At 36.1% G+C, this 144,179-nt stretch overlaps 1 protein-coding gene, 1 long non-coding RNA gene and 1 pseudogene across 6 annotated transcripts; 2 read left to right on the plus strand and 1 right to left on the minus strand.

Annotated features, from left to right (window-relative positions):
• Positions 1-7,032: 7,032 nt before the first annotated feature.
• Positions 7,033-38,471, plus strand: LOC135680447 (uncharacterized). 5 transcript variants are annotated; one of them, XM_065194328.1, is made up of 18 exons: positions 7,033-7,271; positions 7,431-7,629; positions 8,116-8,406; positions 8,567-8,656; positions 10,668-11,132; positions 11,257-11,364; positions 11,900-12,030; positions 12,114-12,243; positions 18,654-19,017; positions 19,139-19,641; positions 19,735-19,917; positions 19,995-20,153; positions 22,950-23,024; positions 25,998-26,066; positions 31,831-32,002; positions 32,730-32,923; positions 35,216-35,431; positions 37,561-38,471. In XM_065194328.1, the coding sequence occupies exons 1-18, from the start codon at positions 7,087-7,089 to the stop codon at positions 38,194-38,196; spliced, it is 4,170 nt and encodes a 1,389-aa protein (XP_065050400.1). In that variant the 5' UTR covers positions 7,033-7,086; the 3' UTR covers positions 38,197-38,471. The 5 variants fall into 5 exon arrangements, with proteins under 5 accessions (XP_065050400.1, XP_065050403.1, XP_065050399.1 ...); XM_065194331.1 differs by lacking the exon at positions 37,561-38,471 and adding an exon at positions 37,417-37,554 and having other exon boundaries at positions 8,098-8,406; XM_065194327.1 differs by having other exon boundaries at positions 7,034-7,271; positions 8,098-8,406.
• Positions 38,472-39,347: 876 nt separating this feature from the next.
• LOC135588851 (DEAD-box ATP-dependent RNA helicase 57-like) lies at positions 39,348-95,116 on the plus strand (annotated as a pseudogene).
• A 2,100-nt stretch (positions 95,117-97,216) lies between these two features.
• LOC135680449 (uncharacterized) lies at positions 97,217-103,259 on the minus strand. Its single transcript, XR_010515436.1, has 4 exons — positions 102,799-103,259; positions 101,657-102,096; positions 97,750-98,042; positions 97,217-97,670 (listed from the first exon to the last, which is right to left on the minus strand). It is a non-coding gene; the product is annotated as an uncharacterized LOC135680449 (long non-coding RNA).
• Between the last annotated feature and the right edge of the window lie 40,920 nt (positions 103,260-144,179).

Below are 144,179 nucleotides of genomic sequence, written 5' to 3' on the forward strand. Positions count from 1 at the left end.
ACCCTAAACCCTAAACCCTAAACCCTAAACCCTAAACCCTAAACCCTAAACCCTAAACCCTAAACCCTAAACCCTAAACCCTAAACCCTAAACCCTAAACCCTAAACCCTAAACCCTAAACCCTAAACCCTAAACCCTAAACCCTAAACCCTAAACCCTAAACCCTAAACCCTAAACCCTAAACCCTAAACCCTAAACCCTAAACCCTAAACCCTAAACCCTAAACCCTAAACCCTAAACCCTAAACCCTAAACCCTAAACCCTAAACCCTAAACCCTAAACCCTAAACCCTAAACCCTAAACCCTAAACCCTAAACCCTAAACCCTAAACCCTAAACCCTAAACCCTAAACCCTAAACCCTAAACCCTAAACCCTAAACCCTAAACCCTAAACCCTAAACCCTAAACCCTAAACCCTAAACCCTAAACCCTAAACCCTAAACCCTAAACCCTAAACCCTAAACCCTAAACCCTAAACCCTAAACCCTAAACCCTAAACCCTAAACCCTAAACCCTAAACCCTAAACCCTAAACCCTAAACCCTAAACCCTAAACCCTAAACCCTAAACCCTAAACCCTAAACCCTAAACCCTAAACCCTAAACCCTAAACCCTAAACCCTAAACCCTAAACCCTAAACCCTAAACCCTAAACCCTAAACCCTAAACCCTAAACCCTAAACCCTAAACCCTAAACCCTAAACCCTAAACCCTAAACCCTAAACCCTAAACCCTAAACCCTAAACCCTAAACCCTAAACCCTAAACCCTAAACCCTAAACCCTAAACCCTAAACCCTAAACCCTAAACCCTAAACCCTAAACCCTAAACCCTAAACCCTAAACCCTAAACCCTAAACCCTAAACCCTAAACCCTAAACCCTAAACCCTAAACCCTAAACCCTAAACCCTAAACCCTAAACCCTAAACCCTAAACCCTAAACCCTAAACCCTAAACCCTAAACCCTAAACCCTAAACCCTAAACCCTAAACCCTAAACCCTAAACCCTAAACCCTAAACCCTAAACCCTAAACCCTAAACCCTAAACCCTAAACCCTAAACCCTAAACCCTAAACCCTAAACCCTAAACCCTAAACCCTAAACCCTAAACCCTAAACCCTAAACCCTAAACCCTAAACCCTAAACCCTAAACCCTAAACCCTAAACCCTAAACCCTAAACCCTAAACCCTAAACCCTAAACCCTAAACCCTAAACCCTAAACCCTAAACCCTAAACCCTAAACCCTAAACCCTAAACCCTAAACCCTAAACCCTAAACCCTAAACCCTAAACCCTAAACCCTAAACCCTAAACCCTAAACCCTAAACCCTAAACCCTAAACCCTAAACCCTAAACCCTAAACCCTAAACCCTAAACCCTAAACCCTAAACCCTAAACCCTAAACCCTAAACCCTAAACCCTAAACCCTAAACCCTAAACCCTAAACCCTAAACCCTAAACCCTAAACCCTAAACCCTAAACCCTAAACCCTAAACCCTAAACCCTAAACCCTAAACCCTAAACCCTAAACCCTAAACCCTAAACCCTAAACCCTAAACCCTAAACCCTAAACCCTAAACCCTAAACCCTAAACCCTAAACCCTAAACCCTAAACCCTAAACCCTAAACCCTAAACCCTAAACCCTAAACCCTAAACCCTAAACCCTAAACCCTAAACCCTAAACCCTAAACCCTAAACCCTAAACCCTAAACCCTAAACCCTAAACCCTAAACCCTAAACCCTAAACCCTAAACCCTAAACCCTAAACCCTAAACCCTAAACCCTAAACCCTAAACCCTAAACCCTAAACCCTAAACCCTAAACCCTAAACCCTAAACCCTAAACCCTAAACCCTAAACCCTAAACCCTAAACCCTAAACCCTAAACCCTAAACCCTAAACCCTAAACCCTAAACCCTAAACCCTAAACCCTAAACCCTAAACCCTAAACCCTAAACCCTAAACCCTAAACCCTAAACCCTAAACCCTAAACCCTAAACCCTAAACCCTAAACCCTAAACCCTAAACCCTAAACCCTAAACCCTAAACCCTAAACCCTAAACCCTAAACCCTAAACCCTAAACCCTAAACCCTAAACCCTAAACCCTAAACCCTAAACCCTAAACCCTAAACCCTAAACCCTAAACCCTAAACCCTAAACCCTAAACCCTAAACCCTAAACCCTAAACCCTAAACCCTAAACCCTAAACCCTAAACCCTAAACCCTAAACCCTAAACCCTAAACCCTAAACCCTAAACCCTAAACCCTAAACCCTAAACCCTAAACCCTAAACCCTAAACCCTAAACCCTAAACCCTAAACCCTAAACCCTAAACCCTAAACCCTAAACCCTAAACCCTAAACCCTAAACCCTAAACCCTAAACCCTAAACCCTAAACCCTAAACCCTAAACCCTAAACCCTAAACCCTAAACCCTAAACCCTAAACCCTAAACCCTAAACCCTAAACCCTAAACCCTAAACCCTAAACCCTAAACCCTAAACCCTAAACCCTAAACCCTAAACCCTAAACCCTAAACCCTAAACCCTAAACCCTAAACCCTAAACCCTAAACCCTAAACCCTAAACCCTAAACCCTAAACCCTAAACCCTAAACCCTAAACCCTAAACCCTAAACCCTAAACCCTAAACCCTAAACCCTAAACCCTAAACCCTAAACCCTAAACCCTAAACCCTAAACCCTAAACCCTAAACCCTAAACCCTAAACCCTAAACCCTAAACCCTAAACCCTAAACCCTAAACCCTAAACCCTAAACCCTAAACCCTAAACCCTAAACCCTAAACCCTAAACCCTAAACCCTAAACCCTAAACCCTAAACCCTAAACCCTAAACCCTAAACCCTAAACCCTAAACCCTAAACCCTAAACCCTAAACCCTAAACCCTAAACCCTAAACCCTAAACCCTAAACCCTAAACCCTAAACCCTAAACCCTAAACCCTAAACCCTAAACCCTAAACCCTAAACCCTAAACCCTAAACCCTAAACCCTAAACCCTAAACCCTAAACCCTAAACCCTAAACCCTAAACCCTAAACCCTAAACCCTAAACCCTAAACCCTAAACCCTAAACCCTAAACCCTAAACCCTAAACCCTAAACCCTAAACCCTAAACCCTAAACCCTAAACCCTAAACCCTAAACCCTAAACCCTAAACCCTAAACCCTAAACCCTAAACCCTAAACCCTAAACCCTAAACCCTAAACCCTAAACCCTAAACCCTAAACCCTAAACCCTAAACCCTAAACCCTAAACCCTAAACCCTAAACCCTAAACCCTAAACCCTAAACCCTAAACCCTAAACCCTAAACCCTAAACCCTAAACCCTAAACCCTAAACCCTAAACCCTAAACCCTAAACCCTAAACCCTAAACCCTAAACCCTAAACCCTAAACCCTAAACCCTAAACCCTAAACCCTAAACCCTAAACCCTAAACCCTAAACCCTAAACCCTAAACCCTAAACCCTAAACCCTAAACCCTAAACCCTAAACCCTAAACCCTAAACCCTAAACCCTAAACCCTAAACCCTAAACCCTAAACCCTAAACCCTAAACCCTAAACCCTAAACCCTAAACCCTAAACCCTAAACCCTAAACCCTAAACCCTAAACCCTAAACCCTAAACCCTAAACCCTAAACCCTAAACCCTAAACCCTAAACCCTAAACCCTAAACCCTAAACCCTAAACCCTAAACCCTAAACCCTAAACCCTAAACCCTAAACCCTAAACCCTAAACCCTAAACCCTAAACCCTAAACCCTAAACCCTAAACCCTAAACCCTAAACCCTAAACCCTAAACCCTAAACCCTAAACCCTAAACCCTAAACCCTAAACCCTAAACCCTAAACCCTAAACCCTAAACCCTAAACCCTAAACCCTAAACCCTAAACCCTAAACCCTAAACCCTAAACCCTAAACCCTAAACCCTAAACCCTAAACCCTAAACCCTAAACCCTAAACCCTAAACCCTAAACCCTAAACCCTAAACCCTAAACCCTAAACCCTAAACCCTAAACCCTAAACCCTAAACCCTAAACCCTAAACCCTAAACCCTAAACCCTAAACCCTAAACCCTAAACCCTAAACCCTAAACCCTAAACCCTAAACCCTAAACCCTAAACCCTAAACCCTAAACCCTAAACCCTAAACCCTAAACCCTAAACCCTAAACCCTAAACCCTAAACCCTAAACCCTAAACCCTAAACCCTAAACCCTAAACCCTAAACCCTAAACCCTAAACCCTAAACCCTAAACCCTAAACCCTAAACCCTAAACCCTAAACCCTAAACCCTAAACCCTAAACCCTAAACCCTAAACCCTAAACCCTAAACCCTAAACCCTAAACCCTAAACCCTAAACCCTAAACCCTAAACCCTAAACCCTAAACCCTAAACCCTAAACCCTAAACCCTAAACCCTAAACCCTAAACCCTAAACCCTAAACCCTAAACCCTAAACCCTAAACCCTAAACCCTAAACCCTAAACCCTAAACCCTAAACCCTAAACCCTAAACCCTAAACCCTAAACCCTAAACCCTAAACCCTAAACCCTAAACCCTAAACCCTAAACCCTAAACCCTAAACCCTAAACCCTAAACCCTAAACCCTAAACCCTAAACCCTAAACCCTAAACCCTAAACCCTAAACCCTAAACCCTAAACCCTAAACCCTAAACCCTAAACCCTAAACCCTAAACCCTAAACCCTAAACCCTAAACCCTAAACCCTAAACCCTAAACCCTAAACCCTAAACCCTAAACCCTAAACCCTAAACCCTAAACCCTAAACCCTAAACCCTAAACCCTAAACCCTAAACCCTAAACCCTAAACCCTAAACCCTAAACCCTAAACCCTAAACCCTAAACCCTAAACCCTAAACCCTAAACCCTAAACCCTAAACCCTAAACCCTAAACCCTAAACCCTAAACCCTAAACCCTAAACCCTAAACCCTAAACCCTAAACCCTAAACCCTAAACCCTAAACCCTAAACCCTAAACCCTAAACCCTAAACCCTAAACCCTAAACCCTAAACCCTAAACCCTAAACCCTAAACCCTAAACCCTAAACCCTAAACCCTAAACCCTAAACCCTAAACCCTAAACCCTAAACCCTAAACCCTAAACCCTAAACCCTAAACCCTAAACCCTAAACCCTAAACCCTAAACCCTAAACCCTAAACCCTAAACCCTAAACCCTAAACCCTAAACCCTAAACCCTAAACCCTAAACCCTAAACCCTAAACCCTAAACCCTAAACCCTAAACCCTAAACCCTAAACCCTAAACCCTAAACCCTAAACCCTAAACCCTAAACCCTAAACCCTAAACCCTAAACCCTAAACCCTAAACCCTAAACCCTAAACCCTAAACCCTAAACCCTAAACCCTAAACCCTAAACCCTAAACCCTAAACCCTAAACCCTAAACCCTAAACCCTAAACCCTAAACCCTAAACCCTAAACCCTAAACCCTAAACCCTAAACCCTAAACCCTAAACCCTAAACCCTAAACCCTAAACCCTAAACCCTAAACCCTAAACCCTAAACCCTAAACCCTAAACCCTAAACCCTAAACCCTAAACCCTAAACCCTAAACCCTAAACCCTAAACCCTAAACCCTAAACCCTAAACCCTAAACCCTAAACCCTAAACCCTAAACCCTAAACCCTAAACCCTAAACCCTAAACCCTAAACCCTAAACCCTAAACCCTAAACCCTAAACCCTAAACCCTAAACCCTAAACCCTAAACCCTAAACCCTAAACCCTAAACCCTAAACCCTAAACCCTAAACCCTAAACCCTAAACCCTAAACCCTAAACCCTAAACCCTAAACCCTAAACCCTAAACCCTAAACCCTAAACCCTAAACCCTAAACCCTAAACCCTAAACCCTAAACCCTAAACCCTAAACCCTAAACCCTAAACCCTAAACCCTAAACCCTAAACCCTAAACCCTAAACCCTAAACCCTAAACCCTAAACCCTAAACCCTAAACCCTAAACCCTAAACCCTAAACCCTAAACCCTAAACCCTAAACCCTAAACCCTAAACCCTAAACCCTAAACCCTAAACCCTAAACCCTAAACCCTAAACCCTAAACCCTAAACCCTAAACCCTAAACCCTAAACCCTAAACCCTAAACCCTAAACCCTAAACCCTAAACCCTAAACCCTAAACCCTAAACCCTAAACCCTAAACCCTAAACCCTAAACCCTAAACCCTAAACCCTAAACCCTAAACCCTAAACCCTAAACCCTAAACCCTAAACCCTAAACCCTAAACCCTAAACCCTAAACCCTAAACCCTAAACCCTAAACCCTAAACCCTAAACCCTAAACCCTAAACCCTAAACCCTAAACCCTAAACCCTAAACCCTAAACCCTAAACCCTAAACCCTAAACCCTAAACCCTAAACCCTAAACCCTAAACCCTAAACCCTAAACCCTAAACCCTAAACCCTAAACCCTAAACCCTAAACCCTAAACCCTAAACCCTAAACCCTAAACCCTAAACCCTAAACCCTAAACCCTAAACCCTAAACCCTAAACCCTAAACCCTAAACCCTAAACCCTAAACCCTAAACCCTAAAACCCTAAACCCTAAACCCTAAACCCTAACCCTAAACCCTAAACCCTAAACCCTAAACCCTAAACCCTAAACCCTAAACCCTAAACCCTAAACCCTAAACCCTAAACCCTAAACCCTAAACCCTAAACCCTAAACCCTAAAACCCTAAACCCTAAACCCTAAACCCTAAACCCTAAACCCTAAACCCTAAGCCCTAAACCCTAAACCCTAAACCCTAAACCCTAAACCCTAAACCCTAAAAACCCTAAACCCTAAACCCTAAACCCTAAACCCTAAACCCTAACTCTAAACCCTAAACCATAAACCCTAAACCATAAACCCTAAACCATTTTTACTGGGCCTTTGTTTGGTCCATTCAATCGTTATCTGAAGCCCAATAACTGGGTGAGAGCCCATCTACAGAATACTTTCTCTTCAATTAGAATTCTCTGAACGCTTGCGAGCCCATCTACAGAAAACCCCCCTTGCGCAAGAAGGCGACCGCCATGGAGTGTTGGGGCGAAGAAACCCCCTCCGAGGAAAGCCTATTGCTCGTCTTCTCTCGCCTGAAGCCCTACTGCCTCGGCCTCCTCGACCTCGTTCGCAACCCTAAGAACGATGCCTCCTTCCTTGCCGAGATGGCCGACTTCATCCGAAGCGTTCCCGCCGCCGCCTTGCAGCCCTCTCTCGAGTACGCTCTCTCCTCACATCCCCGACAGCTTGTCACCCATTTGACTCAGAGAGACCTTGTCTCCAGTGTTTTGACTTTTGCGTCCAAGAACTTGGGTCGGAGTTATGATGTTCATCATGATGGCTTATTTGATCGGGTTGTTTTCTATTGTTTGCCCAGTTATACCTTGTTCCCTTTTCTCCTTTTGCTGGATGCGGCGGTGCAGTGTAGAGAAGAGAAGAAGGCTGACTCGGATGGGGGTTTTGGGAATGCCGGTTCCCCATTAGGTGGGCATGCGATCAGTGATTCTGTGGCAGAAGGGATGCTAATGTGCCTTGAAGAACTTTTAATGAAATGCCATCTGGGGTCTGTGAATCAGGTCTGTGCTTCTTGATGATTGTTGGTTTTTTACCTTTTAGTTTATCTTGATGATAGGACCGGCCACAATCTGTAAATTGATTGGAAATATCACGAGGTTAAATATGACGCGTAGACATAACGGGGGATTGCTGTTTAGACCATGAAACAATCTTTCTATATTTTCATCTTTTGTTCTTAGTTGCATGCATAGAGTCCTTTTGTTTTATTTTTTTGTTTTCCTGCAATTTATGCCCCTATAAATTTGTAATCTAGCAATTAGGCATGCATTTCTTTTGAAAATTCTTTTCTTATACTTAATTTGCATTGAACCATTATGTAGCTTTCATCTTTTTTAATTGGAATGAACCAAATGGTTGTGACCACCAAAACTATACACACTAATCTTTTTCAGCTTTGCAACTTGATGTTAGTGTTGTTAGTTCCATTAAAATTTGAATTGAAACAACATAAAAATGTAATGTTTCAGATGGTTGTGGTGCTAAAGAAAATTACCACTGGAGCTATGCTTTCACATTCTGAGGCATCAGAAGAATTTCGTGAAGGAATAATAAGATGCTTTAGGGCGATGCTTCTCAATTTACAACCTTGCTCTGCTAGTTCCTGTTCATGCAAGCAAAGGGTTATCATGCCTACATCCAAATCTATTGATGGTGCTTTTGTGCATCATAATACTCTCTCGAGAAATTGTGTAGAATCACTAGAATGTTTGCTAGCATTTCTCCAATCTCAAAATGCTTCAGCTGCAGTAGGGCATTGGCTATCACTTCTTCTCCAAGTAAGTCATTCATGCTTTGTTTTTATTCATTTTATTTTATTGTTGCATTGTTTTGGTAATCTAATTTCAGTTACTTATCTGTGTCACTCTCCGGAGCTGTTTGTTTTAGTTATTTTGATGTAAATAAATGTCCAAAATAATTTCTCTTGTTCTCTTAAAGGCTGCTGAACTTGAGGCACTGAGAGGACACCGTGGAAGTGCAAATCTCCGGAAAGAGGCATTTCTTACCCTTCGAGTCCTTGTTGCCAAGGTATCATGAATATTGATCTCCTATAATATCCTACAAGTGATATTCAAGTGATATATGTTCACGTATATAAATTCTTTGTCACATGTTGTATACTTAATTATGAAGTTTTCACAAGCTCTCAATGCTCAGGTTTGAGAAGACCTAGGTGTTGCTGTAGAGTGTAGACTTTGTGGAATATGAAACATAAGTTACAATGGTTTTGTTTGACATATGAACTGTTTTATATTTGACACTTTTGAGTTGGATACATGTAGAGGCATGTATTGCATTGTTAAAGCTATACAAAGTTTGTCAGACATTGCTTCAAAAGATATCTTTGGCACCCATGTGGGCACTTGCCCAGGTACTCACCTCGACTGGGTTTGGCTATAAGCTCTTCAATTTACCTCGTATGTGTTACTTTTGGAGGACAGATGCTTGTTCTGTTGCCTAGGAGGTAGCTTATCAGCCTGCTTAAACAGGAGTCTTGATGTAAATGGATAGAACTATGATGATATGTTTAGTGGAGTCATTGACTATTTACCATATAACTAGAAGATATCTCAACTTCTCTTACACCTTCCGTCAATGCCATGATTAGCTAAAATTAGGTGGTCTTGTGCTCCCCTCCCTCCCTCAAATTTTATTAAGAGCTTCTTTGGATTATTTTTTATTTTATGTTTCTTCCATAGCAAGTTGTTGTAACCTACTTAGATGAGATTGCAACAAGAAGCAAGCCCTTGAAGAGCATGTTAGCAAAACAGAGGAACATGTTAATAAAAGAAAAAAAAAGGAATGTGTTAGTCATTGAATGATTAATCATTTATTAGGCATAAGAGGGCAGGTCTGGTCAATTTGGGCCTTCTTAGCATGTGAGACCTACTCTTATTGGAGGACAGCTCTTGTTTGACAACGTTGGTAGGAATAAAGCGGAAAGAGCCAACATGAGTCTAAATCGCTTGAAGTAAGGTCTGACTTTCAGTTATTTGAGTTTTGAAGAGTATATATTTCTATATTTGAAGCAACTGAAAAGAGCCAACATGAGTCTATCTTTTTTTACAAAATTTATCTGAATTACCCTGATTTTAGTGGACATTCAATGAGTTCTAAGAGGCTGTAATGCAGTAGCTTAATTGATCATACACATCTCTTCAATATCTGTACTTATTCCGTTGGTTAGTGTTGTTGGAATCATGTCATAGTTCCTCATTAGGGGGGATTTTTGAGTCTTGACCACTTTATGTCAGGAATTTGGAAGATTTTACTTGAGAGGTGCTGTCAAGTAGTTTATTTTTTCATCTACACCTTTTTTTAATTCGTAGTAATAATTGTACTAGTTGAATTTATGTGTTACTGAGTGGAATACCATTTTTTTTCTTGCGTATGATGTATCTTTTTAATCATATTTTGTGCAATAGTAATCGTTTTGGAACCAATTACCTAATTCATGAGACTCTTATTTATTGCATATCGGGGTTTACCCATCTATGCATGCTGTAGCCACTGCACAAAAGTAGCTAGTTCTTTTCATTGGGGCAAAATGTCAAAAAGCTATTTGGTGATTATTTTTTCAGTTACAAGAACTTGAAATTGATATGTGATTTCATGCTGGTGTTTGAATTGACTCGTTTCTAGATATTTTCGAATAATCTGTTGGTATTAGTTAAATATATAAAATATATTGTATGCAATCATATTTTTGCTCTCTGTGGTCATTCTTTAAATTTTTAAGCATGATATTTCTTATTGTTATGTTGAATTTTTTAGTCATACATTGGTACTCTCTAGACCTAACACTAGCGTGAGCTGTGTGCACTGGTTCACTTTTCTTTATTTCATATGTTTATGTTTCTCGTCTATGAGGTTATTTTAATATGGTGAAAGCAAGTTAGGTTCATGATTGATCTGGCCTTGCTCTTTTTGGCAAACCTGTACTTAATTGTCTCCAACATCATAACTGTTCTACATATTCTCGCTGTGGACCTGTAATCCTTGATGTTGTTTGTGTTGTTTATGTTGATTGATATCTTAGGTTGGTACTGCTGATGCACTTGCCTTCTTTCTACCGGGCGTTGTAAGCCGTTTTGCAAAGGCCTTATATGTATCAAAAAATATGATTAGTGGTGCTGCTGGAAGCTCTGTGGCCATCGAGCAGGCTATTTGTGGTTTGACTGAGTTCTTGATTATTGTTTTAGACGATAAGGCAAATCTGCACTCCCTTGACATGCCTGTAAATGATATTGGATCACTTGCACCCATGGAAAATAACTCTACCCAATCTGTTCTAGAGGCTCTTCGTAGTTTACCTTTAAATGGTCATGTTCAGTCAGCAAATATGATTGGAGATTCGTTTAATCAAGCTATCAACGATGATCATAAACGAAAGATAGTTGATCATAGCAATGGCGAAAGAACTTTATTCGTACATCGTTCCAAGGAGTGGATTGATGAAACTTCTTCTAATGTTGATAAATTAATGTCTGCTGCATTTCCACATGTATGTATTATCATCCTCCCTATTATTTGTTTATTTTGTTGTTTTCTTCGAGGTTTCGTGGGTAATGGGATCCATTATTAATCCTCTCATCTGTGACAATAAAGTGGTTCATTGTCATTTTCAGCTTTGTATTCATCCTGCAGAAAAGGTCAGAAAAGCACTTGTAGATGGCATACAGGGGCTTCTGTTGAATTGCAGATGCACCTTGAAAAGAAGCAAATTAATGCTTTTGGTGAGTATACTGTCTTAGGTTCAGTTGTTGTGTGTGATCTATCATTATGGAGCAGAGGCATAATGGTTTCTCTTAACTAAAACTTTTCTTATTATGACTTGGTTCAGTATTGACTTTTAATTCTTATATATATATTATTAATTGCTTAGTTTGATTATTTTGAAAATCTAACTGCTGTCCTTTCTTTTGTGGCTATTTTATGAATGCTTAAACTGTACAATGTCATGAATTATATTGTTGTTAATAGTGATAATGAGTAAAATTCGGTGGTTCAATTTTAACAATTTTTTTTATGATCTTGTTCTATACTTCTCTTAGATCTTTGTCTTTGTTATGCTACTCCTGCATTATATTAGCACTGCCATTAAACCTATGTGCAATCATGTTAACTTTTATGGTTCATAATTTCATTTAAGTGATAGTTTAGTTGACAGGAGCATTAGAATAATAGTATGTGCAGGTTTGTCTCCTGTTGACATGGTAGTTTGGGTTGAATTTTATTGCTAATTCCTTTTCTTGTATATAATAATTGCAGGAGTGTTTGTGCGTGCTGGTTTGTGACGATGCAGATGTTGTGTCCATGGTAGCACAGGAATCCCTTGAATCTTTATTTGTTTTGGGTGAGAAATTTATAACCAAAAATGAAATTGCTGATATATTTACCAGGTTTGTTCTCTTATTAGTTAGTTAAGAAAATAGATAATTTTTGTGCTGCTGCAGTGAATGTTACTTTTTCAACTTGTTGGCAGCCTCATCAAAGCGCTTCCACGTGTGGTTCTTGGAAGTGATAAGACAATTGCTTTGTCACATGCTCAGAAACTACTTTCTCTAGTCTATTATGCAGGTCCAGACCTTTTAGTAAATTACCTTCAGTCTCCTGTAAGTACAGATGTTCACAATTTTTTGTTTCCAGAGAATGTATTATTTATTTTCTGTAGTGTATTGGGACCTTCTTATTTGTGTTTTTGACTTCAAAATCCTTTGCATGTATTTATTCTTGTGATAAAATTTTCTTTTATTTACATGACATACAGTGCTATTTAACTACTAAACAGTGTGTTATTTGTATCTATTCCCTTTTTTTTATGTTTTTATTTCCTTTTCATGGTTAATAATGAACTTTAAAGAGAGGGCAAATATACTTGTTTCAGCCTTACGAAGGTAATTCAACCCATTTCTACAAATGGTTTGGAGCTTATATTTTAATATAGTTTTTGGCTAGAACAAGGTTTACAATTTCAGTCCGTACTAGTGTCCCGACCATACGTTGGTACGGTACGTACCGAGACATACCGACGATATGCCCAAAATAATCGAAAATAGTTCTAAAAATACCTGAAAAATAGAAAAAAAGTTAGATTAGTGTTTTTAAGTTGGAAATAAATATAAATTTAGTATAATTTTAGCAAAAATAATGTAAATTAGAAAAGAATTGCAAAAATATTCTTTTTCGAGCTTTGAGGAGTAGTTTTGTGATACGCTACGGATCATCCTTCCATTAATATTGAACTATCTATAAAGAAATGATTTGAATTTTTAAATTATTTTTTAAATAAATCAAACTTTAAGATTCACATCAATTAAGTAATTAATCGATGGATATATCTAGTTCTACCACCAAAAAGAACGACGAGAGTTCACGGGCAATGGATTGGGGTTCTAGATCCTATGTTTCTGGATATCATTATGATATGTTTGCAGGATCCAATCCTGAAATTGATCCCACGACAGTGTATTGATACATTGGATGCCATTGGTGCATCAATGTGGTGATGGTCGTAATTTGATTGTCGTGAACCACATGTCCGAGGCGGCTCCTGTGGCAAGGACGAATGTGGCATGTATTGGTTTGGAGCATACAGAATGTCATAACTTCTACTTTCGCTATTGATCTACTGCTTCATATCGTAAGGTCAATCTACGCACTGTTGCTTGGAGAAATATGACCAACTATCATCATACTATTGTTGGACGTAAGATTTTCCATAGTACGACGGTTGTGAATACGATGAGCTTCACTTCGTGTTAAATCCTGTAGGCTTTATTGCATATGTTCAAAATTATCCATTGTCGTACCATTTTCTTTCCGTGCATAAACTTAACCAATACCTTGTCGAGCTCCATAATCTCAATCTTGGGTGGTATGTGTAAAATACTGCTCCTCGATCTATGCACCACCATCAAATTGTATAGACGGGACCATCGACTCCTCGGTGTCGCCACCATCATCGGTCGAGGCACTACTGTCCATGTCTCTACTATGTCTCTAGACCAAGCAGGTTTGTTAAATACGATTGCAAAGGTGTCTTGTCGCCCGACTCGATTCTTTCCAACGGTGCAACTGATGCTACTGCCTTACCCTTTGCCTTTGCCTTTGTACGTTAGGCAGACAACTACGACGATTGGGTGTTTTTAGTTCCTAGAGTAGTCTGACTCAATGTTGTCCGACTCCTTCTGCCACGTTCTGACTGAGGGGGATCTTTCTTTGGGTTGGATGTGCTTCCTCTTTTCCTATTGCCTCGATAATAAAATACGAAGGACGTTGAGGATCTCCCATCTTATCAAGTAGAAGATCCTCTTGGTTCTTCGTCGCTTCGACCCACTCTAGCATCGACTCTTAATCTTTGTTGTAGAATTGGAGGTTGATGGGATTAATCTTTGTTTCCTTTGGCTCCTTGTCCAGCTCGGCACATCGCAACCTTAGTTGTATGTTATAGTAGACATATACTAGTTTCTCTAACCGCCTATACGATAGTTTGTTGCGATCCTTCGTGTGAATCAATACGAACGTTGACCAATTACGTTCGTAACCATTAGATGTTGTCGTCTACGAAAAGGCACGGATGACAATCTTCCTTAAATTTGATACATCCCCTCTAAAATGTAGCGACCATTTGATTGCAAAAAGATGCAAATAAGACTTTATTAACATAATAAATAATTAATATCAAATATAATTTATAATCAATATGTGTGTAACTTTTCCTCACCAGGATCTATATTATAACGACATGATATAGCTACATCGTTGAAGAATGAGCCAATTGTTTCTTGGAATAATTGGCCCTCTATCATAGCATCGATAGTGTTTGATAAGAGTCAATATATAATATTTTTTAGTATCGATAATAAATCTGATCGTGTTTTAAGACTATATCGAAATTGAATGGTTGGATTTAGATTATATGATGCAAGACATAATTTTGTTAGTAAAAATTTTTTAAATATTAAAAATAATGAATTAAATTACATTGAATATGAATTTAACTGCATTATGGATATATCTTGGTCCATATGAACTTCAGTTCTGTGAACAATGATCTGTAAGTATTGGTTGGCCTTAAAATCATCTTCGAATGCTTTCTTGACCTCTCTTGCTGTAATCAAAATATGTCTAAGATAAAACATTTGTAGATGCGTGTCCATATCTATCTTACAAAGAACAACGTAAAGTGGTTTCACACCTTTTATGATTTCATTCACGATATCCCAAAATCTGAAACAAAGAATTAGTCTTTTCTATCTTTTTTCCATAGCCCGATCTCGAATACCTGGAATCGGACCATTTATGTTAGGTGACCAATGCCTTGAGGCCCTGTCTCTTTGGTTGTATTGACTTTAAAGCAATGAAATTTATAGTAAACCGAGTGACTACAGGTCTGAGTATCTCACTATTTATATACTTTTGCATTAAAGAGTGGACCCAATGATGATATATATATATACTTTGTGATCGACTGTGCTCGAGCTACACTTGTTGACTAATGGTAGCTCACCAATATCCTTCAACATTAAATCCATACAATGAGCTGCATATGAAGTCCAAAACAATGTTTTTCTTTTTTCCATCAATTATAAATCGATCTTCTTGAAATTGGCTCCATTACGGTGATTATCTAGACAATGTACTATGGTCCGATCTCCTCTACTAGGATGATACTTGTCGAAAGTATTAATTGACTTATGAAAAACCACTCGTCTATTGCAATAAACAAGAAAATTAATGATACTTATTCTTGTTGGCCTTGTCCAACTGTCGTACATCAATGTTACCCCATATTCGTCCCACTGCCTCTTGAAGGATTTGATCTAATCATTAAGTTCTGCCACCTCCTTATCTAAATACACACTGTGGATCTCTTTTGGTGTTGGATGCTAGATTCCCGTGCCAGATTTTTTAGTAGAAGAGACTATGCTCTGATAATATAGACCTTAGGTTGTGCTTGTTAGAATCCTGTAGAAATTGAACCACTTTGCAATTGCCTTCCCTATATTTTGCCTCTTTTCAAACGGTCAATTTGACCGTTCGAAATAGGGCAATCTCAGCCCTTGATCGATAACGGTTGAAATCCGACTGTTATCGACTTGTACAGGTTGGTAATGGTCCGATTTTGATCGTTATCGCCCGGTACAAATCCCATATCGTCATATACGAGGTCATGTGATGGTATCGCTCGACAAAGGGCGGTCCACGTATCGGCATCCTATCAGACTGGTACATACCACTTATACTGGACAGTATAGGTTGACATGACAAACCCTGAGCTAGAACATGAATAAGATGATTAAAGAAAATAGATCTAAATAACAAAAAATGGTCAAAAGAAAATTAAAACGGGACTGCAGCCAAGAGTATAGTTTATTGGCAAAAGGGAAGCAACAGCAACAGCCCTCCTTATTAGTATACTCAAACAAGTACACTATCTATGAAGCTAACTTAGTGGAACAAGAAAAGTAAAATGCAATTTAGTTTGTGCTAAGGTAACAACTATAAATGATAATTTCTCTGTAGAGGAAAGAAATAAAATTCAAGGGTTATGGTTTTGCTTGACATATCCTGTTCAAAATCTTTTGCAACCAATTGGCAACATCAAGGATGCTGGCTGACATAGTTTGTGACTCATTCTGTCTTATGGTTACCATGCTCATTTAGTGCGTGGTTATTAATAATGATCATATTCTGTATCCTCTATGGTAAGGAACGCTAGTCTTGTGGTGTACTGATGAATCTCATGATTTTGTTAAGAGAGTGAATATGAATCTAAATTTTCCACACTTGAACCTTGAAGTACAGATTTTGCAGTCGCATTAGGAAACCTGAAATTTGAGTTGATGCTTATGACCATGATCTACAGAAAGAAGCTTAAATGATTATGGTTTAAAAGAAAAAATGGAATATGCTAATATCTATTTTGTAGTTTCTGGTTGCACGATAGGGTTTATTGTCATGCACTTACATCAGGCCTATCAGATGTAGACACAATTATGTACCACATTGCGAATTGTCATAGCTCCTGCTGTCATGTGAAACTAACCAATCCAAAAAGCGTCTCATACACACTTGCAAGGAACTGATCCACTGATCTACTGTCTAATATAACTGTGCACACATTGTTAAGATAGAACATCCATTGATGCAATTCCAATTCAACAATCCTGCCACCCTCTGCTGATGGTTTGGTGCTAGGTGACTGAGCTCTTCAGCCCTTTGCAGTTAGACAAATGTCATGTCACAATAGCAGGAGCATGAAGTCTGTGAAGTGACATTTGGTTGGTTGCGATAGAGAGAGCATAAAGAACATAGTACTCACCAAGGTTCCCAATATCGTACCGTACCGGCGTTTCAACGTTCGCTCGGTACGGTACGGAACGGTATATCGAGCGGTATACCGCTCGATATATATATATATATATATATATATATATATATATATATATATATATATATATATATATATATATATATATATATATATATATATATATATAACTCGACAACGTCGCTGAAGCGACGTCGCCTTTCTCTTCTCGCAGGCGGTATATATATATATATATATATATATATATATATATATATATATATATATATATATATATATATATATATAAGATTATATATATACGTCGCATCGCCTCGGCGACGTCGCCTCTCTCTTCTCGCAGGCGGTATATATATAAAAATTAATATATATAAATATATAAGATTATATATATATTTTTTATTTAAAAGGCGACGTAGCATCGCCTCGGCGACGTCGCCTCGTTTATTTAAATATATATATATATATGTGTATATATATATATATATATATATATATATATATATATATATATATATAAAATCCAAAATAGGCACCAAAGGCAACATCGTGTCGCCTTTTTCTAAAATATTTATATATAAATAAATATATATATATATATAATTTTATTATTATTATTTGTTCCACCCGGTAGCGGGCGATCCGCGTACCGGTATGCCGTCGGACCGGTATGTACCACCCTTACCAGGCGGTATCATTCGGTATTGCGTACCTTGGTACTCACTATCCAGACTTTAAGCTCTGTTAAGAGCCATTTGGTTATTTGCTATAAGGGGTTAAAACAGCATGTTAAATGATGGTTTACTATGGTGGTGGTACACTATTAGATTGTAGCAGTGCATATTTGTTAAATTGGTATGATCCATCATGAATGGTGCATGATTGCATGTATCTAAACCTTTCAGTATGATGGTGCATGAAGCTTAAAATTGGTATTATACTTTTCAATAAAGTGGTGACACGGTACTAGATTGCATGCATATATACTTTTCAGCACGATGGTGCATGAAGCATTGAGTGCAATTTTATGATGTTCCGTGTCAAAGTTTCCATGGGCAGTACTAATGTTCAGAATGTAAACTTGTTGGTGTATTACTTTTTTGTCAGTTGATACAGGCTACGAGTAGAAGTGATAGTATGTTGTTTCTGCTTGAGTTTTCAGTTTATTAGAAGTAACCATGGCAATTTTGTGATGCATATTCATTTCACTAATATATTTTGATCCCAACACTACTAATTCTTGCTAATCACATATCAACAAAAACTTTGACCCTGATAAGTTTCAAGCGTTATAGTTATAATTAGTTATTTATATCAACCATAAATTGATGATATTTTACATTTCCAAATTGGATTTATCCAATTTATGTATTTTTTTAAAGCCTTAATTTTGTGATTTACTAGCTTTTGTCATTTAGTGAACATGTTTTTAGTTAATTTTTTATTTCTTCCAAATGATTTAATCTGATTTGACTCACTTTTCAAAGCCTTATTTTCTGTGATTTATGGGTTTCTGTCATATAATGAACTTATTTTAGCTACTTGTTGGTTTCTTTTCTTATCTTACAGAGAGTAGCTGATTTCTACTTTATTCTTCCCTGATCATATATGTTACTTTATTTGCCACATTTATACTTTTTATAGGATTGCAAATTGGTTTCTGGGATTTGAACTTATTGGTATTGGCAGGTCAATGCATCATGTTTTTTGGAGTGTTTTGGATTATGCTTCAGTCATAATTCACGGTTTGCTGGTTCCATGAATAACCTAATTTTGTCAAAACCGCTTTCAACTGGATACTTGCTTTCCATTGCTGAGCTGAAAACTGGCAATATCTTGAGTTCTCCAAGAAATCTTACCATGGATGCCACTTTTCCTGTTGTTTCCAAAATTTCTATTTTGCAAGATGAGGATTTGCAAAGTCCTTCAGAATATGTAAGTAGTGTTTTGGAGTTTCCTCACATGCCTCCTTGGTTTGGTATTGCTGGCAGTCAGAAACTATACCTAACTCTTGCTGGAGTACTTAGACTTGTCGGGCTGTCCATAATATCAGGTAATAGTTTGGTTTTCAGTCTTTGTTCATTAGTTTTATGATGATTTGTTGTATTAAGTTAAGAACTTTTTCTTCCTGATAGAAGTTTTGTTTTTAATTATTATTTTTGTCTTATCCTTAGGACAAAAGAGCAATATGTTTTTATCAGTTCTTGTTGATAATTTGCTAGATCAGTTTCGCCAGTTGATATCAGAGCTTCGTATGAAAGAATATGGCAAAGAACAGTGGAAAACTTGGTATTTTCATCATGGTTCTGGCCAGTTATTGCGCAAGACAAGTTCTGCAGTTTGCGTGTTAAATGAGATAATATACGGATTATCAGAACAGTCAGTTAATACATATTCAACATTCTTTAAAAAGTCTAGGGAAGAAACCTTGCAAGAAAAGAAACTTGCATATGATGATGACAAGTCTACAACTTTCAAATGCCAAGGATCAGCTTGGAATACGAGAGAGGGAAAGGATAATAGGGATGCTACAATTCTTTCCATTGGCAGCATTTTGCATGAATATTTGTCACCTGAAGTGTGGGACATTCCATTGGATCAGAATGCACCTCTGCTGGAACATGAAATAGAATTAGATCTTCCATTACATTTCTTCCTAGACACCATAATGCTGCAACAGGAAATGTATTTTCACCAATTAAGTTCTTGACTCAGTTTCTTGAATGTTCTCCTAACCTTGATATTGATTATTTTTTATGGTTCATTGGTTCAGGTGATCTTAGATGGAATAGGCATTTTCAGCATAGTTCTTGGAAAAGATTTTATAAGCAGTGGATTTTTGCACTCTTCTCTTTATTTATTACTAAGGAACTTGATTTGCTCTAACAGTGAGATAAGAATCGCATCAGATGCTGTCCTACGTGTTCTTTCTGTTTTGTCCGGCCATGCCACCGTGAGTGCAAAAAAAAGAGAAACTGTAAAAGCACCAGCTCTTTGTTTTTTGTACTGATGCTACATTATTTGGAACAGGTAGGGCACTTGGTTGTGGCAAATGCAGACTATATTATTGACACTTTATGTTACCTGTTGCGGCATTTGGATATCAATCCCCATGTTCCTGATGTACTTGCTGCTATACTGTCCTATGTCGGTACTGCTCGAGATATTCTGCCATTGTTGGAGGAGCCGGTATGCATGTTAAATAGACTATTAGTATTTTTTGCTACTGTTTCTTTTTTTTTTGGAGATATCATGTTGCTCTTTGGCACCTGAAGCAAAGATCATGCACCGGGGTCCAGTTTGTGAGGTTGCTGCCAGTGGAAAAGTTAAATCAATCTTCTGGCCTATTTGTATTTTGGAGCTGACTTAGGATTATTACAGTAGAAAAAAAAGTTAAAACATTTTTTTTTTCATTTTGTTCCTGTCTCTCACAAAATGAGATGGCATGACCTTTTGCATTGCTGAAGGTAGATGGCATGGCTCATTATTCCATGGCTCAAGCTTGAACCATTTAAGGTTGTTAATGTTTTTGTGATTCAAACCACTTCAACAATATATTTGAAGCATTAATAGACTTCTAATTTTTTTATAAATATTTCCTTATTGGTTTGTGTGTATCACATAATTACCTTTTCTTGTACTAAAACTCAGGACATTGCCCTCAGATCCATTGCATCCCTCAGGTTTCAAATGTTTCCTGTTGTTTATCGATTTGTTTCTACTGTGTAATCAATTTCTCCTTGTACTAAAACTTGTCATTTGCCACCTTAGCTCTGATTCTTCCTTCCTGAGAGGAATTGCCAGAAAATTTTTTGGTTCATAAGAGCATAGCTGCAACCATTATGATAGATGTTTTACATAAATTTTAGGTGCCTTGCTTTTTAATATTAGGTCAGTGGCTTTTACAGAGGTGGACTTCTTGAGTTTGAGTTGGGTTTTGTTGCTGATTCCAGTTTGGTAGGAAATAGTCTTGGTAGTTCATATATTATGGTCTTCAAAAGGTTATATTATTACCCTTGGTGTGGCAAATGTGTATGTGCATGATTTAGGCTGAGATCCTTCCATTAGTAATAGAGCACTCAATTTAAGCAATGGGTAAGGTGGATGATGCAGGATGAGTTCATATTAGTCTTATTTTGACAATCTTAAATCTGAATCTGAAATCCTCTCATGTCTAGGTTTAAGGTTTTCTATATAATAATATTTGTATTTTTGAATTATTTATGTTATTTATTGGAGTGTTATTAGAATGCAATTTGAGTTAATTAATGATAAGAATACCTTCATTAGATGTCCTTTTTTTTGGAAAATTATAAAACCATCAGAATTTAAGTTTGTAGGGTTCTAGCAGAAGTTTTCATCTCTTAATATTTATTAGTACACTATTTTCCTTATCTTCTTCTCTTACCCATTAGTTATGATATTAGGAGCATTATGATGACGAATGGACAATTCTATTTTAGCTCCTTTCCTGTCATGAAATTTACTACTGTAGTATCAGCTAGACTTCATGCTCTATCCCTTTTAGCTTTGCAAAAAATAATGATATTCCTTCAAAGTTGATGTCGTCCAAGCTGGGGAAGTTTTGTGGTTATCCTTTCAATTAACTCTATTAGTGGAATGAACAATCTTATTAGAGTTTGGTGCTAGCTCTTTTGATCAATTAATCCATGAACTATATGCCATTAATTTATTTGTTTCTATGAAGTTTATGATTCCGCTGTGAGAAACTTCTTCTCGAAGAAGTTGGTATCACACCATCACCTTTTTTGTTTTAATTTCATCAAAGTCGTGATGGAATTCTGTTTAGTATGGGATTTGAAAACATTATGTATTGTGGACTTTCTCAATTCTTCCCCAAACTCTTGTTTTGAAGTATATTTGTTTGTTAAATCTATTTATTCATTATAGAGAATTTTTAAAGACATCCGTTGGTTTCTAAAGGAAATTCTTTATGTTTGACAAAGTGATCTAAGACAATACCATAAATTGTTATATTATAGCTCATTCTATTAAACATTGTTCTATCATCTTTATACTTTTACATCTCATCTTATATATATTTTTATCAACTATATGGAAGACATGATCCTCTGTTCCCAAGATGTGATTCTTCTTTAACTTTCTTGTCACTTCTCCAACTCCTTGTATTATGACATCTGTATACCATGCTGTCATCTTATTTTACAAAGAAGCCATAAGGACAAAAAAGACACATCGATAAGTAGCATATTTATTTTCTCCCACATCCTAACATAAGCATTAGGGTTATTTTTCCAAACATAATTGTGGTTAATTCTAAAATGTTTTTAGCCGTAAGGATAATATATATCATATACTTTACACTGGTGTATACTTGGAACTTTGGGAATCTCAAGTATTTGTTGTTGATTCCTTGATGTTACAAACTTCAAGTGTAAATACAGCAGCATTACTGTATTCTCAGATGTGGTTGACCATGTGGTGAACTTATTGATTAAGACAATACCATTGATACAATACCTTAAATCAGCATGGTTAGACTACAATTGCTTCGGAAAATATCAAGCCAACCCCAAATAGTTGGAATATTATGGCTTGTTTTTGTACTTGTGGATTGTTGTACTTGTGTGGTAATCAAGGATTTTACAGCAAAATGTGGATACAAGAATCTTGGTTTAAAGAGATTAATAGTGCAGTAACTTTCTATCAGATGCAATCTGGAGATTGCACATTCTAAAATTTGGTGTATATGTTTGAACTTTTCTCATGCGTGTTTAGCAATTTGTTCTCATCTGTTTTCTACTGAATGGATGGATTTATTTGCTTGATATCTGCTGATTTATTTTGTTTCATTCTTTCCTTTGATTTACTGCTGGGGTTTTATAATGGTGTCTCTACTTCTTAAAATTATATATAAGATGAGTAATTTGAAAAATCAATTTATTTATCATTTACTGCCAATACTCTTTTTTTCCTCTAAATTGGTTTGGTCAATTGCCACAGATGCGAGCTGTATCCTCAGAGTTAGAGGTCCTTGGTAGGCATCAACACCCAAATTTAACTATTCCTTTTCTAAAGGTAAAAACATTTCTTTTCCAGTCTTCATTTTTTTATCTTTTTAAATTTCAGCTCTTCTACACATGGACATTGAATTAAGTTCTAGGTTTCACTAATGAGTGACCATGTTACATGAATTGTGCCCTGATTTATTTTAGACTAGTTTCTACAGCATCTTGCTGTCACATATCCTTGTTCTTATCTGATGATGGAATTCATTTGATATGTATATGTATCTTTGACATAAACATATATGATTATATCCTGCTTGACAAAAAAATTTCAATCTGCATAAAGCTGATGTCAACATTTTGGGAGGTGTAAAGATTTTAGGTGTATATAGGTACAAATAAAGATTTTAATTTCAAATAATATCGCCCGTACCGGGCGGTACTATCGGTCCAACAGCAGGCCGATACACGGACCGTCCGTTATCGGGCAGTAGCATCGATCGGTGACAGAGAAGAAAGAAAGGGAGAAAAAGAGGTCGGTGATGGAGAAGAAAGAAGAGGGAGAAGAAAGAAGAAAACTTGGAGATCCAACATGGTGACAGAGCCTCTGCGACGTCGCAGGGAGAAGCGATTTCTTCTCCCCAACAAAAGAAACCGAGCGACATCGCCTTGCCTTTTTCGTTTTTATTTGCGCGGGGAAATCGAGTGACCCTTTTTTTTTCATGCGGCTCCTCACGCGGGTAGAGCTATCGTTTTTTTTTTAATATATACCAAGCGGTATACCGAAATGTATCGCTCGGTATACTTATACCGTACCGTACCAAACTGAGCGTGAGATAGGCTAAGACTGAGGGGAGACTAGCGTGAAAGAGAAGGGGGATGGTTATTGAGATTGGGGAAGATTATAAGGAAAGGAGGAGATCACCGACATAAAGGAGGCATTTGGTGAGGGAGGTTGCACTACTGGGAGAGTAAAGAATCTAGTAACAATGATAAAGAGGAGGCAAGATAGAAGAAAGGGGAGGGGGACGTATTGTTTACTAGAAGGGGGTTGCTGTGGGGAAGCATGAAAAGGGGAGATATTGTACAACAGCCCCCATCAGCATGGGGGTTGCTGTGCTATCATGAACAGTCATCGCGGTCCCGTAACATCTTCGCTCAACGAACCATTCATCGCTTTTGTGTGCTATCATGAACAGTCATCGCGGTTCCGTAACATCTTCGCTCAACGAACCTTTCATCGTAACATGTCCCGTAACATCTTCGCAGTGCTGTAGTGCAACCGCTCACCACGTCGGGCAAAACTGCCCCAAAATGGCTTCGTTTTCGCGTGTCACGACCTATTTTCTGCAGAACGTAGTGCGACGTGAAACGTCATCCAGCTCAAACCCCTGGAACCCCCCGGGTGGTACAAGGGTGGATGGGGCTTCGAGGTAGTGTTGGGTGTTGATCAGTTTATACAAGTTCACACGTTAACTTGACAGGAACTTGCCATTACGCCCGACACCTGGTAAGCAGTCGTTTGTGGACTTGCGATTGTTTGTTTTGTCTTCTAAAGTCCTTGTTTTCTCCTTCCTCTCTTTTCTCTCTTGTATACTAAGTGTTTGATGAATTGCTTGTAAAGCTGACCTCTTCGTGAGACATCGGGACTTGTCCGTCACTCACTTTTTAACTAATTAACTTGCTCTTTTTACAGGTCCTATGGGACCTGAGCGAGGTTGCAAATAGGTTGATCCTTTGCGGATGCATAACACAAGGGTGTTTCATAACTTAGATAGGATCGCCTAAGGGTGCTTTACATCTTAAGCAACTCCAGCTAAGTCCGTGACTTTGCCATAACGGTGCGGCACGACTTAAATAATTTCAGCTAAGTTCGCGACATTGTGGTATCAGAGCGGGTTAGTAATTCGAGCAAACAGCGAAGTTTCATAATCTCACCATGGCGAAGCATCATGGTGAATCGAGCAAAATAGGGCTAGTCAGACCATTGCCATAAGCATCCGTAGGTGGGTTGCAAATGCAAACTCGCTCTCATGCTGTTGGAGCCGCTCAGGAGGAGCGCGACAACGAACAAGACGAATGAGAAGTTGGCTATACTCCACGAGCGGAGGAGGCACAATATGGAGTTCCAACCTATCACGAACGGTCGTCGCGCACCCACAACATCTTCGCTCAACGAATCGTTTGTCGCTTTTACATGCTTGTATAAATGCTTAGCAGTATGTTTTGCCTTGGTTTTATGTGTTTTTGCTAGAAAAATATAAGCAAGAATAGTTCGCAGCGCTGCAGTGTAATCGCTCACCACGCCAACATTACTGCCTACCACTCAAATTAGAGACATAAAATAATTAAAAGATTAAAAAAATAAAAAGATAAATCGTATCAACTAACACATAATTGCTTCCATTGTCGATTATAACTTAAATAATATTTTGTTCACTAATTTCTTTCATAAACTTGTTAAGTAACTCATATCATTTTTTCAGATTTCATAAAAGATGATGCATCTATTGACTTCACAAATATGGTTCCTAAAGAACAATTGATAATAAAATTAATTATACTCGTATGTGCTCTGTCGGTCCGAGGATCTGGCATAATAGAGCTTTACCCATAATAAGTCATTTGTATAATCCAACTATTTTTTTAGTAATGGAACTCGTAATTCATAATAACTTGTAGGTTTTAATCCCCCATTATATCTTTCAAGAACTTCAATCATCTCTTTAAAATAGTCCAAACGATAAGCACCAAGGGGAAGGCCAGCTTGATAGAAGAAGCGAGCAATGTGTTGAGTCATTCTTCCCTTTATTTTCTTATCACAGGCATTACTTATATTTGTTTGTCTTAATTTTGCTCTTTGTTGACCTTATTTCTGTTGTGATCCTTGATACATATACAAGTCCGTTGGTCCCTTTTTACCCTTATTAATAATCATGACTTCTTTTCCTTTTTTTGTCTTATACTCTTTTCCCACTAGAATTAACACTTTCTAAATAATCTTCTTCATCATCATCTCTAATATGTTGAATATTATCCTCAGGTAAAATCCTATGAGACTCAAGCGAGCTCCCAAGCGGCACTTCACTTAAGTGCGTCGCCTGATCATAGTGTAACGGACAAACTTCTAAACAAGATGTTGGATGTAATGCTTATGTCTGTCCGTTGTCTTTTGGCATGTTCATGCCTTGTACAGAATGTAAAGGGGCGGCCGAAGGCTTAATAGTCCCATTTTAGTGGGGTTGGTGGCCTCTTTAGGCTTGTAAATAAAGGTTGTGTCATGTGGACACGTTCGAGAGCTTTTCGGTCTGTAATGGACCATTTTACCCTTTGTTGTGCCACTATTCAGAGCTTGTAAAGTCTGTTTGTAATTTGCATTGTCTATGAAGTGTTTTTCGGACATGTTTGCTTGTGGATCCCGATTGAGGCGTTCTCTTTAACCCGTTCTCTCTTTTGTTGGTCCTAAGGGACAATGGGAGGCTTCGGGGAGGCTGACCTTTGCGGACGGACGCGCGAGGGTGCCGCACGCCTTAGGCAAAACCAGCTAAGGTCGTGACAGTGTGGTATCAGAGCGGGACAAGCACTCATAGAAACACTTGACATGCAAACGTGGGGGACCTAGCGGGGCTGCGTTGAGGGCAGTCAGCACACGCGCGACCGTTTGAGGGAAAACGGGCATGGAGATGTAGGGAAAAGAGTCGCTCAGAGGAGCGGGCATCTGAGATTGGCATTCAGAGGAATGGCCAACCCTTCGCGCAAGAGGCACCACGAGAACAGGCAAGCTTGGAAGAATTTGGAGCGCACAAAGGTTGGGATGGCTGAGTTTGAGCTACGGCTCAACGTTGACAACTTTACTTGATGGTGCTCAAGGCAAGCGAGGCGCTTGGCAAAGGACGAGACCATGCAAAGTGGAATGAGTTGCTCAGCGACCGAAAGAGTTGTGCAAAGCTCACAGAGGTGAGGGGAATTGCTAACTCGAAGAATTCGGTACTCATGCATGGGCTTGTATGCGGACGATGGATTGTTCGTGGCCATCCCAAGGCGGTCGAGACTCGGCGCCATGGAGCATTGAAACTTTCTCTTCGACATGCGAAGGATACGTCCGGAGGAGGCTGAAGTGTGCAACGAGTTCAGCATGTTGCTAGGCCTTGAGGGGTGCAGCGGTGGCTGTATTGACGTGGAGGCGCAATCTAGTAAGTGCGTTTGCAAGAGGCAGAACAATGCACAGTTTGTTCAGCAGATCGGAGTAGTCCAAGGGGATGGTGGTCTCCGAAACGAAGAGAGATGTTGCTCCAACGGGACAGTTATCCAGGAGGGATAAGTCTCAGCTCTCCAGAGGGAGAATCATGTGAGACGGACTTCACATGTTGAGGAGGAGTACCTCACAAACAACAACTCCACGAAGCTCGATGGACTGAGCAAGCGGCGAGGAGTCGTCGCATGATCTCGCTTGAGAGAATGCATTGGTGGATGCATTGCGAGATCAAGTGGGGGAGCGACCCAAAGCAACTCAAATGGAGGCACACTTGGAGTCGATATGGAGATCGGACTCAAGGGAGGGCTGACCCGTGGAATGGTGGGCGCGAGGGCCACCATCGACTCAATGCAAAAACGAGGAGCGGAGCAACTTGGGTGTAACTTGGCGAAGTACCCAAGCCGCATGAAGGGAGCCAGCATAGAAGTTGGAACATGGAGCAGAGGCACAGCGCTTTCCCTAGACAGAGGTCAAGGACATGAACTCTTGTAGAGGCAGGAGTAGAATCATGTTGTTCCTTGGGTCCTTCATTCTGACAGAGCGGACTCATCTTGCATGGTGCCAAAGACGAAGGGAGCTTCGGGGCACATGCACCTTATCTCGGAGGAGCATTCGATGGAGGAACTAAGGCGACTCAATTTGCGGAGGCGAAGTTGGGTACAGAAGGCCTTAGCACGGGGCAAGAGGACGCAGAGGCGAGTACTCTTGAAGAATATGCCACAGTGTTGCCATTCAAGTTGCTATGAAGGAAGCAGTGCGCAGCGGAGATTGTGCTGGTAGGGGCAGAGGCCCAGGATCCAGGCAATGGTGCACAAATTACAGCGAAGTCGGTGGACTTCGGGAGCTACTAGGCGACGGATTGTCCTAGAGCGGTGCTTCATCTAGGTGTGACCCAAGAGTGGGTGGATGAAGGTCGATTGCCAAAGGAGCGAACAAAATCGAAGGTGGAGGAGACCCTGCGATGTATTGGCGGAGGCCACACATGGAGGGTTCACAATTCGAGTTTATTCCACAAGGATCAGAATGCAATGGAGATGTCACCAGGAGGCGACATGGTGCAGCGGATCGTGGTGGAACAGTTCGTGGCAATGCGACACACACGACAAGTCCCGTGAGGGATGAGATCATATGGAGGTATGATCGGGAGCTACTGGGAGCTCCGCTTTGGTGAACAACACGACGGCAAGAAGGGCTATGGATTCAAGGAGTGAAGGCCATGGTACCGCAGAGGCGGGTCTTCCGGGCGTGCATCGAATTTTGCATCGGATGAAAACCTTGGTCATCAGCATATGGGGGCTGGGTTCCACCAAGGGAAAAGTTCGAATGCAAGTACCAGTGAGTCCCATGAGAGGGACTTGATCATGCAGAGGTATGATCGAAGCAGCTGGAGAGTTGGACTGCTCCAGAGCTCATATTCGCTTAAGGGAGCCCGACAAGTCAGAGGACAAGGTCGAGTAAGCGAACGTTGCTACCAAGGAAGCTAAGGAGAACAGAATCGGTGCAAACCCTACAATGTGATGGCAGAGGCCATGCATGGGAGTTGCAGTCTGTCTTTCCATCGACCAAACAGACTGCTTGGAGAACACAGAGGTGTTGAAGCAGGAGGTCGAAAGGGGCGAGGAAGCGACGATGAGTCCAGAGGGACTTAGCTACCCAAAATCAAGCATCAGTTAGAATGGAGGTGGACTCAGAGGAGTGCCACGGAGACATCTCTACTGATTGTGAAGGAAAGGGATACAGAGGCGAAGCGACGGATAGTAGGGCCATGGGCATGGCAGCGCCATGGTACCGTAGAGGCGGGACTTCCGTGCAAGTCATTGATCCCTTGCTCTCACGGAGGGAGAGCGCTTGGTCGTGAAAGGGGCCGAGGAGGTGGAGCATGCAGAGGCAATCTCCAAGTACCGAGACAAGGCTGAAGGGCAGAGGCCAAGAAACTTCGTAAGACCGGTGTCAACAAGTTTCTCATCAAGATAGCCGTAAGTGAAGGACTTCGGGTCATGCAAGAGTGCACGACCAAGGAACGAAGCAGGCAGTACGTGGTGCTGTACCTTTGCTACTCAGTGGAGTAGGCGGCAGGGTTGATGGAGAAGACGGTACAATCCCAGAGGCGACCTCATCTATCAGAGAATTACTCCAAGTTGGGGTGAAAACTTCCTGCATTCCAGAAGTTCAATGGCATTGAGAAGGTGAATCACAGTAGCTAACTCAACGCAAGGAGTGCAAACACTTCAAGTGCTTCAGAAGTGTGAGCAAAGAGCAGGCGAAGGCCAGTAACCAGCTCGATGCATGAAGTACAACCTCGAGGAGGCGGGCGAAGTCAAGTAACCTTTGCCTTCTCAACTCTTAAGAGAATGGGCGAAACCGAGTACCCCAGTTCTCTTATCTATCCAGCAGAGGAGCTCTGCACAAGTTCAAAGACCCTTCGAAGATAATGGAAGACAATAGTTGTCAAAATCCTCACCAACGGTGATCAGTGCTACTGAGAGTAGATTGTCCGCTTCATTTCCCAACGAAATGCCAATCGAAAGCGGAAGTGATGCGAACCTACTTGGATGTGACAACTAACTGAAAGAAGAGTCAATGAGCAGATTTTGTGGAGGAAGGACCCAAAACTTCAGAAGTTTGCGAGGCGATGCTCGTTAAAGCTCCAACAAGCATCCACCCAGTTCAAGCAGCATGTGGAAATTTTGAGAAACTGGCGCAGTAAGAATGGTCTTTTCCTTCATTTGGTGGATCCGCAGGAATCAACGAGGATCAATACAACTCAGCCAACCCCACACCAGAGTCAGAGTCATTGGCGAGTTGAAGCAGCATGGCGGATCAAAGGTTCGACTACTCAGAAACAGCAGCGGAGAGCAGCTGGGAGCCAGGAGGCGCATTGCAGCTGGAGCGGAAGATTGAAGACTCAGCAAAGGCGAAGAGTTGCAGTGTTCACAAAGGCTTCGACGAGGACGTCGAAGGGATAAGTGGGGGAGAATGTAACGGACAAACTTCTAAACAAGATGTTGGATGTAATGCTTATGTCTGTCCGTTGTCTTTTGGCATGTTCATGCCTTGTACAGAATGTAAAGGGGCGGCCGAAGGCTTAATAGTCCCATTTTAGTTGGGTTGGTGGCCTCTTTAGGCTTGTAAATAAAGGTTGTGTCATGTGGACACGTTCGAGAGCTTTTCGGTCTGTAATGGACCATTTTACCCTTTGTTGTGCCACTATTCAGAGCTTGTAAAGTCTGTTTGTAATTTGCATTGTCTATGAAGTGTTTTTCGGACATGTTTGCTTGTGAATCCCGATTGAGGCGTTCTCTTTAACCCGTTCTCTCTTTTGTTGGTCCTAAGGGACAATGGGAGGCTTCGGGGAGGCTGACCTTTGCGGACGGACGCGCGAGGGTGCCGCACGCCTTAGGCAAAACCAGCTAAGGTCGTGACAAAGCGGCACTTCACTTAAGTGCGTCGCCTGATCATAGTGTAAGGTGCTCAAGCCTCACCTCGCCTCGCCTCGCCTCGCCCGAGTGCCTAGGCGAGTGCCCGGGCACCTAGTTAAACCCCTGCTTTGGATTAAATTAACATATCATGTGTGCTAACAATCATTGCCTGGCCATGTCATGCCATTGTGTTTGCATGTCCTTATGCCTTGTGATGGCAACCATTACTCAAAGGATGTTACTATGTTGCTTTAATGTCTAAGCAATTCTTTGTTGGTCTTTCCCTATGCCTCAATATTGTCCTATGTGCTGACTAATATCCTGACTCAGCTGACCTTATGCAATTTCTAGGTCTTTTTTATATATGTCCATATCAAGGTTAAAAATTTTGTGGCATGCTACTCAATATGGACAATATATGCCGGTTGAGCAAGGACTGATTTTGGATTTTCCCCTACTGATCCAGTACAAAACAAACCTTCCAGGTTGTTGCTAATTTAGTCTAAATTAGGATCTACATTACTACACTAGGCTGCTTTGGTCCTAGACTGACCACAGGCTGGACTGTTTAATTGTCTGAACTGGCTTCAGCCAGAAAATAGCCCAAGACTTCCATGAGTTTTTGCTCCCTGCGACTGACCTCCTCTAAGGTGGTGAAAAAAAGAAGAAAAAGATAAAGGACAAAGGAAGACCTTGAGTCATCCTTTTCCCATTGTGGCAATGAGAATTGGAAAAAAGGAGCTGGCAGAGGTACCTCCTTTTTTTCCTCTTCCCCCTTTTTGTTTTTGTCCAATTTTTTCATTTGATCAGCTTTGACAAGTACAAAAAAAAAGATTTTTCTTTTATTATTTGACCAGTATGGCACTAAAATTTATTGGACCTGTATAATGTATATCATTCTATCCCTTGTTATATCAAGAAGAATTATGGTTGGCATTCCAAAGTATTTAGAATTGTGGTTAACTCTTCTTGTATCAGAGTTATGTTTCCTTTTTGTTTTATGTTTAATATAATGAATATAAATCTCTTTTGCTTGGAGAAAAAAAAATCTTTTTTGTTTTATCTTGTTCTATTATTATATTCTTCTTTCTTGTTTTATCTTGTTCTATTATTTCATCTTAATCCTAAAGTTTGAAGATGTTACAATCAGATTTTCTTATTTGTATTTTGAGCTTGCTGCTTGTTAATATTCTTGTGTCTAGGCTGTGGGTGAAATTGCAAAGGCATCACAAACTGAAGCATCTTCTTTGCCAGATCAGGCAGAAATATTTAGTGCACACATCAGCTCCAAGATTCTTATGATGCAAAAATGGATTAATGAGAATCATGTGGCTAGAAGCTCCTTCTCCATGTGTACCGAATCCCAGGCTTTAGGTAATTCTGATTTGTACTATAAGGATTCTGGTCTTCTGTTTCGGCTTTCATTAGTACTGTTGAATGATTGGCACATGACCATGAAATCTGCCAAATTATGTTTCATTGAATTTTGTGAGTATTAATTTAAGAAATTCATAAAATAAAGAATTGAAAGAGTTGTTTTTTGCATTTAGTTACTCCTAAGTTGTATCTAACAGAACAAAGTTCAATATTTCTTTGAGTTTCGGCAATGATTGTACTGTATATTGCTTTTATTTGTAAAATTGTACTAAAAATTCCTACATTACTGTGATCTTCGCTTAGACCGATATCTCATATATCAAATTGCACTATTTGGTATATCGGATATCATGATGAAATATGACTAAGAGTGTAGAAGTTTAGTTGCTTTCACATGTGATTGCCATATTTAACTAACAAACTAAGCACTTTGATCATAAAATTTTATACACTCTCCCAGTGAGAGAACACATTTCTAAAAACAAAGAATTAGTTCTCTTTGAAGATGTGAAAGTGGAGACAGATTAAATAGTTATCTTCTGTGGTTTAGCAAGCTTCCGGTGCTATTTTTTTCTCATTTCTTTGTTTCAATTGGTATTGTTATTATGATTTTTTTAATCTAGTGTTTGAATATTTTATGTAGTCTTTCAAGGTTCTCTTTGTTCAATGCAAGTGCTATTTGGAATAATTTCCCATTGCCTTTTTGTTCTAATTTGACAACCAGAAATTGGATCTGTCAATTTTGATGATGTTAGTCTTCACTTGGAATATTGGGAGGGATTATTGTTTAAGTTTAATGAGATGAAAAGATACAGAAGAATTGTTGGATCTCTTGTTGGATCATGCTTAAAAGCTGCATCACCACTTGTTTCTTCACAGAAAGAATCAGCTTGTCTGGTGTCTCTGGACATTATTGAGGTACTTGCTTGATATGTTTCTTGATAAAACAGTTTTGGCCAAATGAATCTCTTTCAAATTCTCATTCTGCTGTTGCGAATACTGTTTGGTGTTTAATTGTCAGAAGGCAGCTCAATGCACAGGCACCCATTAATGCAGGTCTGGGAAGGGTCAATTTTGCAGTTCTTTCTTTCAGTCAGAGAGAATTAAATTTAGTCTTTCTCAATTTAAGTTTCTACTATATAAAGGGAAAACACAAGTTAAGCTCAGCCATTTCAGTATTTATTGTGATGTGAGGAAACCTCTTAGTTACCTGTGTTTAAAGTGAAAGCTTACAAGTGACTTAAAAGAAAAAAAAATCTGGATTGAAAATAAGTAAAGAACAAAGGACAGCACATGTTGCTTCACAAGTAGGATACCTTTTCATGTTGATGACCCTTTTCGTTTGTTTAGCATTTCTTTGTTTGATAGCAGTATTTTCATACTAATGGGGCTATGTAATTTTAGTGGAAAATTAATTGATTACTTATTCATATACCGCAACTTGGATTTCTGAAATTTTTTGACGTAAGGATACTTGGGTAGATGGCTTACCTTTATGTACCTATCAGATACCTTATTCATTAGATAATTTTTTGGTACAAGTGCCTTGTGCTTAGTCTGTGAATTCAAAATTTTTTACTAACATTCATACGCTTGTTGCTTTTCATGGAGTGTATTTCGCAAATGGATCTTCTTACAAATGACAAGCTATTAATGATGGATAGAATGATTACTGGCTACATAATGTAGTTTGCTTGTCATTTGCAAGGTTATAAAGTTGGACAAATTTTGAAGTCTATGTTTCCGTAAAATCCAATGATTACAAACTAGAAATTATTTAAGCAATAGGAACAGGTACATTGCCATGCAGATTTTTGATTATGTAGGTCCAAATGAAGGTTTTTTAAAGCTTTATTTTCATTTGGATCTGTTATTTTAGATGTTTATTTTTGAAGAAAGTTCATTTGGCTCTGCTATGATAGTTGTTTATTCTGTGACTTGTTCTGGATTATTGTAACAGGGACGCCATTGTTTTGCTAAGTGAAAGGCTTGCATTTACCGTCTCTTTGTTCTTTATATAACTATATGCTTGTCAAGGGTTTTAAGATGTTGACCATTTGGAGGTGTTAATGTATTATTTCCCTAAATCATGTGTTTCGTTGTGGCTTTCAGTTTCTAGAAGTGCCACTTTTATTGGGGTAGCAACAATGAAAAGTCAGAACATGTTCTGAATGTTGTTATATGGTTTAATTGGGAAAATGAACTGTTCTGAGTATGATTTCAGTTTGTCATAATTTCCTTGGTGTAGGATAATTTGGATCATGGGTACAATCCAAGCATGGGCCATGCTGCTTGGTTTTTGGGATGTGGGGGTAGGGATAATGTTGACTTTTTTGGATTAGTTCCTGGTAGTTCTGTTGCTTTTCGGTCGTGTTCACTTAGTAAGTTGGGGTAAGATGTCTTGATCTTTTCACATCATTTAACTAAATGCTTTTTTTCCCAAAAAAGGTAAGAGACATGAAAACTTGGTTCTTAATTTTTGTTGATTTAAGCCTTTTTTGAATGGATTTGAAGTGTCATATATCATATGAATTCTATTTTTGCTTAGGTGTTCTCTATTTATAAAGCCGAATAAAACTTTGGGATTCGATTTTTAACTTGTTTATCTCGTCATGTATGATGGCAATCTGGAAAATACAGTGTTGCAAAACAGATCAACAACCTGCATCATAATTTTAAGTAGTATGATCAAAGTAAATAGACTGCAACTTCTTGTTGGTTTGTCTTTTTCTCAACACTCCTTTTCTCTTTCTGGAATAATGTTGTATTTTGCAGAGAACAAAATTTCACATTTATTCCCAAGGTCTCAGTCCGTTGTCTCATTACTTTTAAGCAAGTCATTTAGGACTATCAGTTTAGCAGATTCTTCCTGTAAATTGCTGCCCTAAAAAGGTGTTACTGGTTAGACTGTTGCAACAAAGCAAATGTTATTGGAAGTCTTGGTTTCTGTGCCAAAATCAGTTGGTATGGTAGGAAACATGAACCCTCTTCTCCATATTATTATTGGTTATGTTTGACAATTGTGTGTTGGTTTTGAACCATTGCATAATATGTTTTCTTTGTTCAACTAAATAAAATAATTAGATGTATACTTTTGTTAGGGGCTTGAGTGGTAAATATCTTATTGGAAAATAGTAAAACAAAATCTTTCTTGTTATTCTCCTTAGATTTCAGTTGTTTGTACTTCAGAGTAAGGTATTTTTTTTGTAGGATGTTTCTGTATCTCTTGCAAAAGTGGAGGAAGCTTATAAGCACGAGAAACAAACCAAAGCAGCAATCTGGGAAGCAGTTCAGTTGCTATCACTAAATGATCTGAAAGATGGGATGGAGGCTGCAGATGACGAAGCTGACGAGAACAGAGTGCTTCCAGCAATGAACATAATCTGGCCTTATTTGATTCTTTGCCTTAAAAATAAGGTTTCAGTGGTATGATAGATTTTTTTTTGCTAATTTAGTAAATCTCTTTGGTCTTTTTTCTGTTAACATTTAGTCTATTCTGCTACATTGTACTTTGCTTGATTGTCTGATTTATGCTGAAGCTTCATATATATTTCACATGTCTTATCAATCTTTTGTTGACCGACTTAGCTGAAAAATGGACTTTTGGATGACTGGACGCATAGGAATCTTCTAGATCTTATTATTTTGACTATATTTGGCATCTTGGAATATGTAACCTATATTGCACAGTTGACTTGCCATTTTAAAACTTGTGACACGAATACTAACCAACTGGTATCACATTCGAAATCCTGTTATTTTAGATGTAGTTAGTTTATGTACCATATGTTGTAACCATTTTCTGGCTGGAGGAGAGGCCTGATGATTGGTTAATGTTGGTCCACAACATCATTCCTAGATCAAGACAAGAAGAGAATGTCATCACAAGCATCGTGTAACGAACCTATATGTTGCAGTTTGCTAAACTTTTCTTGGTGCCTGTTGCTTTCATTTGAAACTTTCAAAGTACCATCTAAATGTAGGACAACCTACAAAGGGCTAAAGGGGATTGGGAATGGAGTGGTTGATAAGAAATTAAAAAAGAAAAGACATAGAGGAGAATGATGATAATATTTAACAATGAGCTCAAGTACCATAGGATCAAAGACATACTAGTCTTGAGTGTAGAGATACACATTTTATGTAATCCTTCTTGCTTTATTTGATAATGAAGTTATAACACTTGTTAATGCTTGACAGCTCCGATAACACCATATTTTGTTTGATGTTTTAGTGGATTATGTATGGTTATGCATATAGGACAATAGGGGGGTTTGGAGCTTTAGGGCTTATGTAATGAGAGAGTTAAATGGTTAAGAAATTAAATGATTGTTCTGAAAGTTTGGTGTCAGAAGGTGTTGATTTGGTTTTGAAACTTTGCCCAATTGCAAAAAAATAAAAAATAAAAATATTTGGGCTACTAAGAGGCCATGCCAATGTGTATTGTGTATGTGTCTTATGCAATGGTGTTGGAGCATTTGATACAGAAATGAATATGGAGCGTTGGTACTTCTAAGTTGAAAAGCCTTGACATGTTGTCACGGCCTTAGCTGGAATTGCCTAAGGCGTGAGGCACCCTTGCGGCCAAGCCGTGAACTTAGCTTGCGTTGCCTAAGTCGCGCTTTGCCCTTGCGATATTGCTCTGCAAAGATCAGCCCACTTGCAACCTCTCGCAGGTCCCGAAGGACCTGTAAAAGAGAAAGATGATTAGTTCGAAAGAACGAGCAACGGACAAGTCCTGACGTCTCGCGAAAAGAGGGGAAGTTTTACAAGCAATTCAGCGAGCACCTTGCGTGCACAAGAGAAAAGAGGGAGAGGAGGAAAACTAGGGCTTTAGAAGGTTGAACGAACAGCTGCAAGCCCACAAACAGCTGCTCATCGAGTCCCGGGCGCGACAACAAGTTCCCGTCAAGGCAACGTGCGAACTTGCGAATGAGTGTTCAACGCCTGGTACTATATTGAAGCCCCATCCAGCCCTGTGCCACTCGGGGGGTTCCAAGGGGCTGAGATGGCTAACGTTTTGGTGAGCGGAGGCAGATTCCATAAATCAGCCCACGGCACACGAAAACGGAGCTGTTTTGGGCTGTTTTGCTCGGTTTGGTGAGCAGTCGCTTTGTAACGCTACAGCTTGTTCGAACTTATATTTTTACAAGTAAAATGACCCAAAATCAAGAGAAAACATGCTGGCAAGCAGCTGTACATGTAGGTGTGAGCGACGAACGGTTCGTTGAACAGAGTTGTTGCGAATGTGCGACGACCGTTCGTGACAATGTGGCTCCATGTTATTTTCGACTTTTAGTAACCATTAAATGATTTATGCTATTAGGGTTCAAATATTGTCTTCTGATGCTTCTAACTTGCTGTATTTAGCCATTAAAGGACTTTTAATATTTTGTCTTCTGATTATGCAGTGATGTTTCTACCTTGCTGTATTCCCAGTTAAAGGATTTATGCTGTATTCCCAGTTGAAGGAGTTATGCTGTATTCCCAGTTGAAAAGCCTTGGCATGTGGCTGCATTAGATACAGCTTTGATTTTTCTTTTATTCTTTTTCAGGTTGTGATCAGAAAATGCTTGAATATGCTGCATAAAGCAGTTCAAATTGGTGGCGGGGACTTTTTTGTTCGCCGGTTTCAGAATGATGGGCATACTATATGGAAGTTGCTTACGTCATCCACATTTCGAAGGAAACCAATGCTATCAAATGAGGAAAGAATTCTTCTCCCTTACCGAAGTAATTCTATAACTTCAGAAGAACCTATGGCTGAAGTCTCCAGCCAAAAAATCCAGGCAGCAGTATTGGACATGATTACCTTGATATGTTCAGACAAGAGGACTAGTTCAGCATTGCAGACAGTCCTGAAGAAAGTTAGTGGCATTGTCGTAGGTATTGCTTGCAGTAGCATGGCAGGTCTCAAAGATGCATCTCTAAGGGCATTATCAGGACTTGCTTGCATTGATTCAGACCTTACCTGGCTTCTGCTTGCCGACGTCTACTATTCCCTGAATAGAAGGGATGTTATCCTTCCACCATGCCGAGATCTGGCTGGGATTTCTGAGCTGCTTCCTGCCGCATCATCCAAAAAGGAATATTTGTTTGTGAATTATGCAGGAGAAGATTTAGGCCTTGATATAGATCCTTCATCCGTGGAGGTAGTATTTAGAAAGATGGAATCAGAAGTTCTTTTATGATAACATTTGTACAGTCGGATCTGTATCATGTTGAATGTACTCTGTAAATTTGTGGGAGATGTTAAGAATCATTGAGAATGTAAAAGGGCATTAGATGTCACTTTGCACATGGTAGTTATCCTTTTCTAGCAAGGCAAGTTTGGGTAACTTTCCTTCAGTGAGATAATTTCTTGTATATTCTGTCTCATGGAGTTAAATGATTTCATTTGTATGATGTTCATGAAACTCTGAAATCTACTCAAATGTTTGGTTATCATACCATTAATATTGTGTGATTCCTCTTGTTATCCTTGGTTGTTTTTTAGGTTTACATATATGTATTTTCAACTGGGGTACGCCGTAGTTGCGAAGCACAGTATCGGTTTGCCAGTTTGCAAGCGGAAATGACATCGTGTGTGGGATTGCCGAAACAGTAGGTGTACACCTGGAGCACAGGGTAGCAAGCCGGGGCGGTTGTACCTAAAAGCCGAAGGAATGTAGATTGCATGTCTTCACCATCAAATCAAAGAGGCAATAGTATCATACGAAGAACAGACGAGCAATCGCTAACCGGTAGCGGAACACCGTGCCAATGAGAACACACGGGATGGATTGGTTTACACCGAGCAATCGCTACAGGCTCATCAAGGGTGACGTGGGAGACTTGATGAGGTGAGACCACACAGGTTGTTCGGTTGGAAATCATTTTGTTAGTGACTCGATTCGAGATGACCAGATAGACAGACTAGGATCTTCCTGGTTACAAGATTCCTCCTTAGGGCTAGGTCATTCAGGTGTCTTCGGGCAACCGACGATCTTGCTTGACAAGGCGACACTAGAAGTTGTCTTACGCGATCCCTTCAATACTTAAATTAGCAAAAAGAAGAAAACAGCAATGTAAACTGTATGACTGAGTTAATGTATAGAGACATCTCTTTTGGCATCTATTTAAGGGTAGTTTTTATACTACTTTGGGGATTGACCGCTTCCTACGATTTCAAACGTCATGCATTCTTGAATTTTTTTTAAAAATATATTTTTATTAATTTAAATAATATATATTTAAAGATAAATGATGCCCTGAATTATCGATATAAATATCCGTACAATTGGAATGTGACGATTGTTATTATTTTTTTTTGTAGCGGTAGCACGTGCCCATACTGGCGCGAATGGTACTGAAGGCATCTCGTATATTAAATGTCACTGTAGAGGGTAATGCGGTCAATTCATGGCGATGTCGTTACGCCAAGTTGCCTGATGGTGATTCCGTGTTCATTATGTCGTTAGGGAGACGGCGGAGATCGTATCTGTTAACGGATCGTTTCTAGCAACCCGGGCGTCCCTCTCACCGACCTATGATACTAGACACTCCACCCCTATATATTCTCCTCTGTCCTCCCCATCATATTTCTTGAAACGCCTCGTTTGTTCTCTGTCTTCGTTCTCTTCGGTGCCATTTAATACGCGAGAGGACCACTCTCAGCCACTCCTCGTCGCCTCTCTGCTTTGTCTCCGAGAAAAGAGGGAGCCGCTTCGGAAGGGTAAAACCTTAATATCATGTGAATTCTTCCTTGATTTCTGGAGATCTTTGTCTATTTTCATGTTTTCTTCGTTTATCTGGTTGCTGATCGTGTATCTGACCGGATTGATCGGGTCCTGTGTCTTCCATTTCGCTATTTTCGAGTCGCTTTAAAGATATTTTCAAGTGTGTTCTCTACTAAATTATGGATCGGTATGATCTTTGATTAAGCAATCCGTTAGACAGATATCTGTTCTTGTTTCCAGATCGGTATCATTCTCGTCTTTTTCGTGTTCATTTTTTGATCGATCTAGCGCTGGGAATATTGTTTTAGAGACGGATATGGTGGGTATAAGGGTTGGTTGTTTGTCATGAAAACTGTTAGATCAGGTAGATCTGCAATGGTTTTAGGGGTGGCCTTGTTCTATATGCTTGATTTTCTTTACGGACCTTTGTCTGCACCCTAAGAAAAAAGATGAATCACTCATTTAATACGCGAGAGGACCTCTCTGTCATCCCGTTCTTGCGTTTCTGTCGCCTCTCTCCTTTGTCTCCGAGAAAAGAGGGTGCCGCTTCGGAAGGGTAAAACCTTAATCTCATATGAATTCTTCCTTGATTTCTGGAGATCTTTGTCTATTTTTCATGTTTTCTTCGTTTATCTGGTTGCTGATCGTGTACCTGAGCGTATCGATCGAGTCCTGTGTCTATTATTTCGCTATTTTCGAGTCGATTTGAAGACATTTACAAGTGTGTTCTCTACTAAATTATGGATCGGTGTGTCTTTGATCAAGCAATCCGTTAGACAGATATCTGTTCTTGTTTTCAGATCGGTATCATTCTCTTCTTTTTCGTGTTTATTTTTTGATCGATCTAGCACTGGGAATCTTGTTTTAGAGACGGATATGGTGGGTATAAGCATTGGTTGTTTGTAGTGGAAACCATTAGATCAGGTAGATCTGCAATGGTTTTAGGGGCGGCCTTGTTCTTGATGCTTGATTTAGTATATTAATTTTATCTGATTTCCTGTTTTATAAGGATTGTAGGCTGTTTCATGGTTCTTGTTTGCGAATTTGGTCCCTGATAGCTTTGAGGTGGTAGACATCCAGATTAGCTTGGGGATTTTAGACTTTGGAGCTTGTAGCTTCTCTAATCATGATACGTTTATTGATCTATTGCTTGCAGTTTTTTATGTGTCTAAATTTATAGTACATAGACTTGGCACCAATAACACTGTAGTTATTTACTTCTAAAATAAAGTATTGGTTTTGATGTGGAGTAGCATGGTTTATAAATTTGTTTGCTCTCTTTTATGGAGTTATTTAAACTATTCCATTGGAGATCATCCATTTTATTTATAGAAACCCATGGTGGTAAGGTTTATGATATATTAAGCTCTGTATTTTGTGTGATGAAGCTTTAAGGTTATTTTGACCATTGAAATTGTTAACTGTTGTATTTTATATTCTTGGTCATATGCAGTTCTTCATGATGAGGTATTTAATTTGGTAAATGTTTCATTTGTTTGTGGTTGTTTTCTTTCATCTTTTTTTGTATTGATTATTTACTGTATTTTATGTGATTCTTTATAGCACAAATGTCTGCACATTTTCTTTATATAAAAGTACCAGCCTTGTAGGTTGTTCATAAAAATTGTTCAGTTTTACAATTCTCATGACAATATCCCAATTATCATATTTTTTAATTCTCATAATCTTCAACATTAATGCCTCTTTTTTAGTCTAATTTTAGTTAATTATGGTTTGGTCAGACAAGACTACTTGTATACAGTTAACCTATTTTTTAGTCTATTTTTCATTGACGAGGTGGAGGTGGGTTTTCTCTCGTTGCATCGGTCTTCGATTACAATGGCATGCTTTTGCTTGCTTCCATCCTTATTGTCATCGTTCCATCATAAGTTCTTGATCCTTGGTCCAAAGATAGTTCGGTACAGGGATTCTTTGCTAAAGATTCTTATGGTCTATTTCATGACCACCGCTTCCTCGATGGTGGTGAAAACCTAGCCGTAGACACCATCATTAGCTTAGCTTCCTTGGTAGAGGCTAAAAACGAATGTGGCGATCAACAAGGAGGGTTTTCTATAGTTGCATCGATGGTGATCTCTTGCATTCGCTTGTTTCCTGTCCTATAGTGGCCATTCTATCGCAAATTCTTGATCCTTGGTGCAGAGAAGTGTTGGTACAAGGATTCTTTTGAATAGATTCTTTTGGTCACAGATTTTCATTGCAAGCTCTGCTGCTGCACCAAGGAACATGATTAGAGACGGATATGGTGGGTATAAGCATTGGTTGTTTGTAGTGGAAACCATTAGATCAGGTAGATCCGCAATGGTTTTAGGGGCGGCCTTGTTCTTGACGCTTGATTTAGTATATTAATTGCATATGATTTCCTGTTTTATAAGGATTGTAGGTTGTTTCATGGTTCTTGTTTGCGAATTTGGTCCCTGATAGCTTTGAGGTGGTAGACATCCAGATTAGCTTGGGGATTTTAGACATTGGAGCTTGTAGCTTCTCTAATCATGATACGTTTATTGATCTATTGCTTGCAGTTTTTTATGTGTCTAAATTTATAGTACATAGACTTGGCACCAATAACACTGTAGTTATTTACTTCTAAAATAAAGTATTGGTTTTGATGTGGAGTAGCATGGTTTATATATATATTTGCTCTCTTTTATGGAGTTATTTAAACTATTCCATTGGAGATCATCTATTTTATTTATAGAAACCCATGGTGGTAAGGTTTATGATATATTAAGCTCTGTATTTTGTGTGATGAAGCTTTAAGGTTATTTTGACCATTGAAATTGTTAACTGTTGTATTTTATATTCTTGGTCATCTGCAGTTCTTCATGATGAGGTATTTAATTTGGTAAATGTTTCATTTGTTTGTGGTTGTTTTCTTTCATCTTTTTTTGTATTGATTATTTACTGTATTTTATGTGATTCTTTATAGCACAAATGTCTGCACATTTTCTTTATATAAAAGTACCAGCCTTGTAGGTTGTTCATAAAAATTATTCATTTTTGCAATTCTCATGACAATATCCCAATTATCATATTTTTTAATTCTCATAATCTTCAACATTAATGCCTCTTTTTTAGTCTAATTTTAGTTAATTATGGTTTGGTCAGACAAGACTACTTGTATACAGTTAACCTATTTTTTAGTCTATTTTTAGTCTATTTTTTAGTCTATTTTTTGTCTATTGGTCAGACAAAACTTTAATGCCTCTTTTTTAGTCTATTTTTAGTCTATTTTTCATTGACGAAGGCGGAGGTGGGTTTTCTCTCGTTGCATCGGTCTTCGATGACGATGGCATGCTTTTGCTTGCTTCCATCCTTATTGTCATCGTTCCATCATAAGTTCTTGATCCTTGGTCCAAAGATAGTTCGGTATAGGGATTCTTTGGTAAAGATTCTTATGGTCTATTTCATGACCACCGCTTCCTCGATGGTGGTGAAAACCTAGCCGTAGACACCATTATTTGCTTAGCTTCCTTGGTTGAGGCTAAAAACGAATGTGGCGATCAACAAGGAGGGTTTTCTATAGTTGCATCGATGGTGATCTCTTGCATTCGATTGTTTTCTGTCCTATAGTGGCCATTCTATCGCAAATTCTTGATCCTTGGTGCAGAGAAGTGTTGGTACAAGGATTCTTTTGATTAGAGTCTTTTGGTCACAGATTTTCATAGCAAGCTCTGCTAGTGCCTAGCTTGCAATGAAGATGGCAATTGATGAGTAGGTTCTTTTCTCTCATTAGGCCGGTGATGCTTTGTCTTTCTTCAGCCCTATCATTGTTGTTTGATCATAGATTCTTGATCTCTTGGTCCAGAGGAGAAGAGTCGGTAGGTTGGTTCTTTGGGACATGGAGTGTTCCTTTGTCACATGATGGATTTCTGCCCATTGGCAAGGAAACCTTCTGTCAATGACATAATTGCATTGATAAAGGAACCTGAAATGGAGTAGATTATTTGGTCATAGTGTGTTGCTATGATCGTGTTGTTTGTGCTTCTTATGGATGAAGAAGAGATAATTGGATTGGTTGCCGATAAGTGGCTGAGAAAGTTTATTCATTAGTGTTTGATAAATCCAGCTAATCTGTTTGTAATATTATGATCAGCTTAGTGAGTGTGGGAAGTTCTTTATGGCAAGCCAAGGAGAGCACCGACCACAGCCGGTAAATGAATGTGATATTCATTCAGGTAAGCATTATTTTGATTGAAGCTTATTGGACTTTCGTAGTTCTAATGCTTGAGTGAATATTCTTGTGCAATTTAGTTTAGTCTCCTTTCATTTTTTTTTATGGAATGTTATACGTAGGTTTTTATCACATGATATTATTTTAGTAATCTCTTTTTAAGCAATAGAAGCTATATAATTGATTTACATTTTCTTTCCATAATGCATTTTCATTACTAATTCTGTTATATTTGTCATTTGATATGTTATACATGCCAATACGTCATCTTATATAAGACTTTTGGTTGGCTTGACGAATATGCATTCATGAATCTAACATCTATATTTTCCCTTAAACCCTTTAATCTTTCTTGAACTCTTTGTTATTCCCCTTTTTATTGTAATTTTAATAATTAAGCTAGTATTTTTTTGTTGAAATTTTATTTTTGTGCCAAAAAGTGAGAATCCAGCTTGTAATGTTGAAATTTTTTATTTTTTTGAATTAATATATTATATTATTAATATTTAAATAATTTTGTATATAATTTTAATAATACTTAATAAATTTCTTCTGCATTACTATACTTATTATGATTATTTTTTTTAATTTTTTAATTAGTATTACTTTTTTCCCTTTAATGAATAATAATGGGCCTATTGTGAGTAGTAATGGCCTACCTCTACGCAGTAATAGGCTAGTCATTTACTATCGCCAGCGTGGCCTAGTTATTATTCATATATTTTAATAATATTTATATTTTGTATCAAATCTTGATGTTAATACGATAAACTCTTCATGTTAATGTGATAAATCTTTTCGTCTCCATTGCTCTCCGTAGCTCCCTCCTCTTGCTTCCTAACTCCCCATAACTACCTTCTTGAGACTCCTCTACTTAATTCGTAGACATTCTCATGATCGCCTCATTTGTCCCTTTTCTGTCCTTCCTCGAAATAAAGGATGTCTGTCATCACCTTTGTATCTTGGGAAATCTATGGAAGAGCAGTTGTCGGATAAACCAACAAGGCCTAATTTCTCTTAAACAAGGAAGGAGATGGTATTTTTCCATCTTTAAGGATTTTCTTTCTTTCTATGTAATCGTTGTTGACATTATCGATATGTGGAATTATTTAATTCTTTATTTAATACAAAATCTGAAGTTCACATTTGTTGAGCCCTATGAGAGTTTCTTAGAACCTTGTCTCTAGCTCTTAGAACTTGATATGGTCAATACGAATTCTTAATAATGTCTTTTGGTTTAACTAATACAAATTCATTGATGATATGTTAGTGTAAGCGAGTAGTAACCCAGTGCATAAAGAACACTTGAGAAATATATTTTCAATACTAAGAAAAAAGTTGAATACAAAGTTCTGCAAATGTGAAATTTGGTTGAATGAAGTTGCCTTCTTAGGTGATTTGAAGGAAAGGCATCTCTATTGATCTAAAGAAAGTTGAAGCGATAGTTAAATAGGAAATATCAATAGCTATAATAGAAGTTAGAAGTTTATTGGGCATCGCAAGTTGCTACAGAAGATTTGTGGAGGGATTCTCTCAAATTGCTAGTTCTCTCACTAAACTAACCCAAAGGAATGTGACATTTGAATTGGGTGAAGATTGTGAGTGAACTTTTCAAGAGTTAAAATGAAGATTAACTAGTGCCCTTATTCTCACTAGTTCAAATGGTAATGAGTGATTAGTTTAGTTGATACACTTAGTAGATGATCTACAAGTTACTAATCTGGTGGTGAAGCAACGGAAGTCATCGGAAAAAAATTATGACCTGAATGTTATGAGAAAAGTGAGACTCAGTGATATTGATAGCCTCTATCTAGGTTTAATTTTATCTAATTCGATAAATTAAAGAAGAACAACTGCAAGATCCACGTTTAGTCTACTCGAGAAATGAAGTAGAAAAGGGATTGAAGTTAGATTTTTGAGTTTCCGAACATGGCCTATTGAGATTTCGAGATAGATTATTCATCCTTAATAATCTAGATATTAGGAAACAAATATTCGAGGAAGGTCATAATTCCATGTACACCATGCATCCTGATAGCTCATACTTAATAATATGAGAGAGATCCGATATATACTTTGAAAGCATTAACCATCGGTTTAAGGGTGATAAGCAGTGCTAAACTTGATTTTAGTATCCACATATTCTTATACTCTTCTCTATAATCTTGAAAGGCAAATAGATTTGAAAGGGTACTAAAGCCAATAATAAAAAATCGGATATCAGATTTAAAGCTACTAGCATATGCTGATGTGGTAGACAAAGCTATGATAATGGAAAAAGATATTGCAGATATTCAGGAGATCAGGGCAAGAATGATAAAGATAAATTTCACAACAAAAATACTAAAGGAAATAAATGAGAAAGTGGTAACATGATGGTTAAGACATGTAGATTTGGTAAAGAGTAACCATCATAGAGGACTAAATCATGTGTAAAATATAAATTAAATAATAAAAAAGTCAGTGTTTAAGTTGTCTTCTTAGGCTATGTGATTTAAAGGAAAGACATCTCTATTGATCCAATGAGAGTGGAAACAATTGTTAAATGAGAAATTTCAATTGCTATGACCGAAGTTTGAAGTTTCTTGGGCATGATAAGTTACTATAGTAGATTTATTGAGGGATTCTCTCAAATTTCTAATCCTCTCACTAAACTAACCCAAAATAATGTAACATTTGAATGGGGTGAAGATTATGAGTGAAATTTTCAAGAGTTAAAAGGAAGATTGACTAGTGCCCCTATTCTCACTATGCCAAATGGTAATGTGTGATTTGTAGTTTATACAAGGTCTTCATGAAAGGACCTTGACTGTATTTTGATGCAAGATGGGAAAGTTACTGTTTTTGTTTCTAGACAATTGAAAAAATATGAACAAAATTATACAACTCATGATTTAAAATTAGTAGCAAATACTTTTACTCTAAAAATTTGGAGAAATTATTTATATGGACAAACTTTTGAAATCTTTAGTGATCACAAGAGTTTAAAGTTTATTTTTACCCAAAATGCTAATGTTGTAGAAATTCTGAGACAATAGAGATAGATAGAAATTATGAAGGATTATGATTGCACCATCCGGTATCACTAAGGTAAAGCTAATATTGTACCTGATACACTTAGTAGATAATTTATAAGCTTGTTTACTAATCTGGTGGTGAAGCAACGAAAGTCATTAGAAAAAATTATGACTTGAATGGCATGAGGAAAGTGCGAGATTCAGTGATATTGATAGCCACTATCCAAGTTGAATCTGATAATTATAAAAGGACAACTACAAGATCCACGTTTAATCTACTTGAGGAATGAAGTAGAAAAGCGATTGAAGTCAAATTTTTAAGTTTCCGAAGATGGCCTATCGAGATTTCAGTATTAAGTATTCATCCCTTGTAATCGAGATATCAGGAAACAAATCATGGAGATAGTTAGAAATTCTAAAGGATTATGATTGCACCAACCGTTATCACTTTATACAAAATCTACATGTTTTATGGCTAATTTGGTGATGAAGCAACGGAAGTCATCGGAAAAAAAATTATGACCTGAATGTTATGAGAAAAGTGTGAGGCTCAGTGATATTAATAGCTTCTATCCAGGTTTAATTTGATCTTATTCAACAAATTAAAGAAGAACAACTGCAGATCCATATTTAGTCTACTCGAGGAATGAAGTAGTAAAGGGATTGAAGTTAGATTTTTGAGTTTCCGAAGATGGCATATTGAGATTTTGGGAAAGAATATTCATCATTAGTAATCCAGATATCAGGAAATAAATATTGGAGGAAGGTCATAATTTCATATACACCATGCAACCTGATAGCTCATACTTAATGATATGAGAGAGATCCGGTATATACTTTCAAAGCATTAACCATCGGTTTGAGGATGATAAGGAGTGCTAAACTTGATTTTAGTGTCCATATATTCTTATACACATTTCTATAATCTTGAAAGGCAAATAGATTTGAAAGGGTACTAAAGCCAACAATCAAAAATCGGATATCAGATTTAAAACTCCGAGCATATACCGATGTGGTAGACAAAGTTATGATAATCGAAAAAGAGGATTGCCTATTGAGATTTCGGAATTAAATATTCATCCCTTGTAATCGAGATATCAGGAAACAAATCTTGGAGGTAGTGAGAAATTCTGAAGGATAATGATTGCACAAACCATTGTCACTTTGTACAAAATCTACAAGTTTTATGTTTAATCTGGTGATGAAGCAACGAAAGTCATCGGAAAAAAATTATAACCTGAATGTTATGAGAAAAGTGTGAGACTCAGTGATATTGATAGCCTCTATCCAGGTTCAATTTGATCTCATTCGACAAATTAAATAAGAACAATTGCAAGATCCTTATTTAGTTTACTTGAGGAATGAAGTAGAAAAGGGATTGAAGTTAATTTTTGAGTTTCCAAAGATAGCATATTAAGATTTCGGGATAGAATATTCGTCCTTAGTAATCCAAATATCAAAAAATAAATATTCGAGGAAGGTCATAATTCCATGTACACCATGCATCCTGATAGCTCATACTTAGTGATATGAGAGGGATCCGATATATACTTTCAAATCATTAACCATTGGTTTGAGGGTGATAAGCAGTGCTAAACTTGATTGTTGCCACTTTGTACAAAATCTACAAGTTTTATGTTTAATCTGGTGATGAAGCAACGAAAGTCATCGGAAAAAAATTATAACCTGAATGTTATGAGAAAAGTGTGAGACTCAGTGATATTGATAGCCTCTATCCAGGTTCAATTTGATCTCATTCGACAAATTAAATAAGAACAATTGCAAGATCCTTATTTAGTTTACTTGAGGAATGAAGTAGAAAAGGGATTGAAGTTAATTTTTGAGTTTCCAAAGATAGCATATTAAGATTTCGGGATAGAATATTCGTCCTTAGTAATCCAAATATCAAAAAATAAATATTCGAGGAAGGTCATAATTCCATGTACACCATGCATCCTGATAGCTCATACTTAGTGATATGAGAGGGATCCGGTATATACTTTCAAATCATTAACCATTGGTTTGAGGGTGATAAGCAGTGCTAAACTTGATTTTAGTGTCTATATATTCTTATACTCTTCTCTATAATCTTGAAAGACAAATAGATTTGAACGGGTACTAAAGCCAATAATCAAAAATCAGATATCCAATTTAAAGCTCCAAGCATATGTTGATATGGTAGACAAAGCTATGATAATCGAAAAAGATATTACGGATATTCAAGAGATCAAGACAAGAATGGCAAAGATAAGCTTCACAACAAAAATATTACAGGAAATAAATGAGAAAGTGGTAACATGATGGTTAAGACATGTAGATTTGGTAAAGAGAAGTCATCATAAAGGGCTAAATCATGTGCAAAATGTAAATTAAATCATGAAGAAGTCAGTGTTTACGGGTGATTGGACCCTGTTTTGCCTGTGCAAAAGTTGGATCGTAAAGTAAAAGATTGCACTCTAAATAAGAAGAAAGAGTTATTGCCTCCTAATCATCAACCTATGCAATAGTATGTACTACCTTTGTACAGGATTTCTGAACTTCTAAATCAATGGTCGAAGGTATTATTTAAGTTTCTAATAGAAATACAAAGGTTTTGTTTGACCCTGGTTCTAATATATCTTTTGTTTCATAATATTTTGTTTATAACATTGATATTCAACCTAGACCATTGAATTATATGTTATATATAACGACGGTTGTTGGGGATTCTTTGACAACAAACTTGAACTATCCATCTTATTTGATTTCTATTGGAAAACACAAACTTCTTGCTGAATCGATTCTTCTTGACATTAAGGGTTCTGATATTATACTTGATTGACTATATATTATTATATAAAATTAATCATTTTTTTATATACCAAATCAATCCATCCTTTATTTTTAGGGTATTAGGCATGATTCACCTCCTTACCTTATATCGATAATTTAAGCTCATCGTCTTTTACAAAAGGGTTGTTGTTGCTATCTTGTATATGCAAAGGAGAATTCAGATTAAGAAACTAATATAAATGAAATTCTTTGGTTAGAGAGTTCCTTGATGTATTCTCGGATGACTTGCTCGGATTACCTCCAAATGAAGAAGGTGAATTTGCTATCGATTTGGTCCTCGGGACAACCCCAATATCTAAGCCTTCCTATAGAATGAAATAAGAGTTTTATTCGGTCTAATGTTTTATCATAGAGTGCTCTGATGCGGTTAGTTAATAAAAAGGATGAAACATTTTGGGCTTGTATTGATTATGGAGAGTTGAATCACGTGACCATCAAAATTAAGTTTTCTCTACCTAAAATTGATAATTGTTTGATCAATTTTCGGGTCCATAAGTCTTTTTGAAGATTGATTTGTGGTTTAGTTATTATCGATTGAAGATTAAGAAAGAGGATATTTTAAAAATAGCTTTTAGAACTTGATATGGTCACTATGAATTCTTAATAATGCCTTTCGGCTTTACTAATGCCCCTGCATCTTTTATGGATCTATTGATAGGATATTTCTGCCATTCTTGTATGGTTGTATAATTGTATTCATTGATGGTATGTTAGTGTATACGAGAAGTAACCAGGTGCATAAAGATCACTTGAGAAATATATTGTCAATACTATGCGAAATGAAGTTGTATGCAAAGTTTCGCAAATGTGAAATTTGGTTAAACTAAGTTGTCTTCATAGGCTATGTGATTTAAAGGAAAGGCATCTCTTTTGATCAAAAGAAAGTGAAAGCGATTATTAAATGGGAAATTTCAATGGCTATGATAGAAGTTCGAAGATTCTTGGGCATAGCAAGTTACTACAGCAGATTTATTGATGGAGTCTCTCTAATTTCTAATCCTCTCACTAAATGAACCCAAAATAATGTGACATTTGAATGGGGTGATGATTATGAGTGAAATTTTCAAGAGTTAAAAAGAAGATTGACTAGTGCTCCTATTCTCACTATTCCAAATGATAATGTGTGATTTGTAGTTTATACAAGGGCTTCGTGAAAGGACCTTGACTATATTTTGATGCAAGATGGGAAAGTTATTTCTTTTGTTTCTAGACAATTGAAAAATTATGAACAAAATTATTCAAACTCATGATTTGAAATTAATAGCAAATACTTTTGCTCTAAAGATTTGGAGAAATTATTTATATGGACAAATATTTGAAATCTTTACTGATCACAAGAGATAGAAATGCTAATGTTGTAGAAATTCTGAGAAAATAGAGATTGAAATTCTGAAGGATTATGATTGAACCTTCCGGCATCACTAAGTTAAAGCTAATATTGTACTAGATATACTTCGTAGATAATTTATATGTTTTGTGACTAATCTGATGGTGAAGCAACGTAAGTCATTGGAAAAAATTATGACCTAAATGGCATAAGGAAAGTGCGAGATTCAGTGATATTGATAGTCACTATCTAGGTTCACTCTGATATAATTCGATAAATTATAGAACGACAACTACAAAATCCACGATTAACATACTTGAGGAATGAAGTAGAAAAGTGATTAAAGTCAGATTTTTAAGTTTTCGAGGATGGCCTATTGAGATTTTGGTATTGAATATTCATCCCTTGTAATCGAGATATCAGGAAACAAATCTTGGAGATAGTTAAAAATTTTGAAGGATTATGATTGCACAAACCGTTGCCACTTTGTACAAAATCTACAAGTTTTATGTCTAATCTGGTGATGAAGCAACGAAAGTTATCGGAAAAAAATTATGACCTGAATGTTATGAGAAACGTGTGAGACTTAGTGATATTGATAGCCTCTATCCAGGTTCAATTTGATCTCATTCGACAAATTCAATAAGAACAATTGCAAGATCCTTATTTAGTCTACTTGAGGAATGAAGTAGAAAAGGGATTGAAGTTAGATTTTTGAGTTTCCGAAGATGGCATATTGAGATTTCGGGAAAGAATATTCGTCCTTAGGAATCCAAATATCAGAAAATAAATATTCGATTCCATGTACACTATGCATCCTGATAGCTCATACTTAGTGATATGAGAGAGATCCGGTATATACTTTCAAATCATTAACCATCGGTTTGTGGGTGAAAAGTAGTGCTAAACTTGATTTTAGTGTCTATATATTCTTATACTCTTCTCTATAATCTTGAAAGGCAAATAGATTTGATCGGGTACTAAAGCTAATAATCAAAAATCGGATATCCAATTTAATGCTCCGAGCATATGCTGATATGGTAGACAAAGCTATGATAATCGAAAAAGATATTATGGATATTCAGGATATCAAGGCAAGAATGGCAAAAATATGCTTCACAACAAAAATATTAGAGGAAATAAATGAGAAAGTGGTAACATGATGGTTAAGTCATGTAGATTTGGTAAAGAGAAGCCATCATAAAGGACTAAATCATGTGCAAAATGTAAATTAAATCATGAAGAAGTCAGTGTTTATAGGTGATTGGACCGTGTTTTGCCTATGCAAAAGTTGGATCGTAAAGTAAAAGATTGCACTCTAAATAAGAAGAAAGAGTCATTGCCTCATAATCATCAACCTATGCTATAGTGTGTACTACCTTTGTACAGGATTTCTGAACTTCAAAATCGATGGTCGAAGGTATTATTTAAGTTTCTAATAGAAATACAAAGGTTTTGTTTGACCCTGGTTCCAATCTTTCTTTTGTTTCATAATATTTTGTTTATAACATTGATATTCAACCTAGACCATTGAATTATATGTTATATATAACGACGGTTGTTGGGGATTCTTTAACAACAAACTTGAACTATCCATCTTATTTGATTTCTATTGGAAAACACAAACTTCTTGCTGAATCGATTCTTCTTGACATTAAGGGTTCTGATATTATACTTGATTGACTATCTATTATTATATAAAATTAATCACTTTTTTGTATATCAAATCAGCCCATCCTTTATTTTAAGGGTATTAGGCATGGTTAACCATCTTGCCTTGTATCGGTAATTCAAGCTAATCGTCTTATAAAAAAGGTTTGTTTTTGTTATCTTGTCTATGCAAAGGAGTATTCAGATCAAGAAACTAATCTAAATGAAATTCCTTGCTTAGGGAGTTCCCTGATGTATTTTCGGATGACTTGCTCGGATTATCTTAAAATGAAGAAGGTGAATTTGCTATTGATTTGGTCCTCGGGACAACCCCAATATCTAAGCATTCCTATATAATGACATAAGAGTTTTATTCGGTCTAATGTTTTATCATAGAGTGCTCCGATGCGGTTATTTAATAAAAAGGATGAAACATTTTGGGCTTGTATTGAATATGGAGAGTTGAATCAGGTGACCATAAAAATTAAGTTTTCTGTACCCAAAATTGATGAATTGTTTGATCAATTTTAGGTTCCATAAGTCTTTTCGAATATTGATTTGTGGTTTAGTTATTATCGATTGGATATCAAAAAGAGGTTATCTTAAAAATAGTTTTTAGAACTCGATATGGTCACTATGAATTCTTAATAATGCCTTAGAAAAGTGCGAGATTCAGTGATATTGATAGTCACTATCTAGGTTCACTCTGATATAATTCGATAAATTATAGAAGGACAACTGCAAAATCCACGTTTAACATACTTGAGGAATGAAGTAGAAAAGTGATTAAAGTCAGATTTTTAAGTTTTTGAGGATGGCCTATTGAGATTTTGGTATTGAATATTCATCCCTTATAATCGAGATATCAGGAAACAAATCTTGGAGATAGTTAAAAATTCTGAAGGATTATGATTGCACAAACCGTTGCCACTTTGTACAAAATCTACAAGTTTTATGTCTAATCTGGTGATGAAGCAACGAAAGTTATCGGAAAAAAATTATGACCTGAATGTTATGAGAAAAGTGTGAGACTTAGTGATATTGATAGCCTCTATCCAGGTTCAATTTGATCTCATTCGACAAATTCAATAAGAACAATTGCAAGATCCTTATTTAGTCTACTTGAGGAATGAAGTAGAAAAGGGATTGAAGTTAGATTTTTGAGTTTACGAAGATGGCATATTGAGATTTCGGGATAGAATATTCGTCCTTAGGAATCCAAATATCAGAAAATAAATATTCGATTCCATGTACACCATGCATCCTGATAGCTCATACTTAGTGATATGAGAGAGATCCGGTATATAATTTCAAATCATTAACCATCGGTTTGTGGGTGATAAGCAGTGCTAAACTTGATTTTAGTGTCTATATATTCTTATACTCTTCTCTATAATCTTGAAAGGCAAATAGATTTGATCGGGTACTAAAGCTAATAATCAAAAATCGGATATCCAATTTAATGCTCCGAGCATATGCTGATATGGTAGACAAAGCTATGATAATCGAAAAAGATATTACGGATATTCAGGAGATCAAGGCAAGAATGGCAAAAATATGCTTTACAACAAAAATATTAGAGGAAATAAATGAGAAAGTGGTAACATGATGGTTAAGTCATGTAGATTTGGTAAAGAGAAGCCATCATAAAGGACTAAATCATGTGCAAAATGTAAATTAAATCATGAAGAAGTCAGTGTTTATAGGTGATTGGACCGTGTTTTGCCTATGCAAAAGTTGGATCGTAAAGTAAAAGATTGCACTCTAAATAAGAAGAAAGAGTCATTGCCTCATAATCATCAACCTATGCTATAGTGTGTACTACCTTTGTACAGGATTTCTGAACTTCAAAATCGATGGTCGAAGGTATTATTTAAGTTTCTAATAGAAATACAAAGGTTTTGTTTGACCCTGGTTCCAATCTTTCTTTTGTTTCATAATATTTTGTTTATAACATTGATATTCAACCTAGACCATTGAATTATGTGTTATATATAACGACGGTTGTTGGGGATTTTTTAACAACAAACTTGAACTATCCATCTTATTTGATTTCTATTGGAAAACACAAACTTCTTGCTGAATCGATTCTTCTTGACATTAAGGGTTCTGATATTATACTTGATTGACTATCTATTATTATATAAAATTAATCACTTTTTTGTATATCAAATCAGCCCATCCTTTATTTTAAGGGTATTAGGCATGGTTAACCTTCTTGCCTTATATCGGTAATTCAAGCTAATCGTCTTATAAAAAAGGGTTGTTTTTGTTATCTTGTATATGCAAAGGAGTATTCAGATCAAGAAACTAATCTAAATGAAATTCCTTGCTTAGGGAGTTCCCTGATGTATTTTCGGATGACTTGCTCGGATTATCTTAAAATGAAGAAGGTGAATTTGCTATTGATTTGGTCCTCGGGACAACCCCAATATCTTAGCTTTCTTATATAATGACATAAGAGTTTTATTCGGTCTAATGTTTTATCATAGAGTGCTCCGATGCAGTTATTTAATAAAAAGGATGAAACATTTTGGGCTTGTATTGAATATGGAGAGTTGAATCAGGTGACCATAAAAATTAAGATTTCTGTACCCAAAATTGATGAATTTTTTTGATCAATTTTAGGTTCCATAAGTCTTTTCGAATATTGATTTGTGGTTTATTATTATCGATTGGAGATCAAAAAGAGGTTATCTTAAAAATAGTTTTTAGAACTCGATATGGTCACTATGAATTCTTAATAATGCCTTAGGAAAGTGCGAGATTCAGTGATATTGATTGTCACTATCTAGGTTCACTCTGATATAATTCGATAAATTATAGAAGGACAACTGCAAAATCCACGTTTAACATACTTGAGGAATGAAGTAGAAAAGTGATTAAAGTCAGATTTTTAAGTTTTCGAGGATGGCCTATTGAGATTTTGGTATTGAATATTCATCCCTTGTAATCGAGATATCAGGAAACAAATCTTGGAGATAGTTAAAAATTCTGAAGGATTATGATTGCACAAACCGTTGCCACTTTGTACAAAATCTACAAGTTTTATGTCTAATCTGGTGATGAAGCAACGAAAGTTATCGGAAAAAAATTATGACCTGAATGTTATGAGAAAAGTGTGAGACTTAGTGATATTGATAGCCTCTATCCAGGTTCAATTTGATCTCATTCGACAAATTCAATAAGAACAATAGCAAGATCCTTATTTAGTCTACTTGAGGAATGAAGTAGAAAAGGGATTGAAGTTAGATTTTTGAGTTTACGAAGATAGCATATTGAGATTTCGGGATAGAATATTCGTCCTTAGGAATCCAAATATCAGAAAATAAATATTCGATTCCATGTACACCATGCATCCTGATAGCTCATACTTAGTGATATGAGAGAGATCCGGTATATACTTTCAAATCATTTACCATCGGTTTGTGGGTGATAAGCAGTGCTAAACTTGATTTTAGTGTCTATATATTCTTATACTCTTCTCTATAATCTTGAAAGGCAAATAGATTTGATCGGGTACTAAAGCTAATAATCAAAAATCGGATATCCAATTTAATGCTCCGAGCATATGCTGATATGGTAGACAAAGCTATGATAATCGAAAAAGATATTACGGATATTCAGGAGATCAAGGCAAGAATGGCAAAAATATGCTTCACAACAAAAATATTAGAGGAAATAAATGAGAAAGTGGTAACATGATGGTTAAGTCATGTAGATTTGGTAAAGAGAAGCCATCATAAAGGACTAAATCATGTGCAAAATGTAAATTAAATCATGAAGAAGTCAGTGTTTTTAGGTGATTGGACCGTGTTTTGCCTATGCAAAAGTTGGATCGTAAAGTAAAAGATTGCACTCTAAATAAGAAGAAAGAGTCATTGCCTCCTAATCATCAACCTATGCCATAGTGTGTACTACCTTTGTACAGGATTTCTGAACATCTAAATCGATGGTCGAAGGTATTATTTAAGTTTCTAATAGAAATACAAAGGTTTTGTTTGACCCTGGTTCCAATCTTTCTTTTGTTTCATAATATTTTGTTTATAACATTGATATTCAACCTAGACCATTGAATTATATGTTATATATAACGACGGTTGTTGGGGATTTTTTAACAACAAACTTGAACTATCCATCTTATTTGATTTCTATTGGAAAACACAAACTTCTTGCTGAATCGATTCTTCTTGACATTAAGGGTTCTGATATTATACTTGATTGACTATCTATTATTATATAAAATTAATCACTTTTTTGTATATCAAATCAGCCCATCCTTTATTTTAAGGGTATTAGGCATGGTTAACCTTCTTGCCTTATATCGGTAATTCAAGCTAATCGTCTTATAAAAAAGGGTTGTTTTTGTTATCTTGTATATGCAAAGGAGTATTCAGATCAAGAAACTAATCTAAATGAAATTCCTTGCTTAGGGAGTTCCCTGATGTATTTTCGGATGACTTGCTCGGATTATCTTAAAATGAAGAAGGTGAATTTGCTATTGATTTGGTCCTCGGGACAACCCCAATATCTAAGCATTCCTATATAATGACATAAGAGTTTTATTCAGTCTAATGTTTTATCATAGAGTGCTCCGATGCGGTTATTTAATAAAAAGGATGAAACATTTTTGGCTTGTATTGAATATGGAGAGTTGAATCAGGTGACCATAAAAATTAAGATTTCTGTACCCAAAATTGATGAATTTTTTTGATCAATTTTAGGTTCCATAAGTCTTTTCGAATATTGATTTGTGGTTTATTATTATCGATTGGAGATCAAAAAGAGGTTATCTTAAAAATAGTTTTTAGAACTCTATATGGTCACTATGAATTCTTAATAATGCCTTAGGAAAGTGCGAGATTCAGTGATATTGATTGTCACTATCTAGGTTCACTCTGATATAATTCGATAAATTATAGAAGGACAACTGCAAAATCCACGTTTAACATACTTGAGGAATGAAGTAGAAAAGTGATTAAAGTCAGATTTTTAAGTTTTCGAGGATGGCCTATTGAGATTTTGGTATTGAATATTCATCCCTTGTAATCGAGATATCAGGAAACAAATCTTGGAGATAGTTAAAAATTCTGAAGGATTATGATTGCACAAACCGTTGCCACTTTGTACAAAATCTACAAGTTTTATGTCTAATCTGGTGATGAAGCAACGAAAGTTATCGGAAAAAAATTATGACCTGAATGTTATGAGAAAAGTGTGAGACTTAGTGATATTGATAGCCTCTATCCAGGTTCAATTTGATCTCATTCGACAAATTCAATAAGAACAATTGCAAGATCCTTATTTAGTCTACTTGAGGAATGAAGTAGAAAAGGGATTGAAGTTAGATTTTTGAGTTTACGAAGATGGCATTTTGAGATTTCGGGATAGAATATTCGTCCTTAGGAATCCAAATATCAGAAAATAAATATTCGATTCCATGTACACCATGCATCCTGATAGCTCATACTTAGTGATATGAGAGAGATCCGGTATATAATTTCAAATTATTAACCATCGGTTTGTGGGTGATAAGCAGTGCTAAACTTGATTTTAGTGTCTATATATTCTTATACTCTTCTCTATAATCTTGAAAGGCAAATAGATTTGATCGGGTACTAAAGCTAATAATCAAAAATCGGATATCCAATTTAATGCTCCGAGCATATGCTGATATGGTAGACAAAGCTATGATAATCGAAAAAGATATTACGGATATTCAGGAGATGGACCGTGTTTAAATCATGTGCAAAATGTAAATTAAATCATGAAGAAGTCAGTGTTTATGGGTGATTGGACCGTGTTTTGCCTATGCAAAAGTTGGATCGTAAAGTAAAAGATTGCACTCTAAATAAGAAGAAAGAGTCATTGCCTCCTAATCATCAACCTATGCCATAGTGTGTACTACCTTTGTACAGGATTTCTGAACTTATAAATCGATGGTCGAAGGTATTATTTTAGTTTCTAATATAAATACAAAACCTTGACCCTGGTTCTAATATATCTTTTGTTTCATAATATTTTGTTTATAACATTGATATTAAACCTAGACCATTGAATTATATGTTATATATAACGACGGTTGTTGGGGATTCTTTAACAACAAACTGGAACTATCCATCTTATTTGATTTCTATTGGAAAACACAAACTTCTTGCTGAATCGATTCTTCTTGACATTAAGGGTTCTGATATTATACTTGATTGACTATCTATTATTATATAAAATTAATCACTTTTTTGTATATCAAATCAGCCCATCCTTTATTTTATGGGTATTAGGCATGGTTAACCTTCTTGCCTTATATCGGTAATTCAAGCTAATCGTCTTATAAAAAAGGGTTGTTTTTGTTATCTTGTATATGCAAAGGAGTATTCAGATCAAGAAACTAATCTAAATGAAATTCCTTGCTTAGGGAGTTCCCTGATGTATTTTCGGATGACTTGCTCGGATTATCGTAAAATGAAGAAGGTGAATTTGCAATTGATTTGGTCCTCAGGACAATCCCAATATCTAGGCATTCCTATATAATGACATAAGAGTTTTATTCGGTCTAATGTTTTATCATAGAGTGCTCCGATGCGGTTATTTAATAAAAAGGATGAAACATTTTGGGCTTGTATTGAATATGGAGAGTTGAATCAGGTGACCATAAAAATTAAGTTTTCTGTACCCAAAATTGATGAATTGTTTGATCAATTTTAGGTTCCATAAGTCTTTTCGAATATTGATTTGTGGTTTAGTTATTATCGATTGGAGATCAAAAAGAGGATATCTTAAAAATTGTTTTTAGAACTTGATATGGTCACTATGAATTCTTAATAATGCCTTTCGGCTTTACTAATGCCCCTGCATCTTTTATGGATCTATTGGTAGGATATTTCAGCCATTCTTTTATTGTTTTATAATTGTATTCATTGATGGTATGTTAGTGTATACGAGGAGTAACCAGGTGCATAAATATCACTTGACAAATATATTGTCAATACTAAGAGAAATGAAGTTGTATACAAAGTTTCGCAAATGTGAAATTTGGTTAAACTAAGTTGTGGCTATTTGATTTAAAGGAAAGGCATCTCTTTTGATCAAAAGAAAGTGAAAGCGATTATTAAATGGGAAATTTCAATGACTATGATAGAAGTTTGAAGTTTCTTGGGCATGACAAGTTACTACAGCAGATTTATAAAGGGAGTCTCTCTAATTTCTAATCCTCTCACTAGAGTTTAAAGTTTATTTGATATATTTGATATTTCGGTATTGAATATTCATCCCTTGTAATCGAGATATCAGGAAACAAATCTTGGAGATAGTTAGAAATTCTGAAGGATTATGATTGTACAAACTATTGCCACTTTGTACAAAATCTATAAGTTTATGTCTAATCTGGTGATGAAGCAACGAAAGTTATCGGAAAAAAATTATGACCTGAATGTTATGAGAAAAGTGTGAGACTCAGTGATACTAATAGCCTCTATCCATGTTCAATTTGATCTCATTCGACAAATTAAATAAGAACAATTGCAAGATCCTTATTTAGTCTACTTGAGGAATGAAGTAGAAAAGGGATTGAAGTTAATTTTTGAGTTTCCGAAGATGGCATATTAAGATTTCGGGATAGAATATTCGTCCTTAGTAATCCAAATATCAAAAAATAAATATTCGAGGAAGGTCATAATTCCATGTACACCATGCATCCTGATAGCTCATCCTTAGTGATATGAGAGGGATTCGGTATATACTTTCAAATCATTAACCATTGGTTTGAGGGTGATAAGCAGTGCTAAACTTGATTTTAGTGTCTATATATTCTTATACTCTTCTCTATAATCTTGAAAGACAAATAGATTTGAACGGGTACTAAAGCCAATAATCAAAAATCAGATATCCAATTTAAAGCTCCAAGCATATGTTGATATGGTAGACAAAGCTATGATAATCGAAAAAGATATTACGGATATTCAAGAGATCAAGGCAAGAATGGCAAAGATAAGCTTCACAATGAAAATATTACAGGAAATAAATGAGAAAGTGGTAACATGATGGTTAAGACATGTAGATTTGGTAAAGAGAAGCCATCATAAAGGGCTAAATCATGTGCAAAATGTAAATTAAATCATGAAGAAGTCAGTGTTTACGGGTGATTGGACCATGTTTTGCCTGTGCAAAAGTTGGATCGTAAAGTAAAAGATTGCACTCTAAATAAGAAGAAAGAGTTATTGCCTCCTAATCATCAACCTATGCAATAGTATGTACTACCTTTGTACAGGATTTCTGAACTTCTAAATCAATGGTCGAAGGTATTATTTAAGTTTCTAATAGAAATACAAAGGTTTTGTTTGACCCTGGTTCTAATCTATCTTTTGTTTCATAATATTTTGTTTATAACATTGATATTCAACCTAGACCATTGAATTATATGTTATATATAACGACGGTTGTTGGGGATTCTTTGACAACAAACTTGAACTATCCATCTTATTTGATTTCAATTGGAAAACACAAACTTCTTGCTGAATCGATTCTTCTTGACATTAAGGGTTCTGATATTATACTTGATTGACTATCTATTATTATATAAAATTAATCATTTTTTTATATACCAAATCAATCCATCCTTTATTTTTAGGGTATTAGGCATGATTCACCTCCTTACCTTATATCGGTAATTTAAGCTCATCGTCTTTTACAAAAGGGTTGTTGTTGCTATCTTGTATATGCAAAGGAGAATTCAGATTAAGAAACTAATATAAATGAAATTCTTTGGTTAGAGAGTTCCTTGATGTATTCTCGGATGACTTGCTCGGATTACCTCCAAATGAAGAAGGTGAATTTGCTATCGATTTGGTCATCGGGAGAACCCAAATATCTAAGGCTTCCTATAGAATGACATAAGAGTTTTATTCGGTCAAATGTTTTATCATAGAGTGCTCCGATGCGGTTAGTTATAAAAAGGATGAAACATTTTGGGCTTGTATTGATTATGGAGAGTTGAATCAGGTGACCATCAAAATTAAGTTTTCTCTACCTAAAATTGATGAATTGTTTGATCAATTTTCGGGTCCATAAGTCTTTTCGAAGATTGATTTGTGGTTTAGTTATTATCGATTGAAGATTAAGAAAGAGGATATTTTAAAAATAGCTTTTAGAACTTGATATGGTCACTATGAATTCTTAATAATGTCTTTCGGCTTTACTAATGCCCCTGCATCTTTTATGGATCTATTGATAGGATATTTCAGCCATTCTTGTATGGTTGTATAATTGTATTCATTTATGGTATGTTAGTGTATACGAGAAGTAACCAGGTGCATAAAGATCACTTGAGAAATATATTGTCAATACTATGCGAAATGAAGTTGTATGCAAAGTTTCGCAAATGTGAAATTTGGTTAAACTAAGTTGTCTTCATAGGCTATGTGATTTAAAGGAAAGGCATCTCTTTTGATCAAAAGAAAGTGAAAGCGATTATTAAATGGGAAATTTCAATGACTATGATAGAAGTTTGAAGTTTCTTGGGCATGACAAGTTACTACAGCAGATTTATAAAGGGGGTCTCTCTAATTTCTAATCCTCTCACTAGAGTTTAAAGTTTATTTGATATATTTGATATTTCGGTATTGAATATTCATCCCTTGTAATCGAGATATCAGGAAACAAATCTTGGAGATAGTTAGAAATTCTGAAGGATTATGATTGTACAAACTATTGCCACTTTGTACAAAATCTATAAGTTTTATGTCTAATCTGGTGATGAAGCAACAAAAGTTATCGGAAAAAAATTATGACCTTAATGTTATGAGAAAAGTGTGCGACTCAGTGATATTGATAGCCTCTATCCAGGTTCAATTTGATCTCATTCGACAAATTAAATAAGAACAATTGCAAGATCCTTATTTTGTCTACTTGAGGAATGAAGTAGAAAAGGGATTGAAGTTAATTTTTGAGTTTCAGAAGATGGCATATTAAGATTTCGGGATAGAATATTCGTCCTTAGTAATCCAAATATCAAAAAATAAATATTCGAGGAACGTCATAATTCCATGTACACCATGCATCATGATAGCTTATACTTAGTGATATGAGAGGGATCCGGTATATACTTTCAAATCATTAACCATCGGTTTGAGGGTGATAAGCAGTGCTAAACTTGATTTTAGTGTCTATATATTCTTATACTCTTCTTTATAATCTTGAAAGGTAAATAGATTTGAACGGGCACTAAAGCCAATAATCAAAAATCGGATATCCAATTTAAAGCTCCGAGCATATGCTGATATGGTAGACAAAGCTATGATAATCGAAAAAGATATTACGGATATTTGAGGAATGAAGTAGGCAAGAATGACAAAGATAAGCTTCACAACAAAAATATTAGAGGAAATAAATAAGAAAGTGATAACATGATGGTTAAGACATGTAGATTTGGTAAAGAGAAGCCATCATAAAGGACTAAATCATGTGCAAAATATAAATTAAATCATGAAGAAGTCAGTGTTTACGGGTGATTGGACCATGTTTTACTAGTGCATAAGTTGGATCGTAAAATAAAATATTGCACTCTAAATAAGAAGAAAGAGTCATTGCCTCCTAATCATCAACCCTTGCCATAGTGTGTACTACCTTTGTACAGGATCTCAGAACTTCTAAATCAGTGGTCGAAAGTATTATTTAAGTTTTTAATAGAAATACAAAGGTTTTGTTTGACTCTGGTTCCAATCTATCTTTTGTTTCATAATATTTTGCTTATAACATGGATGTTCAACCTAGACCATTGAATTATATGTTATATATAACGATGGTTTTTGGGTATTTTTTGATAATAAACTTGAAATTTTCATCTTATTTGATATCTATTGGAGAACACAAATGTCTTGCTGAATCGATTCTTGTTGACATTAAGGGTTCTGATATTTTACTTGATTGACTATTTTCTGATTGGGCCAGTATAGATTATTATATAAAATTAATCACTTTTTTGTATACCAAATCAGTCCATCCTTTATTTTTAGGGTATTAGGCATGAATCACCTCCTTGTCTTATATCGGTAATTCAAAATCATCGTCTTTTACAAAAGGTTTGTTGTTGCTATCTTGTATATGCAAAGGAGTATTCAAATCAAGAATCTAATATAAATGAAATTCCTTAGTTAGAGAGTTCCCTGATGTATTCTCGAATGACTTGCTCGGATTACCTCCAAATTAAGGTGAATTTACTATTGATTTGGTCCTCGGGACAACCCTAATATCTACTAAGCCTTCCTATAGAATGACATAAGAGTTTCATTTAGTCTAATGTCTTATCACGGAGTGCTCCGATGCTGTTAGTTAAGAAAAATGTTGAAACATTTTGGGCTTGTATTGATTAAGTAGAGTTGAATCAGGTGACCATCAAAATTATGTTTCCTCTACCCAAAATTCATGAATTGTTTGATCAATTTTAGGATGCATAAGTCTTTTCGAAGATTGATTTGAGGTCTAGTTATTATTGATTTTAGATTAAGAAAGATAGTATCTCAAAAATAGATTTTAGAACTTGATATGGTCACTATGAATTCTTAATAATGCCTTTCGACTTTACTAATGCCCCTGCAGCTTTTATGGATCTATTGATAGGATATTTCAGCCATTCTTGTATGGTTGTATAATTGTATTCATTGATGGTATGTTAGTTTATACGAGGAGTAACCAGGTGTATTGTCAATACTAAGAGAAAAGAAGTTGTATGCAAAGTTCCTCAAATGTGAAATTTGGTTAAACTAAATTGCCTTCATAGGCTATGTGATTTAAAGGAAAGACTTCTCTATTGATCCAAAGAAAGTGGAAGCTATTGTTAAATGGAAAATTTCGATGGCTACGACAGAAGTTCGAAGTTTCTTGGGCATAGCATGTTACTACAGCAGATTTATTGAGGGATTCTATCAAATTTCTAATCCTCTCATTAAACTAACCCAAAATAATGTGATATTTGAATGGGGTGAAGATTATGAATGAAATTTTCAAGAGTTAAAAAGAAGATTGACTAATGCCCCTTTCTCACTATTCCAAATGATAATGTGTGATTTGTAGTTTATACAAGGGCTTCGTGAAAGGACCTTGACTATATTTTGTTGCAAGATCGAAAAGTTATTACTTTTGTTTCTAGACAATTGAAAAATTATGAACAAAATTATTAAACTCATGATTTAAAATTAGTAGCTAATACTTTTGCTCTAAAGATTTTGAGAAATTATTTATATGGACAAACTTTTGAAATCTTTAGTGATCACAAGAGTTTAAAGTTTATTTTTACCTAAAAATGTTAATATTGTAGAAATTCTGAGACAATAGAGATGGAAAAAAAATTATGAAGGATTATGATTGCACCATCCGTTATCACAAAGGTCAAGCTAATATTGTACCTGATACTCTTCGTAGATAATTTATAAGTTTTTTGACTAATTTGGTGGTGAAGCAACGGAAGTAATTGGAAAAAATTATGACTTGAATGGCATGAGGAAAATGCTAGATTCAGTGATATGGATAGCCACTATCCAAGTTCAATCTGATATAATTCGATAAATTATAGAAGGACAACTACAAGATCCACGTTTAACCTACTTGAGGAATAAAGTAGAAAAGTGATTAAAGTCAGATTTTTAAGTTTTCGAGGATGGCCTATTGAGATTTCGGTATTGAGTATTCATCCCTTGTAATCAAGATATCATGAAACAAATCTTGGAGATAGTTAGAAATTCTGAAGGATTATGATTGCACCAACCGTTGCCACTTTGTACAAAATCTATAAGTTTTATGGCTAATCTGGTGATGAAGCAACGGAAGTCATCGAAAAAATATTCTGACTTGAATGTTATGAGAAAAGTGATTGAAGTCAGATTTTTAAGTTTCCGAGGATGGCCCATTGAGATTTTGGTATTGAGTATTCATCCCTTGTAATCCAGATATCAGGAAACAAATCTTAGAGGAAGGTTATAATTTCATATACATTATGCATCTTGATAGCTCATACTTATTGATATGAGGAATCCGATATGTACTTTCAACACATTGACCATTGGTTTGACGATGATAAGCAGTGCTAAATTTGATTTTAGAGTCAATATATTCCTATACTATTCTCCATAATCTAGAAAGGCAAAGAGATTTAAACGGGTTCTGAGGCCAACAATAAAAAATCGTAAATTAAATATAAACCTTCGAGCATATGTTAATGTCGTAGACAAAACTATGATAATCAAAAAAGACATTAAGGAGATTTAGGAGATCAAGGGCAAGAATGACAAAGATAAGCTTCATAACAAAAATAATAGAGGAAATAAATCAAAAAGTGGCAACAAGAGGTTAAGACATATAGATTTGGGATAGAGAAGCCATCACAAAGTACTCAGTCTTGTGAAAAATATTAATTAAATCATGAAACAAGTTAATGTTTTCGAGTGATTGCAGTATGTTTTACTTATGAAAATTTGGATCATAAATTAAAAGACTGCCCTCTGAATAAGAAGAAATAGATACTGGCTCCTAGATCATCGGCCCATGACATAGTGGATACTATCATTGTACAGGATTTCAGAGCTTCTAAATCGATGGTCGAAGGTATTGTTCAAGTTTCACATAAAAATGTAAATATTTTGTTTAACCCTGGGTCCAATTTATTTTTTGTTTCACAATATTTTGCTTATCACTTAGATGATCAACCTAGACCATTAAATTATATGCTATATGTAACTACAGCTATTGGGGATTCTTTTACAACAAACTTGATTTATCCATCTTATTTGATTTCTATTTGAGAACAAAAAATTTCTGCTGATTTGATTCTCCTAGAGATTCAGGGTTCCGATATTATACTTGGCATAGTTTACTATCTTCCTATCTTGCCAGTATAGATTGTAATACAAAAGTGATCACTTTTTGCATACCAAATCGGCCAATCCCTTATTTTAATGGTATTAGGCATGATTCACCTCCTTGCCTTATATTTGTAATTCAGGCTCATCGTCTGATATAAAAGGATTGTTTTTGCTATCTTGTATATGAAAGGAGTACTCAGATCAAGAAACTAATCTAAATGAAATTCCTGTGGTCAGAGATTTCTCTGACCTATTCTTGGATGACTTACTCGGATTACCTCCAAATGGAGAAGATGAATGTGCTATTGATTTGGTCCCCGAGACAACCCAATATCTAAGCCTCCCTATATAATGGCACCACTCAAGTTAGTGGAATTGAAGAAACAACTTTAAGAATTATTAAATAAGAGTTTCATTAGGTCTAATGTCTCATCATAGGGTGCTCCGATGCTTTTAGTCAAGAAAAAGGATGAAACATTGAGGCCTTATATTGATTATAGCCAGTTGAATTAGGTAACTATAAAAAATAAGTATCCTCTACCCAAAATTGTTGATTTATTTGATCAATTATAGGGTGCATAAGTCTTTTCATAGATTAATATGAGGTTTGGTTACTATCAAATGAAGATTAAGCAAGAGGATATCTCAAATATAGTTTTTAGAACTTGATATGGTAACTATGAATTCTTAATAATGACTTTCGGCTTAACTAATGCCCTTATAGCTTTTACTAATCTAATGTATAGGATATTTCAACCATCCTAAGATAATTGTATAATTGTATTCATTAATAATTTATTACTGTATACGAGAAATAACCAGGTCATAAATAACACTTGAGAAATATATTGTTAATACTATGAGAAAAGAAGTTGTATGCAAAGTTCATCAACGTGAATTTTGGTTGAATGAATTTGCCTTCTTAGGCCATGTGATTTCAAGGAAAGGCATCTCTATTAATCCAAAGAAAGTGGAAGCTATAGTTAAATGAAAAATATCATTGACTATGACAGAAGTTAACCCAAAGGTAAGTTACTACAAGAGATTTATGGAAGAATTCTCTCAAATTGCTAGTCCTCTCACCAAACTAACGCAAAGGTGTGACATTTGAATGGTGTGAAGATTATGAGCTATGTTTCAAGAGTTAAAAATAAGATTGATTAGTGTCCCTATTCTCACTATTCTAAATGGTAATGAAATCTTTACTGATCACAAGAGTTTAAAGTATATTTTTATCCAGAAAGAGTTAAATATGAGACTACGGAGATGGATAGAAATTCTAAAGGATTATGATTGCACCATCTATTATCGCTTAGGTAAATCTAATAATGTAGCCGATATATTTAGTATAAAATCTATAAGTTTTATGACTAATATGGTGGGGAAACAATGGAAGTTATTGGAAAAAAATTATGACTTAAATGTTATGAGAAAAGTGCGAGGCTTAGTGATATTTATAGCCTCTTTCCAGGTTTAATCTGATCTCATACGGCAAATTAAAGAAGGACAACTACAAGATCCACATTTAATCTACTTGAGAAATGAAGTAGAAAAGGAATTGAAGTCCGATTTTTTAGTTTTCGAGGATGGCCTACTGAGATTTCGAGATAGAGTATTCATCCCTAGCAATCCAGATATCTGGAAACAAATCTTGGAGGAAGGTCATATTTTCAAATATACCATGCATCTTGAGAGCTCATACTTAATTATATGAAAGAGATCCGATATATAATTTCAAAGCATTCACCATCTGTTTTAGGGTGTTAAGTATTGCTAAACTTGATTTTAGTGTCTATAGATTCCTGTACTATTCTCCATAATCTAGAAAAGCAAAGAGATTTGAAAGGCGACTAAAGCCAACAATAAAAAATCGGATGTCAGATTTAAAGCTCCGAGCATATACTAAAGTGGTAGACAAAGTTATGATAATCGAAAAAGACATTGAGGAGATTCAAGAGATCCGGGGCAAGAATGGCAAAGATATGCTTCACAACAAAAATATTAAAGGAAATAAGTGAGAAAGTGGTAACAAGATAGTTAAGACAACTAGATTTGAGAAAGAAAAGCCATCAAAGGACTCAATCATGTGCAAAATACAAATTAAATCATGAAAAACTCAGTGTTTTCAGGTGATTGGATCCTGTATTGCCTGTGTAACGTTGGATCGTAAAGTAAAAGATTGCACTCTAAATAAGAAGAGCCATTGCCTCCTAGATCATCGACCCATGTCAGAGTGTATACTATCATTGAATTATATGCTATATGTAACTACGACTGTTGGGGATTCTTTGACAACAAACTTGAGCTATCCATCTTATTTGATTTCTATTAGAGAACACAAACTTCTTGTTGATTCGATTCTTCTAGAGATTTAAGGTTTTGATATTATACTTAGCATGGATTGACTATCTTTCGATTGTGCTAATATAGATTATTATGCAAAAGTGATTACTTTTTACATACTAAATCTGTCCATCCTTTATTTTAAGGGTATTAGGCATGATTCACCGCCTAACCTTATATCGGTACTTCAAGCTCATCGTCTTATAAAAAAGGGTTGTTGTTGCTATCTTATATATACAAAGGAGTATTCAGATAAAGAAACTAATCTAAATGAAATTCCTATGGTCAGAGAGTTCCTTGATGTATTCTCGGATGATTTGCTCGTATTACTTCTAAATGAAAAAGGTGAATTTGCTATTGATTTGGTCCTCAGGACAACCCTAATATCTAAGCCTCCCTATAGAATAGCACTACTCGAGTTAGTGGAATTGAAGAAGCAACTACAAGAACTGTTACATAAGAGTTTCATTCGGTCTAATGTCTCATCATGGAGTGCTCCGATGCTGTTAGTTAAGAAAATGTATTATACATTGAAGGCTTGTATTGATTATAGATAGTTGAATTAGGTGACCATCGAAAATAAGTTTTCACTACCCGAAATTGATGAATTGTTTGATCAATTGTAGGATACACAAATCTTTTCGAAGATTGATCTGAGGTCTGGTTACTATCGATTGAAGATTAAAAAAGCGGATATCTCAAAAATAGCTTTTAGAACTTGATATAGTCACTGCGAATTCTTAATAATGGCTTTCGGCTTAACTAATGCCCCTGCAGCTTTTCTAGATCTATTGGATAGGATATTTCAGCTACTCTTAGATTATTGTATAATTGTATTCATTAATGATATGTCAATAAAGACCACTTGAGAAATGTATTGTCAATACTAAGAGAAAAGAAGTTATATGCAAAGTTCCGCAAATGTGAAATTTAGTTGAATGAAGTTGCCTTCTTAGGCTATGTGATTTGAAGGAAAGGCATCTCTATTGATCCAAAGAAAGTGGAAACGATAGTTAAATAAGAAATATCTATAGCTGTGACAGAAGTTAGAAGTTTCTTTGGCTTGGCAAGTTACTACTGGAGATTTATGGAGGGATTCTCTCAAATTGCTAGTCCTCTCACTAAACTAACCTAAAGGAATATGACATTTGAATGGGGTGAAGATTATGAGCGAAGTTTTTAAGAGTTAAAAAGATGATTGAGTAATGCCCCTATTCTCACTATTACAAATGGTAATGAGGAATTTGTAGTTTATACATGCTTCAAGAAAGGACCTTAACTATATTTTGATGCAAGATGAGAAAGTCATTGCTTATGCTTCTAGACAATTGAAAAGTTATTAACAAAATTATTAAACTTTTAATTTAAAATTAGTAGTAAATACTTTTGCTCTAATATTTATGTGGTTAAACATTTGAAATCTTTTACTGATCACAAAAGTTTAAAGTTTATTTTTACCCAAAAAGAGATAAATATGAGACAACGAAGATAGATAGAAATTCTAAAAGATTTTGATTGCACCATTTGTTATCACTTAGGTAAAGCTAATGTTGTAGCTAATACAATTAGTAGATAATCTACATGTTTTATGACTAATTTAGTGGTGAAGCAACGGAAGCCATTGGAAAAAAATTATGACTTGAATGGTATGAAGAAAGTGTGAGATTCAATGATATTGATAGCCTCTATCCAGGTTCAATCTAATCTAATTCGATAAATTATAGAATGACAACTACAAGATCTACATTTAATCTACTTAAGGAATGAAGTAGAAAAGAGATTTAAGTTAGATTTTTGAGTTTCCGAGGATGGCCTATTGAGATTTTTGGATAGAGTATTTGTCCCTAGTAATCCAGATATCAAGAAACAAATCTTAGAGGAAGGTCAAAATTCTAAGTACACCATGCATTTTGATAGCTCATACTAAATGATATGAGAGAGATTCGGTATGTACTTTCAAAGCATTGACTATCGATTTGATGGTGATAAGTAGTGGTAAACTTGATTTTAGTGTCCATAGATTCTTATACTTTTCACTATAATCTAGAAAGGCAAAGAAATTTGAAAGTGTACTAAGGCCAACAATTAAAAATCGGATATCAGATTCAAAGCTCCGAGCATATGCTAATGTTATAGACAAAACTATAATAATCGAAAAAGATATTAAGGAGATTCAATAGTTCAAGGGCAAGAATGATAAAGATAAGCCTCATAACAAAAATAATAGAGGAAATAAATCAGAAAGTGGCAACAAGAGGTTAAGATATGTAGATTTGGGATAGAGAAGCCATCTCAAAGTACTCAGTCTGTGCAAAATGCAAATTAAATCATGAAACATATTAGTATTTTCGGGTGATTGCAGCCTGTTTTGCTTGTGGAAAATTGGATCATAAATTAAAATATTACCCTCTAATAAGAAGAAAGAGCCACTACCTCTTAGATCATCGACCCATGCTAGAGTCTATACTATCATTGTATAGGATTTTAGAGCTTCTAAAATAGTGGTCGAAGATATTGTTCAAGTTTCGAATAGAAATGCAAAGGTATTGTTTGACCTTGGTTCCAATCGATTTTTTGTTTCACAATATTTTGCTTATCACTTGGGTGTTCAACCTAGACCATTAAATTATATTCTATATGTAACGACGACTATTGGGGATACTTTGACAACAAATTTGATCTATCCTTCTTATTTGATTTCTACTTGAGAAAATAAAATTCTTACTGATTTGACTCAATTAGAGATTTAGGGTTTTGATATTATTTATACTTGGCATGGATTGATTATCTTCTTATTATGCCAGTATAGATTATTATACATAAGTTTTCACTTTTTGCAAACGAAATCAATCCATCCTTTATTTTAAGGGTATTAGAAATGATTCACCTCCTTGCCTTATATCAGTACTTCAGGCTCATCATCTCGTATAAAAGAGTTGTTGTTGTTATCTTGCATATGAAAGAAGTACTCAGATCAAGAAACTAATCTAAATGAAATTCCTATGGTCAGAGATTTATCTGATGTATTCTCGGATAACTTGCCCGGTTTACGTCCAAATGGAGAAGGTGAATGTGCTATTGATTTAGTCCCCTGGACAACCCCAATATCTAAGCCTCCCCTATAGAATGGCACCACTCGAGTTAGTGGAATTGAAGATGCAACTACAAGAACTGTTAGATAAGAGTTTCATTCAGTCTAATGTCTCATCATGGGATGCTATGATGCTGTTAGTGAAGAAAAAGGATGAAACATTAAGGTCTTGTATTGATTATAGATAGTTGAATCAAGTGATTATCAAAAATATGTATCCTCTAGCCAAAATTATTGATTTGTTTGATCAATTGTAGGGTGCTCAGGACTTTTCAAAGATTGATCTGAGGTATGGTTACTATCAATTGAAGATTAAGCAAGAGGATATCTCAAATATAGCTTTTTGAACTTGATATGGTCACTATGAATTCTTAATAATACCTTTCCGCTTAACTAATGCCCCTGCAACTTTTACTGATCTAATATATAAGATATTTCTACTATTCTTGGATAATTGTATAATTATATTCATTGATGATATATTAGTGTATGCGAGGAGTAACCAGGTGCAAAAAGAACACTTATGAAATATATTGTCAATACTAAGAGAAAAGAAGTTGTATACAAAGTTCAGCAAATGTGAATTTTGGTTTAATAAAGTTGCCTTCTTAGCCCATGTGATTTTATGGAAAGACATCTCTATTGATCCAAAGAAAGTGGAAATGATAATTAAGGGAAATATCGTTGATTATGACAGAAGTTAAAAGTTTTTTTGTCATGGCAAGTTACCACGGGAGATTTGTAGAGGAATTCTCTTAAATTGCTAATCTGCTCACTAAACTAACCCAAAGGAAAGTGACATTTTAATGGGGTGAAGATTGTGAACGATGTTTTCAAGAGTTAAAAAAAAGATTGACTAGTGCCCTTATTCTCACAATTCCAAATGGTAACGAGGGATTTGTAGTTTATACAAAAGCTTTGAGAAAAAGACCATAATTGTATTTTGATGCAAGATAGGAAAGTGATTGCTTATGCTTCTAGATAATTAAAAAGTTATAAACAAAATTATCCAACTCATGATTTGAAATTAGTAGCAGCTACTTTAGCTCTGAAGATATAAAGACAATATTTATATCGGCGAACCTTTGAAATCTTTACTGATCACAAGAGTTTAAAGTATATTTTTATCCAGAAAGAGTTAAATATGAGACAACGGAGATGGATAAAAATTCTAAAGGATTATGATTGCACCATCCGTTATCACTTAGGTAAATCCAATGATGTAGCTGATACACTTAGTAGAAAATATACAAGTTTTATGGCTAATCTGTTGGTGAAACAATAGAAGTCATTGGAAACAAATTATGACCTGAATGCTATGAGAAAAGTACGAGGCTTAGTGATATTGATAGTCTCTATCCAGGTTCAATCTGATCTCATTCGACAAATTAAAGTACAACTACAAGATCCACATTCAGTCTACTTAAGAAATAAAGTAGAAAAGGTATTGACGTCCGTTTTTTTAGTTTTCGGGGATGGCCTATTAAGATTTTGGATAGAGTATTTGTCCCCAGTAATCCAGATATCAAGGAACAAATCTTAGAGGAAGATCATAATTCAAAGTACACCATGAATCTTGAGAGCTTATACTTAATTATATAAACGGGATCCGATATATAATTTCAAAGCATTGACAATCGGTTTTAGGGTGTTAAGTAGTGCTAAACATGAATTTAGTGTCCATGGATTCCTATAGTCTTCTCCATAATCTAAAAAGGCAAAGAGATTTGAAAGATGATTGAGGCCAACAATCAAAACCGAATATCAGATTTAAAGCTCCTAGCATTTGCTGAAGTGGTAGACAAAGTTATGATAATCGAAAAACACATTGAGGAGATTCAAGAGATCAGGGGCAAAAATGGCAAGGATAAGCTTCTTAACAAAAATAATATAGGAAATCAATCAGAAAGTGGTAACAAGAGAGTTAAGACATCTAGATTTAGAAAAGAGAAGTCATCACAAAGGATTCATCGTGTGCAAAATGCACATTAAATCATGAAACAAGCTAGTGTTTTCAGTTGATTGGAGCTTGTTTAGCCTGTGGAAAGTTGGATCCTAAATTAAAAGATTGCCCTCTGAATAATAAGAAATAGCCATTACCTTCTAGATCGTCAGCCCATGTCAGAGTGTATACTATCATTGTACAGGAATTCAGAACTTCTAAATCGGTGGTCGAAGGTATTATTCAAGTTTCTAATAGAACTACAAAGGTTTTGTTTGACCCTGGTTCCAATCTATCTTTTGTTTCATAATATTTTGCTCATCACTTAAGTGTTCAACCTAAACCATTGAATTATATGCTCTATGTAACTACGGTTGTTGTGGATTCTTTGACAAAAAACTTGATCTATCCATCTTATTTGATTTCTATTGGAGAACACAAACTTCTTGTTGATTTGATTCTCATAGAGATTCAGGGTTCTGATATTATACTTGGCATTGATTGACTATCTTCCTATCATGCCAGTATAGATTGTTATACAAAAGTGATCACTTTTTGCATACCAAATCAGCCTATCCTTTATTTTAAGGGTATTTGGCATGATTCACCTCCTTGTCTTATATCGGTACTTCAAGCTTATCGTCTTATACAAACGGTCTGTTGTTGCTATCTTTTATATGTAAAGGAGTATTCAGATCAAGAAATTAATCTAAATGAAATTCTTGTGGTAAGAGAGTTCCTTGATGTATTCTTGGATGACTTGCCCGGATTACCTCCAAAAGGAAAAGGTGAATTTGCTATTGATTTGGTCCCCGGGACACCCCTAGTATCTAAGCCTTCCTATAGAATGGCACCACTCAAGTTAGTAGAATTTAAGTAAATATTACTAAAACTATTTGATAAGAGTTTCATTCGGTCTAATGTATCATCATGGGGTGCTCCAATGTAGTTAATTAATAAAAATGATGAAACATTGAGGCCTTGTATTGATTATAGACAGTTGATTCAAGTAACCATAAAAAATAAGTATCCTCTCTCCAAAATTGTTGATTTGTTTAATCAATTGTAGAGTGCACAAGTCTTTTCTAAGATTGATCTAAGGTCTGGCTACTATCAATTGAAGATTAAGAAAGAGGATTTCTTAAAAATAGCGTTTAGAACTTGATATGGTCACTACGAATTCTTAATAAAGCCTTTCGGCTTGACTAATGCCCCTACAGCTTTTACGGATCTACGAATTCTTGATACTGGTAGCACTAACAATTTTATGAATAGTAAGGTTATTGACTGATTGGTCTATCATATTGAAGGCTGTGACAAATTCGAAATAAAGATCGCTGATAGATGGATTTTAACTTGTGATAGCAAATGTTCGAAGATAAAATTGATTATATAGGGCCAAGAATTGCTTGTGGACTTCTTTTTGCTATCCTTGAAAGACTTCAAAGTATTTCTTGGAATTGAATGGCTATCAACCCTGGGTGATGTTTCTTGGAATTTTTCTAAACTAATTATAAAATTTTTTATTAATGGAAAGTAGGTGATCATAAAGGGAAGACGTGGAAGTAAGGTTACAACTGCCACTAGCCAACATATGGAGAGGGTTCTTCAGAAGACTGCAACGACTACTACACTGAAAGGTCGACCTATTGCTTACACAATCAAGAAGTAGAGACTGTACTTACTTGATCAACGGGTTGTGATAAGCTACAGATACCCTATGACTAAAGAAAGTGCTGAAAGAAAAGCTCCCTGAGTTTGATGTTGCTCAGCCTTGAGGACAAGGCTGAAGGAGGAGGAATTGTTAGGATCCTTTTATTTTTTAAGCTTTGAATAATATTTTATTGAGTTGGTCTAGTTTAGTAGGGGCCAGATAGGGGTTTAATTGGTATTTTTATTTATTAAGAGTCCAAATCCTAGTGGATTCTGGGTGGAACTCTATAAGTAGGGATGTATCTGTTTCTTTTCAACAATCAATGAAATATAATTCGAGTCTTTTGACAAAACCTATGAGGTCGATCCCCTCGAAGTGATCAAAGAGGCTGATCCCATAGAAGTGATCATCCTCTTTTCTCCCCTTTCTTCTATGATAAAACCTTAGGGTCTTATTAGTAGCGGAGAGACGGCTATCAGCTTCTTCTTCATCGCATTCTTCGCCGAAGGCCGGAGACGTCTGCAACCTTCGTCGCGTTGTTCATCGATGGTCGAAGACATCTGCGGCCTTCAACGTCTTTGCCAAACGCTGCATATGAGGAGAAGACCGCGTTCTTCTCCTCGTCTAACACAAGGAGAAGAAAAGGAGGCGACATCACTGAGGTAGCTTACGTCTCCTTTTTTATTTTTTTTATATTTTATATATTAAATTTTATTTTATATATATATATATATATATATATATATATATATATATATATATATATGTACCGAGCAGTACACCCTGGTATACCACTCGGTACACCTATACTGTACCGTACTGAGCAAAGCTCAAAATGTTGACACAATACGAAATTACGAACCTTGGTTTAAGTGGTTGCAACTTTGATCGTTGTCAAATGTGGTGTCTCATATATTGGGAGCCAGCCAATGCCTATTGGTATTTGGATTCTTGGAATATTGCAATAGGCTGGTTTGTTTGGGAGTCATCACCTGGTTTGATAATCTTATTCAAGACATTGCATATTCATCGTACTTTTGAGTAATATATCATGATGATTTAAATATTTAGGCAATCTAATTGAGTTTGCTTTTCATTATGCCTACTGATATCAGGTTAACAAATTGTCCTTCAGAATATATAAGCACAACACAACTTTTTTTTTCTAAATTGTTTATGAAATGTACCAAAAGAAAAGGCTGAAAATGTTACCTTAGGGCAGGAGAAAAACAATAAATATTATTTGGGTCTTATTCAGGAGATTACTTGAAGAAGAATAAAGTGAATTTGCCTTTACTCAAGCATATTGAATCTAGATCAATTAGTTGTAGAGGGCTTGCCTGTTTCCGTAGATGTTGATTACATTGATAGCATGAATACACTTGCTTTCCTGTTTTGTACAAACTAGACTTATCTTTGCAATTACTAATTTGCATTCATGGATTTAAATTTTTCCTCAATTTTGAATGACTTAGAAACATGCATATTAGTTTTTTCCAAAGTCCATCTTTATTGTGTTGATAAAGCTCAAAAGAAAACCAACAGAGGCTATGCATGGAGGAAGGTAATGAAATTTATTGGTTTTTGGTTTTTGGTTTTTTGTCTGTTTACTCTTCTTAGACCTTTCACAATCATTACTGAAACTTTAAATTACAAGCACTGCAGTTGCTGAAGCACTGTCCGTCAGCTTCCTCTACCTTTGTTTCACCTTCACTAGCTGAAGACATTTTCTCACTATTTGTTGTCAGAACAAAAGCCATAACTTTAATTTTGGTAATTATGCAAGACAATGATGTTCCTAAACCTCTTCTATGGTATGACATATTGTTCCTACCTTCTTCTTTGGTTTACAGATGTCTTTCTACTCTATTTTACATAGACTATTATACATCTGCTAAAGAGCCCTTTTAGTTGGCAATATAAGATACTTGGACAACCATTACAACCGATTTTGTGCTGGTCTATGAACCAATTCCCTGTTTGGATTGACTTTAATCCTTGAATCTTTGTTCTTTGTTGCAGCAGCCGAAGAAAGAACCGGATGATCTTGAGGGCATAGCGGATGCAGCGCCGGACACCTTGCTGAAGGTGAAGGCGAACAAGAAGGAGAAGAAGCGAATGTGCAAGGATAAGGACTCTTCTGGTTGCATCTCTGGCTTACCTACACGCACCTTTTGTGTGATGCGAGCTTCGTTTACATGTCATAATCTTGTTTGGGATTTGGTGTATGAGATGCTGTGGAGGGGTTCAGTGTGTTCAAGAGTTCCGAGTCTTTGTCCTCTATTCTAGAAAGAAATGCTTTGGAGGTTACTTCTGCTGAGATGAAGAAGGACGTGGAAAAGGAGATTGAGGTGATTTTGGTCTAGTTTTGTTATTTTTTGTTGAATGATTCTTTTTTGTTTTCATACCTTAAAATTTTTGTTTCCTGCTTCAGAAAGCTTCTATTCTGCGTAAGAAGTATGGATTTCACATTTCGGGACATGGTGTTCTTCCCCCGCTTGAGAGTTTTGCAGAGCTAAGCTCAAGGTGAGATCCCATATATGGAGAATCCTTGTTTAGAGATCAACTTGCAGCACACTGTTGCTTGGCTTTTGGCACAAATTTTTTGATGGTACATGCTGAACGTTCTCATACTGGCCTATGTAGTGGCATCAGTGCATAGCATATTCTGTATGCACTCGTGCCCCTGAGCAGCCCAGCCAGTATGAACATGTTACTGGCTGAATTCAAATCCTTAGTTTATATTATCTCAATATCATAATACATGTCCAGACCTTGAGCTGATCGCATGTGGCAAGCTCTGTGGTGTCCTATATTTGTGCAATGCAGGCAGCAGCGACATTTCCTGTTTATTCTTTGATTAAGGAGGTTCACAACCATTATCTTTTTGTCCTGCCTTTATTTAAGCTCTTTAGGATTAAAGACATGATGATCATAGACTATCATGACCATCAGTTACTGCATAAAATATTTGCTACCATTGAACCAATATACTGAACAATGTCTTCAGATGTTTAATCCTCACATCCTTACTGTAGAATTTTTATCTTATTAGCTTGAAACAAAAGAAAGAGACATAATGGTTCTTAGTTTTACCTTTAATAGTTCTGTCAAAAAAAGCAAAGAAAACAGACAATGTCGTTTCATCTGCTGCTAATCACTATTGCTAGTTGACGATAGAGATTGATTCTTCATTTTGGTAACCTCCAGAGTTGAGGCTGAATGACAATGTCATCGTGTTAGATGGTTGATCAAACAAAATCAATAATGTTTTTTCTTTGTTTTTGCATCATCAGTATTTTGACATTTTATTTTCTTCCAGAGTTTATTGCACAGGGTTCCATAATTGATGTGTTTATCCAAGATGTTTCTGTACCTATAGAAGTAATATTGTAAGGAATAATAAATAAGAACAATATAATATCTATAACAAGGACTTGCTATATCATACTGTCATTTTTCATTGTTTTGGGGATTATCTGGCCTCTTCTCTGTCTTTGGTATCTTGTGCTCTTGTAAATTCCTTACATATGGGTACCTATAGCGCTGAAATGTACTACTTCATAGTAATAATTATGTGACTATATGTTGTCAAATAGAACAAATCACATTTCCAGCATGTTTCTTTTTTAGTTCATCCTTTTATACAGTTGCAGTTTTCTTGCCGAATTTCTAAGTTCTTGAATTTTTGATTTTGTGTGCAGGTATAACTGCAAACCATATATTTTGCGTAACTTTTCTGAACTTGGTTTTCGAGAGCCTACACCTATTCAGAGGCAGGCTATTCCAGTACTCCTTTCTGTATGCCTTAAATTTTGCTTCTCTGTCTTTCCTTCCCCCATTCTCTCTCTATGTCTATCTTTTATTGAACTTTAGAAAATTTACTCTTTTACTGCTGAACTAATTTCTCTAAGCTGTTACAATATTATCATTATCTGAATAGTTCAGGACTAACATATCATGGTTTTACATATTTCAGAAGAGGGACTGCTTTGCATGTGCAGCAACTGGTTCTGGCAAGACATTGGCATTTTTATGTCCAATGCTCATGAAGATTAAGGTATCATTATTATACATGGACTACCATCTTGTCAGTCTTTTACTTTGCATTAGTTTAAGTTTTTCTTACTGTTATTAGCCAGGGTTAAAGAATAGTGTCCAAGCTGTTGTTCTCTGCCCAACTAGAGAATTACGGGGAGGAAATTTTACATCCAGTTAATGACTAAGGAGCTCTACAGATTTGGTGATTTTGAAAAATTGCCGTGATATAATCATATCCACTCCTCTCCGGTTGGACTTTGCTATTTGCAAAAGGAAGCTTGACTTGAGTCGGTATGAACTAAAAAAACTTTGTATGTCCTGTTTATAGTAAATTCATTCCGCACTTTTTTATGCTATGAACTAGCAAATATCAAAAATTGGAACATAAAAGATATGCATAGATCTCTAGGTTTGTTGTGTTTCAAATCACATAAATCGGAGTCTGCTCTTCTTCTGGGCCTATTAAAATTGATTATGAAGCTCAGATCACAACCAGATTTTGTTGGTGAGAAATATTAATGTAATTATATGTTTTTTGTCATCATGGCAACACTCACCTCTTTGAAGATGAGGATATTCTTATCTGTTTATTCTTAATGCCTTCCCATTTGTCTGTATATCAATTATTCTTTCTCTGTTTTATTTGCTTACATGATGTAGGCCTACCGCCATGCCAGTGACCTTTATGGTGTTCTGTTAGCATGCATCAACCATGCTCATGCCACCATGTGGTAGCATGCACCAGTATATATGCCATGGATGCACTTATATGCATAGGAAGCAGAATTATGCTTCTCTGTTTCATGCTAGAATTGAGCTGATGTGGTACAAAATTAGCTGGTAGTCATAGCAAATACTGTTTTACTTTATGCTTGGTTAAAAGAAAATGTATTGGGAGGTTAGAGTAGTTGAATAGGACTGTTGTGAGAATACAATAGCATGTATAAATGCATTAAGATCTCTATTGAATGTTGTTATGATCAGCCAACTCTGTTTACTAGAAAACTTGGACAGGTGCAGGATGTTAGAACGTGGGATTGGAGCAGGAAAATGGTGTTTTTTCAGAATAGCAATCACAACTGATTTATTATCTCTATACAAAATACAGGAATTTAGACCATTTCTATTTTAATCACAATATGCAAATTCGAGTTTGTGAAGTCGTTATCTTACAGGGATTAGAGAAGGCACATGAAAGCAAGGTTCGTAATTTCATATCATGGAGTATCGAGCTTAGCTCGATACGATACGAGTATAACGAGCGATACGTTCTAGCGTATCACTCGGTGTGTATATATATATATACATATATATAATAAAAAAATAAAAAAAAGGGCGACGTCACCTCGTTTCTTCTACTCGCATGGGGAGAAGAAACGTCGCCAGGTTTCTTCTCCCCGCGAAAATAGGGTGACGTCATCAAGGCGACGTCGCCTCGTTTCTTCTGCTCGGTTTCTTCTCCCTGCGCGGATGAGAAGTCACCGACGATGCCGATGCCTTGTCGCCTCAAACGAGAAGGTGACATCTCATCTGCAGCATCCGACGAAAGAGGATTATCACGGACTTAGCTGGACTTGCCTAAGTCGTGAGGCACCCTTGCGGCAAAGACGCGAACTTAGCTTATTTTGCCTAAATCGTGAGGCACCCTTGTGACAAAGACGCGAACTTAGCTTGTATTGCCTAAGTCGTGCTTTGCCCTTGCAATTTGCATCCGTAAAGATTAGCCCACTTGCAACCTTTCATAGGTCCCGAAGGACCTGTAAAAGAGAAAGTTGATTAGTTCGAAGAACGAGCGACAGACAAGTCCCGACGTCTCGTGAAAAGGGAAAGCTTTACAAGAAATTCAGCGAGCACCTTGCGTGCACAAGAGAAAAGAGGGAGAGGAGGAAAACAAGGACTTTAGAGGGTTGAACGAATAGCTGCAAGTCCACAAACAATTGCTCACTGGGTGCCGAGTGCGACAACAAGTTCCCGTCAAGATAACGTGCGAACTTGCGAAAGATTGTTCAACGCCCGACACTATACCGAAGCTCCATCCCCCATGGTGCCACCCAGGTGGTTCCAAGGTCCTGAGATGACTGACATTTCACGTGTGGCAACGGGCTACAGAAAACAGCCCATGACACACGAAAATGGAGTTGTTTTGGGGTTGTTTTGCTCGATTCGGTGAGTGGTCACACTGTAGCGCTGCAACTTATTCGAACTAACATTTTTACAAGCAAACGGACTTAAAACCAAGCTAAAACATGATGCCATGCAGCTGTACATATAGACGAGAGCGACGAACAGTTCGTTGAACGGAGTTATTACGGGTGCGCGACGATCGTTCGTGACATTCTCCCCCACTCAAACTGTCGACGCCCTCGTCGATGCTTGTTAATAGTTGATGATTGCTTCTTCATGTCATAGGGCATCTTCAGTCTCCCAACTAGCTTTAGTTCGGGGAAGCTTTCGCCACTTCACTAAGTACACAGTATGCTTAGCTCCAATGGGTAGCTTTATCTTGCGATTCGCTAAAATGGTTTCAACTCACTTTTCGTAGGAGGCTGTGGTGGGGGGTAGCGAAGTTGGAACACTTCGGGAAGCATCTTGCGGATCCGAGTGGTAGGCTTTCAAGTTGTTGGCATAAAGAACATTATGAATTTTGAACCACGTCGGTAGCTGCAACTTGTAGGAGACATTGCCCACCCTACTGATAATTGGGAAGGGCCCTTCATACTTGCGCACCAATCCTTTATTTACTTTGTTCCTAAAGAATTGGAGTGATGCTGGTTGGAGCTTGACCAACACCAAATCGCCGATCTTGAACTCTTGTGGTCACTGATAAGACCCTAAAGGTCTTATCGTCGCGTTGATACCAAATGATAAGACCCTAAAGTCTTAACGTAAAAAAGAAAAGAGAAAGGGATGATCACTTCGAGGGGATCGGCCTCCTTGATCGCTTCGAGGGGATTGACCTCCTAGAGTTTGTCAAAAGACAAAATAGTATTTTTCATATATAACTGAAAAGAAGCAGTTACATCCCTATTTATAGAGTTCCACCCAGAGTCCATCAAGACTTGAACTCTAATAATAAATAAATATTAAATAAACCTCTATTTGACTCTAACTGAACCAAACCGACTCAATAAACAACTGGACTAAACAGACTTAATAAATATTATTCAAAAGCCCAGAAAAAGGGTCCTAATAGTTCCTCCCTCTTCAAATCAGCCTTGTCCTCAAGGCTAAGCAGCATTAATCTCGGGGAGCTTCTCTTTCAGCACTAGCCATAGACTATCTGCAACGCATCACAACCCGTTGATCAAGTTAGTATGGTCTCCACTTTTTGATAGTGTAAGCAACGGGTCGGTCTTTTAGTGTAGTAATCATTGCATGAAACTTCTGGCCTTGTATAATCAATTTTATCTTTGAACCTTTAGTCTTCAATGTGGTGGGCCAATCGGTCAACAGTCTCACTGTCCATAAAATTGTTAGTGCTACCAGTATCAATCAAAACTATAACAGGCTGATGTTCCAGAGTTTCGCCAACTTCCATAATTTGCGGGTTAGAGTAGTCGACTAATGCATGCATTGTATGTATAGTAGGTCCAACATCTTCATTAGAATTTATACCTTCATGATCGGAGTCCACATTCTTAGCTTTCGGTTCCTCTCCAATTGGTTCAATCATCAGAAGTTGCCCTTGTTTACATCGGTGCTCCATACTTCATTTTTCATCATAATACAAACCCCTTGTTGATCTTTCCTTGCTAATTTTTTTCTCATGTAGATTTGCAAATGAGATCGCAGCTATCATAGTACGGGGTTAACGAGCCTTAACTTCACACCGGATCTCTAGAATAAACCCTTCAATAAATGTATCCAGAAGTTGTTGGTCTGACCAATCTCTACTTGATTTGACAATCTCTCAAACCTACTCTGATATTCTAACACTGTAGAAGTTTGATGAATTTTAGCGAGCTAGCAATCAACATTCTCATATTCGGATGGGCCAAAGCGAACAAGAAGCCCTCTTTTGAACTGCTCCCACGAAGGAACTCCGTGGAAAGTTTCATACCAATCGTACCACTGGAGTGCATCTCCCTCGAGCTGGATTGAGGCCACTTATACCTTGGATTCTTCTGGGGCTCTGTGAAAATGGAAAAAATTTTCTGCCTTAGAGATCCAATTGGTCGGATCTCCATCTTTCCATCTCGGAAATTCCATCTTCATGTGTGAGTAATTTGTGTCACAATCTTGGGGCCTTTTTCCTATATTTTCAGATCTGTGCAACGTAGAACTTGAGCCCCAATTTTGTTGAAATTTGCTGAGGCTCTCTAGTAGGCTCTTTTTGAAAGTGTTTCTTGCAGTCGGTTCTCAATTCTGATTTCCAATGCTTCCATTTGTGCTTTCACCGAGTTATCAGTGGCCATTGTGTAAGACTGCAAATCTGAAATCTCAACTCCTATTTTTGGTGTCGGTCAAGGGCATCAACACTGTCGATGCGAAGTTGCCGAGGAGATGGATGTCGAGGGCAGTGCTGTAGTCACTGCGTTGGAGGAAGAGTTGCTGCCCTGTTTCTATCGCTGCGTGGGGTGAGAACGCCGGGGTTGGAAGGCAACTGCGTCGATGTGGCTGCAGTTGTTGCTACCCAAGGGGCGATCGCCGAGCAACGGGGTTGAGGCTGTGCGGTTGGGGGCAGCGGAGGCAGCGATGGTGGCGCAGTTGGGGGCAGCATCGCCAACGGTAGAAGTGATGAGGGGGTTGGTCCGCTGGCCGGGAAGCAATGGGTCGCGATCCTTCTCCCTCGAGTAGGGTGGAGCAGCAAGGGGAAGTGGCGGCGGTCGTTCTCACCCGAGCCAGGGGGAGTGGCGGCTAGGAGGCGAGCGGCGGTCGCCGCACGGTGGCTGGCAGCGGTGGTGGGTCGGCTGGAAGGCGACGGCACTCGAGGCACGGCTGCGATCGACGAGGAGCTGCAGCAACAGAAGAAACTATGTTTCTGCAACCGCTGCAACGAGGGGCTGCGGCAACCGGCGGCTGCGGTGGCGTTGCCGAGGTTGAGGCTACAGTGGAAAATAGGAATCGATGGTGGCAGGCTGGGCAACGAGCGACGTCGTTGCTGGCTGGGCAACCAGCGACTGCTTCGTAGCAACAAGAGGAGGATTGCCCTGTTTCATTCACCAAGGGAGCATAGCAAAGGGGAGTGGCGACGGTCGTTCTCGCCCGAGCCAGGGGGAGCGGCGGCTGGGAGGCAAGCGTCGATCGCCGCACGGTGGCTGGTAGTGGTGGTGGGTCGGCTAGAAGGCGACGACGCTCGAGGCACGACTGCGATCGACGAGGGGCTGCGGCAATAGTTGTTTATAGAGTCTGTTTAGTCCAGTTGTTTATAGAGTTCCACCCAGAGTCCATCAGGACTTGAACTCTAATAATAAATAAATATTAAATAAACCTCTACTTGACTCTAACTGAACCAAACCGACTCAATAAACAACTGGACTAAACAGACTTAATAAATATTATTCAAAAGCCCAGAAAAAGGGTCCTAACAGTCGCCTTCCCAAGTCTACCCACTTCTTCAATCTTTTTGTCGCCTTCTCCAAGTAAGCCAGCGCAATATCTGTATTTCGGTGCCACTCTCTTGCAAAGTGGTAGGTTGACAGACTATTCTCAGTATACCCAATTACCATGGTATAAGGAGTTGACGGTTTTTGCCCTGTAATGATCTCGAAGGGGCTCTTGTTGGACGCAGAGCTCCACTGCAAGTTGTAGGAGAATTGGGCAATGTCCAACAACTTCATCCGATCTCGTTGGTTGACACTCACGTAGTACCGAAGATATTGCTCTAAGAGCGAGTTTATCCTTTCAGTCTAGTCATCCGTCTAGGGGTGGAGGCTTGTGAAGAAGTATAACTTCGACCCCAACAATTTAAATAGCTCAGTCCAGAATCGTCCCAGGAACCGAGCGTCTCTATCACTGATGATATTGTGCGGAACTCTCCAATACTTCACCATATCCTTCATTATCAGCTTGGTCGCCTCCTCTGCTGAACAGTGTAGGGGAGCAGCAATGAAAGTTGCATACTTAGAAAATCGATCGACCACCATGAGTATCGATCCGAGTCTCCCTACTACGGGCAAGCTTGATATGAAGTCCAAGGAAATGCTCTCCCATGACCTTTTTGGTATGGGCAATGGTTCTAAAAGTCCCACCGGCTTCCGTTGCTCCACCTTATCTTATTGGCAAGTGAGGCACGTTCGAACATAATCCTCCACATCAGTCTCCATCTTCGGCCAATAGAAGGCCCTCTCCACGAGAGCTAAGGTTCTATGAATGCCTGGGTGTCCAGCCCAAAGGGAATCGTGACACTCTCTTAAGAGTTCATGTCTTAGATTGTCTACTCGAGGAATATAGACCCTATTCCCTTTGGTGCAAACGAGTCCCTCCTGGACCCAAAACCATCGTGCCTTGCCTTCTTTAATGAGCTATATCAGGGCTTCTGCTTGGGGATCACTGTATAGTCCATCCCTAATCCTGGAAAGGAAGTTGGAGTGCAACTGACTTGCTTGGCCTCTGCCCTCCAATTGTATGGCATACACACGCTCCACTTTTCGACTCAATGCATCGGCCACGACATTCGCCTTTCCGGGCTTATACTCCATTGTCATATCAAACTCAGCCAGGAAGTCCTACCATCGTGCCTGCTTTGGGGAGAGTTTCTTCTGAGTTTAGAAATAGCTCAAAGCGATGTTGTCCGTCCTTAGTACAAATCGCGATCCAAGAAGGTAGTGTCGCCAAACTCGTAGACAGTGGATCACCGCTGTCATCTCCTTCTCGTGCACCGGGTACCGTTGCTCGATTTCATTGAGTTTACAGCTCTTGTAGGCCACCGAATGACCCTCCTGCATGAGTACTCCCCCAATAGCGAAGTCTGAAGCATCTATATGGACTTCAAAGGGCTCCCCATAGTCTGGCAATTTAAGCACTAGTCTTCCAACACAACAGCCTTCAGATCTTGGAATGCAATTTCACATTTATCGGACCACTTCCAAGGCTGCTCCTTTAGCAACTCCGTTAGTGGAGTTGCATGCTTCGAATACCCTGCTATGAAATGTCGATAGTAGTTAACGAAGCCAAGGACGGATCTCAACTTTGGCACCTTCTTTGGAATTCGCCATTCCACAACCGCTTGCACCTTCGATTTTTTCATCCAAATAGAGCCATAACTGATTCGATGCCCCAAGAATAAGATCTTTGTTTGAGCAAAGTAGCATTTCTCCTTTTTCACAAACAAAGTGTTCTCCTTGAGAACCTCGAAGATTGTCCGAAGTTGCTTGACTTGCTCCTCGAACGTTTGACTGTAGATGACGATATCGTCTAAGTAGACGACCACGAACTTATCCAAATACTCCTTGAATAGCTTGTTCATGAAAGTCCAGAACGTGGCCGGAGCGTTGGTTAAGCCGACAGGCATCACCAAGAACTCAAACGCTCCATACATGGTCACGCAGGTAGTCTTCGCTTCGTCGCCTTCAACAATGCGCACCTACCAATACCCTGACCGAAGGTCGAGTTTTAATAAATACTTGGCTTTGCCCAACTGGTCGAACAAGTCCGCGATGAGCGGGATGGGATACTTGTTCTTTACCGTCACTTTGTTGAGGGCTCGGTAATCGACGCATAGTCAGAGGCTCCCATCTTGTTTCTTCTGGAAGAGAACTGCGGATGAGACCACCGCTTAGCAGTTCACCTAACTACTTTCTAAGTTCTGCCAACTTTGGCGGGGGCATACGGTAGGGTGGTCTCGCTAGAGGCTTCACTCCCGACTCTAACTCGATGTTGTGATCCATGCCTCTGTGTGGCGGAAGAGTCTTCGGCAACTCGGGTGGCATAACGTCGTGAACTCTTTTAGGACGTTCCCACCACAGCAGGTTTATGAATGACCTTCTCGTCGAGTGGCTCCAGCTTCATAGCAGCCACGAATGTTAATTCACCTTTTCGCACCCCTTTCTTTAGTTGTAATGCAAATATATGTTGGGGTTCCCAGGCTCCTCTCCGAGAGACAGGAACCACATAGGGGTCGTTATCTCCCATCACACAAAGGGAGTTAAGGAATGGCATTGGCACCAACTTCGTCGCGTGCATAAATTCTATTCCAAGAATCACTTGGAAGTTATCCAGTGGCACCGCCATCATGTTTGTGCTCCCGCTCCATGTTCCGATCTTGATGGGAACTCCCTTTGCCAACCCGGAGATTTGCTTGGCCTCCGAGTTCACCGCCTTCATTCAACTTGGACTCTTCTCCAAGATCAGCCCAAGTCGCTTTGCTTCTCGATCGACGATAAAGTTGTGGGCGGTGCCTGTGTCCACCATTGCATGAGTTGTTTGGCCATTGAGCTTGATGTCTACGTATATAAGCTCACCACTTCCTGCTTTTTGTAGCCTTGTCTTCATGTTCTCCCCCACTTGGCCCTGTATGACGTTCAACAAACGCATTGCTCCCATCCGGCTCTCTGCGACTCCTCATTATCGCTACTGGATTCAAAACTACTCGAACTAAGAGCAACAGCCTTGCCGGTGTGCACTTGCAGCCCACCTGTGGCTGCTTGGGGCAAGGGTCCGGCTTGCCCCGTCTTGCTTGATTCGCCACGATGCTTTGCCATGGCAAAGTTACGAAGTTTCTTCGCTGCTCACTCAAAGTGGTTGCCCGCTCTGATACTACAATGTCACGGACTTAGCTGGAATTGCCTAAGTCATGAGGCACCCTTACGGCAAAGATGCGAACTTAGCTTGCGTTGCCTAAGTCGCGCTTCGCCCTTGCGATTTACGTCCGCAAAGATCAGCCTACTTGCAACCTCTCGCAGGTCTTGAAGGATCTGTAAAAGAGAAAGTTGATTAGTTCAAAGAACGAGCGACGGACAAGTCCCGATGTCTCGCAAAAAGGGGAAGCTTTACAAGAAATTCAGCGAGCACCTTGCGTCCACAAGAGAAAAGAGGGGGAGGAGGAAAACAAAGACTTTAGAGGGTTGACAAATAGCTGCAAGTCCACAAACAGCTGCTCACCGGGTGTCGGGCGCGACAACAAGTTCCCGTCAAGGTAACGTGCGAACTTGTGAAATATTGTTCAACGCTCGACACTATACCGAAGCCCCATCCCCCATGGTGCCACCCGGATCGTTTTAGGGTGTTGAGACGGCTGACGTTTCGCATGCGGCGGTAAGCTGCAGAAAACAACCTATGGCACGCGAAAACAGAGCTGTTTTGGGGCTGTTTTGCTCGGTTCGGTAAGCTGTCGCACTATAGCATTGCAACTTGTTCGAACTTACATTTTTACAAGCAAAAGGACTTAAAACCAGGCCAAAACATGCTGTTAAGCAGTTGTACATGTAGACGAGGGCGACGAACGATTCATTGAACGGAGTTGTTGTGGGTGTGCGACGACCGTTCATAACAGGACGATGACAGATCGAGATCGTCGAGGGAGAGCGGTGTCGGATTTCCAAGTTCTCCCTTTTCTTCTCCCTCAGCTAATACCGCCCGGTAGCGGGCGACGACGGTCGAAATCGACCATCACCGATCGATTTCGTATGGTAATAGGGCAGAAATAGCCCTAATCGATGGTACCACCCGATAGCGAACGATCCGTGTACCAATCTACTGGTGGATCGGTACGTACTGCCCATACCGAGCGATATCATTCGAAATTAAACTCCTTGCATTGAAGCTTTTTGAGCTAGGTTTTGTAGAACAAATTGATTATGTGGTCAAAGCCTGTTCAAAAATTACTGTAGTGCTACACTGTTCAGTGTGAGTTTTCCTGTTGAAAAACTTGCAAGTACAGTTATGGTTGATGCAGTTCGAATCATCATTGGTAGAAAGTATGCATGTAGAATCGTATTTACACTATGAACTTCCCAGTTTCTTATTCAGATGATACATCTCTAACAGAACAACTTTTGACAGAAATTCTGCCTCCGAGATGATTAAGCAAAAGCCTGTTTTTGCCGGTAGTGAAAAAGGGAATTTTGCTTGCTATTCGTCAAAGCTTTTCAGAGGTACAACTGATATCTTTATATTTCTAGCACATTAAATTCACATGATTAATCAAATATGCCTGTCTGTCAAGCAGAACAGGCATGATATCTTATTCCTTTTTAGTAATGGATATCCTTTCGATATTATGAATATAAATATGTCAGTGTAGTGCACTAATACAAATGAAATTGTTTAAACGGTAGTTCGAGGCTCCCTAATAATATTGTTATTAGTAGCAATTTAGATTTATTTAACAATTTTTAAAACATTGAGCACTCTCTTTTTCTCAAACAGTAATAATCAAACATCCTGCAGAGAGAGGGAGAGGGTCAATGGTAGAGGTAAGGTTTGGGACTAGCATATCAGGTCATGCAAACTCATGTTGGGAATGCATCCTAATACAGAAGGCAATGCCTATTCAGAACTTTGGATTAGGATTGGATGTCATCATCTTGACGAGAATAAACAGATGAATAAAGTTAAGTCTTACCAATAAGCAAATATGAATTCATGATTGGATGAGATGTTTATGAACCTTAAAACAACCATGCCCAAAATTCAACTTTTCCATCTTCTGCCTAGTTTCTACTGTTAATGATCTTTATGTAGATGCACACTCAGGCTTCATTCCTTGTGATCGTCTTTCCATATTCTAAAGCTTTTCTTTTCCTAATCTTATGCTTTTCTAAAATTTGTCTATCCAGATTGTAAAGCTCTTCTTTTCCCAATCTTATGCCTTGTGATCTTCTGCCTAGTTTCTCCTATTGTTCTAAGCTGTAACATTCTTCATCGAAGAGGATAAGCCTTTTCTGAGGAACATAGTCAATTTGATGGCAGCATCTGGCTGTGAGGTTCCTTCCTGGATTCTAGCTTTGCCTAGTAAAACAAAGCACCGACCACAGAGAGACTCGATATCAACCATTCCCGATGACAGTGCCTAGTAAAAGAAATGCTGCAGTATGTTCTAAAGCATCAGGTTCATTTCTCCCATCCTTCCCGAGGTTGGATTTCAATCTATTCACTGATAAAAATGTTTATATGTCCTTCATAACTTCATAGATTATTAAGATCATGTTTTGAGTTAATATGATTATCTTCATAATCATACAGCTTAACCAGATCAAGTCCAAGAAAAAAAATCACAAATTTCAATTAGGAAAAATAAATTAAAATATTCTCTTGTAAAAGTGAATATTGAAGACCAATAATAGGGAAAAGAGAAAGGAGTTCCATAAAGATTAAACAGATTGGCGGATGACAAAATTAGTTCAAGTTTGTGGTCCTAGGTTGCCCTGATCTTAGTTAAGGATCTCTTCAAAATTGACATCATTTTATAAGCTGCCATTTAATTAATAGCTGCAGCAGAGGAAAAAAATTGTAGAGATCAAGAGAATAGTAAAGACATTGAGCAAAGAAGTGTAACAGAAGGAAGAAAAGCAATGATTTAAATAGGCGCTCGAGCGTCTCATGTGTAGACCAGGCGGTGTGCTTCAATGAGGCACCGCTTAGGCGCTTACTCAAACCCAGGCTTCGTGCGAGCACCTAGTTCAATAACCCTTTTTCTTACTCAAACCCAGGCATAGCGTTGCTTCTGCCTCCATCGTCGATGCTTTCTATTGTTGCCTCAATCATAGACGCAACGAATCAAGATTTCCTCTTTATTGTCAACGGTGGAGTCCAACAACCTAGCAAGAGCTCATAGCTTCCTTCAGTAACAAACCTTATCTTTCACCATGCTATTGTGTGCATCAGCGTTTAGCATTATTATAGAATAAGCAAGAACACATGTAGTATCCAGTGTATTGTTGGGCTTGTATTTGAAATCTGATCTGTTAGTTCGTGTCTTGCACAATTTAAGTATATCTGTAATATTTTCTAACAAACTAACATAACTCCCTTCGATATATGAATCAAAGATCCTCGACGGATCTCTAATGGGGATCGGGATCTAATCAGCGTCTTAACATAATCTTGAGAGACTCGACCAATCACGCTAAACCCGTAAAGATAGGTAACTCTTGTCAATCATAACTCTTTATTATTCTCGTCATATTTATTCTCCGAATCACTATGGTCTCGAGAGACTTGACCAACCATGATGTTCGGTTAAGTTATCGCCATCGTTACAAGATGAGTCTGATTCGATGATATACCCTTGAGGGACTCGACCAAGCATACCATATCCTTAGGGCACCGGTGACATCTCTATGTCGTAGGCAAGATAGCGAATCGCGATATAGGTGAGTCTCGAGGGACTCGACCAACTCAACCTACGTTAGGAATCGATTCCTACCTATAACGATGGAAGGTCACGTGGGTCAATCTAATTGTCTTACGTTTACCGACTTAATATTATCGAAAGAGGAGATTTTAATTTTGTCTCCTATGGCATGTCATACACATACATATTTAATATATATCTACGTCGCATGCAAATATATATATATATATATATATATATATATATATATATATATATATATATATATATATATATATATATATATATATATATATATATATATATATATATAGTAGGTGTGTCAGCAATCACACCAGATGATCATGGACAACATCCTAATATGATCAAGCCCGAGCCAATGGGCCTAATCACTCATATCAAGATCTATGTGTGCAGCGGCGTATCTCTATGTCCTATATGTGTGCAGCGGCGTATCTCTATGTCCTATGATCATCCATCTCGTTCTCGTCGGTTGCATAGGCATCTCCATGCCCTGTGATCGTCCGTCTCAGTCTCGTGGGTTTCGCTATCGCCTTTATACTCCCGTCGTGTCTCCTCATATTATTACAACTTAAATATAGGCACGTAGGCCCAACAATAAATGAGAAAAAAATTTGAGGCTCGCAAGCTCCAATAATAATAATAATCACATCACATGTATACACACATCATATGGTTAATGATCATCCGTCTACATCATACATCACGTACAAATCATTATCATGTAGGACTACTAGATAATAATAATAATAATAATTATTATTATTATTATTATTAAATTATTTAATTAATTACTTTTCTACCTTTTGGGGTACCTACAATAGGGTGCCCCATGCGGCCAGGTTTGGGCGGCTAGGGTTCCCTAGCCCCCAAGGTTACCTCTACAGCCAAGAAACACTAGCTATAGGGTGTACTTGCACGGCCAAGGTTTGCTTGCCCATGCGGCCAAGAGTCCTAGCCACTAGGGCAACCCTTGCGGCCAAGAAACCTTGGCCACCAGGGGTGCCCCTTGTAGCTAGGCAAGGGTTGCCATGTAGCAGGTTGAGAGTAGTCTTATTGCTCTCATTCTTGCTGCTTTTAGCCAAGCTTAGAGCAGCAACAAGGGCTCTCAGCCAAGGCTGCAAGCAGCCTTTTGCCAATCTAAGGGGTAGCAACAGTTGTTGCCCTTTCTTCCTCTTTTGTGCTATCACATCGAAAGCCCTTTGTAAAACACCTCATAACATAGAAAAAAAGTTGCACTACAGATCTGTAATCTATGACAAAAAGATCGCAGCAATCACGCAAAACATACAATACCCACACACATAACACACACAATAAACAACATACGCACAATACACATATACACACAACACATACTGCATACAACACATATATACACATACAACTCATAACAACACACACTTCACGCATATAACATACACAATGTATACAAACACAACTCATAATAACACACAATACACACAACATACATAACATCGATGACGATAAATACAACATACATAACACACACACATACACACAACTCTTAACATACATAATACACATGCACACATACACACACAACTCGTAACACTTACAATACACACACACATAACATACACAATACACACACACACATAACATACACAACACACACAATACACTTACACACACAACTCATAACAACTCACATACACAATAAACAACACACAAAGACACCATATAATACACATACACACACAACACACACACATAACATACACGACACACATACACACAACTCATAAACAATACACACTACACACAACACATACACACACATAACATATACAACACAACTCATAACAACACCTCATAACTCACAAACAACACACTACACACGCACACATAACATAACACAAAAAAAAAACAATATACACTACATACACACAACACCCACAACACATACACACACATAACATACACAACTTATAACAACACACATAACACAAACAATGCACAACACACAAAGACACACACAATACACATACAAAACACACACACACACATAACATACACAACATACACACACAACTAATAACAATATACACATAACATACGTATCACATACACTCATAATACACACACATACATATGCAACACACACACATACACACAAACAACATACACTATACACACATACATATAGCACATACACACATATACATAACATATATAACACATTACACATATACATAACATATATAACACATATACACACAACAAACATATAGCACATACACACACATCAAACATAACAAACACACATCATGTAATGTTAATGTATGTTCGTGTTTTTCAGTTTTGTTCATGCTTTGCATAACATGTAAACAGTTGACAGTAGGCTTAGCGACCCTTTTTTTTTTTTATGGTTGTCTTATGATTGCAAACAAAGATTGTGTTAAGTGAGCACTTGTGAGAATTTCGATCTGTAGTGGATCATTGGATCTTTTGTTGTCGGACCGTTCAAAACATATGAAATTTGTTTGTAATTTGCATTGACTATTAAGTGTTTGCTAAAATGATTGTTTGTGGATCCCGAGTAAAACATTTTCTCTAACCTGTTTTCTCTTTTGTAGGTCCTAAGGGATCATCGGAGGTTTCGGGATGGTTGACCTTTACAGATGAACATATATAAATGTCGCATGACTTTGGTAAAACTAGCCGCACGATAATGGGATATTAAGAAATTAGGAGTTAGATCATCTTTATTTCATCTAATAACCAATCCATTACCTGGGTTTTCATAGGCGAGTTACATCTTCGCTTACTGCCCTTCTGTGGAAAATTAGAATTCTATTGTTTTTTTATACATGTATCTCCTATGCTTATAATCTAAGTAGTGCAAAGTTAAAAAGTTCACTTTGTTAGGATCTTTTGCCAGCCAGCCATCAAATTCAGCTGTATGAATTAGATGCAAAAGTTCTTGGTAGATCCATGGGTGGTAACATAAATTGATGAGATTTCTGTAACATATTCATTGACTATTTATCGAAGAGAGTAGAATTTTGCTGCGATGTATTGTTTATGTTCTCACCTCTTGTTCTGGAATCAATTTTAACTTCATTCGAGGTAATGCTTCTATGTAGTTCTGATCTACTTGAATCTTTTGCTGTTCCCGGAGTCTGGATACCTGATCGGGTCTCTTACAAAAAGCTTAGCTTGTGTTTTTGTTGACAGTTATATGGAATTATTTTGTTCAAATACCGGATACATGCTAATTCATTCTTCGGCAAGATATGCTGAGAGCTACAGGATGTGATCCACACATAGTAGGAATTACAAGGAGATAGATTATGCACAAGGCTTTGTCAGGCATCTACATATACAGCACATACATATACACACAATTCATAACAACACACACATACACATACAACCCATAACAACACAATACACACATATAATATATATAATACACACACATACACATACAACCCATAACAACACACATTACACACATACATAACATACACGATAAACAACACACAACACACAAAGACACACACACAATACACATATATACAACACACACACAACATATATAACACATAAACAACAGACACATAACATATACAACACACGCACACAAACAACAGACACATAATATACACTACACACTACACACATACATAACATGCACAACGCACACACACAACTCATAACAACCGATACTACACACACACAAGTAACATACAAAGCACACATACACACAACTCATAACAACACATACTACACAGACACACAACATACACACACATATACACACAACTCATAACAACACATACTACACAAACACATATGACATACACACACATATACACACAACTCATAACACATACATATATACACACAACACATAACATATAAAACACACACATACATACACACACAACTCATAACACACACACACATAATATACACAATACACACACAACATACACAAACACACCTCACAGGACACATACACAAACACAACAGATATTAACTGATACGATGCAGAACATTAATTCCAGGAAAAATGTGGAAGTTAAAGCCTAAACAAATACTACTGATCGAAAATAAAAATGTCTATTGCTTCATAGCATGTACTCTAAACATTATATATTTTGTATCCATGTGCATATATGTCAAAAAAAGAAAGACAAAGAAAATACAACCGAGAATACCTATAGAATAAAGAAGCAAACAAAACTAATTTTTGACTTAGTACAATTGGAATGCCAGCATTCTTAGGCAACCCAATGCTTGAGGGGGTCACAAATCCTTAACCCTTAAATTAGAGAAGTTGTGTTAGTGACTCCGAACCTAGGTCACCATTGTACAAGAGCTCATCCTCAAATACCAGCATTCTCATGTTGTATATTCTTTAAGTCATGCTAATCGGTAACACATATTTATAACTTTAGGACAGACTATCAAATGTTTATTTAATACAAATGTCAAACTAAGGTATAGAAAATATAATATTTAAGATGTAACATTGTTTTAGTCATGCTAATCAGTGATTAAGTAGGACTATTAAGTATTTATTTAATACAAATGTCAAATTATGACATTCAAATTAAAATATTTATGATACTAATTAAAACTACCAATAATAAAACAAATCCAAACATTTGAAGCTAAAATACATATGAAAAATTGACCATGTACTTGGGAATGTGTAAGTTTTACTTGGTCCCATATCTACCTTATATCAGATCATAACAGATAAGAGCTAAATATTGTCATTCAGACAAATTAACATGCATATGGACTTTACACAGTCAATCTATAAGAACAGAAACAAGTTATGAAGAACACACAAAGTGTTATTCTCGTAGATTAAATTTTAACAAAACAGAAGAAATGTAAACTATTTATTAAGAAAATATAATCTATCAGCTAAGCTATTGACTGCGTGGTAGCATGATAGTTTTTAATGTTTAAAATTAAATGGCAGACATTAACCAACAGACAGCACACCCTCTGAGTGATGTTGTCAGTAGAACAAGTGATCAAGTCACATACATATGTATATATAATTGCAAACATACATCAAGTCACGTTCTACAAGTAATTTCATATAGTTGCATTATTCACAATTGTTCATGTAATGAGATCATTCAAAAGGTAATCAGATCCTTAGTAGACTCAAAATCTTTTTACTAAAAGGGACTACACTCATAAAGAGATTCTAACCAATTGTTTAGTAAGTTTGCATTGTATTTGATGAGACTGTATCACAAGGTTAGATGACAATGTTCTATTTGTTACAATATCAAAATTTAGTAATTAATAGATATATAATGTTACACAGATCTTCAATTGAAATAATTAAGAAAATCTAGGGAAAGTCCTATACATGATAGGATATGTTACCCACCACCCAATTATCAGGAAATACCAAAGATAAATTTTCTCAATAAAACTAATACAGTTTGTAGCTGGAGGAGGAAAATATCATTAACTCAAGTGGTTCACCTTAACAGCATCAACATTCATGTCCGCAGCACAATGAAGGTATGTGACTTTTGCTACGGATGTGACAAAAGCATCTCTCTGTGTCTGCATATGCATCACTGAGGTGACATGCTCTGCATATCGGAAGCCCTGCAAACACTGTGCTGTGGCAGACTTGTCATCACTTTGGTCAAGCATCACACAGAAAGCAGCCATCACGGGGGCCCAGCAAGCCTCAATCATAAATCTCAGGATTGCCGTATCCGTTGCAGCATAGAACATAGACCTAAGTCACCAATAAAAATAAAAATCCAAAATGAACATGGAAAAGATATAACATCATCCACTTTTTCTACTAGACTTACTCTGATTTTCCACTTTTTGCTTTAAACTGTTCTTGGTTGTGCCTAATGAGCAAATCATTTGCACCTAATGCTCTTTCTTCTGCTTGCTTCCAATTGACCAAGTTGGAAATCCTATCTAATCCCAAAAGCTTATTGATGCTGCTCGTTTGCTTACTCTGTGGAGCTGATGAATCAACACTAATTTTTTATTTCACTTTTCACAATTTGATCATATAAATAACTCAAATAGTCTTCAGGTAAATCCTTCCCATCATCCATTCCTCAATTATTCGTATAAATTTGACTTTTGACATCTACAAAGAAAATTAGGTTTGACATTTTAGTACAGCGGCAGTTAAAGATTACCAAAGAAAATCATCAGTAACAAACCGTGTCTTTCACCATGCAATTGTGTGCATCAGTGTTTAGCATTATCAAAGAATAATCAATAACATATGGAGTATCTGCACTGGTAAAAGAACTTGGGTTGCATTTACAGTAACGTTCTCGTAGCTATTCTCGTCACTTTCTGTTGGTTTTATCCCCTCTGTTATTATTAACAGTTCTTCTCTTTCCCTATAACTACTATTAATAGTAACTGATATACTGTTAATAGTATATTTTTAAATTAATATCATATTTTTATTTAAGATAAATTCCTTTTAAATGAATCTCTCTCCGAGTTACTTAAGACTTGCAAGGACAATACAGCCAATGATGCCCTAGCTGCCGATTCCTCTCTCTTTGCTGAACCTAAAAGAAGTATCCAGTGTAATGTTCGGCTTGTATTTGAAATCCGATCTGTTAGTTTGTGTCCTGCACAATTTAAGTATATCTGTAATATTTTCTGATAAATTGAAACAACTTCCTCCGATATGTGAATCGGAGACCCCCGACGAATCTCTAATGGGGATCGGGATTCAATCGGCGTCTTAACATAACCTCGAGGGACTCGACCAATCACGCTAAGCCCGTAAAGATAGGTAACTCTTGTCAATCACAACCCTTTGTTATTCCCATCCTATTTAGCCTCCGAACTTCCATGGTCTCGAGAGACTCGACCAGCTATGATGTTCGGTTAAGCCATCATCATCATTACAAGATGAGTCTGATTCAATGATATGCCCTCGAGGGACTCGACCAAGCATATCACATCCTCAGGTCACCGGTGACATCTATATGTCATAGGTAAGATAGTGAATCGCGATATAAGTGAATCTCGAGGGACTCAACCAACTCAACCTATGTCGGGAATCGATTCCTACCTATAACGATGGAAGACAACATGGGTCAATCTAATTATCTTACATTTACCGACTTAATTTTATCGAAAGAGGAGATTTTAATTTGATCTCCTATGACATATCATACACATACATATTTAATATATATCTACATCGTATGAAAATATATATATACATATTTAGTAGGTATGTTAGCAATCACACATCACATGACAAATCATATCAGATGATCATGGACCACATCCTAAGGTGATCAAGCCTGAGCCAATGGGCTTAATCACTCACATCAAGATTTATGTATGCAGTGGCGTATCTCCATGCCCTATGATCATTCATCTCGTTCTTATCGGTTCAATCGGCATCTCTACGCATCTTCATGCATCGCGATGGTCCATCTCGACCTCATGGTTCTCGCTATCGCCTCCACGCTCCCGTAGCGCTTCCTCATGTGATTATAACTTAATCATAAGCACATAAGCTCAACAATAAACGAGAATAAAATTGAAAGCTCGTAGGCCCCAATAATAATAATAATCATATCACATGTACACATACGTCACACGGTTTATGATCATCTGTCCACATCACATATTACATGTACACATCATCATCATATATGACTACTAGATATATAGAGATGTAACTAAGTCATACAAAGAACCCATGAGAATCACACTAGTCTAACATATTCCCTCTTATACACATCAACTTCAATCAACCTCCACAATTCGTCCGGAAACCCTGAGGGGGGTAGCAAGATCTTCTCTTTGGACTTACACAGATGGGTGAGGAAGTCAGCTGACTTCTTAGCTTCTTAAAGGATGAAAAAGAATTCCAGAATCTCGAAGCTCTCTTAAATAGCATGAATATATTCTTAAAGTAATTTGGCAACACCCTGACACATTATTACAACTGTTGAGAATATCCACAATGACTTGTGAATCAGACCAAAGATGGATCAAGTGAAATTTCCTTCTTTTAGCTTCAAAAGGACAAGGAGGATAGCTTATAATTCATGTAGTAGAATGAGATCTTCCTTTGATCTGCTTTTCGTCATAGCACAAATGGGGCTTCCAAAATAGTCTCAAAAAACACATCCCAACCCAACTATGGAAGTAGAGACAGAGGCATCAGTATGTATGCCAATAATACCCTCAATGGGAGGGGTCTAGTGGTGCCACGTAGACTTAAGTGTTGCGAAGTTTGGACATGGATTCCAATTTGCGACAATGGCTTGAGTTGATGCGATGTCTACTACAATCGTGGATTCGTTTTGCATTCTCCTACTCACATCTTGCACAAAGACTGAAATAATAATATCTAGAGATCTTTAGGTGTTTGACTCAAATATGTGATTCCTCTAAACCCAGATATGATATATGATAGCTGTGAAAGATAGTTTCTCAATTCGACTTATGAAACTCTCGTTTTTCCAATGATTGCATACCCATATAAATTCTATGTTCCACCCCTGTGGCGAGTGGGATAGGTCGCATCTGCTCAAAATGGCTCCCCACACTCAGTGATGAGAAAGTGCAATAAAAAAAATAGGCGATGCATGCTTTCATCTTCTTGACTGCATAAGTAGCAAGAGGAATTGGTGCAGATTCTCCACTTTATCAATCTATCCAAAGTGCTCAACATGTTTAAACAAACAAGCCAAGAGATGAAAGAATACCTTGGTATGTTGCCCTTAAACCTGACAAGATTACTTCATGCTACCATATTTGAAGGCTCATCCATTGCTGTGTAAGCTGATTTAAGTGTAAAAACTCCAAAAGTTGAAGGCTTTCACACCACACAATCATTCCGAGAATGAGGGAAAGTGATAATGTCAAGAATAGCATCCCAAACGAGGATTAAAGCTGGTGAATGGGGGTGGCCAACAACCCACACTCCATCCTTGCAAATTTCAAAAACTCTAGCTAAAGGGTTAGTGGAAATTTCATAATCAATATAGTCCCCAACAACAAGTTTTAGAATACCTCTTGCGTGTCACGGATCAAGCCAAAGAAAGGTGTCCTCATTTCTAATTATATGAGAAATCATAGATCCAACATGGACCTTTATTTGCAATATATTCTTGAAGCTCCACAAGCATACACTAGGAGTTGCTTGGCACGGAGGGTAATTCATCGACTAGAACAAATAATGGCTCATTTCTTATGACAAGGGGATGACATTAAAGGCCTCCACAAAGTTGCTTGGCAAGACATATACAATCCATTACAAGGAGAGGAACATGGCATTCAAAATCTTTATACCCTAAACCAAGCATATTTACTTCAATTCATTTGCGCGATAGCCTCCAAGAAGATTCCCTTTGAGTCAAATGGCTTGCGAAGAGATATATAACCCAAAACACAATCTGGACCATCCCAAATGATGACTTATCATATCGAACTCACTATGGGACCCAAGAAGCCTTATAATCAGTAATTTATACTGTACCTAGTCTACTTGGTATCAACAAAACTATTATATAGGAATCATAAAAGAATGTTCCAAAATTTAAAAAAAAAGGTGAGGCAGGTTCATTAGGTTCATTAAAAAGTTAGTGGGTCATATTATGATCTAAGCTAAATTTCATGGTATATGCAAAATAATTTTTCCGTTTCAACAAATGCTAGTTATTAAAACAACATTCCCAATAAGGAGAACAGATTTACTGAGAAGAAGAATACCTCTATTTGCCCTCATTCTGAGATCATTACTGAATCCTCCCTGTCCAACTCAAGCTGCAGCTGCTCTAATTCGAACTCTAACTTTGCTTCCAGTTGATCTATATTTCATTTCTCGGTGCTAATCACATAATTCGAATGCCCATCAGATTCAATGGTAGACTTAGCCTCTTCCATATGAAAACTTGCCCCTTGATTCTGGTTGCATTTACTGGCAGGCCCACGACAATCTGACGATGATGATGTGATATCATGAATTGATCTTAAGATGCCAAAATCATCGCCTATCTTTGGGATTACATCTTTAATTTATTTGAACAGCATTTCCATTTGAATTCATTGCTCCTTCATTTTGTTCAATTCAGTCGCCCACCTGAACAGGATGAAAGCCATACCCACTCCCATTCCTATGTCAAAAGATATCTCTTTCGGCTTCCTAGCTCCTGCAGGTCAAAGATGTGACATTGAACTCTCAGACCACAGAATAGTAACAAATACAAAAACGAGGAATTTAATGGAAAAACTTGATTGAAGAAGATGCAAAGTTAAAAATTTAGATTAAAACCCAAATCTTGTGCTGAAAAACCAGCAATGGAGGAACCTGGTAGTCAAGAACTACCAGCAATGTAGGAGCTAAGACATTCACTCGATGTGGATGGCTCACCTTCTTTACCTAATTCTTTTCTCTAATGTAGCCTTTAATTCCCATGCCTGCAGAAGGATTCCTCCATATTTGAATTAAGAAAAAAAAAAGACTAAAAACATAATATAATTGACTATATCTGTGAAGCAAAAAGACCTCGGTCACTAAATATACATGGAAATAAAACTTATGGATGCCCTATGAAACGTACGAGAGAAATGGTGGAAGAAACATCAAGCATCTCTATCCAAACCCCAGTTTTCCTTTTTATCCGGTAAATATTCTCTATTGTGACTCTCTTCTTTGCTCTCCTTTGGAGTTTGAGAGACTATCATGATGACGAAGTTTCGGGGAAGAGACTCGTGGGCATGCTTCATAAAAAGGTGAGTTCTTAGAGAGTTTTGAGACTCCTTCCTTTTTGTTCTAGCATGAACCAAACGTCGAACACTTAGCCTACAACTACACGTAAGAACTCAAAGAGGACTCGACATCCCACATGTACCTGCGAACGCATCCAACGAGCGGACGCCAGCCCCTCCATTGATCCCCTCCGTCATCTTCGAATCAGGAGAGGCCACCTTTTCTCTTCTATTCTCCTCCCCCTCCTCTGTCCTTTCTTTCCCCTTCCTCTTCTTTCGGCGACACCTCGAGAAGAACACCGTACCACCCATTCCGAGCCCCGTCTGTTCGCCACCGCCGTCGATGGACCGCTTCTGGAACGGAAGAGTCATCTGGGGAGGAACTTCCGCCGGAAAATAGCCCAAGAGGAAAGAGCAGAAAGGTCTCGCGTTTGCGGAGCAAAACCGCCCATTTCGCCGTCCTGTACGTGAGGACGGTGAAGGAAATCCAGGATCCACGTCTTCCCCGCCTCCGCTGCCACCAGCACTCGTGGAACGTCACCGGGCGCGAGGCTTCGGCTTCGGATTTCCCGCTCCAGCCTCGGGGACTCCACCATGGTCTCGAATCGGCAGGGCACTCCAAAGACGGGGAAGCCTTCATATACGTGACAGCGGGCAATGGAGGGATGGCGCGCACCGTAAAAACGATCCTGACCGTCCATTAATGGGTCTGCGTTCTGATGATGAAATTTGATGATTTTGAAATAGTATTGGGACACATACACATAACACACAAACAATACACGAATACACACAACAAACATACAATAAACAACACACATAAAAATAACACAAATATAAACAAAACACATATACACAATACATAACACACAATATACATACACACAAGACACAATACACTACACACACAACACATATAAAAATAATACAATAATAAAAACAACAAATACACAATACAAAATACACACAACACATACTACATACACACACAATATAAATACACACAACACATACTACACACACTACATACACACAACACATACTACACACACTACATACACACACAATATAAATACACACAACACATACTACACACACTACATACACACAACACAATACACATACACACAACAAAACACTACACACACACAACACAATACACATACACACAACACAAACATATAATATACACACAATAAACAACACACACAAAAATAACACAAACAATACACACAATACATATATACAAACCAAGGTTCGCCATACCGATGTGTACCGCCCGGTACGGGCGGTACGTACCGGTCCGAGAGGCGACCGGTACGCGGACCGCCCTCTACCGGGCGGTACACCAAAAAAAGCTTGTATCGGGCGGTAACGGTCGAAATTTCGACCGTTACCGCCCGGTACCATTCGGTAACGGTCGATTTCGACCGTTACCGCCCGATACCACTCGGTAATGGTCGAAATCGACCGTTACCACACTGTAGCAGTGCTACAGTGCTCCAACGGTCAAATTGACCGTTGTAGCCATTTCTCCTCCTATTTAAACTAATCTTCTCTCCCCTATTTCATTATACACTCTTAAACTCTCTCTCAAACATTTCTTTTCTCTCATAAACTCTATAAAACAACGATTTATGAATTCAATCGAGGTAAATTTGGGAAGATTAAGAGGAAGAACTTTCTAATCAAGAGGTATGAGTCAAACTGCTCGAGGAACTACCGATACCCAACGGTCACACTCGTCCGCCCAACGTGCAAAGGCAAAGGGGAAGGCAATAGCATCAGTTGCATCGTTGGAAAGAATCGAGTCGGGCGATGAGACACCTTCACAATCACATTCTCTTTCTCGTTCGGTCCAGAGACATGACAGCAACACGGACAGCAGTGCCTCAACAGATGATGGCGGTGATACCGGGCAGTCGTTGGTCTCGTCTGTACAACTTGAGGGTGGTGAATGGACTGAGGAGCAATATTTTACACATGCCACTCAAGATTTAGATCATGGAACTCGACAAGGTACTGGTTAAGTTTATGCGCGGAAGGGAAAGGAGAAGGGGAAGGGGAAGGCAGTGGATGAATATGAACAAATGCGACAGAGCATACATGATATAGACACAGAAAGAGACTCATCGTATTCACAGCCATCGTATTATGAAGAATCATATGGGCAACAACAGTATGGTGATAGTTGGTCATCCTTCTCTGAGCAACAGCATGATACAGAACAACACCAATATATGCCTTAAGAGCTGCCTCGGACAAATATGATTTATGACGATCAATCTACGATCAGTACCACATTGATGCATCAATGGCATACGGTGTATCAATACACTATGTCATGTGATCAATTTCATGATTGGGTCAAACAAACGTATCATATTGATATATATCGGATCGAGGACCCCGATCCACCACCCGTGGAGGCCTATCGTTCGTTTTGGTGGTAGAATTAACAATCAGGTATATCTAGATATATGATTATTTAATTCATTTGAATTTTAGAGTTTATATTATAACAAAATAGTCTAACAATTCAACTGATTTTTCTATAGATATTTCAATCTATAACGAGCTGAAATACGAACCTCGAACAAGACTACCTCAAAGCCCGAAAAAGATATGTGATGTTATTTTTACCAAATTTACATTGATTTTGCTAAACTTATATTATTACTATATTTATTTGTAACTTGAAAACTCTATCCTAACTTTTTTTTTAATTTTCAGGTATTTTCGGAGGGATAAATCAGTGAAATCAGGTGTACCGAGCGGTACACCTCGGTATACCGCTCGGTACGCCGTACCGTACCGTACCGAGCCAGCGTCGAAACGCCGGTACGGTACGGTTCGACGAACCTTGATACAAACAACACACACACATTACACATCCACAATACAGATACACAATAAACAACACACACGAAATAACACAAACAACACACACAATACATATATATATATATAACACATAATACATAATACACACAACACTACAACACACTACACAAACAAAAATAATACAACATAAACAACACACATACAATACACATACACACAACACATACTACACACAAAAACAATACAACATAAACAACACATACAATACACATACACACAACACATACTACACACACACTACTACATACACAAATAATATACACAACACAAATACAAACACATACACACACAACTTATAACAATACACATATACATAACATACACAACACACACACATAACATGCATAACACACACACAATATATATATACACACAACACACATACACAATAAACAACACATACGAAAATAACACAAACAATACACATAACACATAACACACACTACACATGCACAATATACATACACACAACACACAATATACACACACAATAAACAACACACACGAAAATAACATAAATAACACACACAATACATATGCACACACAACACATAACATACACTACATACATACAATTCACATACATACTACACACTACAAACTACACACACAACACACACAAAAACAATACAATAACATAAACAACACAAACACAATACACATACATGCAATACATTCTACACACACACACAACATACATAATACAAACACATACACACACAACTTTTAACAACGCACACACATAATATACACAACACACACATATACACACAACTCATAACACACACTACATAAACACAAAACATACACACAAAACTTGCAACAACACACACACATAACATGCACTACATAAACATATACACACAACTCATAACAACATACTATACACAACACACACACAACATACATAACACATATAATATATACAATACATACACAACTTATAACAACACACAAACACACACAGACACACACACACACACAAACACACATATCATAACAACACACTATACACAACATATACACATAACACACATACAACTCATACACATATAACATACACAATACACACACATACACATACAACTCATAAAAATACACACACACGCATAACATACACAACACATATACATATAACTCATAACATGCACAACACACACACACACGACTGATAACATAAATACACATACACACATAACTCATAACATGCACACGTACACACAACTCATAATATATATACAGATGACACAAACATAACACAAACAACTCATAACAAAAAACACTACACACACATAATATACACAATACATACGCATAAGCACACAACACATAACAATACACATACACACAATATACACAACAAACATGCACACATACCCAAACAACTCATAAAACACACACAAACAACACACATTACACACACACATATAACATACACAATACACACAACTCATAACACATACACAAACAACACACACACACACACACAATATATAAACACACACATAACATACACAAAAACCAACACACAACACAAAAGATACACACACACACAACTCATAACAACACATACTACACACAACACACACACATACACACAGAACTTAAAACAATACACACTATACACATAAAATACACAATAAAACAAAACACAACACAAACAACACAAAACACAAAAAAAGCACAACACTTAAAAAGACACAACATACACAAACAAAACACAACACACATAACATACACAATATACACACAACTCTTAACATACACAACACACACACACAACATACACACACAAATACATACACATCTGATAACACACATAACACACGTACATATACACACAACTGATAAAAACACATACTACACACAACACACACATAACATACACAATACACGTATACACACACGACTCATAACAATGCACACTACATACACACATAACATACACAACACACACACATGCATACACACACACATATCACACAAAACAAATACGCACATACAAAAAATAAACATACACACACGTAAATGGTACAAATAAACACACACAACTTACAAAACAAACAAACACACATATCACACGACAAACACACACAATACACTCACTTAGAATAAACACACATATACATAACACACACACAACATAGACAACACACACAAGCACAACATACAAAATAAACAAAACGCACACACCACACAGCACACACGCACAATATAGAAGACGAAACAAACACAATACAACACACACATACACAACACATAACACAAAACACACACACACAACACAACACACATAATACAATACACATAACATACACACAACACATAATACAAACACATAAGACACAACTCATAACACACATATACAATACAAACACACACTTCACACACACAACACATGATATACATAAGCACACACATAAATACAAAACACACACCACACACACACAACACATAAACACATACACACACACACATCACATACTAAATAGAACACACACACACACACTATACATAACACACACTACACACAACTCATAACAACACATACTAAACATATAAACATAACAACGCACACACAATACATATACACATATAACACACACACATAACATAAACAACACACATACAAACACACACAACTAATAACAACACACACTACACACACACAACATACACAACACATAACTAATAATAACACACACTATACACACACAACTTTTAACACACGCATATATACACACAACTCATAAAATACAAAATACACACATAATATACACAACACACACACACAACACAACATACATAACTCACAACATACACTACACACACATAACACACACGTAATATACACAACACACACTGCACAAAAACATAAACATACAACTCATATAAAACACACACACACATACACGTAACATACACAACACAAAACATCTCAAAATTTCATTCTGAAAATTATAATTTGCAAGTTCCTCTCGCTCCAAAAACTTCATAGCCAACTACCGTAATTAATCCATTACAAAGATTGCAACTAAAATATTGTGGTAATGAATCCATCACCAAAAGGCCATAATGAAGCCTATTGAAACAAAAAATTCAACAAGGACCTACGCTGTAGCAATCATGAGGAAGTTTATTCGAGTGGGAACTGAACTTGACACAAGTAGTAGTTAGTAGCTCGAAAAAAAGTATGAAACATCTCATAAGGATAACTTGGATAATAAAGGTTTAACAAGAATCTGCCCATAGCTAAATCCGAAACTCCACTCTCCATGGATTTACTAATTAAATGTAAAGAAGTAATTTGAAAGTCTACAAACAGTATTTATGCTTGGCCAGAATTGAGAATAAGGACCTTCTAGTGCACCATAGCTAAATCTCAAACTGTACATGGATTTACTGATGAAATTACAAGTAACGAGTAATTTGGAAGTCGGACTATTATAATCTACAAATGGTACTTGTGCTTGGCCAGAGGTATTGAAACTAAGGACCACTCAACGATTAGGGGATTCTATTGCACTAGTAAATCTAAAAACCTCATCATACCCATAAATAATTACTTGAATCTGTATCTCGACCTTAGTCTATAATTTTTTATTTCATTAATGTTTGAACATTTTACCTCTTGTTTCAAGACAAATGACATTTCCCATTATAAATGATCAGAAATCTTAATAGTGCAATGTTGCAATGAAACTTGTGACAAAAAAAAAAAAAGGTTAATCACTGAGCAGTGAACTAACGCAATCAATCAAAGTTGGGTAATCACATTTTTGTCTGTGTTGACTAACACAATAAGAAAAAAAGATGGGTAATCACATTTTTTATCATCTGATTAAAGTTGATTCACCTTTGCAGATTCATACCATGGTCTATGGCCTTTCTAAAGATGAATTTGGGTCACAAATTCATTTCATGGAGTACTCATTCCTGTAGACTCCGTCAGTGCCCAAACATGTAAAGATATTGTTGTATCAATAGGTAATACTTGGCATCTCGTGCAATTTTTCAGCAGCTCATACATATCTTTCAATTCATATAACTTTTTTTTATTATGGATTCAAGTGAAGGAATCTTTACTTAAACTTCAACTTTGTGATGCACATTCCAAAGGATGCAATATATCCAATGAAACAACTAGCCGTTGTTTCATCCAATTTCCCAGAAAAAGCACTGAGTGGATGGTACATTCATCTAATGATTAAATTTTGATTTTGTAATTGTGTAAGATAATAATAATGGTGGTAGGATGATATTGTCTGTTCATTTGGTGAGAGCACATTTTCTAACGGTATCAACTAAGCAAAGTTAAGTTACAAAGCAGACAACTCAGTATTGTAGTCTTGGAACCTTAAATCTTATCTTTCTATTGTTGTCCATGTTCTGTGTGTTCTTCTAAGGCCTCTTGATAAAGAAAGCAGAGCAATGAACCGACTTCTTCATACAAGCTCTAGAAACGTGTGTTTGTGTTTTAATGGACTTTGTTACTTTTTTGTCTTATAGTTTGTTAATCAGACATAGTCATGACCCATGAATCTAATTATTTTTTATTTTTTTCCATTAGATAAGTAGATGCTTGAAGCTTTTACAGATGTACTCTAGAAGAGTTCAAGAGCTTCACTAAATAGTTTGCCAATTTGTCTTACAGTACATGCAAGTATTCTCCCAGTATAAAGATATCAAAATCTTGCACTTTTCATGTATGGCAAATGCCTTCATGGGTTCAGTGATGAGGTAAGCATTATCATACTTTCTTTTTTTTTGTGGCTATAAATTCTTTTTCTATATCACAATTTTATTCTAGATGATAACATGATGAGTTGATTTAGGCAAGAGAAGCAAAATTTAAAAATCGTGTAAAGAGATACGTTGGAATGTGATGCTGCATGAGAATCATGATCGTGGCCACATATACTAGAATGAGAAGCTAGAATAGAAACCTGAACCATCTCGAACTATTCAAGATAATCATCCATTTTGGGATTGAAACATTATATTTGTTTAGAATGAAAGACCATTGTCATATGAAGTTTCAGGCATAATTATACCCGTTGAAAGCATTATCCATCCTATAAATGAGAATTTTCTATTATATTTTTTGCTCAAAAATTCTCTTTGTACGGAACAAAAATCGAGAGGTTTGGGAGAACAATTTTGAGTGTGCATGATTTTAACAGACAACTTTTCATCATTTTATTTTTATTTATTTACTCTCTCTCTTAAAGAAGTTGATAACTCAATGTGTTATAAACAAACGAGGTATCCAACACGTTGTGTTTTATCTCTCTCTGTTTCTCTCTCTCTTCCACTCTATGTATATATATCATTCATTGTCATTACATCTTACTAGTGAATCCTCTTTTTCTCATGTAGTGATAATTCATAGAAATATTAGATGGATTCATGTAAAGGATATTGTGTCTAGAAGGAGATAGTTCTTTGGATCTTTTTCAATCCTATCTGACAAATTTTGGAGTTATTATTTTTTTTTTTAGTATCTCATATTTTTAAAAGAAAATCGATATGTTGATTATCATTTTATCTCTTAATAGAAGTTTAATTTTTTTTAAAAAAATCCTTAAAATACTAAAGAAGAATGGCTAACTTAATTTGGTCATCGATGCATGTTTAAGCAAATCATGACTTCTTAAATGCTCTGATATTCGGTCCTGTTAATGATTTGATTCCTCCATCTCCTATCACGAGTTGGATCGTAAAGTAACGATTTTAATTTGTGTCTCTCGCCTATTAATATTTTTCAAAAGATAATTTGATAATTATATCTAAGTTGATAAAACGGTACTCACTTTTAGTCATTACTTATCTCATTCAAAACGATCATTATTTTAAATGGTATCATTATTTGCCATCATTTATATCATCTGTCATCATTGATGTCCTCCGTTATTATCAATTGAAATTTTAAAATTATCTCATTATCTATTATATCTATTTTTAATCAATAAAATTAATAATGCTAAGATAAAGAAAATTAGATATTTAATTTGTTGCATAATTTTTTCAATTTAAAATAATATAATTTTTTTAAAAAAAAATAATTTTTTTTTCGGATAAACAAAATTATTTTAACGATAAATTTTATTTTTTAAGGATAAAATTATATTTTATTTTTAGGATAAAATTTTTATTTTTCGGATATAATTTTATTTTAGGATAAACAAAATTATTTTGTTTATTTTTTAAGGATAAAATTTATTTTTTAAGGATAAAATCATATTTTATTTTTAGGATAATTTTTTTAATTTTATTTTTAGGATAAGTAAAATTTTATTTTTATTTTTAATTTTATTATTATTTTTTTATAATAATATAAATTTATTATAATATAAATTTTCAAATTAATAATATTTGGATACACATACCACACACAACTCATAACATCGCACTATACACACATAATATATACACAACACACACATACACAACTCATAAATAACACACACTATACACAACACATAAACACACACAACATACACAACACACAAACACACACTAACATACACACAACACACAACTCATAACAATACACTCTACACACACAACATACACAACACACACTACACACACACACACTAAACGCACAAACATAACAACACACACTAAAGACACAATACACATACACACACAACATAACACACACACAATACACATACATGCACATATAACACACACAACTCAACAACACACTACACACACAACTCAACACACACTATACATACACAACACACACTAGACACACATACACACGTATAATATACACAATACACATACAACACGTTACACATACAACTCATAACACACACAAACAACATACACAACCTACACATAACACACACAGCACACAAACAACATACACACAAATAACAATACACACATAACATACACAACACACACATAATACATACTACACAAACACAAACACACAACTCATAACACACACACATACACAATACACACTACATACAACTACACACAACATACACAACACATAACAACACACACTACACACAATATTCTTAACAACACACATTACACACAATACACACACAACTCATAACAACACACACTACACACATTACACACACAACTTATAACAACACACACAACACACACACACACATACACAACACACACTACATACAAACTACACACAACATACACAACACACACTACACACACACACAATACACATACACATATAACACACACAACACATACACAAAACATATACAATACACACACATACACAACACATATACAACACACAAAACTCAACACACATTACACACAATATTCTTAACAACACACATTACACACAAAACACACACAACTCATAACAACACACACTACACACATTACACACAACTTATCACAACACACACAACACACACACACACATACACAACACACACTACATACAAACTACACACAACATACACAACACACACTACACACGCACAATACACATACACATATAACACACACAACACATACACAAAACATATACAATACACACACATACACAACACATATACAACACACAAAACTCAACACACATTACACACAATATTCTTAACAACACACATTACACACAATACACACGCAACTCATAACAACACACACTACACACATTACACACGCAACTCATAACAACAAACACATACACAACTCACAAACACACACAACATACACAACACACATTACACACACTACACACACATAACAAACACAACATACAACTCATAACACACACTATACACACACAACTAATAAACAACACGCTATACACACACAACTCATAACATACAAAACACACACAACTCACTACATACACAAACTACACATAACACACACTACACACAAACAACACACACTGCACACAAACAACAAACACACAAATAACATACACAACACACACTATATACACACACAACTCATAACATACAAAACACACACAACTCACACTACACACACTACATAATATACACAATACACATATAACACACACTACACACGCTATACACACAAAACTCATAACACACGCTATACACACACAACTCATAACATACAAAACACACACAACTCACTACACACACAAACTACACATAACACACACTACACACAAACAACACACACTGCACACAAACAACAAACACACAAATAACATACACAACACACACTATACACACACAACTCATAACATACAAAACACACACAACTCACACTACACACACTACATAATATACACAATTTACATATAACACACACTACACACAAACATAAACGCACAACTAATAACACACACACATACACACAATACACACACATAACATATACAACAACACAATACACACACAACTCACAAACACACACAACACACAACATATACAACACAATACACACACAACACGCTCAACACAATATTCTTAACAACACACATTACACACAATACACACACAACTCATAACAACACACACTACACACATTACACATACAACTCATAACAACACACACAACACACACATACACAACTCACAAACACACACAACATACACAACACACATTACACACACTAAACGCACAATACACATGCACATATAACACAACTCATAACAACACACTTCACACAACTCAACACACACTAGACATACACAACACATACTAGACACACATACACACGTATAATATACACAATACACATACAACACATTACACACACAACTCATAACACACACAAACAACATACACTACACACACATAACACACTAAACACACAAACAACATACACACAAATAATAATACACACATAACATACACAACACACACATAATACATACTACACATAAACACAAACACACAACTCATAAAACACACACTACACACACAACACATAACATATACAACACGCACACACACACACACAACACAAACACAACTCTTAACAACATACAACATACACAACTCATAACACAACACACACATACACATAACATACACGAAACAAACACTACACACACATATTACTCTCATAACTCATAACAACACATACTACGCACAACACTCAAAACTAACAACAAACACTACACACAACATATATAACACTCCCACAACGCATAACATACTACACAACACACACAACTCATAAGACACACATACAACTCATAACTACACACAACACAAAAAACACACACAACGCACAGTTCATACACACAGCATACACAACACACATAACTCATAACACACACTACACACAACATTAACACACACACACAATACACATATAACACACACAACACATACACAAAACATATACAATACACACACATACACACACATATACAACACACAAAACTCAACAAAACACACTACATACACAACATACAACTAACTAATAACAACACACACAACTCATAACATACAAAACACACACAACTCACACTACCCAGACAAACTACACACTACACACATAACACACACTAACTACACACTATACACATAACACACACTACACACAAACAACACACTACACACACATAACACACACTGCACACAAACAACAAACACACACATAACATACACAACATCCAATTAATAACACAACACACACTATACACACACAACTCATAACATACAAAAACACACACAACTTACACTACACACACAAATAACACACACTACATAATATACACAATACACATATAACACACACTACACACAAACATAAACACATAACTCATAACACACACACACAAACACACATACACACAATACACACACAACACACATAACAAATACAACACAATACACACACAACACACTAAACACACACAACACACTACACACACACAACACACATAACATATACAACACAATACACACACAACACGCTCACACTCTTAACAATACATATTACACACAATACACACACAACTCATAAAAACACACTACACACACATCTCATAACAACACACACTACACACATTACACACACTATACACATAACTCATAACAACACACACAACTCACAAACACGCACAACATACACACAATACACAACTAATATACATAACACACACATACACTCGAAACTCATTACAATACACACTACATATACAACACACACTATACACACGCAACTAATAACAAACACATACTAAACGCACAAACATAACAACACACACTAAGACACAATGCATATATACACTCATAACATAACACGCACACAACATAACACACACACAACTTATAACAGCACACTACACACACTACACACACACTTAACTTATAACAACATATACTACACAGACAGAACATACACAACACACACTAGACACACATACACATGCATATACAATACATAATATACACAATACACACACTACAAACACATAACACACAAAGCACGCAAACAACATGCACACACAAAGCACGCAAACAACACACACACAATACACACATAACACACACTACACATAAACACAAACACACAAATCATAACACACAAAACACACACATACACACACGACACACATAACATATACATAACTACTCATAACAAATAACACACTACACACACAACACACACACATAACTCATAACAACACACATTATACATAACACAACACACATTACACACAACACACACATACACACAACTCATAACAACACACACACACATACACACACAACTCATAACACACACTCACACATATACACAGCACACACGGATACACACATTTATACACATAACTCATAAGGTACACATATACAAATAACTCATAATAACAAACACTATACACACACAACATGCATAACACACACATACAATACATACACAAACAACACATACTACACACACATAATATCTGCAACACATACACATAACATACACAACACACATGCACATATACACACATACATACATATACAACTCATAACACATTACACACACACAACACAAAAAAACATACTATACACACACAACTCATAACATAATACACATAACTCATAACACACACAAAACAAACACAACATACACACACAATACACAAACACACATAATATATACATAACACACACATACACTCGAAACTCATTACAATACACACTACATACAACACACACATATATACATAACTCATAACAATATACACATATATAACATATACAATGCACACACACATACACACAACTCATAACAAACATACAAACAACACACACATAACATACACAAACAACAAAAGAATACTCAAAGACACACATAACATACACAACACACACTACACATAACGCAAAAAATACATATACACACAACTCATAATAACACACACACATAACATACACAACACATATACACACAACTCAAAACACACACACACATACATACACAACACACACACACATATACACACAACTCATAACATTCATACAAACATACACACACACAACTCAACATACACAGCACACACATATATCATACACAAAAAACACACATACACACACATAAATAATATACACTATACATACACACATAACATACACAACACAAACACATAATATATACAACACACGCACAACTCATAACTACACACATTACACACACAACACATACAACATACACAACACACACAACTCATAATAACACACTACACACACACACAATATATACAACTCATAACATATACAACACACACACATACACATATAACTCATAACATACATACACACACAAACGATACACACAAACAATACACACTATACACACAACTCATAACACAATACGCACACACATACACACACATAATATATGCAATAATGCAGCCTTATATTAAATGCTACAATCTATGGCAGCTCAGTATACAATGGTGATTTTGTAAATTAACATTAAATATTTGGTATTTGCTGTTTCTGGATCCTTGTCCAGGGTGTCATTCACAAGTTTTACTGGATCACAAGATTAAAGTTTTTCAAGCATGTTTTGAAATGGACCTGATGATATCCATGTTACATTATATTTTCACCTCTAAATCTTAGCCTGGTTTAGTTAGACAGCTTAAATATGATAAAGCAAATGCTCCTACCTATATCCTATTATACCAAGGTGAAGTATCAAGAAATTAGCCAAATAGAGAAAGAAGACTAAGTATCATTAGCAACAAAAAAATTTAACTAGGAACAGAAATGAATTTGATTAAAGTGTTATGAGAAAATATTGAACTACATGCAGTCTGATAAAAATGCAGAATAAAATGAATATCATTGTTTTTATAAATTAGTAAGTCTTTGTTAGATTTTTATGAATGGCCATATGGAGGTTTAGAATGTATACATACAAGTCATACAATTTGTCATATTCCATATCCATGTGAGTCATTTGTTCTTGTTTATATATTATATTTACACCTTGGCACAATGGTCCTATCAAATTGTACTAGGATATACCAGATGGTGGTCTATATTTGTACATATCTTTTGCTTCCAAAGTGTTCTGTTTTGTGTTTTGCTATTTCGAAATTATCTCTGTACTCATGTACATGTGTATAATGCCTTTCATATATATCTGTTATTTTGTCCAACAAAATGACATTGTAAATATATACTTGCATTACAATAGTTGGATGGCCGGCCTATGAGTGGAGACATTGGTAAAGGTGCAACAAAAGAGGCGGTAGACTTTGCCGTTCATTTGGCTGCTGCAAGTAAGAAGCCTCATGGTAGATATGCAAGATAACACATATGGATTAAGTAAATAGTGATCGGCATAAACCTTTCTGAAGCAGGATCAATAATTCTAGCAAATTTGGCTTCGTAAGGGTTTTATCAGCAGGCTGGTGGCACTAATGCTTTAACCATCAAGAGTTTAATGAAACAAGGGCTCTTCCAGACAATGACCATTGATGGTACGCTCCTTTGTACTTGGTGTACCAAAGGTTGTCCGATTTTACTCTATTACAACTTCTCTGTGGGTTTTAGTGAATTTACTTCAGAGCTTATTCTGTAACAAGCGAAAGAAATCTCAAGGGTATCATTCATCAAGAAGTACCACTATGATAGTTGTTTGTATATGTGTGAATTTACTTCAGAGCTTACTCTGTTACAACACACACTGCACACAAACATAAACATACAACTCATACAAAACACACACACACATACACGTAACATACACAACACAAAACGTCTCAAAATTTCATTCTGAAAATTATAATTTGCAAGTTCCTCTCGCTCCAAAAACTTCATAGCCAACTACCGTAATCAATCCATTACAAAGATTGCAACTAAAATATTGTGGTAATGAATCCATCACCAAAAGGCCGTAATGAAGCCTACTGAAACAAAAAATTCAACAAGGACCTAAACTGTAGCAGTCATGAGGAAGTTTATTCGATTGGGAACTGAACTTGACACAAGTAGTGGTTAGTAGCTCGGAAAAAAGTATGAAATATCTCAGAAGGATAACTTGGATAACAAAGCTTTAACAAGAATCTGCCCATAGCTAAATCCGAAACTCCACTCTCCATGGATTTACAAATTAAATGTAAAGAAGTAATTTGAAAGTCTACAAATAGTATTTGTGCTTGGCCAGACATTGAAAATAAGGACCTTCTAGTGCACCATAGCTAAATCTCAAACTGTACATGGATTTACTGATGAAATTACAAGTAACGAGTAATTTGGAAGTCGGACTATTATAATCTACAAATGGTACTTGTGCTTGGCCAGAGGTATTGAAACTAAGGACCACTCAACGACTAGGGGATTCTATTGCACTAGTAAATCTAAAAACCTCATCATACCCATAAATAATTACTTGAATCTGTATCTCGACCTAGTCTACAATTTTTTATTTCATTAATGTTTGAACATTTTACCTCTTGTTTCAAGACAAATGACATTTCCCATTATAAATGATCAGAAATCTTAATAGTGCAATGTTGCAATGAAACTTGTGACAAAAAAAAAAAAAGGTTAATCACTGAGCAGTGAACTAACGCAATCAATCAAAGTTGGGTAATCACATTTTTGTCTGTGTTGACTAACACAATAAGAAAAAAAGATGGGTAATCACATTTTTTATCATCTGATTAAAGTTGATTCACCTTTGCAGATTCATACCATGGTCTATGGCCTTTCTAAAGATGAATTTGGGCCACAAATTCATTTCAGGGAGTACTCATTTCTGCAGACTCCGTCAGTGCCCAAACATGTAAAGATATTGTTGTCTCAATAGGCAATACTTGGCATCTCGTGCAGTTTTTCAACAGCTCATACATATCTTTCAATTCATATAACTTTTTTTTATTATGGATTCAAGTGAAGGAATCTTTACTTAATCTTCAACTTTGTGATGCACATTCCAAAGGATGCAATATATCCAATGAAACAACTAGCCGTTGTTTCATCCAATTTCCCAGAAAAAGCACTGAGTAGATGGTACATTCATCTAATGATTAAATTTTGATTTTGTAATGATGTAAGATAATAATAATGGTGGTAGGATGAGATTGTCTGTTCATTTGGTGAGAGCACATTTTTTAACGGTATCAACTAAGCAAAGTTAAGTTACAAAGCAGACAACTCAGTATTGTAGTCTTGGAACCTTAAATCTTATCTTTCTATTGTTGTCCATGTTCTGTGTGTTCTTCTAAGGCCTCTTGATAAAGAAAGCAGAGCAATGAACCGACTTCTTCATACAAGCTCTAGAAACGTGTGTTTGTGTTTTAATGGACTTTGTTACTTTTTTGTCTTATAGTTTGTTAATCAGATATAGTCATGACCCATGAATCTGATTATTTTTTATTTTTTTCCATTAGATAAGTAGATGCTTGAAGCTTTTACTGATGTACTCTAGAAGAGTTCAAGAGCTTTACTAAATAGTTTGCCAATTTGTCTTACAGTACATGCAAGTATTCTCCCAGTATAAAGATATCAAAATCTTGCACTTTTCATGTATGGCGAATGCCTTCATGGGTTCAGTGATGAGGTAAGCATTATCATACTTTCTTTTTTTTTTGGCTATAAATTCCTTTTCTATATCACAATTTTATTCTAGATGATAACATGATAAGTTGATTTAGGCAAGGGAAGCAAAATTTAAAAATCGTGTAAAGAGATACGTCCGAATGTGATGCTACATGAGAATCATGACCGTGGCCACATATACTATGACATATACTAGAATGAGAAGCTAGAATAGAAATCTGAACCATCTCGAACTATTCAAGATAATATTTGTTTATCATGAAAGACCATTGTCATATGAAGTTTCAGGCATAATTATACCCGTTGAAAGCATTATCCATCCTATAAATGAGAATTTTTTATTATATTTTTTGCTCAAAAATTCTCTTTGTACGGAACAAAAATCGAGAGGTTTGGGAGAACAATTTTGAGTGTGCATGATTTTAACAGACAACTTTTCATCATTTTATTTTTATTTATTTACTCTCTCTCTTAAAGAAGTTGATAACTCAATGTGTTATAAACAAACGAGGTACCCAACACGTGTTTTATCTCTCTCTGTTTCTCTCTCTCTTCCACTCTATGTATATATATCATTCATTGTCATTACATCTTACTAGTGAATCCTCTTTTTCTCATATAGTGATGATTCATAGAAATATTAGATGGATTCATGTAAAGGATATTGTGTCTAGGAGGAGACAGTTCTTTGGATCTTGTTTAATCCTATCTGACAAATTTTGGAGTTATTATTTTTTTTTTTAGTATCTCATATTTTTTAAAAGAAAATCGATATGTTGATTATCATTTTATCTCTTAATAGAAGTTTAATTTTTTTTAAAATAATCCTTAAAATACTAAAGAAGAATGGCTAACTTAGTTTGGTCATCGATGCATGTTTTAGCAAATCATGACTTCTCAAATGCTCTGATATTCGGTCCTGTTAATGATTTGATTCCTCCATCTCCTATCACGAGTTGGATCGTAAAGTAACGATTTTAATTTGTGTATCTCGCCTATTAATATTTTTCAAAAGATCATTTGATAATTATATCTAAGTTGATAAAACGATACTCACTTTTAGTCATTACTTATCTCATTCATAACGGTCATTATTTTAAATGATATCATTATTTGCCATCATTTATATCATCTGTCATCATTGACGTCCTCCGTTATTATCACTTGAAATTTTAAAATTATCTCATTATCTATTATATCTATTTTTAATCAATAAAATTAATAATGCTAAGATAAAGAAAATTAGATATTTAATTTGTTGCATAATTTTTTTTAATTTACAATAATATATTTTTTAAAAAAAATAATTTTATTTTTAGGATAAACAAAATTATTTTAACGATAAATTTTATTTTTTAAGGATAAAATTATATTTTATTTTTAGGATAAAATTTTTATTTTTGGGATATAATTTTATTTTGGGATAAACAAAATTATTTTGTTTATATTTTAAGGATAAAATTTATTTTTTAAGGATAAAATCATATTTTATTTTTAGGATAATTTTTTTTAATTTTATTTTTAGGATAAGTAAAATTTTATTTTTATTTTTAATTTTATTAGAATTTTTTATAATAATATAAATTTATTATAATATAAATTTTCAAATTAATAATATTTGAATACACATACCACACACAATTCATAACATCCCACTATACACACATAATATATACACAACACACACATACACAACTCATAAATAACACACACTATACATAACACACAAACACACACAACATACACAACACACACTAACATACACACAACACACAACTCATAACAACACACTCTACACACACAACACAAACACAACACACACACACACTAAACGCACAAACATAACAACACACACTAAAGACACAATACACATACACACACAACATAACAAACACACAATACACATACATGCACATATAACACACACAACTCAACAACACACTACACACACAACTCAACACACACTATACATACACAACACACACTAGACACACATACACACGTATAATATACACAATACACATACAACACGTTACACATACAACTCATAACACACACAAACAACATACACTACACACACATAACACACACAGCACACAAACAACATACACACAAATAACAATACACACATAACATACACAACACACACATAATACATACTATACATAAACACAAACACACAACTCATAACACACAACACATACTACATACAACTACACACAACATACACAACACACACTACACACACACACAATACACATACACATATAACACACACAACACATACACAAAACATATACAATACACACACATACACAAAACATATATAATACACACACATACACAACACATATACAACACACAAAACTCAACACACATTACACACAATATTCTTAACAACACACATTATACACAATACACACAACTCATAACAACACACTACACACATTACACACAACTTATAACAACACACACACACACATACACGACACACACTACATACAACTACACACAACATACACAACACACACTACACACACACACAATACACATACACATATAACATACACAACACATACACAAAACATATACAATACACACACATACACAACACATATACAACACACAAAACTCAACACACATTACACACAATATTCTTAACAACACACATTACACACAATACACACATAACTCATAACAACACACACTACACACATTACACACGCAACTCATAACAACACACAAAACACACACATACACAACTCACAAACACACAACACACATTACACACACTACACACACATAACAAACACAACATACAACTCATAACACACGCTATACACACACAACTAATAAACAACACAGACAACTCATAACACACGCTATACACACACAACTCATAACATACAAAACACACAACTCACTACACACACAAACTACACATAACACACACTACACACAAACAACACACACTGCACACAAACAACAAACACACAAATAACATACACAACACACACTATATACACACACAACTCATAACATAGAAAACACACACAACTCACACTACACACACTACATAATATACACAATACACATATAACACACACTACACACGCTATACACACACAACTAATAAACAACACACACAACTCATAACACACGCTATACACACACAACTCATAACATACAAAACACACACAACTCACTACACACACAAACTACACATAACACACACTACACACAAACAACACACACTGCACACAAACAACAAACACACAAATAACATACACAACACACACTATACACACACAACTCATAACATACAAAACACACACAACTCACACTACACACACTACATAATATACACAATTTACATATAACACACACTACACACAAACATAAACGCACAACTAATAACACACACACATACACACAATACACACACATAACATATACAACACAATACACACACAACTCACAAACACACACAACACACATAACATATACAACACAATACACACACAACACAAATAATAAACACAACATGCTCAACACAATATTCTTAACAACACACACTACACACATTACACACACAACTCATAACAACACACACTACACACACATACACAACTCACAAACACACACAACACACATTACACACACTAAACGCACAATACACATGCACATATAACACACAACTCATAACAACACACTACACACAGCTCAACACACACTAGACATACACAACACACACTAGACACACATACACACGTATAATATACACAATACACATACAACACATTACACACACAACTCATAACACACAAACAACATACACTACACACACATAACACACTCAACACACAAACAACATACACACAAATAACAATACACACATAACATACACAACACACACATAATACATACTACACATAAACACTAACACACAACTCATAACACACACAACACATAACATATACAACACGCACACATACACATAACACACACACAACTCTTAACAACATACAATATACATAACTCATAACACAACACACACATACACATAACATACACGAAACAAACACTACACACACATATTACACTCATAACTCATAACACAACACACACTACGCACAACACTCAAAACACATACAACATATACAAACAACTCATAACAACAAACACTACACACACAACATATATAACACTCACACAACGCATAACATACTACACAACACACACAACTCATAAGACACACATACAACTCATAACTACACACAACACAAAAACCACACACAACGCACAGTACATACACACAGCATACACAACACACATAACTCATAACACACACAACACACAACATTAACACACACACACAATACACATATAACACACACAACACATACACAAAACATATACAATACACACACATACACACACACATACACACACATATACAACACACAAAACTCAACAACACACACAACATACAACTAACAAATAACAACACACACAACTCATACATAACACACACTATACACACACAACTCATAACATACAAAACACACACAACTCACACTACACAGACAAACTACACACTACACACATAACACACACTAACTACACACTATACACATAACACACACTACACACAAACAACACACACTACACACACATAACACACACTGCACACAAACAACAAACACACACATAGCATACACAACATACAATTAATAACACAACACACTATACCCACACAACTCATAACATACAAAAACACACAACTCACACTACACACACAAATAACACACACTACATAATATACACAATACACATATAACACACACTACACACAAACATAAACGCATAACTCATAACACACACACACAAACACACATACACACAACACACATAACAAATACAACACAATACACACACAACGCACTACACACACACAACACACATAACATATACAACACAATACACACACAACACGCTCACACTTTTAACAATACATATTACACACAATACACACAACTCATAAAAACACACTACACACACATCTCATAACAACACACACTACACACATTACACACAATATACACATAACTCATAACAACACACACAACACACACATACACAACTCACAAACACGCACAACATACACACAATACACAACTAATATACATAACACACACATACACTCGAAACTCATTACAATACACACTACATACACAACACACACTATACACATGCAACTAATAACAAAAACATACTAAACGCACAAACATAACAACACACACTAAGACACAATGCATATATACACTCATAACATAACACGCACACAACTTAACACACACACAACTTATAACAGCACACTACACACACGCTTAACTCATAACAACACACACTACACAGGCAGAACATACACAACACACACTAGACACACATACATATGCATATACAATACATAATATACACAATACACACACTACAAACACATAACACACAAAGCACGCAAACAACATACACACACAAAGCACGCAAACAACACACACATAACATACACACACAATACACACATAACACACACTACACATAAACACAAACACACAAATCATTACACACAAAACACACACATACACACACAACAAACATAACATATACATAACTACTCATAACAAATAACACACTACACACACAACACACACACATAACTCATAACAACACATTATACATAACACAACACACATTACACACAACACACACATACACACAACTCATAACAACACACACACACATACACACACAACTCATAACACACACTCACACATACACAACACACACGCATACACATATATATACACATAACTCATAAGGTACACATATACAAATAACTCATAATAACAAACACTATACACACACAACATGCATAACACACACATACAATACATACACAAACAACACATACTACATACACATAATATCTGCAACACATACACATAACATACACAACACACATGCACATATACACACATACATACATATACAACTCATAACACACTACAGACACACAAAAACACACTATACACACACAACTCATAACATAATACACATAACTCATAACACACACACAAAACAAACACAACATACACACACAATACACAAACACACATAATATATACATAACACACACATACACTCGAAACTCATTACAATACACACTACATACAACAAACACACAATATACAAAACACACACATATATACACAACTCATAACAATATACACACATATAACATATACAATACACACACACATACACACAACTCATAACAAACATAAAAACAACACACACATAACATACACAAACAACAAGCAATACACAAAGACACACACATAACATACACAACACACACTACACATAATGCACAAACACATATACACACAACTCATAATAACACACACACCTAACATACACAACACATATACACACAACTCAAAACACACACACACATACATACACAACACACACACACATATGCACACAACTCATAACATACATACAAACATACACACACACAACTCAACATACACAGCACACACACATATCATACACAAAACACACACATACACACACATAAATAATATACACAATACAAACAAACATAACATACACAACACAAACACATAATATATACAACACACACACAACTCATAATAACACACTACACACACACATAACATATACATCTCATAACATATACAACACACACACATACACATATAACTCATAACATACATACATACACACACAAACGATACACACTATACACACATCTCATAACACAATACGCACACACATACACACACATAATATATGCAATAATGCAGCCTTATATTAAATGCTACAATCTATGGCAGGTCAGTATACAATGGTGATTTTGTAAATTAACATTAAATGTTTGGTATTTGCTGTTTTTGGATCCTTGTCCAGGGTGTCATTCACAAGTTTTACTGGATCACAAGATTAAAGTTCTTCAAGCATGTTTTGAAATGGATCTGATGATATCCATGTTACATTATATTTTCACCTCTAAATCTTAGCCTGGTTTAGTTAGACAGCTTAAATATGATAAAGCAAATGCTCCTACCTATATCCTATTATACCAAGGTGAAGTATCAGGAAATTAGCCAAATAGAGAAAGAAGACTAGGTATCATTAGCAACAAAAAAATTTAACTAGGAACAGAAATGAATTTGATTAAAGTGTTATGAGAAAATATTGAACTACATGCAGTCTGATAAAAATGCAGAATAAAGTGAATATCATTGTTTTTATACATTAGTAAGACTTTGATATATTTTTATGAATGGCCATATGGAGGTCTAGAATGTATACATACAAGTCATACAATTTGTCATATTCCATATCCATGTGAGTCATTTGTTCTTGTTTATATATTATATTTACACCTTGGCACAATGGTCCTATCAAATTGTACTAGGATATACCAGATGGTGGTCCATATTTGTATATATCTTTTGCTTCCAAAGTGTTCTGTTTTGTGTTTTGCTATTTCGAAATTATCTCTGTACTCATGTACATGTGTATAATGCCTTTCATATATATCTGTTATTCTGTTCAACAAAATGACATTGTAAATATATACTTGCATAACAATAGTTGGATGGCCGGCCTATGAGTGGAGACATTGGTAGAGGTGCAACAAAAGAGGCGGTAGACTTTGCCGTTCATTTGGCTGCTGCAAGTAACAAGCCTCATGGTAGATATGCAGGATAACACATATGGATTAGGTAAATAGTGATCGACATAAACCTTTCTGAAGCAGGATCAATAATTCTACCAAATTTGGCTTCGTAAGGGTTTTATCAGACAATGACCATTGATGGTACGCTCCTTTGTACTACACACACAACACACATAACATATATAACACAATACACACACAACACACTACACACACATAACATATATAACACAATACACACACAACACACTACACACACATAACACACATAACATATACAACACAATACACACACAACACATCCCATTCCTATGTCAAAAGATATCTCTTTCGGCTTCCTAGCTCCTGCAGGTCAAAGATGTGACATTGAACTCTCAGACCACAGAATAGTAACAAATACAAAAACGAGGAATTTAATGAAAAAACTTGATTGAAGAAGATGCAAAGTTAAAAATTTAGATTAAAACCCAAATCTTGTGCTGAAAAATTGGCATACACCAGCAATGGAGGAACCTGGTAGTCAAGAACTACCAGCAATGTAGGAGCTAAGACATTCACTCGATGTGGATGACTCACCTTCTTTACCTAATTCTTTTCTCTAATGTAGCCTTTAATTCCCATGCCTGCAGAAGGATTCCTCCATATTTGAATTAAGAAAAAAAAAAGACCAAAAACATAATATAATTGACTATATCTGTGAAGCAAAAAGACCTCGGTCACTAAATATACATGGAAATAAAACTTATGGATGCCCTATGAAACGCAAGAGAGAAATGGTGGAAGAAACATCAAGCATCTCTATCCAAACCCCAGTTTTCCTTTTTATCCGGTAAATATTCTCTATTGTGACTCTCTTCTTTGCTCTCCTTTGGAGTTTGAGAGACTATCATGATGACGAAGTTTCGGGGAAGAGACTCGTGGGCATGCTTCATAAAAAGGTGAGTTCTTAAAGAGTTTTGAGACTCCTTCCTTTTTGTTCTAGCATGAACCAAACGTCGAACACTTAGCCTACAACTACAATTAAGAACTCAAAGAGGACTCGACATCCCACAGGTACCTGCGAACGCATCCAACGAGCGGACGCCAGCCCCTCCATTGATCCCTTCCGTCATCTTCGAATCAGGAGAGGCCACCTTTTCTCTTCTATTCTCCTCCCCCTCCTCTGTCCTTTCTTTCCCCTTCCTCTTCTTTCGGCGACACCTCGAGAAGAACACCGTACCACCCATTCCGAGCCCCGTCTGTTCGCCACCGCCATCGGTGGACCGCTTCTGGAACGGAAGAGCCATCTGGGGAGGAACTTCCGCCGGAAAATAGCCCAAGAGGAAAGAGCAGAAAGGTCTCGCGTTTGCGGAGCAAAACCGCCCATTTCGCCGTCCTGTACGTGAGGACGGTGAAGGAAATCCAGGATCCGCGTCTTCCCCGCCTCCGCTGCCACCAGCTCTCGCGGAACGTCACCGGGCGCGAGGCTTCGGCTTCGGATTTCCCGCTCCAGCCTCGAGGACTCCACCATGGTCTCAAGTCGGCAGGGCACTCCAAAGGCGGGGAAGCCTTCATCGGAGTACTTATAGGTGACAGCGGGTAATGGAATAGAGCAGAGCATGACACGAAGGAGAGAGAAATGAACGATGGAAGGATGGCACGCATTGTAACAACGATCCTGACCGTCCATTATTGGGTCTGCGTTCTGATGATGGAATTTGATGATTTTGAAATAGTATTAGGACACACGTACACATAACAATACACAAATACACACAATACACAATAAACAACACATGAAAATAACACAAATACAAACAATACACATATACACAATACATAACACACACTACACACAAGACACAATACACTATACACTATACACACAACACATACAAAAATAATACAACAATAAAAACAACACACACACAATACAAAATACACAAAACACATACTACACACACTACATACACACACAACACACACACAATATAAATACACACAACACATACTACACACACTACATACACACAACACACACTACATACACACAACAAAACACTACACACACACAACACAATACACATTCACACAACACAGACATATAATATACACACAATAAACAACACACACAAAAATAACACAAACAATACACACAATACATATATACAAACAACACATAACACACATTACACATCCACAATACACATACACACAACAAACATACACAATAAACAACACACAAAAATAACACAAACAACACACATAATACATATATATACATATAACACATAATACACAATACACACAACACTACAACACACTACACACACAAAAACAATATAACATAAACAACACACATACACACAACACATACTACACACACACTACTACATACACAAATAATATACACAACACAAATACAAACACATACACAAACAACTTATAACAATACACACATTCATAACATACACAACACACACACACATAACATGCACAACACACACACAATATATATACACACAACACACACACATACAATAAACAACACATACGAAAATAACACAAACAATACACATAACACATAGCACACACTACACATACACAATATACATACACACACAATAAGCAACACATACGAAAATAACATAAATAACACACACAATACATATGCACACACAACACATAACATACACTACATACACACAATACACATACATACTACAACTACAAACTACACACACAACACACACAAAAACAATACAATAACATAAACAACACAAACACAATACACATACACACAACACATACTACACACACACATAACATACATAATACAAACACACACACACATAATATACACAACACACACAACTCATAACACAGACTATATAAACACAAAACATACACAACACACACATACACACAACATGTAACAACACACACATAACATGCACAACACAAACATATACACACAACTCATAACAACATACTATACACAACACACACACACAACATATATACACATATAATATATACAATACATACACAACTTATAACAACACACTCATAACACACACAACTCATAACAACACACTATACACAACATATACACACAACACACATACAACTCATACACATATAATATACACAATACACACACATACACATACAACTCATAAAAATACACACACACGCATAACATACACAACACATATACATATAACAACTCATAACATGCACAACACACACACACGATTGATAACACAAACACACATACCCACATAACTCATAAAATGCACAACACACACACACGACTGATAACACAAACACACATACACACATAACTCATAACATGTACACGTACACACAACTCATAATATATATACAAATGACACAAACATAACACAAACAACTCAAAACAAAAAACACTACACACACATAATATACACAATACATACGTATAAGCACACAACACATAACAATACACATACACACAATATACATAACAAACACACATACACAATAAACATGCACACATACTCAAACAACTCATAAAACACACATTACACACACACATATAACATACACAATACACACAACTCATAACACATACACAAACAACACACACACACACAATATATAAACACACACATAACATACACAAAAAATAACACACATAAAAACAACACACAACAAAAAAGATACACACACACAACTCATAACAACACATACTACATACAACACACACATATACACAATAAAACAAAACACAACACAAACAACACAAAACACAAAAAAAGCATGACACTTAAAATGACACAACATACACACACATAACATACACAATATACACACACTACACACACAACATATGACATTCACAACACACATACACACACAACTCTTAACATACACAACACACACACACACAACATACACACACAAATACATACACATCTGATAACACCCATAACACACGTACATATACACACAACTGATAAAAACACATACTACACACAACACACACATAACATACACAATACACGTATACACACACGACTCATAACAATGCACACTACACACACACATGCATACACACACATATCACACAAAACAAATACGCACATACAAAAAATAAACATACACACACGTAAATGGTACAAATATACACACACAACTTACAAAACAAACAAACACACATATACACACGTATAATATACACAATACACATACAACACATTACACATACAACTCATAACACATACAAACAACATACACTACACACACATAATACATACTACACATAAACACAAACACACAACACACACACTACATACAACTACACACAACATACACAACACACACTACACACACACACAATACACATACACATATAACACACACAACACATACACAAAACATATACAATACACACACATACACACACATATACAACACACAAAACTCAACAACACACACTTCACACACATAACATACGCAACATATAACTAACTAATAACAACACACACAACTCATAACACACGCTATACACACACAACTCACACTACACACAAACTACACACTACACACACATAACAACACACACTGCACACAAACAACAAACACATACACAACATACAATTAATAACACAACACACACTATACTCGCACAATTCACACTACACACACTACACACAAACATAAACGTACAACTCATAACACACACACACAATACACACACACAACAATCAAAACATATACAACACAATACACACTACACACACACAACACACATAACATATACAACACAATACACACACAACACACATAATATACAACACACATACACACAACTCTTAACATACACAACACACACACACACAACATACACACACAAATATATACACATCTGATAACACACATAACACACGTACATATACACACAATTGATAAAAACACATACTACACACAACACACACATAATATACACAATATACGTATACACACACACGACTCATAACAATGCACACTACATACACACATAACTTACACAACACACACACATGCATACAAACACACTTATCACACAAAACAAATATGCACATACAAAAAATAAACATACACACACGTAAATGGTACAAATATACACACACAACTTACAAAACAAACAAACACAAATATCACACGACAACCACACACAATACACTCACTTAGAATAAACACACATATACATAACACACACACAACATAGACAACACACACAAGCACAACATACAAAATAAACAAAACGCACACACCACACAGCACACACGCACAATATAGAAGACGAAACAAACACAATACAACACACACATACACAACACATAACACAAAATACACACACACAACACAACACACATAATACAATACAAATAACATAGACACAACACATAATACAAACACATATGACACATAACTCTTAACACACATAGACAATACAAACACACACACAACACACACAACACATGATATATAACATACATAAACACACACATACACACATAACACACAAAAACATACACACATATATATACAAAACACACACCACACACACACAACATATAAACACATATACACACACACATCACATACTAAATAGGACACACACCCACACTATACATAACACACACTACACACAACTCATAACAACACACACTAAACATATAAACATAACAACACACACACAATACACATACACATATAACACACATAATACACACACATAACATAAACAACACACACACAAACAAACACAACTAAAAACAATACACACTACACACACAACATACACAACATATAACTAATAATAACACACACTATACACACACAACTTTTAACACATGCATATATGCACACAACTCATAACATACAAAACACACACATAATATACACAACACACACACAACACAACATACATAACTCATAACATACACTACACACACGGCACACAAACAACACACTACACACACGTAATATACACAACACACACTGCACACAAACATAAACATACAACTCATACAAAACACACACACACATACACGTAACATACACAACACAAAACGTCTCAAAATTTTATTCTGAAAATAATAATTGGCAAGTTCCTCTCGCTCCAAAAACTTCATAGCCAACTACCGTAATTAATCCATTACAAAGATTGCAACTAAAATATTGTGGTAATGAATCCATCACCAAAAGGCCGTAATGAAGCCTACTGAAACAAAAAATTCAATAAGGACCTAAACTGTAGCAGTCATGAGGAAGTTTATTCGAGTGGAAACTGAACTTGACACAAGTAGTGGTTAGTAGCTCGGAAAAAAGTATGAAACATCTCAGAAGGATAACTTGGATAATAAAGCTTTAACCAGAGTCTGCCCATAGCTAAATCCGAAACTCCACTCTCCATGGATTTACTAATTAAATGTAAAGAAGTAATTTGAAAGTCTACAAACAGTATTTGTGCTTGGCCAAACATTGAGAATAAGAACCTTCTAGTGCACCACAGCTAAATCTCAAACTATACATGGATTTACTGATGAAATTATAAGTAACGAGTAATTTGGAAGTCGGACTATTATAATCTACAAATGGTACTTGTGCTTGGCCAGAGGTATTGAAACTTAGGACCACTCAACGACTAGGAGATTCTATTGCACTATTAAATCTAAAACCTCATCTTACCCATAAATAATTACTTGAATCTGTATCTCGACCTTAGTCTATAATTTTTTATTTCATTAATGTTTGAACATTTTAACTCTTGTTTCAAGACAAATGACATTTCCCATTATAAATGATCAGAAATCTTAATAGTGCAATGCTGCAATGAAACTTATGAAAAAAAAAAAAAAAAAGGTTAATCACTGAGCAGTTGACTAACGCAATCAATCAAAGTTGGGTAATCACTTTTTTTTTTGTCTGTGTTGACTAACACAATAAGAAAAAAAGATGGGCAATCACATTTTTTATCATCTGATTAAAGTTGATTCACCTTGCAGATTCATATCATCTGATTAAAACTTGCTGCTGTTAGATTGGATGAACAGGGTAATGAAACATCTGATAGTAGTGGTGCTTTCGATAAACTGTGGAAGGTACGCATTATGTTCATGTTCTTTGTGTTTGATCTCTGATATTTGCTGTTAACCATCTTATCGCTGATCAGTACTTAAATATCTTTACAATTAGGGTGTTATCTAGGTTAATTCAGTTCACTTTGTTTCGTTCCTGCAATTAAAATGAATGATTCAGTTTAGATTGATGCATGAAATAAGAAAATGTCTGGATTATGTTGAAGCATCAGATACACAAAATCATTGAATATTTTATAAACATGTTTACATGCTAAAAATGAACTAGCATTATTAGATCTAATCTAATAAAAATCCCAACGATCATTATGAATGAAGTCCACTCGAGAAAATAGAGAAAGCTACCCTAGAAGGAGAAAGAAATGAGAAGGGTTGAAACCAACATGAGCTGTAGGGGTTGCCACTCTTTGTACGCTTGAGCGAATTCTATTGATGAATGGTGGGATGCTGGTGGGAAAGTCGAGGTCTGATAATCAATGGTAGGATATATTCCAATGAAAGGGGAGCTAAGGTGAACATGTCCTTCCATTATAAAAAAATAGTTATTAGTAATGAATTAAAGTTATTTTCAAAAGTTATAAATTATCATTAATTTTTAATATATTAATAATTTATTATAAGTTAATGTCACGTAAATAGATTTTGACGAGAGGTCTATATGTTATGTTTTAAAAAGTATAAAAATTATTTTAGATACGAGTAAATCATAAGGGAAGGGCTTAAGTGATCTATAATTAAAATCATAAGGTATAAAATAAATCTTAAATTTTTAAAAAAAATTAAATTATATATAATTATATTAATAATTTATTATGAATCAGTTTGTGATTTAAGTAAATCATAATAATTTATTATGAATTATCCATAATTAAAATCATATTAGGTAAAATATATTTTAACCCTATAAGTAATTATATATATTTGGATTTGGTTGAAATTGATAGGTACTTGTTTGGTCATTTTTAAACAAAAATTTAGTAAACCATTCTCATTGTAAGTAATAATAAATATCATAATGTTTTAATCATTTGGATATGTCAATAATTATTTTAAAAAAAATTAAAAAATAATAATTTGATATGTTTTGAGACATAATTAGGTGGTTGGGGTTGGAAATAAAATCTGACCATTTCAAAAGGATTAGAACAAAGTAAGTTGACCTTATCAACTACGTTGGATTCAGAGGACTTTTAGGGGTGGTTAAAGAAAAATCTATGTCTTAATGTCTTAATTTTTCATCCATCATTGTGTGGAAGTCGAAATTGTGTTCGATCGGAAGATATGCTACCAAAACTAACCCGAGTTTAACCCACATGATTAAATTCGTTTTAATCTCTTAACAAAATAATTTACCAAACTGATGGGAAGGTCACGACTACTGTCGAGATAGGGGATTGAATAGAAATTTAGAGCAAATCTCGTATAATTTTACCATGACTTAATGTACCTTATTTGGATCAATCCTAATGTAGTCTATATTTATGCAGATCTAAAATAATTGACATAGGAAGGTCACACGTCAAATGTTTTACCCAAATTGCATGCAAAAAGACCTACTGGTTCAGAAGATCATCTTCTGCATCAGATGGATCTATTGGATGGGGACAAGTTGTGGTTCCTCCGCCCCCCTCCACCCACCAACACATCAATTAAGATATTTTCTTTTGGGAATATTGTTTCTTTTGGTTTGGTTTGGTTTGGTTTTGTCTTTCTGTAGCATACCCAACCTGTTGACAAGTGCACTGTAAAATCTCATTGCATCTCTCTTAGCTTAAACTGTTGAAATCTGAAATATTATTTCATGAGCTGGCGTCTGTGCGCACAGTTGTCGAGACCTCATTATATCCCACGCCTGGAAACCTCAGGCTTTTCGTGAGTGCGTATTATCAGTAACCACTTAACGAGCTTCCTTGTGATGGCAATATTCACTTCACGGCTGCAACATGCTGCTCTCCTGTTCGTGGAAGACTAAATAACAGGAGAGAGGACACCTGTTATTTAAAGAAGTTGATAACTCAATGTGTTATAAACAAACGAGGTATCCAATACGTTGTGTTTTATCTCTCTCTGTTTCTCTCTCTCTTTCACTCTATGTATATATATCATTCATTGTCATTACATCTTACTAGTGAATCTTCTTTTTCTCGTTAAGTGATGATTCATAGAAATATTAGATGGATTCATGTAAAGGATATTGTGTCTGGGAGAAAATAGCTCTTTGGATCTTTATCAATCCTATCTGACAAATTTTAAAGTTATTATTTTTTTTTTAGTATCTCATATTTTTTTTAAAAAAATCGATATGTTGATTTTCATTTTATCTCTTAATAGAAGTTTAATTTTTTTTTAAATAATCCTTAAAATACTAAAGAAAAATGGCTAACTTAGTTTAGTCATCGATGCATGTTTTAGCAAATCATGACTTCTCAAATGCTCTGATATTCGATCATGTTAATGATTTGATTCCTCCATCTCCTATCACGAGTTGGATCGTAAAGTAACGATTTTAATTTGTATCTCTCATCTATTAATGTCTTTCAAAAGATCATTTGATAATTATATCTAAGGTGATAAAACGGTACTCACTTTTAATCATTACTTATCTCATTCATAACGGTCGTTATTTTAAATGGTATCATTATTTGCCATCATTTATATCATTTGTCATCATTGATGTCCTCCATTATTATCAATTGAAATTTTAAAATTATCTCATTATCTATTATATCTATTTTTAATCAATAAAATTAATAATGCTAAGATAAAAAAAATTAGATATTTAATTTGTTGCATAATTTTTTTAATTTACAATAATATATTTTTTTTAAAAAATAATTTTATTTTTAGGATAAACAAAATTATTTTATCGATAAATTTTATTTTTTAAGGATAAAATTATATTTTATTTTTAGGATAAAATTTTTATTTTTCGGATATAATTTTATTTTAGGATAAACAAAATTATTTTGTTTATTTTTTAAGGATAAAATTTTTTTTTAAGGATAAAATCATATTTTATTTTTAGGATAATTTTTTTTAATTTTATTTTTAGGATAAGTAAAATTTTATTTTTATTTTTAATTTTATTATTATTTTTTATAATAATATAAATTTATTATAATATAAATTTTTAAATTAATAATATTTTAATACACATACCACACACAACTCATAACATCGCACTATACACACATAATATATACACAACACACACATACACAACTCATAAATAACACACACTATATACAACACACACAACATACACAACACACAAACACAAACTAACATACACACAACACACAACTCATAACAACACACTCTACACACACAACATACACAACACACACTACACACACAACATACACAACACACACACACACTAAATGCACAAACATAACAACACACACTAAAGACACAATACACATACACACACAACATAACACAAACACAATACACATACATGCACATATAACACACACAACTCAACAATATACTACACACACAACTCAACACACACTATACATACACAACACACTAGACACACATACACACTACACATACAACACGTTACACATACAAATCATAACACACACAAACAACATACACTACACACACATAACACACACAGCACACAAACAACATACACTACACACACATAACACACAAATAACAATACACACATAACATACACAACACACACATAATACATACTACACATAAATACAAACACACACACAACTCATAACACACACACACATACACAACACACACTACATACAACTACACACAACATACACAACACACACTACACACACACACAATACACATATACATATAACACACACAACACATACACAAAACATATACAATACACACACATACACAACACATATACAACACACAAAACTCAACACACATTACACACAATATTCTTAACTACACACATTACACACAATACACACACAACTCATAACAACACACACTACACACATTACACACAACTCATAACAACACACACAACACACATACACAACTCACAAACACACACAAAATACACAACACATATTACACACACTACACACACATAACAAACACAACATACAACTCATAACACACGCTATACATACACAACTAATATAAACAACACACACAACTCATAACACACGCTATACACACACAACTCATAACACACAAAACACACACAAACTACACATAACACACACTACACACAAACAACACACACTGCACACAAACAACAAACACACAAATAACATACACAACACACGCTATACACACACAACTCATAACATACAAAACACACACAACTCACATTACACACACTACATAATATACACAATTTAAATATAACACACACTACACACAAACATAAACGCACAACTAATAACACACACACATACACACAATACACACACATAACATATACAACACCAATACACACACAACTCACAAACACACACAACACACATAACATATACAACACAATACACACACAACACACATAATATACACAACATGCTCAACACAATATTCTTAACAACACACATTACACACAATACACACACAACTCATAACAACACACACTACACACATTACACACACAACTCATAACAACACACACAACACACACATACACAACTCACAAACACACACAACATACACAACACACATTACACACACTAAATGCACAATACACATGCACATATAACACACAACTCATAACAACACACTACACACAACTCAACACACACTAGACATACACAACACACACTAGACACACATACACACGTATAATATACACAATACACATACAACACATTACACACAGAAACAATATACACTACACACACATAACACACTCAACACACAAACAACATACACATATAACATACACAACACACATATAATACATACTACACATAAACACAAACACACAACTCATAACACACACACTACACACACAACACAAAACATATACAACACGCACACACACACATAACACACACACAACTCTTAACAACATACAACATACACAACACACACATACACATAACATACACAAAACAAACACTACACACACATATTACACTCATAACTCAAAACAACACACACTACGCACAACACTCTAAACACATACAACATGCACAAACAACTCAGAACAACAAACACTACACACACAACATATATAACACTCACACAACGCATAACATACTACACAACACACACAACTTATAAGACACACATACAACTCATAACTACACACAATACAAAAAACACACACAACGCAAAGTACATACACACAGCATACACAACACACATAACTCATAACACACACTACACACAACATTAACACACACACACAATACACATATAACACACACAACACATACACAAAACATATACAATACACACATACACACACATATACAACACACACTACACACACAACATACAACTAACTAATAACAACACACACAACTCATACATAACACACACTATACACACACAACTCATAACATACAAAACACACACAACTCACACTACACACACAAACTACACACTACACACATAACACACACTAACTACACATAACACACACTACACACAAACAACACACACTATACACACATAATACACACTGCACACAAACAACAAACACACACATAACATACACAACACACAATTAATAACACAACACACACTATACACACACAACTCATAACATACAAAAAACACACACAACTCACACTACACACACAAATAACACACACTATATAATATACGCAATACACATATAACACACTACACACAAACATAAACGCATAACTCATAACACACACACACATACACACACAACACACATAACAAATACAACACAATACACACACTACACACTACACACACACAACACACATAACATATACAACACAATACACACACAACACGCTCACACTCTTAACAATACATATTACACACAATACACACACAACTCATTAAAACACACACTACACACACATCTCATAACAACACACACTACACACATTACACACAATATACACATAACTCAAACACACAACACACACATACACAACTCACAAGCACGCACAACATACACACAATACACAACTAATATACATAATACACACATACACTCGAAACTCATTATAATACACACTACATACACAACACACACTATACACACGCAACTAATAACAAACACATACTAAACGCACAAACATAACAACACACACTAAGACACAATGCATATATACACTCATAACATAACACACACACAACATAACACACACACAACTTATAACAGCACACTACACACACTACACACACACTTAACTCATAACAACACACTACACAGACAGAACATACACAACACACACTAGACACACATACATATGCATATACAATACATAATATACACAATACACACACTACAAACACATAACACACAAAGCACGCAAACAACATACACACACAAAGCACACAAACAACACACACATAACATACACACACAATACACACATAACACACACTACACATAAACACAAACACACAAATCATAACACACAAAACACACACATACACACATAACATATACATAACTACTCATAACAAATAACACACTACACACACAACACACACACATAACTCATAACAACACACATTATACATAAAACAACACACATTACACACAACACACACATACACACAACTCATAACAACACACACAACACATACACACAACATAAACAACACACACACACATACACACACAACTCATAACACACACTCACACATATACACAGCACACACGCATACACACATATATACGCATAACTCATAAGGTACACATATACAAATAACTCATACTAACAAACACTATACACACACAACATGCATAACACACACATACAATACATACACAAACAACACATACTACACACACATAATATCTGCAACACATACACATAACATACACAACACACATGCACATATACACACATACATACATATACAACTCATAACACACTACAGACACACAAAAACACATTATACACACACAACTCATAACATAATACACATAACTCATAACACACACACAAACAACACACACAAAACAAACACAACATACACACACAATACACAAACACACATAATATATACATAACACACACATACACTCGAAACTCATTACAATACACACTACATACAACACACACACAATATACACAACTCATAACAATATACACACATATAACATATACAATACACACACACATACACACAACTCATAACAAACATAAAAGCAACACACACATAACATACACAAACAACAAGCAATACACAAAGACACACACATAACATACACAACACACACTACACATAACGCACAAACACATATACACACAACTCATAATAACACACACACCTAACATACACAACACATATACACACAACTCAAAACACACACACACATACATACACAACACACATACACATATAGACACAACTCATAACATACATACAAACATACACACACACAACTCAACATACACAGCACACACACATATCATACACAAAACACACACATACACACACATAAATAATATACACAATACAAACACACATAACATACACAACACAAACACATAATATATACAACACACACACAACTCATAATAACACACTACACACACACATAACATATACAACTCATAATATATACAACACACACACATACACATATAACTCATAACATACATACATACACACACAAATGATACACACTATATACACAACTCATAACACAATACGCACACACATACACACACATAATATATGCAATAATGCAGCCATATATTAAATGCTACAATCTATGGCAGGTCAGTATACAATTGTGATTTTGTAAATTAACATTAAATGTTTGGTATTTGCTGTTTTTGGATCCTTGTCCAGGGTGTCATTCACAAGTTTTCCTGGATCACAAGATTATAGTTTTTCAAGCATGTTTTGAAATGGATCTGATGATATCCATGTTACATTATATTTTCACCTCTAAATCTTAGCCTGGTTTAGTTAGACAGCTTAAATATGATAAAGCAAATGCTCCTACCTATATCCTATTATACCAAGGTGAAGTATCAAGATATTAGCCAAATAGAGAAAGAAGACTAAGTATCATTAGCAACAAAAAAATTTAACTAGGGACAGAAATGAATTTGATTAAAGTGTTACGAGAAAATATTGAACTACATGCAGTCTGATAAAAATGCAGAATAAAGTGAATATCGTTGTTTTTATACATTAGTAAGACTTTGATAGATTTTTATGAATGGCCATATGGAGGTCTAGAATGTATACATACAAGTCATACAATTTGTCATATTCCATATCCATGTGAGTCATTTGTTCTTGTTTATATATTATATTTACACCTTGGCACAATGGTCCTATCAAATTGTACTAGGATATACCAGATGGTGGTCCATATTTGTATATATCTTTTGCTTCCAAAGTGTTCTGTTTTGTGTTTTGCTATTTCGAAATTATCTCTGTACTCATGTACATGTGTATAATGCCTTTCATATATATCTGTTATTCTGTTCAACAAAATGACATTGTAAATATATACTTGCATTAAAATAGTTGGATGGCCGGCCTATGAGTGGAGACATTGGTAGAGGTGCAACAAAAGAGG

This window comes from Musa acuminata, chromosome BXJ1-8 (assembly GCF_036884655.1).
Source record: "Musa acuminata AAA Group cultivar baxijiao chromosome BXJ1-8, Cavendish_Baxijiao_AAA, whole genome shotgun sequence".
Lineage (NCBI taxonomy): Eukaryota > Viridiplantae > Streptophyta > Magnoliopsida > Zingiberales > Musaceae > Musa > Musa acuminata.

What these genes read in the sequence shown, in the direction of transcription:
- LOC135680447 (XM_065194327.1), top strand. Translation starts at nt 7,087, where the DNA reads ATGGAGTGTTGGGGCGAAGAAACCCCCTCCGAGGAAAGCCTATTGCTC. An exon ending in TTCGAGTCCTTGTTGCCAAG is followed by an intron (nt 8,657 to 10,667) that starts GTATCATGAATA and finishes TTGATATCTTAG; the next exon opens with GTTGGTACTGCTGATGCACT. An exon ending in TAACTATTCCTTTTCTAAAG is followed by an intron (nt 23,025 to 25,997) that starts GTAAAAACATTT and finishes TATTATCCTCAG; the next exon opens with GTAAAATCCTATGAGACTCA.